This window comes from Patiria miniata, unplaced genomic scaffold (assembly GCF_015706575.1).
Source record: "Patiria miniata isolate m_02_andy unplaced genomic scaffold, ASM1570657v1 HiC_scaffold_30, whole genome shotgun sequence".
NCBI classification, from domain to species: Eukaryota; Metazoa; Echinodermata; class Asteroidea; order Valvatida; family Asterinidae; genus Patiria; species Patiria miniata.
Genome location: NW_024037070.1, coordinates 4,342,902 through 4,464,797, shown reverse-complemented (window position 1 = coordinate 4,464,797; position 121,896 = coordinate 4,342,902). Strand labels below are relative to the sequence as shown.

At 41.0% G+C, this 121,896-nt stretch overlaps 7 protein-coding genes across 13 annotated transcripts; 4 read left to right on the top strand and 3 right to left on the bottom strand.

The window, feature by feature from the left end:
• Nucleotides 1-10,795: 10,795 nt before the first annotated feature.
• Nucleotides 10,796-23,690, top strand: LOC119739382 (scavenger receptor cysteine-rich domain superfamily protein-like). 4 transcript variants are annotated; one of them, XM_038214313.1, is made up of 7 exons: nt 10,796-11,081; nt 12,789-13,127; nt 14,997-15,320; nt 17,560-17,721; nt 18,660-18,833; nt 21,838-21,959; nt 23,302-23,690. In XM_038214313.1, the coding sequence occupies exons 1-7, from the start codon at nt 11,030-11,032 to the stop codon at nt 23,662-23,664; spliced, it is 1,536 nt and encodes a 511-aa protein (XP_038070241.1). In that variant the 5' UTR covers nt 10,796-11,029; the 3' UTR covers nt 23,665-23,690. The 4 variants fall into 4 exon arrangements, with proteins under 4 accessions (XP_038070241.1, XP_038070242.1, XP_038070240.1 ...); XM_038214312.1 differs by having other exon boundaries at nt 10,799-11,081; nt 14,991-15,320; nt 23,308-23,690; XM_038214311.1 differs by having other exon boundaries at nt 10,800-11,081; nt 14,991-15,320.
• Nucleotides 23,691-27,218: 3,528 nt separating this feature from the next.
• LOC119739497 lies at nt 27,219-30,234 on the top strand. 2 transcript variants are annotated; one of them, XR_005272583.1, is made up of 3 exons: nt 27,219-27,836; nt 28,151-30,170; nt 30,202-30,234. XR_005272583.1 is itself a non-coding variant. In XM_038214473.1 (2 exons), the coding sequence occupies exons 1-2, from the start codon at nt 27,389-27,391 to the stop codon at nt 28,363-28,365; spliced, it is 663 nt and encodes a 220-aa protein (XP_038070401.1). In that variant the 5' UTR covers nt 27,219-27,388; the 3' UTR covers nt 28,366-30,234. The 2 variants fall into 2 exon arrangements, 1 of the variants encoding a protein (XP_038070401.1); XM_038214473.1 differs by having other exon boundaries at nt 28,151-30,234.
• Nucleotides 30,235-31,989: 1,755 nt separating this feature from the next.
• On the top strand, nt 31,990-55,761 carry LOC119739464 (nose resistant to fluoxetine protein 6-like). Of its 2 annotated transcripts, XM_038214430.1 has the most exons (17): nt 31,990-32,113; nt 33,138-33,469; nt 34,535-34,680; nt 35,821-35,911; nt 36,773-36,878; nt 37,714-37,967; nt 38,549-38,725; nt 39,987-40,080; nt 40,550-40,642; nt 43,730-43,898; nt 46,371-46,450; nt 48,141-48,263; nt 48,808-48,940; nt 49,852-50,041; nt 50,747-50,889; nt 51,911-52,027; nt 55,555-55,761. In XM_038214430.1, the coding sequence occupies exons 2-17, from the start codon at nt 33,208-33,210 to the stop codon at nt 55,606-55,608; spliced, it is 2,232 nt and encodes a 743-aa protein (XP_038070358.1). In that variant the 5' UTR covers nt 31,990-32,113; nt 33,138-33,207; the 3' UTR covers nt 55,609-55,761. The 2 variants fall into 2 exon arrangements, with proteins under 2 accessions (XP_038070358.1, XP_038070357.1); XM_038214429.1 differs by lacking the exon at nt 51,911-52,027 and having other exon boundaries at nt 55,438-55,761.
• Nucleotides 55,762-61,278: 5,517 nt separating this feature from the next.
• On the bottom strand, nt 61,279-87,133 carry LOC119739462 (nose resistant to fluoxetine protein 6-like). Of its 2 annotated transcripts, none has more exons than XM_038214426.1 (16): nt 87,016-87,133; nt 84,050-84,471; nt 83,238-83,380; nt 80,416-80,539; nt 79,464-79,578; nt 76,122-76,363; nt 74,734-74,907; nt 73,057-73,153; nt 72,112-72,204; nt 70,215-70,383; nt 69,253-69,332; nt 68,191-68,304; nt 66,454-66,586; nt 64,638-64,824; nt 63,201-63,343; nt 61,279-62,381 (listed from the first exon to the last, which is right to left on the bottom strand). In XM_038214426.1, the coding sequence occupies exons 2-16, from the start codon at nt 84,282-84,284 to the stop codon at nt 62,118-62,120; spliced, it is 2,313 nt and encodes a 770-aa protein (XP_038070354.1). In that variant the 5' UTR covers nt 84,285-84,471; nt 87,016-87,133; the 3' UTR covers nt 61,279-62,117. The 2 variants fall into 2 exon arrangements, with proteins under 2 accessions (XP_038070354.1, XP_038070355.1); XM_038214427.1 differs by lacking the exon at nt 87,016-87,133 and adding an exon at nt 84,814-85,023.
• A 39-nt stretch (nt 87,134-87,172) lies between these two features.
• On the top strand, nt 87,173-92,018 carry LOC119739463 (glutathione S-transferase omega-1-like). Its single transcript, XM_038214428.1, has 6 exons — nt 87,173-87,584; nt 88,152-88,257; nt 89,400-89,619; nt 90,257-90,389; nt 91,245-91,339; nt 91,856-92,018. Exons 1-6 carry the CDS (start codon nt 87,545-87,547, stop codon nt 91,979-91,981), a joined length of 720 nt encoding a protein of 239 aa, XP_038070356.1. The 5' UTR covers nt 87,173-87,544; the 3' UTR covers nt 91,982-92,018.
• Nucleotides 92,019-92,851: 833 nt separating this feature from the next.
• LOC119739461 (uncharacterized protein KIAA0895-like) lies at nt 92,852-102,398 on the bottom strand. The gene is made up of 5 exons (XM_038214425.1): nt 102,043-102,398; nt 99,928-100,536; nt 98,852-99,128; nt 97,089-97,394; nt 92,852-95,330 (listed from the first exon to the last, which is right to left on the bottom strand). Exons 1-5 carry the CDS (start codon nt 102,196-102,198, stop codon nt 94,960-94,962), a joined length of 1,719 nt encoding a protein of 572 aa, XP_038070353.1. The 5' UTR covers nt 102,199-102,398; the 3' UTR covers nt 92,852-94,959.
• A 3,313-nt stretch (nt 102,399-105,711) lies between these two features.
• LOC119739459 (adenine phosphoribosyltransferase-like) lies at nt 105,712-111,613 on the bottom strand. Its single transcript, XM_038214422.1, has 5 exons — nt 111,443-111,613; nt 109,294-109,397; nt 108,135-108,268; nt 107,771-107,849; nt 105,712-106,044 (listed from the first exon to the last, which is right to left on the bottom strand). Exons 1-5 carry the CDS (start codon nt 111,526-111,528, stop codon nt 105,908-105,910), a joined length of 540 nt encoding a protein of 179 aa, XP_038070350.1. The 5' UTR covers nt 111,529-111,613; the 3' UTR covers nt 105,712-105,907.
• Nucleotides 111,614-121,896: the final 10,283 nt, after the last annotated feature.

Here is a 121,896-nt window from a genome sequence, read left to right as displayed (position 1 = left end):
GTCAGAGCCAAAGTCAATCTCGTCCATTCCTTTACTGTTGCCATGTTTAATGTGAACATGGACGATGGTGGTATTTTACGAATTTCCGTTCATTCGATGTTTGTTATTTCGTCCCGACGTCACATTTCCGAGAAGAGAGTCCGATGATGAGAAACGTAGGGATTTTCCCCCTTCGTTCTGTGCATGCAGTGCAGAATGCTGATGGTATACGCCTTCAAATGAGGCTTAGCCCAGGTTGGACGACGGCTTAATTCGTTGCATTTACGACTGACGTCCAGGTAACATTTTGTTCATATTTTTACCTGATGGTGGAGCTGAAATTTCGGTTAGGCCTACATGCATTCCTTGTGTCGAGAATTGTGCTGGCGCTGGGTTTAGAAAAGGCAAATATGGCCGCGGGCGACGTGTTTACCGAAAATAATTCCTTTAACCTTTGGACGGTAAAAAGGCGAAGTTACTCGGCAGAAGCTCAAGTGGCGTCCATGCACGTAGCTAGCTGCTTGCCCTTGCAAGTTCATCTATTTTCACACACATCTAGTTATCTATTCCATCACCGAGTACTTTGACCTTAGCCTGCCCTGCCGCGAGGGGCTCCAGCTATTTTTAGATGCAGTCATGTGACTGCCATATAGGGACAATTAGGCGAAGTGTGAAAGGTCAGGGCTATGCAAATTTAGGTAACTTTTAGCCAATGAAATTGGTGGGCTTTGCGTTGGGACGCTGGGTTTTCGGCTGGCGAAATTTTACAGGCACTCTGTCACAGCCAATTGAAGAGTCAACACATTAATTTTCTGTTCGGCAATTTTGAATTATTCTGGATTTCTTTGGGCGCTGTATCATCGCGATTTGCGTGCCGATCACCCCCATCTGGTTTATTTTACAAGAGTTTGTTTGATTCATCGCTTCATTTACGCCAGCGTTCTAGAGTAGTCGCCGTCATCTAACACAATGAATCGGGACGATTTAAAGCGCACCCGTAGGCGGCATGCCCGCTTCACGGACACCGTCGTTCGATCAGCAAAGCAGCCCGGCAGGCGTCCTACAGCCACGGGTACTTCGGGTCGTCGAAAGAATCCTACGCAGCCAAAGCGCCCTGCCCGGGCTTCATTCCCACGTTGCCCGATGGAGTTCCGCCAGCGGAGTCCGGTCAAAGGTTTGGTGGTGCCGCCGATGTTAAGTCATGCTCCCGAGGGTGGGCCGTCGTTCTATGTCCCGACCAACCCAGTCTATATACTTGTCCCAGGGAGTATTTTCTTTTCCCATGCCGATGTCGGCCATCCCGAGCAATTTTGGTAAGCATGGTCAGGTCGACGCCGGTCCGGTGTCTCCATCTGCTACCATGGCTACCTTGGGTGTTTCGTCGAGCGGAGTGTTTCCCCGACTTCTAACTTTGCGAACGCTAACGTACGAAAGCCCTGTAGTGCCATCAAGTATATATTTTGTCCAAGTTCGTTTTAATGAGTTATATATTTCGCCAAGTTCGTTTTTATGAGTTATATATTTCGCCAAGTTCGTTTTTATGAGATACATTTTGGCCAAGTTCGTTTTTATGAGTTATATATTTCGCCAAGTTCGTTTTTATGAGTTATATATTTCGCCAAGTTCGTTTTTATGAGTTATATATTTCGCCAAGTTCGTTTTTATGAGTTATATATTTCGCCAAGTTCGTTTTTATGAGTTATATATTTCGCCAAGTTCGTTTTTATGAGTTATATATTTCGCCAAGTTCGTTTTTATGAGATACATTTTGGCCAAGTTCGTTTTTATGAGTTATATATTTCGCCAAGTTCGTTTTTATGAGTGATATATTTCGCCAAGTTTGTTTTTATGAGATACATTTTGGCCAAGTTCGTTTTTATGAGTTATATATTTCGCCAAGTTCGTTTTTATGAGATACATTTTGGCCAAGTTCGCTTTTATGAGTTATATATTTCGCAAAGTTCGTTTTTATGAGTTATATATTTCGCCAAGTTCGTTTTTATGAGTTATATATTTCGCCAAGTTCGTTTTTATGAGTTATATATTTCGCCAAGTTCGTTTTTATGAGATACATTTTGGCCAAGTTCGTTTTTATGAGTTATATTTTTCGCCAAGTTCGTTTTTATGAGTTATATATTTCGCCAAGTTCGTTTTTATGAGATACATTTTGGCCAAGTTCGTTTTTATGAGTTATATATTTCGCCAAGTTCGTTTTTATGAGATACATTTTGGCCAAGTTCGTTTTTATGAGTTATATATTTCGCCAAGTTCGTTTTTATGAGTTATATATTTCGCCAAGTTCGTTTTTATGAGATACATTTTGGCCAAGTTCGTTTTTATGAGTTGTATATTTCGCCAAGTTCGTTTTTATGAGTTATATATTTCGCCAAGTTCGTTTTTATGAGTTATATATTTCGCCAAGTTCGTTTTTATGAGTTATATATTTCGCCAAGTTCGTTTTTATGAGATACATTTTGGCCAAGTTCGTTTTTATGAGTTATATATTTCGCCAAGTTCGTTTTTATGAGATACATTTTGGCCAAGTTCGTTTTTATGAGTTATATATTTCGCCAAGTTCGTTTTTATGAGTTATATATTTCGCCAAGTTCGTTTTTATGAGATACATTTTGTCCAAGTTCGTTTTTATGAGTTATATTTTACGGAGTTACGGAGTTTTGTGAAGTTACGGAGCCCCTAAAGTGACATCCAAAATTATTTTTTTATCTCGTGCGCACGACATAGTATCTCGTGCGCACGAGATAATTATCACGTGCACACATATATCTCGTGCGCACGACATATGTCTCGTGCGCACGACATATATCTCGTGCTCACGAGATAATAATAAGTATTAACGGAGCTTGCTGCACGTGCAGCGGACGAGTTTGTGTGTAACGAAAGCAGCGTGTCAGTTACGGAGCCCCTAAAGGGACATCCAAAATTATTTTTTTACCTCGTGCGCACGACATAATATCTCGTGCGCACGACATAATACCTCGTGCGCACGACATAATATCTCATGCGCACGACATAATATCTCGTGCGCCCTACATAATATCTCGTGCGCACGACATAATTATCTCGTGCGCACGACATATATCTCGTGCACACGACATAATTATCTCATGCGCACGAGAAATTTGTCGTGCTCACGAGATAATTATGTCGTGCGCACGAGATATTATGTCGTGCGCACGAGGTAAAAAAGTTTTTTTGGATGTCCCTTTAGGGGCTCCGTAACTGACACGCTGCTTTCGTTACACACAAACTCGTCCGCTGCACGTGCAGCAAGCTCCGTTAATACTTATTATCTCGTGCGCACGAGATATATGTCGTGCGCACAAGATATATGTCCTGCGCACGTGATAATTATCTCGTGCGCACGAGATACTATGTCGTGCTTAGAGATAAAAAAATAATTTTGGATGTCACTTTAGGGCCTCCGTAACTTCATAAAACTCCGTAACTCCGTAAAATATATCTCATAAAAACGAACTTCGAGAAACTGTATCTCATAAAAACGAACTTCGTCAAAATATATCTCATAAAAACGAACTTTGAGAAAATGTATCTCATAAAAACGAACTTCGTCAAAATGTATCTCATAAAAACGAACTTCGTCAAAATGTATCTCATAAAAACGAACTTCGTCAAAATGTATCTCATAAAAACGAACTTAGGGAAATATATAACTCATAAAAACGAACTTGGCGAAATATATAACTCATAAAAACGAACTTGGCGAAATATATAACTCATAAAAACGAACTTGGCCAAAATGTATCTCATAAAAACGAACTTGGCGAAATATATAACTCATAAAAACGAACTTGGCGAAATATATAACTCATAAAAACGAACTTGGCCAAAATGTATCTCATAAAAACGAACTTGGCGAAATATATAACTCATAAAAACGAACTTTGCGAAATATATAACTCATAAAAACGAACTTTGCGAAATATATAACTCATACAAACGAACTTGGACAAAATATATACTTGATGGCACTACAGGGCTTTCGTACTAACGTTCACGTTCCTTCATCGGCTTTCTCCGGCTCCGGCTCCGTACCCAACGTTTGCATGGCTAATGCGCTTGTCAATTGTAACCCACGCCCTTGGGGACCCTGGACTAGCTAGCGGTGACTTAACCGGGGACTTGCATATTGAATTTGTAACCCCCCCCCCCGGTAGCTAGTCCCTGGTAAGTTTTTAGTCAAATGCCACGCGGTGGGGACACTGTTTTCTTGGAACCCATGGGTAAGTCTCCGCCCCCGACCGCTGGGCATAAGTTGGAAGTCCCCGCACAGTCTAGGCCCTAGTAACGCCGGGCCTAACATTGAAGTCCCTGCATATGCCCCGGCAAAAGATGCCTGGCATATGTCCTAATCTGTTAAGGCCACTCAGTCATGCCCTATAGACAATCATGCAGGTCATGTACCCTTCATGATGTTTCAGTAGCTTTGTACATTTTGTTCTGGGGTCAAAATGGGTTAGGATGTGCTGGAGTGAGAATGGAGAATTTAGCAGCTCCATCTTCACTGAAATACTCCATCCTATAGCACGGCGTCTCAACATTAGCCTCTCCTAATCAAAACCTACTGTCTGGCTTCTCGTGCCGACCCTGTTTCTACAAAACGACAGAGGATGTCAGCGAGTTCCTGGCGCTATAACCACGTTGCTCCGGGTTGGTTGCCAGTCCACCTAGGAGAAGGACCACTCTGATCACAAATCCGTAGGTAGAGCTCGTAAGCCTAGGTCGGCAGTCTGCCTAGGAGAAGGACTACTCTGATCGCAAACCCGGGTAAGTAGAACTCGTTAGCCGTGGTTGGCAATCTATCTTGTTTTTGGCAAAATGACCCCCCAGCTATGGGTAAAATAGTACAAAGACTAGGCCCGGTGGACGGCGCGGATACCACAAGATTGGTTCAACGGGCTTGAAGGCCGGGGCCTAGCAGAGCGCTGTGGAGTGCGATTTGGGCACGGTCTAACACTAAGACCACGTGGCCATCCACTGCATCCCTCCCTATCCCCAACCGTCTTGCTATGTCTTGCTATTGGGACCGGTAGGCCAGGGACGAGAGAGTGAGGCTGACGTTGCGCAACTCTTCCTCACTATAATCAAAGTCAAGCTCAAGTCATGGCTTTGATGTATTCCGCGCATCTTCAAATCCTGTGGCGATGGGCGAGCGGCGTAGCAGCAGGTGAGGATACACTGGAAGGTGTAACTGCGGACCTGCACACAGGTGGCTCAGGCCATATGGTCGCTCTCCTCTGAACCAAAGCAGCAGTGGAGTTCGGCAGCCCCTCGAGCGACTGAGCAGCCCTCGCGGTAGTATCGCTCTGCTCACCTCCAAGCCTGAGGAAGGGGCTAGAAAAGGTGCCCTAAAAATAGCCTGCTTCATCTTCCCTTCCCAGCATACAGCGGTTGACGGGGATCCCTTTAATACAGCGGTAGAAACAAGAGATATAACAGAAAAAATGGTATTTACACTTACCCTTGGCGCATGGAACGTCAGGACTCTGCTCGATAACACCAGAGCTGACAGGCCAGAGAGGAGAACTGCACTAGTTGCAAAGGAACTGGCACGCTATAACGTGGACATACCCGCACAGAGCGAAACACGTCTAGCTGACAAGGGCCAACTTACTGAGATCGGATGTGGATACACCTTCTTCTGGAGTGGCAGCAGCAAGGATGAGCGTCGTTTGGCTGGTGTTGGATTCGCCATCAAATCCCAACTCGTGCATAAGCTCTCCAAGCTGCCCGAAGGCTTTAATGATCGCCTCATGACCCTCCAGCTCCCATGAAGAGCTTGATTCACTTATCACAGGAGTTCCAAAGTCGGAGAAACTTGTCATTCTTGGGGACTTCAACGCCAGTAATAGAATGTAACCTGGAAAATTGACACACTTGACTTGGGGATTCAACTCGACACAAATATTTTAGTACAATACCAGGATCTAAGAACAAGTCGCGAACTATTTTATTAAGAAAAGGATTTTAAAATGAAACAAACTTGAGACCAAACTTAAATATGAAAAACTGATAACCATAAACTAAAAGAAAAACCCTAAAACCTATAAGAATAAACTATAACCAACACAGGGTGTCAATATAATGGACCTTAAATGCACTCTGACTGAAACCTAAGAATAAAAAATGACAAGAAAAGAAAGAATACAATTGTAACGGGCCGAGCAGACTGGGGCGTGGCGGGGCTACTAATTAAAACAACCAAAGAAAACACACAGTGAGCAAGACAGAATTCGGGGGCGCCTCCCAGATTTTAGTTTGATAATATACGCAATAACTATTTACAAAGATAAACCAAGAGTAAATTAATAAAAGCAGATAAATATAATATCGGTTGAAACTTACAACTATAAGACCAGTGCAGTGGCGTGGCTGGAGGAGAGCGCACAGCAAACGGAACCTCAACGTAACAGTGCGATAAAGCAAATAAAAGAATGACCAACGCCCAATTGCGCGCACCGGTCTTATATACCCGTAAGGTGCACCCGACCAGAAAAGGTATTAAAGGAATGCAAGATATGTTTGGAGCTTAACCGCTGTGTTGCACGTGGCGAACAGAGTCTTTGTTACACCACCTCCTGCTCCAAAAAGACACGTCCCGTGTCTGTGCAACAAAAATTTAGCAATTATTACAAAAAGTGGGACCTAAAGAACTTGTATTAATTTTATAATTTCAAATATATAATTCTTCAATAATCATTAAACATCTTTGATTATCAAGTAAAAGTCCATAAACTGCTTTTAAAGTTTCTTTGTTTATAAATGAAACTCAATTTTCCAATTCTTAACTTTTAGCAATGTCATAAAAACGTCGTAAATCTTTCATCAATTCCATAATTAAATTACCTTTTAACGTTTAAATATGTCTAGGAATTTTTTAGTTTTTCCCTAAAATTCCATTATCAAACGTTTTATGGTTTTGTTTTTTCTTCTTCAATTAAATCTTTGATATTATCAATATCGGCATATTTTGAAAACACTTGTTCAACTTGTTGTTTTTTTTCCAAAAGTTTAACGAAAATATACTAGAAAACAATTACATGGGTCAACTAAAATTTACTCAGTAATAACACAAAAATCTCATGGTGTGCTCTACAGATGTTAACATTCCAAATTCACCGTAATGTTGCTGTTTTTGTTTTTTTGTTTTTTTTACACAATGATTAATGGTACGGTTTTACACAGGATCTCTAATGACTTGGAACAGTTAAACAAGATTTATCACAATAAAAGATACAGAGAACAGGGAATTTAAGTTACAAAGTCTCTCATCCAGTTGGGAGGTCGCGTTACTCGTCCAGATCGGGTCCGACGATGACAGAATGTGTTGTCCTCTTGAGTTGGATCCCCGGTTGTAGTGTCCCCAACGACTTGGCCAAAATCGTCAGAGTCAGTCCAGCTTGCGAATTCTCCATCGGTAGTTCCGGACCAACCGATTGGCTGTCTGTCAGCCTGAGTTTCGCCCTGGATCACGGGATTGTCGCCTTCCCTCAGAGTGCACGGCTTCAGTCTGTCAAAGTGGGCGAGTAGTACTCAGTACTTGGACTAGGCAAGGGCGGATCCAGAACACAATTTGGGGGGGGGGGGCAAAAAAATTTTGGTCCCCCAAAAAGTGGGTCAAAAAAATTACGGCGTGGGGTTCGGGGCCCGCTTAAGGGCCCCGAAATTTTTTTGGATTCTAGATGCTCTGTGGTGCGATCTGAGGCAATTTCTGATCACTTTAACCAATGTTTTTTGAGGAAAAGATGGTGGTGTACTCATTGCCTGCCTTTATTGCGATGTCACATAAAAAAAAAAAAAATTTGTTTCGTTTTTTTTTTGGGGGGGGGGGCCATGGCCCCCTTTGGCCCCCCCCCCCCCCCCCCCCCCTGGATCCGCCCTTGGGACTAGGTAGTTCGCGTCAGAAAACTTCTTGAGAACTTTGCAAGGTCCCTTCCACTGACTTCTGAGCTTTGGAGAGAGTCCGATGTATTTCGCCGGGCAGAACAGCCACACGCTTTCTCCAGGCTTGTATGGACTTCCATACAAACGACTGTCATACAGTTTCTTGTGTCGTTTCTGCTGCCCGTCAACATGCTGTCTCGCCACCTCAAAGGCCTCATCTAACCTTGTCTTGACCTCCATAGCGTAGGACTCGGGTCGCTGTACTTTTGCGTCTGGTACTGGACCTGCAAGTATATCTACAGGCAAATTAATCTCCCTCCCAAATACTAAACTATTTGGGGTAGCTCCTGTGGTTTCTTGTTGAGATGCCCTGTATGCCATTAATTCATATGGTAAATGCTGATCCCAGTCACTTTGATCCTTGCTACAATACATGCTAAGCATTATTTGTAATGTTCGATTAAAACGTTCCACTAGACCATCTGACTGAGGGTGGTAAGCAGTGGTTGAGTTTTATCAATTTCCAGTAACTGGCATAGTGTACTGAATAATTTCGACTCAAAGTTTGTACCTTGATCGCTATGAATTTGATTTGGCACGCCATATCTACAAATAAACTGTGTAACCAACACAATCGCTACAGTTTCAGCTTGTTGGTTTGGTAACGCATAGGCCTCAGCCCATTTGGTGAAGTAATCCATTATTACGAGTACATATGTATTACCATCTCTTGTAGCAGGAAAAGGACCCATGATATCCAGGGCTATGCGCTCGAATGGCGCGCCAGCTGGTGCTAACTGCAGAGGTGCTTTGTACTTTTGTTTGGGAGTTTTCCGCGCTTGACATAGTACTTCTTCTGAACCTTTATTAGGGTGCGTTTTTGACCAAGATGACCACCTGTACGGGTGTCATGACTTTGTTTCAATACCTCTTTTTGCAGACTGGACGGAACAACCAACTGAACATTGACTGACCTGTCTTTAAACTGATTGGAAAAAAAATCAATTCTCCAAGCAAATCATGTCATCTTTCAAAGATGAACCAAAAGTTATATAAAACAAAACTTGATAAATGTAAATTCTTCCAACCTGTAAAACTAGTCAAAGAAACTTAATTCCTATAAAACAAAAATACTCGTCCTTACTTCAAATATATTAAAAAGGTAAAAGAAATCATAATTGTGCAGAATCCAAATCCTGACCCATCATGGAACAGTAAAATCCCAATGCTTCAAAATTAAACTTTCACAAAAACTTTCCAAAAAAACAAACACTTTAGACCATAACTAAGTAAAAACCTTCCAAAAACTGCACAGGAAATCAAAATACATGTATGATAATACAGCATCAATGCCTTCTGAACTGGCATCTGTGTCCAACACATACTCATCCTCTGGCGAGGATTATGACAGGACTGGAGTTGTCTGCAGGCTCTGCAGCTCCTCCTTTAACTTAGTGAATGCCTCCTAACAGGCATCACTCCAAACAATGTCTTTAGACTTCGACATCAACGCATGCAGCGGACTGGCAATGTCTGCAAAGGCTTGGATAAACCTGCGATAACATGACGCAAGTCCCAGGAAGCTCCTAACTTCCTTCATTCACACTTGTTGGTACTGGCCACGTACTCTGCCACTGCTCTGACTTTCTCGGGATCCGTCGCTATCCCCTTGGCCGATACAATATGACCCAAGTATGCCACTGACCTCTGAAAAAGGTTACACTTGCTGGGTTTCAGCTTCAGCCCAGCCTGCCTCAAACGTGAGAACACAACACGGAGACGCTGAACCTCCTCATCGATTAATTGTCTTCCCAAATACAATCGCATCATCCAGATAAACCAACAAAATGTCCCACGGAGTCCAGACAACACATTTGTCCATCAGACGCTCGAATGTGGCTGGTGCATTTGCCAAGCCAAGTGGCATCACCCGAGTCCATCTATATAACCCGTTTCGTACCACGAAACTCAACTTCTGCTTTGCATCCTCATCCAAGGATACTTGCCAATACATGTATATCCTGAAGTCAAATCTAGGGTTGAGAACCATTGTGCTCCGGATAGGGCATTAAGCGTGTCATCAATTCTGGGGACGGGGTACGTACGCGTCCTTAATCGTGACGGAATTCACCCCCCTATAGTCCACACACAACCGCTTAGATCCATCCTTCTTCCTCACCAAAATAATATTGGCTACCCAGGGGCTATCTGAACTCTCGATCAACCCCTACGGTTAAATCTTTCAACAAAAATAAAACAAAACCACAAAATTAAATGAATATAACTCAAAAATAAACGAACAACTCAAAAATAAACGAATATAACTCAAAAATAAACGAACAACTCAAAAATATACGAACGTTTAATTTTGAGTTGTTCGTTTATTTTTGAGTTATATTCGTTAATTTTGTGGCTTTGTTTTATTTTTATTTTTTGGTCTTTTTTGCCCTTATGGCCGCCCATACAGTGCCAGGCTTTCATCATTTAAAAAAACTTTGTGTAGATAAATTAAAGTATTCTATCAATCCGCAGAATCAGGAACCCCTTTTGCCTGTAAAGAAGACACTTGCATTGTGTTGACCTTGTGTAGAGAATAAACAGCTTTAAAATATTTTTTATCACATATCTGAATGTTTTTACCCCCTAAAAATAGTTTAGCGGCTTTGCATATTTCGCGTTGATGAGTATGGAAGTGTAGATAGGACATGGTTAAAAATGAAACTAATTCGTACGTACGAATTACTAAACCGTACGCGGCGTACGAAATACTAATTCGAATTACTAAACCGTACGTACGAAATACTAATACGTATGGAAGTGTAGAGTGCACATGTGCATGATGAAAATCTAGTTTTTACCTACCTACCGTGCGAGGCGCACTTCCCCATCTCCGGCCGGCCGGCGCGGCTGCGCTGCGGCTCCCCAGTCACTTTTTCCAAGCGCACCGTTCTCTCACATATATCATACAATGCATGTCGGCTCTTTTATCTTTGACATGACGTGCATGAATGATGTAGTTCAACACTCAAGTAGGCCTAAGCTGTAGCCAAGCTGCTAAGTTTAAACTTAAGTTCCATCCTGCAAATCTCTTTAAGAAAATGAGTACGAGGCCACGTTTTATGGCGTTATGGCTTGTGTTTTTATCGTCACTGTATCTTCAAGGGGAGCCAGTGGACAGAGTAAGAAATGGAATTTGGAAGCTATTTTGCCATTTTGGAGAAAGAATTATCACTCTCAGTCTCACTCAGACATGACATTGACAATGAACAGATGAACATATCAGGTGTTACATATGGAAGTGTAGATAGGACATGGTTAAAAATAAAACTAATTCGTACGTACGAATTACTAAACCGTACGTACGAATTACTAAACCGTACGTACGAATTACTAAATCGTACGTACGAAATAATTACTAATTCGTACGTACGATTTATTAATTCGTACGTACGGATTATTAATTCGTACGTACGGTTTATTAATTCGTACGTACGGTTTAGCAATTCCAGTGGCGTAGCTAGCTGGAGTTACCCAGCCCTGAGTTTTATCATTGGGTTGTCTAATAGACAACCCAATGATAAAACTCAGGGCTGGGTAGCCCCATAAATGTGGCCTATTTAATACTGGACTGCCTCCGTAAACATAGGCCACACGTCCACATGTACAAAAATCGTGTCGACTTTGCCAAATTTTGATTTTCACATTTAGGCTTAGTTTGTAGGATTTTTTTGCTTTAGAAGCATACTCACCCACTTTTATAAGCTAGTCAGAAAGTGCTGCCTTTGTCAGATGTCTAATTTTTGTGAAATTTCATGTTGAAATTTTGATACGCAAACGTGTAAAAATGAATCTGGAAATTTCATGAAAAATATACATCTGAAAAAGGCAGCACTTTCTGATTAGCCTATAAAGAGGGTGAGTATGCTTCTAAAGCAAAACAAACCTACAAACTAAGCCTTAATGTGAAAATCAAAATTTGGCAAAGTCGACACGATTTTTGTACATGTGGATGTGTGGCCTATGTTCACGGAGGCAGTCCAGTAAATAGGCCACATTTATGGGGCTAAGGGCTGGGTAACTCCAGCTATGGCGTAGCCAGGAATTTTCCCGTGGGGGGGGGGGGGGGGGCCGCCGGGGGGGGGGGGGGGGGCTGGAACATTTCAGGTTGTGGGGGCGTCATGTAGATCAATGATAATTTTTTTAGAAACTCAAAATATCAGTGGGGGGGGGGGGGACTTGGGGGGGGGGGGAGTGACAAGGTTTCATGGGGGGGCTGTCGCAGTGGCATAGCCACGGGGGGGGGGGGGGGGGGGGGGGGGGGCGTGGGGGTGACAGCCCCCCCCCCATGAAACCGTGTTTCCCCCTGTCACCCCCCTGAGATTTTGAGTTTCTAAAAAAGTTATCATTGATCTACATGACACCCCCCATGAAATGTTCCAGCCCCCCAGCAGCGGCCCTCCCCCCCCCCTTAACTGAAAAATTCCTGGCTACGCCACTACCCCCACGGCCCCCCCCCTCCCGTGGCTACGCCACTGAGTAATTCGTACGTACGAATTAGTAATTTGTACGTACGAATTAGTATTTCGTACGTACGGTTTAGTAATTCGTGTGTACGATTTAGTAATTCGTACGTACGGTTTAGTAATTCGTACGTACGGATTAGTAATTCGTACGTACGAATTAGTATTTCGTACGTACGAATTAGTATTTCGTACATACGGTTTAGTAATTCGTACGTACGAATTAGTTTTATTTTTAACCATGTCCTATCTACACTTCCATAGTTACATATCAGAAAAAAAACAAGACAGTTTTCGTGATTATATTATCAGTGATGGATGTACAGTGTACAGAAGTAACACTGGCAATTTGTTTTACTCCTTTAGTTGATTATGATGTACGTCTCGTGGGCGGTGACAATGAACTGGAGGGCCGAGTGGAGGTGTACATAGACGGCGTTTGGGGAACCATCTGTGATGATGATTGGGACATGAGAGAGGCTTCTGTGGTGTGCCGTCAGCTCGGATTCGAGAAGGCCGTAGCGGCGATCGAATCGGCAAAGTTTGGCTGGGGGAGCGGCGTTATCGCTTTGGACGACATGGCATGCACTGGCTTAGAATCCAACCTTGGAGAATGCAAAGCTTCAAATAAAATTGCAAACTGCTTCCATAGCGAAGACGCGGGAGTTCAATGCGGTGGTGGCACGACGGATCCAAATGGAGAGGGTATGCACTAGGGCGTCCTTGCACTTTAAAATAGAGCTTTTGCCGATCGAGTACCCTCCTAGTTTTATAACCCAAAGTAATATGTCTGTTAGTATGTTAAGGAAAAGTTTCAAAATCAGACAAGCCCAATTTTGTGTAGACCTCACACTCAGTGACCAAAGAATGGCCAATGGGCACAAAGCCTGAGCTTCTTTACATCAGCGTCAGGCGTCATCGGTACTGCATTCAAATGGCTAGTCCAAGTGGTCACCCCACCTCTCCCTTTTTAAAAGGGGGCGGGGGGGGGGGGGGGGGTCTATAGCCAAGTAATTCGGACTCGCTTGATTCATTGTACAGGTAAACATGGCTGGTTTGATACCTAGACTTTTTGACCAATATGTACAGTTGGTTGTACATAAGGCCAAAAAAAAATATAAGTCGGTCTCTGGTCAGCGCGCGCGTCGATTTTAACCATGCACGTCAATCACTTTTTTTCCAAAATGTTCCGCGGTAGCTCCGACAGCGCCTCTATTGCCACACCTCCTCAATTTTTTTTTACCAAAGAGCACCAAGGAATGGGAAATTGCACCAAGGCAAATGATCGAAAGCACAAGGCAAATGATTGAAAGCACCAAGGCAAATTATGGAGGACACCAATGTACACGAGGACACCAAAAAGCAAAATAGTACCCCACCTTGTCTGTACAATCCAAGCTTGAAGGAAAAAAAAAAAAAAGCAAAAAAAAAAAAAAGCCGCGTCCCCGCGTCAATTCCGGAACTTTGGTCTGACCAGAGACCGAATATTTTTTTTTTTGGCCTAACTGTCTATAGATCCACATCTTCGTCATTTCATGCCAAGAAAACCGGAATAAAGTGCTTGCCTGATGGGCCATATTGGCTTCTGACAGATATTAATCTTTTGCTACAATGATAATAATAATAATCATACCGGAGAATCCACCAACAAATAGGTATTCAAGGTGCTGGAAATTATGTCTATTAATAAAGACAGATAAATGGAGTTTATGAGAAAATATAGGGGGCTAGGGTAATTCCATTTAGTGGAAACGGGAGACGGTGCTTTTTGACCCCTTTGTAGAGCTCCTGTGGGGAGAAACATGCACTAGTTTGCGCACGTATGGCCCGAAGTACGACGACTATATTTTAAAGGTATAGTCCATCATTTGTAATTTGTGCATTTTGTTCGTTTGAAGCAACAAAATTGCTCAAAATCCAAAGAAGGGTGCTGAACAACTAACCTGATGAAGTTTCATCTCAGCTTCAGCTGTATATTTTGAGAAAAACAACATTCTAGGATCTCGATTTCAAATCAAAAGTTGCTGAATCATGTTTTCAATTGCGCCTTAATTCAGCGTCCTAGACACGTTCTCACTAGCCAATTGCAGCTACGCGATGTCGCACACCGATCCGACGAATTATATAGCAACCACGCACGCGTGTGCGTCGTGTCAAGGCTTGCGCGCGCTTCGCCGAATAAAAAAGCGAACTACTAACGGAAATTTCCAACGGTGCTTTTTAAGACGCACCATTGGAAAGGCCTTCTTTCGTTGATTTCTTCAACATGACAGCTTGCCAGAAAGAATAATTTCACAGGGAGTTAAGTCCCCTTACTTTCTTTCAACCAAGTATGTTTTTCAACAATAATCACGCCAGTTACTTTTTGGATAGCTGCCAATGATGGACTCTGGCTTTAAATGCACGCAAGCCCATTGGATTGCTGTCCTCGTTTCAGTTTGAGCCATCATAAGCAATGCACTGGAATGTCCCTCCCTGTGATCACCCCAAACTCTCCTTAGGCAACTGGGGAGGGTTTGCTTTAACACGCAGGGAGTTGAAAATATTCCCTGTTTTTTCCCTCCTAAGTTTTAGATCGTTACAAGATCAGACTAGTCAATGGGGGCAGCCCCATGCAAGGCAGAGTGGAGGTATACGATGGGCGTTGGGGACCCGTTTGCGATAGCCACTGGGACATGGACGATGCTCAAGTGGTGTGTAGGCAGCTTGGTTACGGAGACGCGGTCAATGCGTGGAAGGGCATGGACCTTCAAGGCTCTAAGTGGTTTCTGGGACACATTGTGTACAATGTGCAATGTCTAGGTGATGAGAATTACCTTCAGGACTGCCAGCTGTCCGAAACTGGATCCTGCCCCTATGACCACAACGCCGGCGTCACCTGCAGTGGGACAGATCCAGGTATCAAGAGTTTTCTTTGTAGGTTGGATTTCAAACACTCCTGCAGCATATCAAATAGGTGAAAATTGAGCACTTCATACTATTGTAATTATTCTATAATTCTGGGCAATAGACCCAAGGATTTCTCAAAAGCGCCCTAGGCACCAGAGTTATAATGACTCAAGTCCGACTGCAATCAACATTTTTGGTGACTCGACTCAACTCGAGTCCTTATGGGTAAATGACTCGTCTCGACTCGACTCGAGTCACTGCAAGCCAATGACTCGACTCGACTTGAGTCCCTCATCAAAAGACTCGACTCGACTCGAGCGAATGCTAAGAAGACTCGAGTCCCAAAAATAAAAGCAAAATTTTGCGAAAAAGTATTTGCAATGACTTATGGTGCGAATTTTATGTTCATTTTCAAAAATCTAGCATGTCACAGACTCCCACCTCATGGTTCTGGAACGCACAAAATACTACTCAGGAACCAGATTTTAAACACATTTTCCGATACGGTGTTACGTCATTGGCTTTGGGCGATTTCTTATAAAGCCTCTTGGATTCGAACTGTTATACATTTTGGAAAATAGTGTTAAAATATTCGTGACTCGGATTGACTCGGCTAAATATTTGACTTGACTCGACTCGACTCGACCTTCTTTAAAATGGCTCGACTCGACTCGAGTCACAAAAATCAGTGACTCGTTACAACTCTGCTAGGCACTGTAGCTTACAAGCCTGAAGAAACCTGTAGAGAGGAGGCAATAAACAATGCTGTTCAGTTTTAGAGGTGGGAGGAAAACACCCTGAAGGGTATTTTTTTGGGGGAAGCCATGGAATCAGGTAAGGAAAATCACCCGCTATGCTTTCGAAAATAAGCCTCCGCCCGTAACCCCCGCCCTGCAAACAGGACGCTGGGATACTCTGATGAGCTTCACAGAATCTTGTGAAGGAAGTGGCGTAAGACCTATGTATAAAGCATCTGGCAGTTAGACAATGTGCGCAAATGCTATATCGGGGGGGGGGGGGGGGGGGGGGGGGTTACGATCAAAATAAGCCCTGCACTTAAGTCGCGCTACTCATTTCCGCTACAATTTAAATTTTGCTTGCTTAAAAAAAAAATTGTCTGCGTTCATTTGTTCATATATTCACGGCGGCTTCAAACATTGTGTACTGGCCGCACAAAAAAAGTGACAGGATCTTTGAAATAAACCATGATTCAACCGCACTTTTTCCGTACGATTCTACCTTGATGTCATGTATATGAACATGTACGTAGGCATTCGCTATGAAAAGCACATGCTGTTTTGTGCTGTGTAGATCCAGCGCGATGTACAAAAGTGCCATGCACAGAGCTCTGTGATCACACCATTTGCGATCAAGGGGTGTTCTTTCTTAAGTACAATTTACCAGCATTGCCACTGCTTCCAAAAATACAAGTAATACTTTTTGTACAGTCCAAAACATTTTCTTGTTCGAAAATAAGTTCTTCAACATCACAAGATAATTTATGTAAAGAATTTGTTCCAGAAACGAGGTGAAACTCCACACAAAAAAAGATTGAAGTACCCCTTACCTTATCAATGGATGATCCATCCATTAAACGACAATTTGTTGAATTTCTTTCGAAGAAAGTAGAGATCGAAAAGTGGCATTTTTCACGTTACTGATCATTGCATGTACATATAAATGTTCAAGCGATTTGTTCTCGCAGTTTAAATACTTTGGACAAAACATTGCGGAACTAGTACATGTAGGTTACATCTGAAAGCATCCTTGCAACAGTTTACATACGTCATAAAAACTGGTACAATCCCTTTTCAGAAATAAGACAATAAAAAAATGCAGATGAATATACATGGTTTTTAACTTTGAGTACAGAAGAAACTTTATAAAAGCAATAGTACATTTGAAACAAGTAAATAAAACATCTATATTCTCCTCAAAATTCAAAAACTGCTGCTCCAAAAATTCAGAGGAAAGTGGCCAGGAATCGCCTCAGATGGCACCACAGAGCATCTAGAATCCAAAATTTTCCCCGGACCCCAAACCAAAAGGGCTTTGTGCTCCAGGCTCCAAGTAGTCCTGGGAGCAAACTGCCTCTACGCTATAATTTCACCACCCTGATTAAAACACTGCCTGGCAGGAATCGAACCCGTCTGTAGCAGGAAAGGACCACTGCGCAAACCTGACTCCCAATGCTTATTTTACTTACTTTCTATTTCTGATATTTTTTTTTTTTTGGCTGTCTTTCCAGAGAACGGCAAAGTTCAACTTGTGCATGGCGGGGAGGAGTCAGCAGGTCATGTCGTTATTTACTTTGAAGGGGAGTTGGGAACAATCTGTGATATTGGCTGGACCTGGGTCAACAGCGATGTGCTCTGCAAAGAACTTGGATTTGTCGGTTCCGAAGAGTATGGTTGGTTACTTTTCCACGTTTCATTATTTTGAATTCCAGAAATTTGTGCATCCTGAATGGAGAGTAAGCAAGACAACAATTATGTTGGTAAAGTGCAAAACCCAATTCCAATTTTCACAGTTCGTCGCAATTGCAAATGATTTTCTTTAAATACTTTTAGTTTTCTTCTCGATCTGGCTTGTTTTGTGCCCAGGCAGGACTGACGAAATACGTCAAGGTTGTGTTGGCCGTTGTGCACGGCCTATTGTTGTACAATTTTCACTCCGGTGCACACCTCGGAGGGTTGAAACATACGAGGTTTCGACTAGAAATGTCTTACAAATACTGTTGAAATCATTCTTGGGAATCAGTGTTTGGGGCATTTGGCTGTTTATCAGAAGTTGGCTGGAAAATTTTGCATTTTGAAAGTTTCAAAATTTTCAGCAAAATTAAACCCGTCCCGAACTGGTTAAACCATTGCATTAACTGAATGGAAACTTGGCAATACACTTTGCGTCAAGTTAAAAGAGTGTTGTGTGTTGCAGCTGTTGTGGTTCAGGCGCATATTCCAAAAAACACTCACAACTTGAATTTGATCATGTGTAAAAATCAATGACATCTTCATGTGAGCTTCAGGTGCCGTTTACAATGCATTATAATGTCTTTCCTGGTGGGCTCCCCTGACTCCCTCTCTTTGTGACTGATGAGGGGGGGGGGGGGCAAGGGCGGATCCAGAACACCGTTTTTTTGGGGGGGGGCCCCAAAAAAATTTTAGTCCCCCAAAAAGTTTTTGAGGAAAAGATGGTGGTGTACTCATTGCCTGCCTTTATAGCGACGTCCCCCTGGATCCGCTCTTGGGGGGGGGGGGGGGGGGTTCAACTGTGCATAGCATCTGTTCACCACAGTGATCGTTTTGATCATGATCATGATGTCCCTGTAATTTCTGTTTTACTTTGCAGATGGCCACAAGGACTCCTCATTCCTTACAAATATCATGAAAGTCCAGTTGGAGAATGTCAATTGTGAAGGCGACGAGCAAAGACTCGTCCAGTGTAGTCATAGTGGCTGGGGCAACAGCGACTGTGATCATTCCAGAGATGTCTGGGTCCGATGCCTCCAGGAAAGCCCTGATCGTAAGAATATATCAACCCTCCTATGCAAACGTACTTTTGTGCAAAGTTGTCCTTTCAGTCAAAATCAATCAAGCGATTGTTTTTCAAAGGAGGCGTGACTAGCTGTGACTGTTTATGTAACTTGAGACGGCTATGCTTTGACTGCAGGCCAATTGCCTACTTTTGTCTGTTGACTGGTTTGACTAGTCACAGCGCTTGCTTGAAACTGAAAATGATCTGACTGCTGGTGACTAGCCTGTGTAAAAGGCATGGCAGGGGAATTTTTTTTTTGACTGTCTATAACTGTTCAGACAGCAGGAGGGTCAAAATCATGCACTGACTAGAGGCGACTCATACTCAGCATGAAAGTGTTGAAGCGAATTTCAGGACTTCGTTAATCAAGGATTTGTCCCAATAGCCCAAAACCCTACAATTATCACATCAGAAGTGCAATTGAACAAAGCTGTTTGTAATTGTTACTACTAGTGCAGGGCCAGTTGAAAATGTGCCTGTTCGGGAGGGGCAAGTTGAAAATGTGCCTGATCAGGAGGGGCAAATTGCTTGACCGCTGGTATAGGTTGCATTCTTGCAGAGTTTTTGAAAACTGCTCGTGCAAACAACGCACGCGATTCAATGGTGTTTTTTTCACAGGTGGAACGCACACTCACGTCAAAGTTTGTGCTAAGTTTGAAGTTCGACCGCCTACAATGGTCGCTCAGTCGACTGCAAAAATAATGTGCCCGTGCAGCCACCACGTACGTGTACATACGGAAACATGGTACGCAGTGCTATTCACCCATACTGGACAATGGTATCGCCCTACAATGCACGTGCGCGTGCCCGTCCTTTTTGCATTGTTTGCGTCATATTGAGCACGCGCGCTCTTGCTTTAACATGACGTAAACAATTGAAAAGAACGGCAGTGCGCGGAGTTCTAGGCTATATTCTGGCGCGCTAGGTCCCAGAAAATACTGCTTTTTTGCAGCTTTTTCGAGAACTGCTGGTCCAAACCAATTCAAACTTGGCACTGCACATTCTGTTGTCCCGAGCAATACACCCGCCGATTTTCAACTTCATACGGTGCCCGGTTCTGGAGATAATCGGCAGACAGACAGACAGACAGACAGCATATTGAGTTGTTCGTCCCATTCATTGTTTGGATAGCCGACAGAGGGGGCTATTTATTTGTACAGCGCTCACTATGGATACGCACCTTTAGCCAATCAGGAGTACGCGCGTATCACGCGCGCGATCGATCGATGTCAACGCGACGTGTGCACGTGGCTAGATTGTGCATGTAAACAGACGGAAATTCGAGACAAAACCATGTTCTTTTACACAAATCTGAACGATCCATATATTCTTAGACAATGCACTTGTAAAATAGGACCTACACAGCCTTCTTGGAAAGTCGGCGAACAAATTGACAACACGGAAAGTGCAGTAATTTCCAATAAATGTGAGTGTTTGTCGACCGTTTCATTGTTTCCAGTGACCGTTACCATACATCAGTTGGGCGTATGTCGTCATATGATAATTCCATTATACTTCAGGGAGGATAGTATTACCTGAAGCGCGCAAACTTAGGCCTAGCCTACGCCTGATAACAAAAAAAAACAGGCCATAGGCCTATGAACAGCTTTGAAAATGTTTCACATCGTGGAGCATGCAATATTATCTAAATTAAACTTTATGTAGAAATAGTTGGCAGTATTATTTTCTAAAAATAAAACCTTGAAAGAAATGAAACAGTCCAGTTGACCAAATATGGTAACGGAATTCCCCGTGGCGTACCGCTACCAAAGTTAAAACGCTGAACTTCTGAAGTTCTTTTGAAAGTAAAAAGTACTAACACAAAATTTTCATACTGAACTTTTATTAAAATATAATTTGAATATTTGTGAACTATTCTTTCATATTCCGAGTGAGCAAATTGCATAACAAGGTTCAATGGGACACGGCACGTCGTGAAAGAGCAGTGTTGTGATTCGCTTGAACGAAGACCCATAGAGAATGCGCGTATTTCGGTTGTAACATGCATGTCGAACTTCAAACATAAAAGTACTTACACAAAATTTTCCGAGTTCGATAGGATATTTTCACGACATGATCTTGAATAAATGTAGTTTCAGATACCGAGTGAGCAAATTGTGCCAAGTACTTCAAATGAGCGGTGTAGAGTGATTTCAAAATGACACAGCGTACTCAGCATCAAATTCTACACGCATTTCTCTGTTCTGCCGTTGGCGGCGCCCCCAATGAGACGCTTCAACTCGATATGACAGAGATTCCTTGAATTGTAGTATAGATATTCACAGTCTGTGAAAAAGCTTTAATTGTTCCTATGCGTGGCCCAATCACGCTGCGCTTTATTTTGCACTAACTGTGTCTCAAGACTTTAACTGGTGTGAAAACGTAGCTTGAAATGTCTCTTTGGTTGTATTCTCTATCATGTACTTCTTTGAGTGCAAAATAACTTGCCATAATCAGACGGAATGTGCAATTAACATTGAGCTAATATACTGCCCCTGGTCTCCAGCTTGTGTAATTTAAAGACAATATATCTCCTTGACGCTCATTGAGTTAAAGATGTACCGTATGTACACCCTGAAAGAGAGACTTCTGTTCCTAAATTGTTAATTTTCTAGCGTTACAATAGTTATTCAGAATGGGGCATTGACTTGAACAGATTGGCTCATGTTTTGTGGACAAAGAAACTTGACAAGTGATGAATTATTTACGACCCAAAAATACTTCACCTTGTGCTAGGTAGACCGGTTCCCAGCCCCCTTTCAGAATTGAAAATGCGGGGACCAGAAACCAGGCTACTCACAGGGTTGATCTAAAAATCTGGAAAAAGCAAACCCCCCCCCCCAAAAAAAAAGGAGAAAAACAATATTTGTGAGGTTTTGTTAGTGCCCAGAATATAACAAAAGTTACGCCATGCCAGAAAAAAAAATGAATTTGTTGAAGATCACGACGGAATTTCTAAGAATTGATCTTATGATTTCTGCAATTTTCACAGCTCCCTTGCTATCACCTAGTGAAATTGCTAGTGTTCTGGTTGGAAGCATTGCCGTTTTCCTCTTGCTATTGTGCTTCTGCGTAGGATGCTTAACGGCCAAAAAATCCAGCACAGCGACGCAGGTGAGATTCGCCATCCCGGTCAAGAAATATTAGCTTTGGTTTGGTGTAGTGACATGTATATCAGGCTTCTGCATCTATGGTGCAATTAATTGTACAGTAAACTCCGGCTAAGACGGCACTCTCGGGACCAGAGAATTTGTGACGACTTACGCGAATGTCAGCTTCTGCTGCAAGTCGTCATTTTGCCGACTTACACAAATACACAAATTTAATCACGGGGTGAAAAAAATAGATTGAATTAATGGCCTATATGCGCATCTGTATCTGGATCATGCAAACAAGGCTTTGATTTACCCTGGTTTATTTCTACATCCATGGTTGATTCCAGCAAATATATCCTCAATGTTTATCATCACAAACAGGCTGTGGTATTGATTACAGAAAGTCATGCATGTACATGTACGTACGTACGTACGAAGCAAGGACGGCGCGGCCGGCTAGCGAGCGGTAACAGTGAAATTGGTACGATATACAGATCGCTTGCATACTGTACATGTAGCGTACATTGTGCACGTACGTACGTGTACAGTCACAAATTAAATGTGTGCATGGTACTGGTACAATAAGGGGACCCCCTAAATGAACAGAGCGCATTTGTGCAGTCGAGAGGGGGTACTGGTATTGATGTGCTATCGGGAAAACCCCTTTTTGATCGCGCACATGTAAGCGAACGATGCACACAATGTACAGACTGTGCATGAAACAGTACACACGTGCGATTAGTGTACACGTGCTAGCCGATGCATCAATCACGGGCCGTGCCATTGATAAACAGATGTCAGTTAGCAGTGTGTGGGACTTTTCACTCGACACTTCTTGCAAATCACAGAGCACGATGCCGACTTATACAGAGGGATTTTTGTGGTTTTGAGGAAATGGGACTGAAAGTAACACGCCGACATAGGTGAAATGGCGGCTTACAAAGGCCGACTTAGAAATGAAAATGTCAGTGGAAATGCATTAAAGACAATCGGGACTTTCGTCAGATGGCCGATTTAAGCGATATGACGGTTTATACGATGTCGGTTTAGCCAGAGTTTACTGTATGTCCTTACTTCTTTGGCCAATTTTTTTTTGCTGGGGAAGCTTTCTAAATCTACCACAGTCCAGCACTGTGCAGTAAATCAATGACACATCCATGGCACTTAAAACATTCATAGTATTCACTGAGCTAATACCATAAGATTGTGTACATTTGTTCGCATTGCTACTCAGCGTTTGCACAATTGCCACGGCAGGCCATAACTTATGGCCACACTTTCAGGACTGTCACTAATTCCAAATTTCTGGTTCAAGATAGTTTTTTCTACACCTTTAATATGAGAAGTAATTTTTGTTTTAGAGACAGGGTTCAGCGACGGCCTATTCCCAAGTTCCTCCTGGTGAGACTGTCGAAGCACCTCCCACGGTGCACTATCACCCTACGCAGCAGTCAGTGACTATAGGGGAGGCGGCATCGCCATCAGCTCCACCCTCAGCTCCACCCTCTTCGTCAGCTGACGAAGCCCCGCCAGCATATGATGCCGTCATGGCACGCCCAACCCACTTCCCCAAAGTACCGACAGATTCAGTGCATGGTGGCAATCAACCTGTTGCGTTGACACACCCGGCAGTCTACCCTGGACCTATAGAGCTGACCCATCCTCCAAGCCTGATGCACCCATCACCCCCACCCTATCAGCCCCCCTTGAGCACCCTCCCCTGAGGCTCCTGCTTACCAAGAAGCTCATAGTACCCACAACCACCAAGTCAGGTTCCTTCAGCACCCAGGCTATCCTGGGCCCCCTGAGCACCCTATCCTGGGCCCCTTAATTGACCCAAACCCTTCCAGGCATTGTGGCTAGAAACCCCACCAGGCGCCAACACAGCAACATGCAACACTTGCCTAAATGACAAGTTAGTCTGACCCCTGAGCTCCCTATGCTGGACTTCTAGACCACGTTTTACATTCAGCGTCCTAGCAGTATACACCAGCACCCAGTCATGCCCTATTAAAAGCCCTAACCTGGTCCACCCATTTTCCCTTTTATAGCCTGCAACACCCATCAGCACCCAGTCAGGTCCCCTTAGCCCCTGGCCCTTCCCATGCCCATTGATGACCCTCCAATCCCTGTCTTGGCCCTCTTCACCCATCTGTACCTTTAGCAAGCTTGTCACTCCCAACCTAGTTAGCTTCACTAAAAACCCTCCCCACCTAGGCTTTTAAATCTGTCTTTAGACCCACAATGCCAGCTTGCAGCCCTATCCTCACCTAAAACGTCTACTCCCCTAGTGATCTTGTTCTGCTGCCAAGTGAAAAACTTAAAATTCTATGCACTTTGTTGTTTGAATTTCTGAAATATTTTGGAAATTAAAGAAAAGGCTGAACAATTAAGTCATTCTCAACTCAACTGATAAATGCCTGAAAAGGGGTTGTGATGATCTATCTATGAAATAATCTTGTTGTCTTTCGGAGTATTTGTGGTAATGAAGTACTAGATTCTAACTAGAGATAAAAGTCAGTGGCCAAGTGCTGGCTATTCTGTATAATGGTTAACTAAAATCTCATTTAAAAAAATGTTGAAAGTACTCGATCTACTTTTTAAAAGTATTTACAAAACTTCAGCTATAACCTTGCCATATTTAAGATTTTTTTAAGATTTAAGGGGGGGGGGTGCTTGCCCCCCTCCCCCTGGTAAAGCGAAAAAAAGAACAGAAAAAGAGGCGCCAAGTCATGTGTAAATTTATTCGGGGGGGGGGGAGCAAAATATCCCTGCCCCCCCTCTCTAAAACTGATATATCGAGAATAGGTTGAGAAATACAGGAATTTTTTTGGAAAAAAACATGTTTTGCCCCCTCTAGAAAAACATCCTGGCGACTGGCTCCAGTCAAGCACTGTTAATCTGCTAAGGCAGTGGAGGACGTTGTCAACAATGTGAATTAAATCCCCTTTTGGGAACTTTGGGTGCCTTACCAGGGGCCAATGTCATGATACTTTGTCTGATCTTGCGGCTCACCTTAGGACTTTAGATAAGTGCCTGCTCTAAGATCGATCTCAGCTAAGACGCGTCCAAAGACCGATTGCACTTAAAGCAACACACATCAAAACTACCAATTTGACAGCTGTTTCATGTTTGTTTTTCCCGCTTGACGAAACAGTGGTTGAAAAGAAATGCGCAAAACCAATTTCCCGCGTGCGTGCATAGAACACGAACTTGGGCCAGAAATAAATACATTTCACACGCAATGTAGTTCACAAGACACGATAAAGTCATTCTTGCTCCCCGTTTCATCACTCTATTTTTTAAAAGTCGACCAAGTGTTGGCGTAGGCTATAATTTAATTTGATTAATAAGCTATTTTTATGAAAACTACACACGTATCAGAAACCTTTTCAAATCTGTTTCTGCAGCGGTTTTCTTCCTCGAAATTGTTACTCTAAGCCGACACTCGTCTTTAACGGCAATGGTTTTAATGCATGCATTACAGACCATTTGCTGCCATGCGGCCACTGAGAAATAAAAACAGTATATTTTGCATCTCAACTTGAAGATCCTGTGTTCCCCGGTCACACCTTTAAAAAGAGAATGTACACATAATGGTTTGGTCTCATTTCATTCATATTTGAGGCGGTTTCAGTTTTTCAGTGCTTGTATTATCTCATTTTTAACTGTAATTTTTGTATTGTTTATAACAGTACCCCAACTTGTTAGTAAACAGGGTGATATCAGAATAATCCCATGTCTCCGGGGTAGCCAAGTAGAAGGCAGGGCAAGACCATAAACTCTTGACATGTAAAGCATGTTATTTTAACATTTGAAACAGCAGGTTTTTAAAGTAAATGTTATTGCCAGTTATCATGGTTATGAGAGTATTTTGATGTGGTTTTTTTGATGTGAATAGTATTCCTTTTGCTGAAATATCGCTTGCCTTTATAGTGATCATGGCCAAGGTTGAAAAACAGTGTTTGTGTTCATAATTCCATAACTGCAAGAGTAGTGAGTGATTTGAAGGATTCTTTCACTAAAATAAAGCTTATTAATTGGGCGTTCATATCCTAGATCTGGAAAGCACTACATGCAGAACTTCTTTAAAATATAGGGGGTGCCATTTGGGTTTCCTTGTTTTCAACTTGCCTGTGTTCTGTTTTATTGAGAGGTATATTTTGTATGCATTTCATTTTGTACCCATATTCCACTTTTTGTATTCATTGCTAGAGCTTAATAAGTTAATATATTAAGTTAATATATTTGGAACCCTCTGTTTTTAAATATTTATTAATGCATCAATAAATAATAGTACATATGACAAATATATAAACCATGTATACTTCAGAAGTCGTTTCTTGAGGCTTATGGCATGCTCCCTTCAATCATAAAAACTAAACATGAAGGATTTTAACTTTGTCAGGAATTGGGATGCACAAAACCAAAGTTGGCATGTTTTGCATAACCATGGCTTAGAAATCGGAAAAGTCTTCCCCACCTATCAACCTTTGATTTTTATTTTTTCAGAATATTTCTCAGATTTATATATCTTTGTTAAGGAAAAGGAAAGTTGAATATTCAATCCTCTTCATGACTCTAGAAGAAGACTTGATCCGATGCACTGACGGATGAGCAGGAGATGTGAAATGCCCAAAAAAAACAACAACATATTTTGATACTCAAAAATGGGAATACATGTACTGCAAATTACATACGCTTAAGATCAGAGCTGAAATGATATCTGGGTGGTTTTAGCTTTTGGAAATTCACAAAAGAGTTGACATAGCATTTGGGAGATGGAACGTTCCTTCCTCCACACTCCGACCCTAACAAAACACGTTAATATACACTTCCTTTTCTGTCCTTCCATTGAAGCCTGTAATTCCATACATCTCATAAGGCTTTCGTCTTAAAGGAAAATAATAATGTAGATAAATAGGTTATCATAAGTATTAATCTGCAGAATCGGGACCCACTTGCGCGGTTGCGACTGCAAAGAAGACTATTGTATTTTTTTGACCTTGTGTATTCAGCTGAACTTGTTCAGGGATCGCCTTGAAACTTTGATGTCCTTAGTTTTTTAATCGCACAAACTCCTCCCTCAAGGATTTTCTATACCCGTAAATATGTGTTCATTATTTTACAACAGGCTGCAGTTGGATTAATTATACAAATTTGGTTATCTGACATGAATGGTGTGTTTTTTGGGTGTGTGTGTGTGTTGTTGTTTTTTTTGCTGGACGAAAATGACATCGTCCCTGTAATTTTTGAGAACCCTTGGCCTTTGTTGTGCTGCTGGATCGAAAATTTTACGTGCATGTCGTGCAACGTATCCGTGACCGAAATATAATCGAACTTTGAACGTCTGGTTTGCAGAGATTTGGGCTGTATAAATCTTTTCCCAACCATTGAAGATTTCAGACACTATTCAAGATTTGAAGTGACACCAGAGTTGCCACCAAAATGAGCGAAAAAGAAGGCAAAAAATGCCCCTTCGGTTTCGGTGAGGGCGGCAGCGGGCACGGCAGTTGCCCTTACGGGTTTGGCACTGGCGGCCACGGTCATCACGGGCCCGGCTTTGGGCACGGTGGGCCGGGCCACTGCCCGTACCTCCAAGGCCACGGCCACGGCCATGGCCATTTTGGGCCTGGATTTGGAGGCCCTCCAGGCTTTGGTCCCCATGGCTTTGGCCACCATGGCTTCGATCACCATGGCGGTAAGCCCCCGATGCTGCAGTGCCCATGGATGGTGGCTCGTTTGCACGCTTGCCCCTGGGCCTGGGGCGTGGGCTCGGGCCACCACGCCTGCAAGTCGGGGAAATCATGCGACTTCTGTGTGACCTTGAAAGTGGCCGACTTCTGCTCCGAGGAGCTGGAGGTCAAGGTGGTGGGACAGGAGGTGATCGTTCATGGTGAGTTTTGAGGATGATAATTTCTTTTGAGATGAATCATGAAATTACCTTTTCGTTGCTATCTGTTTGAGAATTGTTTATGGTAGGGATGTACGGCTTTTTATTTTAATATAACGTGATTTTTGTGATGTGCTGGGTAAAGATGAGACCATGAAAAAAGATTCCTACAAATATCATGAAAAGACATCGATTGTGTCATTGTGAGGCTTTTGTTAAAATATTGATGTACTCGTAAGGTATTTTTTTAACAATTATTTATTCATTTTTACAATTGCATTTTTAATTACCCCCCCCCCCATCCCCCCCCCCCCCAGGCAAGCATGAGCCCCGCCCAGATCCAGCAGATGCCAGCACCGTCTCCAGGGAGTTCACCCGTCGCTATGAGCTGCCAGACAACATCGATCTGCAGACCGTTGCCTCCTCCCTGAACGATGACCACGAGCTGATCATCACGGCTACCAAGAAAGTAGCCGAGGGCGAGCCTCGGGTGGTCCCCATCCAGGTGGGAGAGGGGTCTGGCGACCACTAGGCTGCAATGCATGAATGTCGGATGGAGGGAGGGCTTTGAAGTTACTTATCCATCCACCACATCGAGGGCAAAGGGCTTGGGCTGGCTATAAGGCCAAAAACACAACAACAAAAAATATTTGGGGTCCCCGCCCGCTTCGTTTTTGGAGGCTGCCTCCTTTTTTCCTTTTTTTTAAAACCATTTTTAAAAATTGATAAATTTTAAATAGTGACATAATTTTGGCCTCTTTGTCTGTTGCATCTAGCCTATATAAAGCTTGTATGTCATTTTCCAAGTGGCGGTCGTTGAAAAAAAAAGAGTTTGGCGGCCATGTTGAAAAATAGCCTGGTCGGGCGGCCATTTTGGAGGGGAATAAAAAGGGGGCCTCCTCCTTCCTTTTTTATTCAAAAAAGGCAGGATGCTAGACATGTTTTTTTTTTCATTTGGCCTAACCAACCCCTTCTGTCTGACCCATGCTTATTATTTACAAATTTGACAAAACTCTAACATTTCTTTCTTGCCAATAGTGTCACTGTTGCAAATGTTGGTATCACGGCTTAAAGGCTAGTAACGTTTGCAATTACACGAAAATGTACCTTATTTTAGTGAGAAAATCCTTGCTCATATTGAAGATAGAGACTGGTACCATTATACCCTGTGAAATTATTCCGCCTGAAATATTCAGACGAAAATCACTGAAAGTGGTTGAAGACAATGTGACAGCTTTTTTTTTAATGTGCATTAGCAGCAGAATCCAGTCACCTCGAACATTTTGCAAATGCTTTCTCTGTTATTTCTCAAAATGTAAAGTATCCACTGAGCTGACTTCAGCAAAGTTGAAAATTGAAGATTTGAAGCAATTTTGTCGCTTCAAACGAAAAAAAATATACACACACAAAAATATCTTATGTACCTTTAAGGCCTTTTGGTTTTTCTTATGTGCTGACCTGAACACTCAAGGGAGCAAAATTTCTCCTTGAAAAAACAGTGGACTTTTAGGTCAACACCTCAACCAAGTGGCCCCACCTACCTTTGAAAAACTCTGGATCTGAACAAAATTATAACACCACCTCCAACACATTCCTCCTGGCTTGAATTTTAAGACCTGAAATCTGCTAGACCAATAGGCTTCTAGATATGTAGACTTGAATTAGAATGCCAAGATACAAGTTATGAATAACACATGTATATTAATTGTTCAAGGGAATTAGGAAATGTTGGTGTACAAGGCTTCATGGCAAGTGGGAACAAATTGTGTTGTATTTCAAAATAGATTAAACTTGTACATGGATGCACCTAAATTGTAGATCATAGTACTAATATTCTTAAGCTCTAGAAATCTGGAATTCTGTTTTGTAGGGAAATCAGTTAGCCATAGAAAGCATTACACAGGTACTGAAATTGAATTTCTATTTGCATAATACTGCCTATCATTATATAACTCATATTCTCAATCAACTTTTTGTACTACTTGAACATGTTTAAATGCTTTCATCTTGTTCAAATTTAATCAGATTTAAAATGAGCAAACTTATAACTGCACAAACACTTTTGAAAAAAGATTGAATCGTTTATTTGGTTTGTGTTATACTTGATTTTATGTTGTTATTATTTTCTGCTTTTTGTTAATGATGATAAAACATGTCTGAAAAATTAAGAATTAATGATTAATTGATCAAGTAATGAATTACTGTGGCCGATTTAAGTACAAGTGAAAGTGTTTTATATCAAATTGTGCATCACACAATTTGTTTTTATTTGGCTTTAATTATTTCTGTTGCAGAGTTTCCATTAATGTTTATAAATTAAAGTTGCAGGCTGAAATTGTTTTTCTATGATATGGCAACAAAAACTGAGATGTCTCAGATAAATAAAAGGCGCATTCCTTTATGTGTTGGTCTTTTTGCTTCAAGTTACTTAAATATTAAAGCTGTGTTTGTGAACACATATTATAGTAGAAAATATCAGGAATGCTTTTCAAACTTGAATAGTAGTTTATAGACGTGAAAATGTCTTAATTTAAGAAGCAGCAGTACTACATCTAATGTGGTTTCCAGGCCTCCTTCCCCCTCCCTCCCCGGCCACTTTTCGAATTTCCCTGGCCGGTCAATTGTAGAAATTGCGGTCACCCATTACCCCCATTCGTTGACACGGATTTACGACACTGTCGACGGGAATCGTCGGCCAGCTGGATGCTTATTATACCGACGGGCTAGCCGTCCCGCCGACGACCCGGACCAAAACCGACTCGGACGTACTGCATCCCTGGGATATTTTGTATTTTGTGTTTGGTGTTGTTTTAGTTACTGCACCATGTAATAGTTTGCTGTGCATCAAAACCAAATAAACAAAATCAAACATGCTACCAAAATAATGGGCTGAACAGACCGACTGACCAACAGACGAGCAGCTCGCAGAAAGACAATGGCTAAAACTAAAACCTCTGAATCAGTGGTTTCCTAATTCGCTCAGCTTCACCAATTAAATAATAGCATTTAGAAATTAATTCACGTGAAGTGATAAAATGAAGGCCCAGGCAAAACTTCGAAATGTTCGAGATGAAGTCTACATCCAACCCATAATGAAACCAGAGTTTTGCAAAAACTAAAATCATTGGCAATTTTTAAAGTTACGCGAAACCGAGAACTTTATAAACCGATTACCGACACTGACAGTTGGATACCCCGTGCTCTTGCCCCCCAAAATTGTTTTTTTCCCTTCTCCTAACGACTTTTCAATTCGTATACATGTTTGTATGGACTTTTTTTCAACGAAAAAAACTACTCTTTTTCGATTTTGGGAACCAGCAACCCTCTGATGAGAAGGGCTTTTATACACAAATGCTCAATTAATCGAATTTTGGGAAGAAAGTTCAATATGGACATATTTTTTTCGGTCGATGTCTCATTCGAAAGTGAAGAACTTTTATATTGCAGGGAAATAGCAATTGAAACAAAAAAGTATTTTTTAGAAGTGAAACTAAAAATAGCATGGGGAACGATCTTTCAAATATGAAATGAACACTTGTGCCAGTTTTCGGAACAACTGCTTTCTTCTGGACACAAGAGGGCGGCGTTTACTTTATTAACCATGGAGGAAAAATTAACGCATCACGTGAAAGTTATAAAGGAGAGAGTGAAAACTGGGGTGACCGTTTTAGCCGATTTTCGGCTAACTTTGCCAGAATTTTTGTTAAAAACGAGTTTGACAGAAAATTTGACAGAATGGATTTTTTTGGGCAGATTTCTGGCAGAATTCTGCAAAAATGGTTATTTGACAGAAAAACAACAAATTTGAACAAAAACATGTACATTTGTTTAAAAAAGCTTCAATCCTTTCAAATAAACCCTTGCATGATGGGACAGGTTGGCTTGTCTAGGTGCTGAGGTTCACTGGGAAACGGACTTCGACGTGACCGGATCCGCGTTTTGCCCGAAATTAATTTACCAATAATTTCACAACATCTTTTTGTGACTAGATTGTTTATTATGTAACTTGAATCTTAATTAAGGTAATACTACCAATCTGCATGTAATTTTAAGTGTTTATAGTGTATTTTGAGTAATATTGGGGAATTTGGCAGATTTTTGATAAATCTGACAGATTTTTGATGAGCATTTAGCAGAATTTGGCTCTGACCTTACGGTCACCCTGGTGAAAACTTGCGAGGGAAGGCGAAGGGCGGTTCTCTTGAAGCGCTTGAACTTGAAGTAGGCCTAATGCCAGTTTTTCAAAGACTGTAACCGCCAATAATCATTTTGAAGGCGTGGTGAGTACTTAAGTTGTACACAGAATTTGGCCAATGGTCACCTAATGGTCAGTAGGGGTCATTTCATTCAAAATTACGCCAAAATTACAATTAGGCCTAAGTCAGTCAATCAGTGAGTGCTTTTGCGCCTAGGCCTCTGCATGCCTATCAAATGTTTCCCCCCACCCCTTCCCCCCCCCCCCAAATGTCGGGATTTGGTCACGTTTTTCATGCCCCAGGGTGGGAATTTTGGTTACTCAATTGATAGCTAATAGGCGCATAAAGCAGGCCTATCTTACAAGATTTGCAACCATCAAAAAACGAAATGATCAAATGATCACGAAATATCTTACTGGATTGTAATGTTAGGGGTCTATTCCTTCCTCCATGGTCCATGGAGCAAGGAAAACGGAAGCATCCTGTAAAATCGTGGCTCCTGGTCATGCTGGTGTAGGCCTACCTATATTTTCAAGAAAACTTGAATTTTTCCTACGCTGGTCGGCCGACCATCGTTGGATAAATAGGCCTACTGGCTTTTTGTCAACACCTGCTCCTAATTTTTCATGTTTAGTTATTCCTCATTTCCTTTGCAATTGATTACACACCTGTGAATGGGTACAAGCCTGCTAGACTGATTCTCTGACCATACAATTCCCCAAAGTCTATAAATTGTTCCGTTTCATCCTAAGTGGGGTCAGGGAACCAGACTACAAGAATATGGTTGGTTTTCTTGGATTTTTCAGCCTCTCCGAACACAAAACGTGAAGCAAGTCAGTATATAAATTTTCTATAACATACTAATGCTCCAAATCCATTTATTTCTGAAAATTGCAGCAAAAGCAAATATTAGACATTCCCTTTAATGTATCACATGAAGTGACAAAACATTGACAAATTTGCCCTGTAAATTAGGATATCAATATTTTTATCACTCGTTTTAATTAAGATAGAAGCTGACAAACATCTGGACGCAATCAAACAGCAATACAAATTTGATGGCCTTTTTCACGCAATAAACTATATTCTCTTTGATTCTCTCAAACAGATACTGCATCCTAAATTAAAATACTACCAGCATTTCTTCCTGTGCTGAAGCAGTCAAGCAAGGCCCAAGTATGAGACAACAATCTGGCCCTATCTCAGTCACACGGCTTGTTGCCATCTTGATCCTGTGTGCAGTCATGGTAAACTGCGCCGACGATTTTGCAGCGATGACGAATCAATCGATGAACGACTTGCTGGTGCCCGTGATGACGACGTTCTTCGGCCGTGGGCTGTACCAGGCAGGCCGGTCTCAATTCCAGGCGCCAACCTCGGAAGATACAATCTCTCCAACATGCATGGACTATCTGTCCCACCTCAGCACAAACTACAAAGGTAAACAGTTCGGAAATGAATAAAGGGTCACAGTGGTGCTCCTAATTAAGTCTTGTCTTTTTGGGGACTGCTCACTTTAAAATTTTCAAACAAATGTAAAATTTTCAAACAGCTGTAAATTAAAATAGAAGAGAGAGAAGGAGGCATTGGACCTCATCTGGTGCTAGGGGGCGCTGTTCATCGTTACCTGGCTCAAAAAACTAGTTTGCCAGAGTAACGTCAAAATTTCCATCCACTTCCCCTGCTATACTTTTAACACGATCTAGTCACCAGGAGTCAGATCATATGTCGAGCAAGCTCTGTGACTAGTCAAACTTGGTCAACAGACAAAGCAGGCAAGTTGTGGTCACAGCTGTTTTGTCACTCGCCTGGAGTCGAAGCGTAGCTGTTTGAAGTTACTTAAACGGTCTCAGCCAGTCAATCCTGCTTTATGTGGGCTGGGAATTCTTAAGTGTTGAAAACAGTCTCTTGATTGACTTTGACAGAAAGGACCTCTTGGCACAGAATGTATGTTTGCATAGGAGGGATAATGAAGAAAGGCGAGGGCATTCTGAGTGTGTCTGTATAAACTTTGCCATTAAACTTGAAAGTAAACTGTCACGCTCACACACATTTTTCTCCTCTTTTTGGGGGGAGGGGAGGGGGGAGGGGAGGGTGCCCCCTTGTGACTGAGGACAAAATAAGTTTGATCAACTAGTTCATGCTTCATAAGAATATCAAAATAGATCGAGAAACATTCAGTGCCAGTGCAACATTCACTGCAGCTGTAGACTTTGTTCAACTTGTAGATGCACTGCTCGTGTCGCATTCCCATGGAGTGTGAACCATTATAGACTTGACCGTCCCATCTACAAATTTGCAAAATAAAAACAAATAATAATAAAGTCTGATGCACTCCTACTCCTAGCCAAAATACTGGCTTGACATCTTCAAGGCTTGTAGCGTGGCCAATTTTGTTTATTCTCCAGGTGAGTGTCAGAAGTTGAAATGCTGCTACTGTTGTGATTTCTTCTTTTCTTCGGCATCTGAATATTTCATTTTGTCTTCTTATCTTTCAAATGCCAGCCCTGGATGCGTTTGGCAAGCCTGGAGCAGGTTTGTTGGAAGGGAATGCTGTCTGGCTAGGCAACTACGACGAATGTCTATCCATTAAGGAGTTCAACTACTGTCTTTCTGATATATTGTTGAATGCAACGAAGATCGGAATCAAGGTATAGAAAGATTTCTTTTTAGTCAGCGCTAAGTTTTAGGTTATAAAAAAAATACTTAGTAAACATGTGAAGTTTTTCTGATTAAGATAAAAACAACAGCCCCGTCTATATACCTGAAAAACAAAAACATCATGCGAGATTTGAGTGAACTTACTATCAGCACAAGTCCACAAAAATTGTCAAAGTTTGCAATTATTTGATTTCGCCGGATTGTTGAAATTAGTAGGATTAAAAGTGTCTCCCCATGTTTTTTTTGAAGTGCTATCCCGAAATATAGATTTTGTTTTTAAATTGCTATTTTGGTAGCAGGACAAAAGTTATTCACTTTTGAATGAGACACTGAACAAAATAATCCACCAAAGTTTTGTTACGGAATATTTACTTTACAAACTTCAAATTATGTGCAGCCCGACGATAATTTGGGCGAACCTTTTTGTGATTTATGGGTGCAAAAACAACCCAAAATAAAAGCAGGTATGATAACGTGTGTGTTTTGGGTCGTTTTGTGCAGGACAAACAACATTTTATTGTCTATGTGTATGCGCAACTAGATTCTGAGTGATCCTTTTCATTGGAGATTGTAAAAAACCCTGTACTTCGACCGAAAAACTATGTACTTTGATCATTGAAGATTAGACCCCCCCCCAAAAAAAATACTCGGTCTCTGGTCAGAGTGCGCGTCAATTTTAATCATGCGCGTCAACCTTTTTTTTTTCTTCAAATTATCACGGAAGCTACAACAGCCCTCTAATGCCGCAACTCCTCAAATTTTTGTACCAAGGAGCACCAAGGAATGGGGAAATTGCACCAAGGCAAATGATAAAGGGCACCAAGGCAAATTATGGAGGACACCAATGTATAATGAGGACACAAAAAAGCAAAATAGTACCCACCTTGTCTGTACAATTCAAGCTTGAAAAAAAAAAAAGCCACCAAAGACCGATTATTTTTAATTTTTTTGGCCTTATGAAAAACTGATCACAAGTTATATAAAATAGAATCTGTTGTAATTTATGTTGCGTTTGAACATGGTGCGGATTCTTAAAAGCCAAGTATATTTACTGTTTATGCCGAAACCATCACTAGCACTGCACACAAGTGCTTCTACATATATGTTATTTTTTTTCTTCCCCTTTACAGGGTGTGCCAGTGATTTATGTCCGCTGGGGATTATGTGCACCAGCTTCCTGCACCAATCAGGACTTGTTGGGCGCGCTGCAATATTTTTTAGGTAACCATGTTCATATTTTTTTTGGGGGGGGGGGGTTGTAGCTAAAAAGACTCTACTGTCCTATGACTGAATGACTGCCTGCCTATCTGACAGACTGACTCCCAGAGTTGTAATGACTCGAGTCAATGACCTACTCGAGTCCAACTCGAGTAACAATTTTTTGGTGACTCGACTCGACTCGAGTCCCTAAAGGGCAAATGACTCGACTCGACTCAAGTCACTGCGAGCAAATGACTCGACTCGATTCGAGTCCCTTATCAGAATGACTCGACTCGACACGATGAAGGCTAATGAGACTCGAGTCCCAAAAATAAAAGCAACACTTTTACATTAGAATGTTCGCGAATAATGTATACATATACAGACGTGGTTTGATCAGTGTCCCCATTAGTTGAATGACGATCAGCTGTCACCCCCTTTTTATTTTCATTAAGAGGCAAATGTGGTGTCGCCACATGTAGTAGCCCGAATGTAAAATATAAAAAGCCAACAAAAATGACTTTCTCTCTTGTGTTTATTTATTGTATAGTGCTCAAATATTTGTGACTCGAATTGACTCGAGCTAATTACTTGACTCGACTCGACTCGACCATCTTAACCTAATGACTCGACTCGAGTCACTTCTTTAAAATGACTCGACTCGAGTCACAAAAATCAGTGACTCGTTACAACTCTGCTGACTCCCAGACTGACTGAGTTACTGACGGACTGAATACTCCCCCACATTACTGAATACACCATTACATTACTGTTGTTCCGTACTGGAAGATTTTAAACTTGCCATTAACAATCAATACAAAGTTTTGTTAATTTCTGCCAGTAAGACAGATCTCAATTCCGGTTACTTCTTTGTTTTTTTAGATCTTCTTGAACTGAAGTATGTGGAATTTAAAGCGATAACTGCCGCAAGCGTGACTTGCTCGGAATCTCCTCCGATACCGTACAGTGCTGGCGTCATCTGCACAATGTGAGTACAGGCCCACTGGACAGGCTTATAAACTGTCCAAGCGTACCTGCCAATACTGATGGTAGTCAGGGTACTACATTATTATTACCCCTGCCCGTCGGACCAATGCAACATTCCGCAGACCATCTCAACTTCCCAGGGAGTACATGGCTCGATGCAGCCATTTTGGCACACACGTAAAAACCCACACAGTTGTGACAGTCGTGAATTTCTGTACGCCGGCCCGAGGACCATGCTTTGTGTTTTCCTTTGTCCCTGTAATATAACACTCTCCTGTAGACTAAGCCCATAGCTGTATGATCGAGGACTGTTTCCAACAAAAGACCCAACGCTCGAGGACTGAAAGGATCTTTTGTTCTCCCTTGTGTGTCTGTTCTCCATTGTAAAGCCATACATGCACACACATACTTGTTCCTTAGTTGTGGGGACTTACACACACGAGTTGTCCCATGGGGACCTAAGTTACTGTGGGGACAGCAGAAAGTCCCCATAACTTGGTCCTAATTTGCCTGACAATAAAAAACTTTCCCATAACGCGGTGATGGCCCGCCCAGTCCACCCTCCACTTTTGCTCCAAGTGGGGAGAAGCAATATATTGATAAAGTGTCTTGCCCAAGAACACATCCATGAAGACCCACAGGCTGGACTCGAACCCACGGTCTGCAGACTTTCCAATATAATGGATTTTGAGACATTAGACCGTGGTACTATTACAACGAGAGCCAAGTAGACTGGTTCCCAGTCCCTCCATCATACAAGCAATGACAGGCAGGGGGCTGAATCCAGACATGAGAGCACATTGTTCATTTCCTTCTTTGTTTTTGTCCCGATCCAGTGTCCTGTTGTCCACATTAGGAGTTCTAATGATCATTGGTTCACTATATGACGAATGGTTGCGTCTCGACACCAAGAAACTGAAGAGGCACGGGCGTTGGCTGTACTGTGCCGTGATCAACAGCGGTGATGATGCTAATGATACTGACGAGGATGCTGACAATATTGACAGCTGTGATGATGACGTCGAGCCACTGTATGGACGAGAAACGGCCCATCGTTGGAATTTGTCTATCAAACATGACGCATCGGAAGGTAACGAAAAAAAAAAACAACATCGTCACAGAACAGTGTGCATACAACAGTACTTGAGCTTTGTATAAATGACAATCAAGCCAATTTGAAAAACAAAATTACTTTGATTGTGTGAATATGAATTTATGTCAAATTTGTTATGAAATTCAGTGAAATCTCGCCACGATCCCAAAAAAAAAAGAAAAGGAAGGACAGAAACATGAAAGGCTAATTTGCTTTTCCACGAGAAGGCTGTTTTTAAAAGCTTTTGCTTTGACTTTCAAACGTGGGAAAAAAATGGGGGAAACGCTGATTTTTTTCAGGTGGAAAAAGGTGAATTTTGGCTTCCAGAATATTGATTTTGCTTTCTGAGCTCTGTGCAGAAGTACCCCCTCAACGATTGCTAATGTAGAGTTGGGGGAAGACCAAAAGAAGAGATGTTTGAATGCACCACCGTTGGCGTCTGACGCTCACGCAAAGACGCTACATGGCTTTGTGCGCACTCAGAATAAAATAAGTCATACTTCTGACCTATGACCAATGGTTGTTTGTTTTTTACCGTTGCACTCACAAAATTGGATTGTTTTTCATCCCTTTTACAGTGAGCCTGCTGGGCAGAATCCTCCTCTGCTTTGCCGTGACCCGTAACCTGTCCAAACTCCTGGACACCCAGCAGAAAGACACCAGCATCGGCTCGCTGAACGGCATCCGGGTCATCAGTATGAGCTGGGTCATCCTGGGTCACACCCTGTTCTTCTCGATAAGCACCGGCGCAACCCGTAAGTGCCCTTCAGCTGAACATGCTCCACTGTGCAGGAACCAAGGATGACACATTCGTTATACTAAAAGTCTACTGTGCAGGAACCAAGGATGACACATTCTTTATACTAAAAGTCTACTGTGCAGGAACCAAGGACGACACATTCTTTATACTGAAAGTCTACTTACACGGAAGGGCACGTGTGGTCTAGGGCACAGTATTCATGATCGTGAGATTGCGGGTTCGAGCCCCGCCGTGGCCAAGTGTGTTGTGCCCTTGAGTAAGGCACTTTACCTCAATTACTCCTCTCAACCTAGGTGTTAAATGGGTACCGGCATTATTCAATGCTGGGAAGGTAACAGACTCGCTGTGGAGGAGGTGTGGTGATCCCCCCACAGCAGCATTTCATGGACTCGAGTCTGGCCCAATCGCTTCGAAAGAGAGATGGGCACTCGGTTCCTGTGAACACAGGTTCCCCCCTCTTTACCTTTACCTTTTACACGGAAGGACGTTAACAAAAAGTGGCAACTAAGATCGAGCTATTGCTCATTTACAGATGGGCCGAATGCTGTTCATAATTATGTTAAAGCTATAGTCCATCATTTGCAGCCATCCGAAAAAGTAACTGGCGTATTATTGTTGAAAAACATACTTGGTTGAAAGATAGTAAGTGGACTAAACTCCCTGTGAAATTATTCTTTCTGGCAAGCTATCATTTTGAAGTAATCAACGAAAGAAGGCCTTTCCAACGGAAAATTTAAATTAGTAGTTCGTTTTGTTATTCGGCGCAGCGTGCGCAAGCATTGGCACGACGCACACGCGCACGGTTGCTATAATTCGTCGGATCAGTGCGCGTGTGCGTCCTGCTGCGATTCAAAACAATTCAAAACATGATTCAGCAACTTTTGATATGAAATTGAGATCCTAGAATGCTGTTTTTCTCGGAATATACAGCTGAAGCTGAGCTGAAACTCCATCAGGTTAGTTGTTCAGTATCCTTCATTAGATTTTGAACACTTTTGTTGCTTCAAACGAACAAAATGCACAAATTACAAATGATGGCCTATATCTTTAATTGGTGTGTGTACTGTAAACAGGCCCTTGTGTCTTCTAAGGAACGTCAAGCCCTACAAAAAGTAACAATGCCTTATCTGTACCTTCTACATCCTCCTAAATCCTCCAAAAATCCATTGATGGATTCTGCAGTGTGTGGGAGGGTTGGACTTTAACGAGTAGTCTGTACCCTAATGCTGCTTTTAACAATTATTTTCTCTTCACAGAAAATATTCTTGTTGTGCTCGAGTGGTTGCAAAGCTTTGGTTTCCAAGCGATTTCAAATGCATTTTTTGCCGTGGATTCGTTCTTCTTTCTCAGGTCAGTATCTTAAATCCATATTAAAATTTTTTTTTTTAAATTGTGGGTCGTCCCTTTTTTTACTGACTTCGTTTTTTAAGAACACAGAATAGTGATGGAGTGCAATTTGGACTTCTGAACTTCAGAATGCCATACCAAATGCTCTATCAACTGTTGGCGGAGCCCAGTTGGTAAAGCTACAAAATCACAAGATTTAAATCTTCTTCGGTCAATGTTCTTTGTTCAATTGCAGAGTCAGTCTTCTTCTTCTTCCGTGTCCTGTCCACTACGCTCTCAAAAGTTGTAGAAAAGCGCCCTCTAGTGTTTGCACAAGGAGTTCACAGTAGAAGCTCTACTGTAAAAGTGACCTGTGTTTATTCAACGATTTCCTATTTTTATTGAGTGCTGCACTTGAAGGATGACATTTGTTATGAAAAAGAAAAGTGTCGCATGTTATTTTAATGACATTAATTTGTTATTTTTCATTCAGCGGTTTCTTGGTCTCCTTCTTGACGTTGAGTCGTATGCAAGAAATGAGGTCAGCGAAAGCATGGGCCTGGTTTTATTTCCATCGTTACTGGAGGTGGGTGAGATTCCCCCCCCCTTTTTCTGGCTTTTCAAAACTTTTTAAAACATAGGTCAATCCTAAGTTTGCTCCTGGTGTAAAAGGGTGCCCCTTTAAGCGATTATTTTATCTTTCTTTTATCTTTCTTGCCCCCCCCCCCCCTTTTTTGGATTGAGACACCCCCATCATTTTGGCTTTCTTTCTACTTTAAAGTGTTTAATGGTTTAATCTCATACATGTAAGGCTATTGTTTATACTACCAGTTGGACCCCTCTTTCTGAAAGTGGAGCGACCCTGGAGCAGGAGATTGGGTTGGTCTGGGTGGTGTGGTTAAGCATGCTTTAGTGCTGTACCACCCATCTTACCAACCGCCCTGCTCTTTGTTTTCTCCTTTCAGGTAAGACATTTTCCTTTATTTTTTTGTATGTAAACTTTGCAGATTGATTGACTTTTGTGAAACTTAAGATTACTAAGTTCACTTATTACAAATTCTCATTCTTTTGGAGTTGGGAAAGATAGTGCTTTTGCTTATTTTTGCTGTTTTGTTTCTCAGCATTGTTGTAACTTTTCAGTGAGTATAACAAGTGGTCACTCTGGGCCAAAATCGGCCATATTCTGGTCTGGAGTGAGGATCTTTCTACTTGATTTTCAGTTGAACCTTGTTTAAATTTGCTTAGTTAATTGTATTTCCAGGAAGTTTATAATGTATAGATTACTTTCTTATGGCTGTAGTAGAATAACTGACTTTTTAAAGCTTAGTAATTTTAGGCAGAAAAGTTACTTTCCCACCCTGGCCTGTGTCTAAAGTTGAGACCACTAGCACATGGCCCAGTCACAGGGGGACATTTCAGAGCCATCTGTTAGAGTCGTTATCTATTTTGCCTTAGGGGCTTGACCACAAGGATAGGCTAGCTAGCAGCCAGGATAGCCTGGCCAGTGTGTTGCTGACTGTGGCCAATTAGCCACTGTCCATTTGGTTCTTCATATTTGAGGCAAGTGCCAGGCTAGGCACTGACTTTGTGGTTAATTGGGGAGGTTGATGTCTTTTTCTTGCATTTTATTATAATCTTATGTTTCCTTTACATCAAGTGTTTGGATTGGGAGCATTTTACATCAAGTGTTTGGATTGGGAGAGACTAGAATTAGAGTATGGTTCAAAAGGGAGTTTTTTTGGAAATCTTTTGTAGAACAGTCTCCATCTTAGATTAGACTTGACTAGGTCTGGCTGAAGTCTGGTGACAGACTGGATTACTTTTAATACTGGGACTGAAAGTGAAGTTCAACAAGGCCTACTTTTAATTGTATTTTATCTAATTCTATCTTATTCTCTTTCATTTAGTTTAGTTAAATATTTAATCATTATGATTCCTATCTTGAATTTACTTTTCTTTCGAGGTTTAATTTTCCATTTTAGAGTTATTTGTAAGATACCGATATATACCGAACAATTGTTGAATAGGATAGATGAATTAAAAGTGCTGTACCACCCATCTTACCAACCGCCCTGCTCTTTGTTTTCTCCTTTCAGCTGGCAACAAAGATTTACAAACCATACCCCTTACACTAGCATTTCATAAGAATCCTACCGGACCAAACAATATCCAAACACCTGAAATATCTGAAAACTGCTTGATCATGAGTCAACAGGGCGAGCCAGAATGATCTGGACCCAAATTAACGAAAATATTAAAAAATATGCAGCAATTATCAAAACAAGTGCAAATGAGACATGTTATAGGCTGGTATTTTGGACAAATATGGTGAAAGTTTCATGTATCCATTGTACCATTTTGATGAAAAGCGCTAGCACAGAACACACGCTAAAAAAACACTCTGACCACGGTTCCATGGTCCAACAAATTTATTGAAATCGCGTACTGATGTGAAGCAGTGTAATAACAAATAAAAACCTAGTCATGGTGACTGACTCACTTGAAGTTACGGACACATTTAAAAAAGGCAAAACCAATTCCGTGTGCAGACTGGAAAATGAGCCACTTCAATGAAAATGGCACAACTCGTCACCACAGCCACTAATTTGACAAGAAGCCTATTCATTATTGCATTTGGGGACGAAAAGTCAAAGGTCAAGGTCACAGTGGCTAAAACAATACAAATCTTGTTTAGTATAAAATTAAAATGTGATCTTATATTTCGTTTTATGTACATGTACAGCTGTGAGTTTTTTTTTGTTAATTCAGCTTGTCTGTACAGGATCTTTTCACATTCACTCACTCTTTTTAATCACCTACGATGACTTCCCAACAGAAAAGCCAAAAAAATACATTATATTTATTCTGAGATCATAGGGATTAATTCATATACCCTACAGAAAACAATAACGATGTAAATGAACATTCCATGTGACCAAACGTACGTTCCATGTGACCCAGGTCACATGTGAGTCGATGTTAAAAGAGTGGTGTCATGTCATGGGAACATTCATGGTTGCGGGGCATTTGTGTTTGTAAACGCACCTGACTTGTTTTTTTTTCTCAATATACTCTATTTCCCACAAAAAAAGGGTGAACTTGGGTCCAGATCATTCTGACTCGCCCTGTTATACAGCCTGTCTAAAAAAAAATGGTACAATTGAAAACATTTTTTTTTCAATATTAAATCTCAAAATAAGTAAGTCGTTTTGAGCATCACATTAAAGAAAAAAGACCAGGCTTTCCAATACTTTTTGTTTCATCTCATTTGCTTTTGTCAATCCAGAGATAACTCCAGTTTACTGCGGAACACAAAAATCGAGTTTGTTTCTTTTGCCAAGTTGCAATCTTTTGTGAGCTTCAAGACAGCATGGCACAGTACTCGAAACAACTCTGCCCATGCATAAAAGTGGCACAAAAATCGATTTTGGTGTATCGCACTAAATTGATTATATCTCTGAATTGACAAAAGCAAATAAGATCAAACAAACACTATTGGAAAGCCCAGTCTTTGTTCTTTAATATTATGCCAAGTAAGAATGACTTATTTTGAAATTTCAGATTTAACCATTTTTTCCCTCTGATTGTACCATTTTTTTGGAGACAGGCTGTAGAATCTAGTTGGCAATTTGGGGACATGGCAAAATTTAATGCCATTTGGTTGTCTGTGTAGATTGACTCCAGTCCTGGGCCTGACCATTCTGGTGTGGATGTACATTCAGCCGTTCTTTGGTGACGGTCCGCTCTGGTACACCAGCACCGCCAAGCCTTCATGTGAGAAGTACTGGTGGACGGATCTCCTGTACATCAACAATTTCTACCCGCAAGGGTTCATGTCAGAGGTAGGTGTGTCATCCGTTCAAAAACGTAGTCACAAATCTATAAATCTTGCGAATGAGACCAAGCCGATACTGTTTGTGATTAATACGCACGTCTTCCCTGGTGTTGATGTCTGTACAAAAATCAAACTTGTTCATTTTCTGTGTCATTTTTGTTTGGCACGGCTGCTTCAAATATTCCTTTGATTTTTATTTATTTATTTTGTCGGCTTTTCTCGACATAGGGTTCATTATAACACCTCACCCGCAGATTCTGTGTCTTGATTGGCCGAGAGCGAGTCACATGATACTTTCTATTTTTGCTATCTTTCTGTGCACGGCCAAAAGTACTATACCCGTAGCAACCAAAGTACTATACCATTAGCAACCAAAGTACTATTTCCACAGCGCGGCATTTGTGTGCAAATGCATGCTGGTGTGGGCGTTGCGCGTTGCACGCAGCGTGTTTTGTTCCAAAGAGAGCCACAGAGTTGGGTTCAAACATTTCGCGAAGGGGTAGTTTGGAAGATAGAAATACATTTTCCACCAATTTTGTATTGAAATTGAAGTTTATTTCAACTGTGTTCAGATTTAAATGATTTAAAATATTATAACCAAGCAGAATCTGTGGGTGAAGTGTTATAAAACAAATATTGAATGCTTTATCTCGTGGTGAAGTAAAACTAGCCTCCCTCGGTGATCTATGGAGTATTCTATTTTCCCTCGGCTTCGCCTCAGGAAAACAGAATGTCCATGGATCACCTTGGGAGGCTAGTTTAATTCACCACTCGAAGCATTCAATATTTGTATAAAATAAGCAGGCAATATAGCACTGTGTCAGATCAAACCGACTATTTGAATATATGAATGAATGATTTGAGAGGAATATTAGCTTAAATTTCTTCGTTTAAATCAGTCACATATCAGCCATTCCACTACCTGGTCTTTATATTATTCTAATAAGCTTGTTGTCAATTTCAACAAGTGCAGGTACAGTGACATCTTGATAAGTCAAACTCTGATAACTCAAAAACAATTCTTAATTCAAACGAAGACCCCATTCTCTTCAGTAGTATAGCAGTGATATACAACCCTGCTTAACTCAAAACTCTGCTTAAGTCAAATGTTGAACCTGTTCCCTTGAGGTTCGAAATTTCACTGTACATGTAAAGCCAGATTTATGGCCAGTTTAGGCTGATGCGTGTTTTATTTAACTTGATCACCACATTTCCAACATCGAATATTCGAATTGTCGTTGAACTCCCAGTGGGAATAATCGAACACCAAATAATTAAAAAAAATACAAAGCCCTAAAACAGAATCCAGTTAAAAATAAATAGACTAGCCAAGCTAAGATTCCCAGCGCTAAACCATTGTATGACATTCAGGATTGTTTCTATATTTTAAGCTCTAGCAGGGGCTTCTTCATGTCACTTGGTGGTCAGTTGTCGGTCTGTCTCCGAAAATTGACCAAAAAGTATGGTGTTCCATATGCTCCATTGGTGTCGCGTTTTTCGGGGTCGCAGTTTTCAGCTCTGGCAGGGATTGTTTTGATTGATGTCATGCAAGACTGTCATGCAAGACGGCCAGCACCCGATTTCACGAAGCGCTGCGACGCGTCGCAACTCGAGTTATGACGTGTAACAAGTCACAAGTCGCGACGCGTCGTATCATCCATTTCACGAAAGTTCCTTGACAATGGCTTAAAACATGTCGCAAGTTTCGACGTGTCTAGTGGTCATCGCAAAATAAGAAGAGTCTCATTCTTAGCCAGTTTAATGCCACAAACATTACATCAACGAGATTATAATACCGAGGCAATGTGTGTAAAGTTGTAAATAGAAAATTCATTGAATAATTATGAATTAGACTGGAATATTGCAGTTGAAATTTCAAAGGAGCTACACAGTCCACTGAGAGCTTGTTTTCCTTCAAAATTGCATCGCACGGCCGCCATTTTGTTTTACGTTTTAACAAATTTAGAGCTGAAATCCGACGACTCTTTGTTGAATATCAGACGACTATTTACTGTACGCTGACTAAATACATAAAACAGTCACCGAGTTGTGCTATAAATGCACCTATGACGCATCGCACTTACGACGTGTTGTGAAATGGATCGAAGGACGGGTCGCAGCTGCGAGGCATCGTAGGGATACGATGCGTCGCATCGCTGCGATGCATCGTAAGTTACGAAGAGTTTCATGAAATCGGGTGCAGAGCTTATGGTGCACTCGCACTTGTTCTCATTCGTGTCACACAAGGTAGCACAAGGTAGCACTTAACCTTCATTTTCAATCCTTATTTGAAATTTGTTTGTATAGGAATAAAGAATGCAGTTTCGATGCTCTACCGAAAGTCTCACATGCTCTGTCTTGGTGTTGGCAATTTTTTTTTTTAATCATCGGGATCCTTCACAGCTTTTTTTTATTTGAAGTTTATTTATTTTGCATTCTGTGGTGTTGTTGTTTTTATTTTGTTTTCTGATCAATGTAGTGCATAGGATGGGTGTGGTACCTGGCTAATGATATGCAGTTCTTTGTCATCAGTCCTCTGCTTCTCGTTCCTCTATTTTAGTAAGTTTCCTCAATTTTACAACTCCACTCACGAGGTGTCAATGTTAAGGGGCCTTTCAAAATAGTCAATGTTTAACAGTTGTGATCCTCATCAAATTAGGTTTTGCCCTTCACCGACGTTTTTTTTTTAAATTTTTTTAAATTTTTTTTTAAATTTTTTTTTTTTTTTTTTTTTTTTTAAACACTGTATACTCAGTGTGTTACCTCCCGAGTGAAAGTTGGAAAAATCACTCGGGTGAGACTCGAACCCACGACCTCCTGCTTTCTAGCGCAGAGGTCGTTATCCTTTCACGCGCAGAGAATTGTGATCCTTTTTCAAAATTGTTTGGACCCACCCACCCCGAATTATTGCAAACATTTTTTTTTAGTATTTTGACATATTTATCATGCTGAAAGGGTTTAAATAAAAAGGATGTGATACCTGTTCAGGTGGGAAATGAAAGGTATTTCCATCAAATTTATTTTATAGTCTTGTCATATTATGTGCCATGTTGTTTGTAAGGATTAGGACATGCAACAATAGCTACAGTGAAAATCCCTTTACTGTGGTAATTTTTTTGCGTATAGGATAAAAAATGACTACTTTTTACATAATTGGCATTTCTCAGCAACCCAAAGTGCCATTTTCATGATTTCTTTCAGTATTTGAAAGAAAAACTTATCAGCTTTAATCTGATACCCAAAACATAAAAATCCACCAATCCCTTTTTTTTTCAAAAGGCAAATGTTTTAGGGTTGCATTTTTTGGAGTCACCCTGTATAAGTAAGTACAGCACTCATAGTCTTTTCTAGTATCTGGGTGCCGCCATACGTAATTTTTGTATTACTTTGTAGTATGTGGTACTGTACTCCAAATGAACTCTTTTGGGGTTAGGGTAAGTTTCCTGCATAGCAGGGGTCAATTTCAAAGCATTGCTTAGGCCAAAACAAGGGGCTCTGGTTTCTGGTATGCGTGCGCGTCGCCGTAGCCATGCGCGTCGGCAAAATTTAAAAAAAAAAATGTCAATGTAAGATGATGTCCCAAAACCGCCAAACTCACTGGTTCGACTGGAATCCTGCTGCTGCACAATTTTTACGTGTTTTTAGATGGGGTTACAGTATACAGTTCGAGTATATGCTTTATGTGGCCTTTCTTGGATCCCATTTGTTTTTCACAGAATAGTCGGGCACGGCATTTGCAGACGGCGTTGTGTGTTTTTGTGATTGTGTGTGTGGAAGCCAGACGTGTGTGTGCGGAAGCGATGGTCGTGTATCTGGAACCTGTAAACGCTTTTTAATTAGCGCAATATGTAAGGGAGCAGACTAATGACCAGCCTGGCAGCACAGGCACAATGTCGATGGTCTGACGTTACCGTTTTCTCTGATTTTTGTCTTGACTATCCAAATTTCCCGAAGAATGTTCGTGTCGGTCGAGATCGTAAGTGGGTGCCGAATTCTCAAGCCTTATGGCCTTACTGAGGTCACCTCAAGCTCCACCCTGAAGGATATTTTTGAGTGTTTTAAGGGGATCGAAGCGTCGTCATCTGCAACATCAGCCGACACTTGAAGAAGAAAAAAAAAGCTGTGTCGCCGCACCACTTTTGGGGCAAGCTCCATACCAGAAACCGAAGACTTTTTTTTGGCCTCAACAGCTAGCAGGAAGGTTAAAAATGTTGTCCATTTGGATGATTTTGTTGTTCTTTTTTTCCAGTGCGCCTGTGATTGGCTGGATTGCCCTTGTGTCGTTAACAGTCGTCTGCATGATTGTGACAGCAGTAATTATGGTCGAGTACAATGCCTCCATGGATATCTTAGGAATTGCAGCATCAGCAAAGTGAGTTAAACAATAAATTGATCTAAAAAAAAGGGGTGTGGGCGGGAATTGGGTTTGTATTATCTGTTTGGTTCTCTAAAATAATGACTGAAAAAATGACTGAAAAGTACTAAATTTCGTAAATCTTTAGCCTTGTTGCCATGGAAACCTTCGGCCCCAAATTGTTACATTTTGGGGGAAGTTTGTTTTAATTAGTCATCGTTTTTGGCTTAAAGGTAATACAACTTGAGAGAATCTGTTAGAATTTGTTGAAAACATTTAACAAGTACAGAGCATAGAAACTCTGAAACCACGCAGGTTGGGCTTTTTTTCCTAAGTTTGCTTGTACATAATCGATTCAAAAATTCTAATTTTTGAGAATCTGCATTCACAAATTTTCCAATTGTCAAGTGATCTACACCCTTGATGTAGAGTTCGTATAATCATCATCTCAACAATTCTACAAGCGTGAAAAATATCCAACGCACTCACATTTTTTGTTCACCGTTTGAAGGGTTTTCCAGATAGCATCACAAAGTCGGTGTTTTTTCCCCTCGTTTGACAGGAATGGCTACGGACTGGACGACGATTCCTTAATTTACGATAAGCCGTACTGCCGCATCGCTCCGTACCTTGTCGGGGTCGGACTGGGCTACATCGTGCACAGGATTGGCAGCCGCAGAATCAAGATGTCGCCGGTAAGTTGTGGGGGACACCAGAAGTCTCAACGTATTGAGAAGGTGTCGCTTAATTCTGACCAAACGTATGAACCGTTTTGGAAAGGTATTTTCAAATTGAAGAGAAAAACTTAAACTTAAACGCAGTTTCACACAGTTGAAGAATTAAATCCAGCTCACATACAGATCCTATGGACAACTTATGAACATAGATATCAGTAATTGGGTGTTGTCCATATAGAGAAATTCAAATTTTCAGATAACAAAGAATTCCATTTTTGGGTCATTTTATAAAGTTTTGGTCCACTTTTTTTTCCCTGTCCCTGTTACATCTGACATCGATGGTTTTATAATTGTGATGCACTCCTTAATGCTGTCTTTTTCCAAGAGTGATTATGAATAGCAAACTACCTACCCAACAAACAAATGAAAACATTTGAAATCATTCTTAATGATATTTGAGGGCAGATTACAAATTATCAAGGTAACAGGGACGTGAAAAATGTCACACTTTGGACCTCAAAACTTTGCTAAGTTATTCAAGAGTACCCATCTTACTCAGTCTTGAGGGGTATTTCTTGTTCACAAGTGGGGGATGTGGCCAAGTGGTTAGGGTTCGTGACCCATGATCAGCGGGTCAGGGGTTCGAATCCAGCTGCTGGCCATATAATGTGACCTTGGGCAAGCCACTTCACCCTCACTTGCCTCTCCCCACCTAGGGGTATGAATGGGTACAGGCATTAGCTGGGGAGTAACCTGCAATGGACTAGCATCCCATCCAGGGGGAATATAAATATTTTCAGTCGTTTCATGTTACCGGAGATAAACACCGGCCGGATTGCCCATTTTGGCTCGTGACGGATTTAACTTACTCTTGTACAAAAAGTCCGTTATCACACTCCTCGTTTTGTTTTGCATGGATCCCACCCTAGTTCTTCGCCGTAGCTGGCTGGCTGGTGGCAGCGGGCATCGCCATCAGCGTTGTCTACGGCTTTTACCCATCGTACCACACGTCTGTCCCAATATCCCGGGCAGGGCAGGTTGCGTACGGAACCCTCAGCCGATTCGCCTGGGGTGTGGCACTCGCCTGGGTTGTCTTCGCTTGCAAGTATGGCTACGGAGGTAGGGACATCCCCTTATCTTTCTGTGATGTCATTCCAATTTTTTTACAAATTTATTGGAAGATGGTATACAAGGGTGCATGAAATAGAATTCTGTTAAATTTGGGTAGTGGAGATGTAATAACAACATCTGCTTTTTTTTTTTTTTTTTTTTTTCTCGAAATGTATTGTAGCCAGTGAGATGAAATCTCAATAAGTCTGTTGTTCATCACAAAATTTTCCAAGATTATTGCCAATATCATCAACTAACATCTGATAAAAAGTTACAAAATTTGGAGCGTATTAATTTTCGTAATTCAAGGTCAAAGGTCATTTTGTTACGCATTTTCTCTGCGCTTGATGCTACCAATTTGGTTTTATTTTATGAAATGGAGGCCATTCAAAGAGCTCTTAAAGATGTACAACTTGGCTTAATAGGTGTTGTAGTTTTGGAGATAAAAGCATTTAAAGTGCAGAGGTCATACTAATTAGTCAAAAGTTGGTTGACCCGTATCTCAAAAACTAAAAAAAAAAGCCAATTTACAAAAAAAATAAAAATTTGCTGGGGGTTTTTCATATAAGCCAATCATCATACCAAATATCTCGACCTGTGAGAGTCGGGTGCAAAATCGTGTTGAATTGACACGGAATGACCCCCTTAGAGAAATTTTAAGATGTGAATCAATAATTAAATAGTTAGTTTCCTTCTTTTGTTTTGGTTCTCCAGGTTGGATCAACGGTTTCTTGTCGTGGTCCTTCTGGATCCCCCTGGCTCGTCTCACCTACTCCGTCTACATGTTCCATCCCATGGTTTTCATCGTCTTCTACTACAACTTTGGCACGGCCATTTACGAGTCCAAGTATCTCATGGTGAGAGTTGATAGAAACTCTTTTTTTTTTTTTTTTTTACAGTATCACACTGCAAAGACCTCAGTGCAATATTTGTATGTTGAGTAATTATGTTATTTCATAATTAGAGGTTTCGGCACGGAAACCTTAAAGGGAAGATACAATATTTGCAAACATCAAAAAACCAAATGATCAAATTATCACGAAATATCTTTCTGGATTGTTAGGGAATGACAGTCTAAAGCATCCTGTAGAGTTGTGGCACCTGGTGTGTTGATATTTTCAAGAAAAACTGTAGTTTTCCAACGCTGGTCGGCCGACCAGCGTTGGAGAAAACTGGCTTTTTTCAAAAAGTGCTCCTAATTTTTCATATTCAGTTCGTCCGCATTTTCTTTGTAATTGATTACACACCTGTGAAGACTACAAGCCTGCTAGACTGATTCTCTGATCTAACAATTCCCCAAAGTCTGTAAATTGCTCCGTTTTATCTTAAGTGGGGTCAGGGAACCAGACTACAAGAATATGATTGGTTTTCTTGGTTTTTCCAGCATCTACGAACCCAAAACGTGAAACAAGTCAGTTGAACAATATTTGCTATAATATACTTATCCTCCAAATCCATTTATTTCTGAAAATTGCAGCAAAAACAAATGTTGTACATTCCCTTTAATCATCAGGGGTGAGATTTTTCAGGATTTTTCCCGATTTCAGCTTTAAAAAAAAATGCAAATCTGGAATTTGTGAGATTTTACCATAGAGGTCTCTGTACCTACATAGGTTTATATACAACAAAAGCAGTGACTATTTTAAGGGCTGTCTGTAGGCTAATGCAAAATAAGAGCATAGACGCTACTCCGAGGCCCTCATTGACTCGCGAACCGTCTGCCGATTATTTTCATGGATTTTTTCGTCTGCACGAAACGTTTGAGCTTCTGACTTATGAGAATCGGCAATGTAGCTGAAATTTGAGTTGAAGCCTAGGTTTTTGGCAACACTTGATGAAATTCTAACTTTTGGCCTGTTCATGGCTCTTCTTTTTTAGGCGTACTTTTTTGCAGGGAACCTACTGCTGTCGTACGTCGTCGCGCTGTTTGTCGCCCTCGCTGTCGAGTATCCATTCGCGGGGCTAGAGAAGCTCTTCATGCCGAATAACCCCAAGGAGAGAGCAATAAGAGTGCTCAAAACCTAAAGAAGGGTGCTTAAACAATTAACCTGATGAAGTTATAGCTCAGTGAATGCTGTATATTCCGAAAAAAACTAATATGCTAGGATCTCTAATTCCAATTGAAAAGTTGCCGAGTCATGTTTTGAATTGCGTCTGAAATCAGCGTCCGGGACACGCTCTCATTCAGCCGAGTGCTCAAAAACTAAAGAATGGTGCTTAAACAATTAACCTGATGAAGTTTTAGCTCGGTGAATGCTGTATATTCCAAGAAAAACTAATATTCTAGGATCTCGATTTTCAATTGAAAAGTTGCCGAGTCATGTTTTGAATTGCGTCTGAAATCAGCGTCCGGGACACGCTCTCATTCAGCCGAGTGCTCAAAATCTAAAGAAGGGTGCTTAACAATTAACCTGATGAAGTTTTAGCTCGGTGAATGCTGTATATTCCGAGAAAAACTAATATTCTAGGATCTCGATTTTCAATTGAAAAGTTGCCGAGTCATGTTTTGAATTGCGTTTGAAATCAGCGTCCAGGACACGCTCTCATTCAGCCAATGACAGCTACGCATGTCATGCACTGAACCAACGAATAATAGCGATCGCGTGTGCGTCGTGTCACTGCTTGTGCGCCGCACCCATTCACGGATTCACCCAATTACAAACCAAATACGAACGGAAATTTTCAAATATGCGTGTTTTGACTCATCTTTGGAAATGATCTTCTTTTATTGTTTCCTTCAAAATGACAGTGTAGTCTCCACACTACATATCGTCCAATAACATTTTACTCAGTAATGAGATGCACTGATGACTAATTTAACATTTCAATTTAACTTGAACGTTAACTTTAATGTCTGGAGTGGCAAACTTGAATAATTGGGTGACAGTCTAGCAGGATGGTAATTGGCTCGACTCGACTCGAGTCACTGCAAGCAAATAACTCGACTCGAGTCACTGCGAGCAAATGACTCGACTCGAGTCACTGCGAGCAAATGACTCGACTCGAGTCACTCACCAGATGACTTGACTCGAGCGAAGGCTAATAAGACTCCAGTCCCAAAACAAGCAAACTTTTGCGAAAAGTATTTGCAATGACTTACGGTGAAAAACGTATGTTCACGTCACTTTGCTAGTAAAGAACGGTACAGGCGACTGCTTGTCATGTACAAACATAGAACGTGTAACAGAATCCCACCTCACGGTTCTAGAACGCACTTAATACTATCCAGGAACCAGATTTTAAACACATTTTCGAATTCGTTGTTTCATCATTGGCTTTGGCTGATTTGATTTTTTTTAAAGCTCTTGGATTCGAACGCCGCCTAAAGTTATAAATGTTGGTATATAGTGTTCAAATATTTGTGACTTGAATTGACTCAAGCTAAATATGTGACTCAACTCGACTTCACACTGTGACTCGACTCAACCTTCTTGAACTAATGACTGGACTCGACTTGACTTGAGTCACTTCTTTAAAATGACTCGACTCAACTCAAGTCCCAAAAATCAGTGACTCGTTACAACTCTGCAGTCTAGATGACAATTTGGTGGCTACAATCAAGAACAATACTGCCACTGGGTGGCGAGTGACCAAGTTGGTGACAATGTTCTATGACTTGAAATAAATTGGGAGTAAGTTCGTGTTGACAGGCGGAAATTGTGTAACTAAATTGCTGTAACTAACTTGGTGTAACTTGATGACAACTTGGTGTAACTTGATGACAACTTGGTGTAACTTGACGGTAACTTGGTGTAACTTGACGACAACTTGGTGTAACTTGACGACAACTTGGTGTAACTTGACGACAACTTGGTGTAACTTGACGGTAACTTGGTGTAACTTGACGACAACTTGGTGTAACTTGACGACAACTTGGTGTAACTTGACGACAACTTGGTGTAACTTGACGACAACTTGGTGTAACTTGACGACAACTTGGTGTAACTTGACGACAACTTGGTGTAACTTGACAACAACTTGGTGTAACTTGATGACAACTTGGTGTAACTTGACGACAACTTGGTGTAACTCGGTGTAACTTGGTGGTCTGACCAATAAATACAGAGAAGAAAATAAAATTTCTAAATAATGTTTCCAAACCCAAGCTTGTGAACACCCTGTCCTACCACACAAATGTCCATATATCTCTAGCTATGGACACTCTTATACAATTTGAACTCACAAACTTATCCAAAAAATACCATGAATGAGCTACATGAACTATATGAACAGTGCCCTCATTCGTTAAAGAGACGAAATGTCCCAACCACATGGAAACATTTGTGACAAAACTCCCAATTCTATGTCCTCTATCCACTATAAACTTAATCAATGGCTATATCGGATCTTCCAAAAAAAAGGTACTAACTTTGTTGAGCTGACGAAGTCTTACAAAATAAATGGCAAAAATAATGGCAACTTGTCTCTGAATTTCAATTGAAAAAGGTGGCGAGTGCAAAACAGCGCCCTCTGATTACAAAAATGCACCACACAAAGTTTCTGCACTCGCACGGAGCAAAACAATGCAAAATGATATTCTGGCCGCTACCATGGGCGTCGCCAGGATTTTTTCTAGAGGGGGGGCAAAGCACATTTTCCCCAAAAAATCCCTGTACGTTTCCTGTATATTCTCAATTTATCATTTTCCAAGGGTGGGCAGGAACATTTGCCCCCTCCCCAACCCATTAAATTAACAGCAATATGACTTCGTGCCTCTTTTTCTTTCCTTTTTTCCCTCCTTTTTGTTGTGCTTTTTTTCCCCACTTTGCCCCCCCCCCCTCCCGACGCCCATGGCTGCTACAGACAGCATGCCAGAAGGAATAATTTCACAGGGAGTTCATTACCAATACTATCTTTAAACCAAGCTTTTCGACAATAATTTGGTCAGTTACTTTTTGGATAGCTGCAAATGATCTACTCTACCTTTAAGGCCAAAAAAAAAAGTCTCCGGTTTCTGGTATGGAGCTTGCCCAAAAAGTGGTGCGGCGACGCAGCTTTTGTTTTTTTTTACCTGATTTTTTGGCTTCAAATGTCGGCTGATGACTGCAAATGGTGCCCGACTAAACTTAGTGCAAATATATGGGAGTCCACATAAAGTTTATACTCGATCGTAACCCCATCTAAAAACCCTTTAAAATTGTCCAGCAGCAGGATTCCAGTCAAACCAGTGAGTTTGGCGATTTAGAGACATCATCTTTCATTGAAAAAAACCTTTTTCATTTTGCCGACGCGCATGGCTACGGTGACGCGCGCGCATACCAGAAACCGGAGACTTTTTTTTTTGGCCTAAGCTCCTGACTTACGAGAATGCAGAGATGTAGCCAAAGTTTGAGTTGAAGCCTAGTTATTGTAAACTATTGATTAACATTCTAACTTTTTGCCCGTTCATGGTTCTTCTTTTTCAGGCGTACTTTTTCGCAGGGAACCTACTGCTGTCGTATGTCGTCGCGCTGTTTGTCGCCCTCGCTGTCGAGTATCCATTCGCGGGGCTGGAGAAGCTCTTCATGCCGAATAACCCCAAGGAGAAGCTGGAACGTTACCATGGCGATATTCAAAACCTTAACCTTCGACTGTGAGACTTGCCCGATGACTGTCATGAAATTGTAGCTTCTTCGGTAAAAACCGTGCTTCTGCATATATTTTTTTTTTTATAGATATTTAGTGTGGGGAAGTCTTAAAAAAAAAAAAAAAATCAAGAAAATGATATACTACTGGTGTACTTATGGCTACTCAGAATGATGATAATAATAATAATGTGGTGCTTATATAGCGCTTTATACCAAAAGTCTCAAAACGCTTCACAATTATTACCCCTGTTCATCAGGCCATGAGGCCAGTTTTTGCAGCAGCTCGAGATCAGCGCATCCTGGGCTCTACCTTCACTGGTACCCATTTACATGTACACTCCTGGGTGGAGAGAGGCAATTGTAGTAAAGTGTCTTGCCCAAGAATTCAAGCACCATGTTCGCCGTCAGGGTTCGAACCCATGTACCACGGCACGTGAGTCAAACACCGTAACCATTGGACCACAGTACTCCACCCAATATATTGGTAACTGTTAAATTAATCATTTTTATTGTTGCTATGGAGATAGTGACTTACAAAAATTGATTTTTAACTGTGGAGTGACAGGGTAAACATTTAAAATTGTTTAAAAGTAGAGACAAGAAATATAAGGAGATTTTTTTTACTGTGCAGTGTAGTAAAGTTTATTTTGCTGACAAATATTCATAACTTTAATACCAACAGTGGTTTGAGGTGCACCAGTACTGCCACTTTTATCATTTTGAGAGGATTTTTACTCTTTGTGTATATTTATGTAGAAGTGGATATAACGTGTATTATATTTTTGATATAAGAATTTTATGGAGTCTTTTTGAAAAAACACCTCAAAACCTACTTTTTTACTGCAGGGGTTGTTTGAGCATATAAGTAATGTATGCTCTTATTTTTTTTCTCCAAAATTACATTTCAACCTTTTCAGCTAAATAAATCAATTTTGCATAAATCAAAATCGCAGGTGCTAAATAATTTTGAAATCTGACCTCATTTTTGTTCCTGCATTGCATACTTGGAGCTACAATCCTAGCCAAATTTGAAATCTCGCTGGGCCCCCAACCCCCCAGCCCCCGCTCAATGTTGTCTCTCATTGCGCGGTGTGTGCTCCATCCGCTGGAGAGAACAACATTGACCGGGGGAGCGGGTGAGTGGGTGACCGTGGGAGGCTCAGGAAGTGTCCCAACCATTTTGGCCGGGATTGTAGGTGGGACCATGTCATTGTCATTCCAAATCTATAATGTATTTACTGCTGCATGCAAATATTTGTATCATGGGCGTGAAAAATGCCAATTTCTCAATTCCCGACTAGTTTGTGGTACAGATGGATTCTAAACACTGTCGATATCAAAACGTTCAATAATCGATATATCGGAAATCTATTATCAAGAATATTCAAGATATTGATTATTCCATGCAAAAGTCAACAAAATGTGGAAAAATTACAAACGAATTTCTTCAAGCACATACAAAAAAATTTAAGTCCCAATTTTCTAACAGCTTTCTCTACAGCATATTGCTGAAACTTTTAAAACAAATCTCAGCACTGAGAGTTTGTTTTTAGGTTTTTCATTAGGGAGACCGCGAATTCCAGCGAACGCAGAGCACCTAGCGTTGCTGCTGGGTATTTCCTGATGATTTTATTTTCAGTTACAAGCACAAATGCCGCTAGGTTTTATTTCATTGTACGGCAAACGATAAACACAAAGTAAAAGCACAAACGGAAGATTTATTTTGACGAGAATCTGACGCATTTCGATATTTTCGATATATCTCAATATCAAAATTTTCGATATTTTCGATATACTAGCGGCAATATCGATATCAAAATAATATCGAATAATTGAGAAATATCGATATATCGACAGTGCTTAATGGACTTATCGGAGTGATTCTTCAGAAATTAAAAACGTTAATTTTTGGAAAAAATTAAAGTTTTTTTTATGTGATGTAATACAAATGATTATTGTTCACTAAAGTTCTTCAGGTGTTTCATAAGTAGGTCTTTCCGTGCATAAATTAGCATAAATTTAAATATATAATGTCACACATGTCACCAATCAGACCTGAGTTTGCACATTTTTAGAGTCAATTTTAGTGCACGTACTTCAAATATGTTTTATGTTTTAGTATATTTTATGCTTTACTTTTATGCAAGCTGGTTAGATGCTATTTCTGTTTGAAATATAAGTAAACATGTATTGGCACTATATAGAGTAGATTATTGATTGTTGGCAAAGTAGTTTTAGTCAATTACATGTATGTTGATCATGTATATAATCATATGATCAAAGGTTAATAGTTTTGTAAAATTGTTCAAATATTTTCACAGCTTTAAATAACTGCAATGTAGATAGATAAAAGTAGACCACAAAGCAATTTCTTCTTAGAAACTGAAATTGGTGAAGCGATGGCTACGGAAGAATGAAATTTTATCAGGAAGTCAAAAGTGGATAGTATATTGAAATAAAAACCTGGGTACGCTCTTTCTTATTCATTTGAAAACGCATCAATAGAAATTGTCTTCAAAATTTGTTTGATGGATCTGTTCAGTAAATGTACTTCATGAAAGTATGCTGTGAATTTTCTTTTGTTAAAAGTGGTATTTTCAAGTGTAAATTTCTATTCAAAAATGTTTCATGAATATGTGCATTCAGTGTAATCCTATTGTAATATTCTAAAATTGTTTTTCAATATTAGTGGAAGGCCTATTGGAAGAAAATTTTACGTAAAATTATGGAATTTTATCTTGAAAAATAATGATATAATTAGCATGCATATTCCTACATATACATGTTCTTAACTTGTGTGAAGTTTTTCTTCAATATTCACGTTTAGTGGTGTTTCAAGGGCCAGTTTTATGTTAAAAAATTGTTTGATGATTATGTGCATTCAGTGTGATTCTATTGTAATATTCAGAAATTCATTCAATTTCCATACTAGTGTAAGACCTACTGGAAGAAAAGTGTATGTAAATTTATTGAATGAATTCTTTTAAAATTATGATATAAATAACATGCAAATACCTATATATACTTAACCTGTGTGAATTCTTTCATGTTGAAATAATCTGATTCTGGAACTTTATGCAACTTTGCGACATTTTGCTGAAACTATTGGACTTCCCACCCATCTATCTGGGGCACAAGTTGCCCAAAGAAGTCCTATGGTTTACGTCATTTATTTGCATGTAAGTTCCCGATTTAAGTTTATTTGAATTTTTCCCGCTTTCAGAATAATGCACAATAAAATGTGAAATTGAAATATTAAATGTGACAATTTTATTGTGAAAGAAAGACTATAATAATTCCAAAGAAATACTTAAACTTGTTTGGTTACGCTTTAATAAATTTTCCTCCCTTAATTGGTTAAGTATATTTCCGCTACTTATAGGCAAATGTAAATTGCAAAATGTTAAATTTACATTGTGACCACAACCCGCTTTCACATTTTTAATACATTTTAGTGAATACAAAGTTACAGAAATATCCTATAAATTATGAAAGTGATTTCATTATATTACAGTGAACAATTGTTTCAAAATTTCGCACATTAAGTTAATAATGATTACATTTGAAAAAAAAATTGAGGCAAATATCAGTACTGATTGTATACAAGTATATAGTAGGCTAATAAGGTGAAGGGGAGGGGTTTTAGGATTTGAGGGAAGGGGGGGTTGAACAGAGGAGAAGTGAATTTCTTTTACAGTTTGAATATAATGGAATATGCGGGCTGGAATGTAGCCTTGACCAAGGCTAACAGCTTGTTCCCATACGAGCTTGTTCTCGCTACTGCACACAGCGCGCGCCGCAATACTATTACTATACCGTTTAGCCTCAACGACCCTTGTATGTGCATGTACATACACCCCACACACACTTCCGCAAACAGCTGTACAGAAAGTCGGGGTGGATATCCTCCGCCTCTACTACTTACTGTACGGCTGTTTACGGAAGTGTGTGTGGGGTGTACGTATAGATGCACACGCAAGGGTCGTTGAGGCTAACGGTATAGTACAACTAGCGTGTTGCGGCGCGCGCTCAGCGGTAGCGGGAACAAGCTGGTATGGGAACAAGCTGATAGCCTTGGTCAAGGCTAGCTGGAATGTTATAACAGGCCTTCAATATTCAGTTATGTTGATTGTCAATGATTGAAAGCATATCAAATTTGTGATTGCATATACACTACCACAAATTTTCTCATTTGCTTTACCTTAAAATGATCCAAAAAGATATTCAGTCTCTTGTCTTTTAAGAAATTTTTTTTTTTTAAATTTGATAAAATAGAACCATTTTGATAATCTTTTTGACAGAATATTAGAGACTTAACAGCTGCTTTAGTTTCACGTTAAATGTTGTGCAGTCTGTAATTTGATACAAATATTAATTTAAATTCTTTTGTTTTGTTTCTTATCAGTACAGAATCAGGCAAATATATACAAATATATTTTAAATCTCTAATGTAAAATAAATTCTTTGGTTGCCTTTACAAATTTTCCAGAATCAAGCTAAATACAAAATATTTCAATTTTCCATTTCTCAGTAGTACTGATTCAACAGTAAATCATAAAAAAAATAAGCTTTGAAAAAGTTATTGTAAAATAAACTGATTTGTAATAATTTGGAATGTTGATATTTACCTCTGCTCTCTTTATTGGTAAAAAATATTCAATTATAACTGACTATATGGTAAGAAATATAATAAAATTGCGTACTGTATTGTACCTTTATTGTGTAAAAACAAGGGTCTAAAAATTGCAAATATTAGTATTAAAAAATCATCAGTGTGATACAATAACACATGATCTAGGAATACAGACGTTAATTTTCAATATACACCTATAAAACGACAATAATTTGGGAGCTTTGAACAAGTAACCAGTACCACTAAGTGTTGACAATTTTGCAGATTGTTTTTGTTAAAGCTGTGCATAAATTGGGCGATTCACAAAGCAGTGCGCCACCAAGAGTTTACCATGGAGAGTTCATATTTCCTAGCGCTTTGTGGGAGATAGTCGACAAATTCGCAACGCACTGAAAGTGTTAGTTTTTCGGGCCAGTTGTTTCGTAAGCGTATGATTTGAGTAAATATTTGTCCTTTTCTCTTCTTTTTATCAATATGGTGGTTTTTTTTTTAAGGCGGCAGAACGCTATGCTCCAATCTATAACATATTATCTCAAGTTGTCTACTGACACTCAAAAATGGACTCTCCACAGCAAACTCTTGGTGGCGCACTGCATCGTGAATCGCCCAAATTTGTGAGAAGAATGAACAAGGTGCAATTTCACGGTGCTTCGGAGCAGATTTGTCTAAGCAAGTTCACATGCTCAACAGCGATCAGCACTGAACCAGTCAAACACAATACACACCACACACTATTATGGCTGGTAACCCATTTCTGCTAAGCATGTATTATCTATGTTTAGCAGACGACGCCTGTGCTACGAAGCTCCACTTGCCTGATTGAGATACAGCGCGCTTTTGGTTCGTGGATAAAGTCTTTTTTAATCGTCAAACTTGAATTCACGATCCTGACTAGTCGATCCATGGCAACAACAGTGTGATGCTATCCCCTACTGCACTTTGCATATCGCGCTATTCTAAGATTTCTAAGCAGTTATTCCTGCTGCGTGCACAAATAATGGGATAACCGCCTAAAAGTTTCTACAGCGTGCTTGTTCCATCTTTACTGTGCGCAAAGTTTGCTTGAAGATATTTTATCCCACTCACTCTTGTGAAACTCAGAAAATGTAGTGCATCTGTGTTCCATATCTTAAAAAGTCTTCGGCCTTGTGGCGTATGCAGCAGACACATTACATTATTCCATTAAACACAGCAAAACAAGAAAGTAGACACTCATTGGGGGGTCATAATTTTGAATCTGATCCTCTTATGCTGACTTATTTATATAGACCTTTGGGTGAATGTTGCTAGCTACATTTCGATACCCCCTTTGCTAACAAAGTAATTGAAAGAGTTCGCAAGAGAAAATTGCTGAGTGACAATGTTATACACTGCCCGAAACGAACGGCAGGGAATATCGATCGCACAGTGCTTGCATGCATGGGAGCACACGAATTGAATTACCAGCGCTTTGTTCGGGCACCATGCAATCGATGGGGCCAATTTACGGGCATGTGTGTTTGCATTTAGCAATTTCTCCTCAAACTGCATCATTTTTCATAAACAGTTGTCAATCTCGGACAATTGACAGTCTTTGGTAGCAAACAGGGTATCAAACTGTAGCTAACAAACTTTCCCAAAGGTATATATGCGTGATGTCATCTTAAGACAATCAGATTAAAAAGTAAGACCCCTCCAATGAGTGTGGATTTTCTTTTTTGCGGTGTTTATAACACTTTTTACACCAAATAGTATCCTCCTTCTTTAGCCACTATATCTCTAAAAGGCTCATTAATTTGGTCCCCTGTGCGTAAGACTAAGAACAAATAACTCAACAAACGCACTCCCACACTTTCAGAAATAAAATCCGAGAAATTACGGAGAAACTATCTAACGCTCGTTGTTATTAAGTAGGCAGTGACCGCTGGTGAGCGATTCCATTCTCGTGGGCGGGGCCTCGGGCCCGGACGCCGTTATCCACAGGAGACGAAGGCTCGATCATCGTGACTACCGCGTTACCTCGCGTCTCCGGACCCCCCTCGACCTTTTTAGGACTGACCCGGGAGGGGAGGAAGAGCTTTTCCAGATTGGCGAAGGGGTACTCAACGGCCAACGCAAGGAAGATGGCAATGAAGTAGGAGATGGACGCCAGACCGGCGAAGTAGAAGGCCTGTGTGGAGTGGAGAAATGTTCAACAAATGAATTTCTAATCAATTTCGGATTCCAGCAATTACTTATTCACAGGATTTTACGAAAGCTCGGATGAGTCAACAGCTTTGGCTTCAGGAGACCTTAAGCCCATGACTTGTTGGGGGGTGGGGGTGGGGTGGGGGGACGCGATGGGGGGGGGGGGGGAATGACTCCGGTTCAATTTAGGTCCACATTCTACTTCATGAACATAAAATTCTATTATGTGAGTCTTGGTGAATACATCAGATTCTTGGGTGTTTTCTGGGGGTTGGGGGTGGGGGTTCCTTGAAGAAATGTTTAAAAGAGTTGAAATAGAAGAAGAGTTGAACGCAAAATTCCATGAATGTCTGGTTTATGCAAGATCTGTTCCTATACAGTGAATACATCACACTCTTGGGTATGTGGTCTTTTTTATGTGTTTTTGATTTTTTGATTTCTTGAAGATTTGTTTAACTCTTTCGCTACTGAATTTAATTTCCTGATTTTTTCACGTTTGTACGTAATAAATCGTTGGAAATTCTGCCGTGTGTCGACGTGGACGCCGGCATCTTTAAATGTCTCTCTGTAAACAACCTGCTCAGAATAACCTGCAGCAGACCCTTTTGACGCGACGGAGAGCCGTTGGCAGTGGCTCAAACTTGGGTCAGAAGTCATCATATAAATTATGTAAATAAGGCACACGTCATGGGGATACCCAAGCCGCTGCCAGCGGCTTGCCGTATGACATGTACAGTTTTTGTGCGCTGCTGTCGGCTTGCCGTAGCGAAAGAGTTAAAACTAGAAAAGACAACAAACTTACCATGAGGTAGACAGAGAAGTGCCAGGGACTGGCAAAGTTATCGTAGAAGACCATGATGACGATGGGATGGATCATGTAGGCAGAGAAGGTGACTCGGCTGAGAGGAACCCAAAAACCCCAGGAAAGAAAAGTGTTTATCCAACCTGCAAGACGACAAAGCACAGCGGTCAGAAAAACTCAGGGATGGATCACAAGTTGTCGTAAGTCATCACAACTCATCATAAGCAGATCACAAGTCTTCACAAGTCCATCACAAGTCCTCCAGTCCCAAGTCAACTCGCAAGCTATTCTAATGGACCTTGACAAAGATATTCCTTTGTTATTGGTCAACTTTGTTACTTGAGACTGGACTTGTGAATGGATTTGCGATCTACTTGTGACTAGACTTATGATGTACTTGTGATTTATCACAAGTAGCTGGACCACAACACTGATGTCTTCATTACTATTATGCGGGCCATGTGAAACAATGCAATTTACAGGCAACTTTTGTTCCGGTCAAGAAAAAAAAACATGTACATTTTAATTTTCCGTTAACTTTGTAAGGTATTGCTATAAAACCACAGAGCTTTGTATTTCATTTTTCATGAAGGTTTTTTTAGGTTGCAGTGCATTTTGGTGCATCTAGTAAAGTAAACATTGACTCAACTGAAAATTGAGAGTTTTCAATTTTCACTTGGGCCAGTTTCGCTTGCACAATTTGCACCGTAAAAATTGCCTAATATTCCTTTTTTTGGCAATTAATTAAAGGATTTCTAACTAAATCTGTAGAGAGAAAACAATGAAAAAATTTTCAGTTTTTGGAGTTAGGAGGAAGATTTCAACTTCGAGCGTCGGTAGGATTTGAACCTAGTGCAGAGTGAAATTTGGACTCTTGTGAAATACAGACTCCTCGGTTGTATTGTGCATGCCTAAAGTGAAGATAATTAGGACAGAGACAGGTCACATGTGAGGGCTAAAATCCATATAAGGTAAAAGAGACCAGATTTCATAGGAGTCCAAATTTCATATGACACCAGACCACAGAGGCAAACTGTGCAACTGTGCAATTTTTTTGCACCAGGGTTTGCTTTTGGTGCTACAACCAATTTAACATCCACTCATGGTTTCATGGTTTATTAAAAAATTCAACTTGGTTGCCAGAGGCAAAATTGCATTGAATTCACAATGAGTAAAAAAAAGTTAACAATAAAAAGTTAAGCTTCATTAAAAAAAAAAAAAATTAATATAGATTAAACATGGACAGAGTCATTGTACAATTTCAAAAATATTACGCATGTACACAAGAATTAAAAAGGTTGCCAAAGACAAAACATGCAACGAGTTAAAAAAAATAATGAGGAGTATAGACAAAATACACCGGACACAAACCTTCTTGCACAAACTTAGAGAGTCATTTTTATCATAAATGTCTAAATATTGGCCAGTACAACTCACCTCCATATCCGTACTTGCAAGCGTACACCACCCAGGCCAGAGCCAACGCCCAGACGAAACGGCTGAGGGAACCGTAGACGATGGAAGCCGGTCTGGACATGGTCATCGACTGGGTGCTGGGGTACAGACCGTACACCACACTCATCGCCAGGGCAGCGGCCGCTAGCCAGCCAATCACAGCCAACACCTGACAAAAAAAATATGAATAAATTAAAACAAATTATTGAATTATTTAAAGGTACAGTCCATCATTTGCAGCTATCCAAAAAGCAACGGACGTAATTATTGTTGAAAAGTTTACTTGGTTAAATGATAGTAATGGGACTAAACTCCCTGTGAAATGATTCCTTTTTGCAAGCTGTCATTTTGAAGAAATCAATGAAAGAAGGCCTTTCCAACGATGCGTCTTAAGAAGCACCGTTGGAAATTTCCGTTAGTAGTTTGTTTTTTTAGTCGGCGAAGCGCGCACAAGCGTTGACACATGCGCAACATCGCGTACCTGCAATCGGCTCAGTGAGAACGTGTCTCGGACGCTGAATTCAGGCCCAATTCAAAACATGACTCGGCAACTTGTGATTTAAAATCGAGATCCTAGATTGTTGTTTTCTTGGAATATACAGTTTTCACTGAGCTGAAACTTCATCAGGTTAGTTGTTCAGCTCTCTTCTTTAGATTTTGACCACTTTTGTTTCTTCAAACAAACATAATGCACAAATTACAAATGATGGATGCTACCTTTAAAAGCCAGAAGAGTCGTTTCATACTTGGACAAAACCAAGCAAGTATTCGCATTCAATAGTGGACCTTTATCAGTAGAGGGCAAAAGAGTCCACAACTCGGTGAAGATCTACTTTTGGAAAGCATTTACAATACCAATAGGGGTGCTTCCATAATTTTTTTACAATAAACGGCCAACAGAAATCCCTGTCTACATTCAAATCTACCCTCAATTCCCATCTGTCTTTTCATCGTTTTTTTGTTATTAACGTTTTTCTTTGTATTTATGTGCCGTGAGCATCATGCTAGGCGGATACCGGCACTTTACCAAGTGATCATTATTATTATTAATTATTGTTCATAAATACCTAAGACAGTTTACCAATTCCTATTGGTCTTAAACGGATGATAAAGACATGGCTAGCTGGTCTTAAACACTTTTCCAGTGTCACATGAAATTTGGACTCCTAAATATTCAGTGCCTCTTACCGTTTTATTGGTTGAACATTCACTATCCTCACGTAGGCATGCGCAATACTACCAGTGAGTCAGTATTTTATAATCCTAAATTCACAACGCAACGCCCCAGGTGCATTCTGCGCGACATCGCGCAGTATGCATGACGCGCATGCCAATCTCCATAAAAGGAGTTGTTTACAACTTACTCGCAAGCTGGACACTCCACTATTTAGCTGGAGGGTTGTTTCACAAAACAAAACTTGACCGAAAAGTTTTGATTTTTTGTCCGAAAAGGTATTTATTTCGGCTCGGGTAATTATCAGCACCAAGACTACAAGCGGTCTTAAACAGAGTGATTGAAGCCTCCCAAACACACATATTCCCTTATTAATAGAAAGTCCGCGATTGAAGGTGTTTCAACACTTATGTGTTTATGGTCGAGTCCATCACTAGTCCCCACAAGACCAGCACAAGTCATCCATGCTCCATTCAAGTTAAAAAGTATTCCAATAAATTGTCACAATTGCATTCCCTTGTTTTTGTTCACCTGTTACTTTTGTCTGGACTTGTGAAAGGACTTGTGATTTACTAATGAAAGGACTTGGGGTGGACTCAACTCAGTGTGTGTGTACAAACTTACAGGATTCATCTTGACTTTGCGGTTGCCAATGCGGTGCATGATGTAGCCTAGTCCAATACCGACCAGGTAGGGTGCGATACGGCAGTATGGCTTGCCGTACACCAGGGAGAAATAACTAGCAGAAGTTAAACCCCTAGAACGAAAATAAAAATACCAACATTAGGCAAAAAAAATAAAAATACTCGGTCTCTAGTCAGCGCTCGCGTCGATTTTAATCATGCGCGTCAACCTTTTTTTTTCTTCAAATTAACACGGAAGCTACAACAGCGCCCTCTATTGCCGCGCCTCCTCAAATTTTTGTACCAAGGAGCACCAAGGAATGGGGAAATTGCACTAAGGCAAATTATAAAGGGCACCAAGGCAAATAATGGAGGACACCAATGTATAATGAGGACACAAAAAAGCAAAATAGTACCCACCTTGTCTGTACAATACAAGCTTGAAAAAAAAAAAAAAGCCACCCCCCCCAAAAAAAACGTGTCGCCGCATCAATTCTGGAACTTCGGTCTGACCAGAGACCGACAATTTTTTTTTTTTGGCCTTATGCCTTTCCGACTCTTGAGGCAAGCTGCCGCAACTTGTGCCTTGGTTGTGAGTAACATCGTGCCCCAAAATTAAGGCTTGAAAAAATGCAATATTTAGACACTGTGTGCACATTAGTTATCAGGTTCTCATTACATCAATTCACACTGAGTTAACTTTCGAGGATGTTGAAATCAGATATGTTAGTGTAAGAACAAGTGACTGAAGAAAACGTTGCGCATTCGCTAACGGCGAACTACATTTTGTTATTTTGTCAGTCTAGACAAACAAGTTGTATCAAAATTCTTGTCAGGTAGGCAAAATGTCACAGTTGGCAATACGGGGGATTCTCAATACAGTGCGCCAACAACAGGCCACCGAGAGTTCATTTTTCAACTTTACGGTCGATAAAAACATGGCTGACTCGCTGCGATTTGAACTAATGTCAGTAAATAACTTGAGGACATTTTTGATAGATCGCGGCATAGCATTCTGCCGCCTCACAAAATACACCATCTTTATAAAAAGAAAAGAAAAAAAAAAGAACTTTGAATCATACGTTTACAAAACTCCTGACCAGACAAACTAACAATTTTAAGTGTCCAAGGTCAATTTGTTGATGACCGTCTTCCACAATGCACTGCGAAAATGGACTCTCAGTGGCAAACTCTTGGTGGCGCACTGTATTGGCAATCCCCCATATTATTATGTCACACACATATGTGACCTGTTCTGTCAAAATCAGACTTTTCTGGGCATAAGGTCGAAAATGATATTTTTACATATTGTTAACATATGTTCTTTTTCCTTTTAATAGGTGGTTTAATTTTTGAAACCGGTCATTCCTGGGCAGAGTTATGCTATTTTGAAGTTCATTCTGTCGAAAAGTAGAAAACGGAGAAAATGGCCACGAACGTCACAAAACAGTTATTTCTTTAACTGATATACCTTATCAAAATCATCAAAAATAGTATATGTACAGTTCAAATTAGGGTTTCAAACTTTTATAATATATTTTCGACATGTTCAGGATTACAAATATGCAAAAATTTGAAAATCGATAAAAATCACCCCCACAGCGTTTTCAATTTCAACCTCTGCCCAGAAGCGTCTGCTTTTGACAGAACAGGTCACATATGTGTCTCGTTACACGACTGCGAATTGGTGAATTGAGCACGCACACAAGCGTGTGGAAAGCCCATCTGTTGCACTTACGACAGGGAGTTGATTAAACTTAGATCCACGTCATAGATTCCGATGATCAGACCGGTGGAAACAAAAGAAGCCAGAAGTGTACCAATCAGAGCAAGCCAACCGAAGACAGGGTAACTGTTACCATTGGTTACAGGGAAGAAATAGGAATTGAGTAGAAAGTAATAAGTGAGTGAGGTGGCAGGGAAGAAAAACAGAGTTAGAACAACCGATCCAAATCCCAGTTTCAGACGTGGTTAAGAGTGTGGAAAAGTATGGGGAGAATGCAAAATTTAATGAGCGGTACTCAAGAGATTGAACCCCGAGGTACCCCGTAAAACCTTGTAAAACCCCGAGGCACCCCATAAAATCCTGTAGAACCTCGTCAAAACTCGAGGTAAACCCCATAAAAACCTGTAAAACCTCAAGGTAAAACCCTGTAAAACCATGTCAAAGTTCGAGGTAAACCCCGTAAAACCTTGTAAAACCTCGTCAAACCTTGAGGTAAACCCCATAAAACCCTGTAAAACCCTGTAAAACCTCAAGGTAAAACCCTGTAAAACCATGTCAAAGTTCGAGGTAAACCCCATAAAACCTTGTAAACTTTTGTAAAACCTCAAGGTAAACCAAAACCCTGCAAAACCTCTTCGAACCTCGAGATAAAACCCTGTAAAACCTCATCAAAGCTCAAGGTAAGCCCCATGACTCCACGTAAAACCTCGTCAAACCTTGAGGTAAACCTCATAACTCCATGTAAAACCTCGTCAAACCTTGAGGTAAACCCCATAACTCCATGTAAAACCTCGTCAAACCTTGAGGTAAACCTCATAACTCCATGTAAAACCTCGTCAAACCTTGAGGTAAACCTCATAACTCCATGTAAAACCTCGTCAAACCTTGAGGTAAACCTCATAACTCCATGTAAAACCTCGTCAAACCTTGAGGTAAACCCCATAAAACCCTGTAAAACCCCATAAACCTCGTGGTAAACCTCAAGCCTGTTTAATTTCACATTCTCCCCTAACTTGAAGAACTCAGAGTCACAGGTATAAACAGGTAAAAAAAAAGAAGATTTTTAAAACTTACTAAAACAACGGAGCCAAGAGGAGCGGGCTGATGAGAAAGAACTGCATGTCGTTGGCCAGGTACCAGGTCCATCCAATGCACTGTGGGGTGAAACGGTGAGAAAAAGTTGACAAAATTGAATTGGTCTTTTTAAAAGGGGTGAAAAAAGGTTTGTTTTCTTCTTTACATTTTCCACAACATGACATTTAGAAGAGCAAGTGAGATCGAGAATGTGCAAAGTTACATTCATTCACATGAATGCATTTACTCGCACATTAACTCCAGGTAAAGTGTAAATTAAGACGCAAAATGTTCCCAAGACCACGTGCAACTGCGTCGTTGAGGAATTCTAGGCAAACTTTAACCGTTGCCTTGACTTTTTTTTAGCTTGAACCATCGTTAATCTGCCAAATTCTAACATGGGTGTGATTATGGTCTCATTTTTGGCATAAACTGGACATGGATACCGATGCAATAGTGGCTTGGCCATGCAGTCCTTAATCCAACAAGGTTGAGTAAAGGAAATGTAGTTCTTCAATTTTCTGGCAGCTTTGGGACGATGAGGTTACACTTCTAATCCCGTACCTATACCATATCCAAGTTAACACTTCATACTTTCAGATTCCACGTCCAAAATATCACACATCCAAAATATCCCATGTCCAAATTATCCAACGTCCAAAATATCCCACATCCAAAATAATCAATGTCCAAAATTTCCCATGTCCAAAAATATCCAACGTCCAAACTTTTCCATGTCCAAAATATCCCACGTCCAAAATTTCCCATGTCCAAAATATTCCACGTCCAAAATATTCAGGCTATGTGAATGTGTATTTAACTATGTGTGAACATGGAACTCAACTGTGCAACTCTGAACTCAATTACGCAACTAATTAAGGTTTGACTGAGAGTACTCGGGACAAAGTCTCCACAGAAGAAGCACTTGAGATCGAGTTGAAGGGAATGTTGCCGTTCCGTACCTGCTCGACGAAATTCGTCGGCCAGAAGTTACTGATGTAGAGTAGACTGCTCCACCAATAGTCTGGGCAATATGGACGTAAGGCGTGCGACTGCCATATGGGACCCTCCCCAAAGAACTGCGGAAGGTACATCCAGATCAGGATGGTGATAGCAAACAGGGGAGTCAAGCTAGAAAAAAACGTGGAGGGGGTTAAAAGAAATTTTCAAGGTTAATTCGAGCTAGGAATGATGTATTATGTGACTTAAATTTGGGGTTTTGCAACTCACCAACAACTCTTTTTTTAGGGTTTGTGAAAAAAATATTTCACAAGTTTACTAAGGTGGGACTCTTAATAATAATAATAATAATAATAAATATAATAATTACTGAAAATGGGACCATAGGGAGACATTCCCATAGACTTGCGCGCAAAATTTTTCAAACTTAAATGTGCCCTTACCCAACATTCCCTGGTCCTTTTTCCACGAATTTCGGTATGTTTACTAATTAGACCACGAGCAACAAATATAACCCGATTGCGACAGCAAAATTTTGCCTCTGAAGGGGGGCTGTGGAATTAAAGAGACATGAAAATGTCTCCCTAATGACCGGTGTCTCCCTATTGTCGAAGAAATTACGATAACGTGTCTCCCTAATGGTACATTTGTAGTTTTAATTGCGTTTATACAGCGTTTCCATCGTATCAACAATCTCAAAGCGCTTTACAATTATTCCCCCGTTCATCAGGCCATGGAACCATGCGCCAGCCGATATCAGCGCTCAATCGGTCCTCGACCCTCACAGGTACCCATTTATACTCCTGGGTGGAGAGAGAGGCAATTGTAGTTAAGTGTCTTGCCCAAGGGCACAAGCACCATGTTCCTGGCTGGGTTCGAACCCACGCACCTTCGTAACAAGAATCAAACACCGTAACCACTGGACCATGGCATAACAACAACCTCCTGCTTACTAGCACAGCCGTTACACCACGCAGCTGCCGAAATACTAGCAGGATTGAATCTGATGTAGCAGTGGGTACATGTGAACTTAAAAACAAGTTGAAACTTGACTCACCCCTGCCATCACATCTGGGATGCACATTAATAACAAGGGTTATGATTTTGTTTTGGACAAAAAATTAACCTCCATTGAATATATATGCATGTCAGGCATGCAACTGGGAATTTAGAAACAACAGGGAAATTCCAAACGACACAATACTTTGTACAGTGTTTTTCAATTTGTAATGGCATTCATGAGAATTAAAAAAAAGAGGAAATCAGCGGATCCGAGGAAAAGATGCATGCTTGGCATGTGAATGATAGTTGGACCAGCTTACAGGAAAATTCGCTGTCTTTTCCCTGATATTTCCCTGAGAAATTTCCAAAATTCCATGAGAGATATTTTCATTTTAATAAGGTTGCTGGGAAGTCACGAGGTGGTGTAGCACAGCCATTATCTGGCGAAGTGTGTTAACATTCACGCTGAATAAACACCGTAGTTGAGGGGACTACACACGAGTTGTCCCATGATACTATGGGGACCGAAGACGCTGTGGGGACAGCAGAAAGTCTCAAAACTCAGTCCTAATTTGCCTGAGAGTGAAAAACCTCCCCATAACGCGGTGACGGCCCGCCCACCATAGCCAGTCGGTCAATGGCCCCAACTTGGGCATATGGCACAAGACTCACATGTGTCAATCTGGCGTAAACCTTTCCGTTTTGGGTAACTGTCAAATTCCCTGAGTTTTCCTTGACTGGAAAAATATGTAAACTGATTTTCAAGGTTTTCTCTGATTTCCAGAGTGGCTGGAACCCTGATCATACTGGCGACCAGTGTTCATGTCACTGCTTTTAACCTTTCCATACTTGGAGAACCAATTTTGTAATTTTCAGGGTTTTTTTTCTCTAGCTTACCGCCAGTAGCGATGGAAGTAGAACAGAGCCCAGGCTTTGGCCGTCCTCAACTCACGGAAACGTCCCAAGGTGAGGTATGCCAACAAAAACCCACTGCAAGAACCACAGAGAAAAATAAATCACAGTCACAAAGTTCAATATCAGAATCCACGATCTGATACACCGTGCCCTCTGGAGACATGTACACAATAGGGAACAAAAGATTGTATACGTCTCCACAGGGCAATTTCTATAGATGAAAACGTTTCCACAAGGTTAACATGAAATAGATATATGGATTTAATCAAAAACAAGGAATTTCCAAGGTGGGTTGATCTATCGTAAATGGAAGAGTTTTAGAAAAGGGATATTAAGTCCGAATTTCAGCCAAGGAAATTAATTCTGGTTAAAATAAGAGCATTTTGAAACTACACTTTCAAACTCGAAAACTTAACTACACGAGAACAAAGAAATGTCTCCACAAGGATACAAATCTCAGTATGTGTGTTTATATTCATTTAAAGACCTTAACAAAACATAAGACATAAAACAAAGCAACAAGTGGAATAAAACAATAAGGAAAGACAGAACATTTAGATTGGTGCTAATTGCAATTTTTGTTTCCGCTTTACCATTCAAAACAACGGATGCAGCTAATTTTTTTTTTTTCATTATTTGAGTTTAACCAATGCAAACAAACATTTTTTTTTATAATTCAAACTGATAATCCGTAGTTTTCATTATGGTACTGCTCAAATAAAAATACATTTTGACTTGTAAAATGTTTGAGCTACTAGCCCCGTAGAGGCCAAATTTTGGTTGATTTCAACCTGAAATAGCAGCCCTGAATCAGGCAGGAACAGAAAAACAAATGCAATTCATGTTCTGGCCCAGGCAGGAATCGAACCAGGTGCAATACAGATGAGAGGCAAGAAAGAAGCGAGTCAAAACAGGATTTCCTAATACCTCAAGAAGAAGAAGGTGTCGACAGAGAAGAAGGCATTTGCCACAGCCTGGAAGCCGAAGTGATTCTGGATCCAACTGAGAATGGTTGGCGTATTGTCTGTCAAGTAAAAAGCAACAATAAGGCGACGTAAAAAAACAACAAGATTCTCGTTCCCGCCCGCTTCCTTTTTGGAGGCCGCCTGGATTTTTTTAATTATTTTTTATTTTTGAAAAATGTAGTAGAAACACACCGAAAAAGTCTACAAATTCATCGGAAAATAAATACCAATACCAATACAACTCTAAATGACACTGTAAATATGTTCAGTTCTCTTGTCCAACTTGTCTTTCATCTTTAAAAGTGTCTTTGAACAGTGGAACACCAACGGTTGCAGGAAATTTTGAAAAGGCGGTCATCTTGAAAAAAATAAAAAATAAAAAATAAAAAGCCCCGCTTCCTCCCTTTTTTCAAAAACCCCGGACGAGAAACTATTTTTTTTTTTACTCGGCCTAATAATAATAATAATAATAATAATAATTTGGGAGGCTAATCATCCTATACTCGCAGCTGGTATGCTGAATTGCAAAGGACGCGGCTACAACGTGGTCGGGCCGCTGGCACGTAAAGGCGCCTATGGCTGCCAGCCACATCGACCCATATATGACCACGGAGCACAGCCTGAGATCGAAAGTGTTTGATTTTTCCGGAGGGAGGAAAACCGGAGGGCCCGGAGAAAAACCCACGTGGCACAGGAGAGAACCAACGCACAACTCTACTCACATGCGATCCGCGGCCAGGATTCGAACCGTGGTCACCTTGGTGAGAGGCGAGCGCTTTACGCACAAGCCACCCATGCCACCCATGCCACAACACAACTGTGTTATAATCATAGAGCTATATTCAATTACTAGAGCGCTGACTCGATAGATGTACAAAGTGATGCATGATGGGCGCATCCATGTTTGTGCACAAACCTAGGGAGAACTAGAAATTGTGTACGGCTTTTGTACGACTATTTCGTGAAAAATACTGCGCAAGCTTTCATGCACGACCAGAGTTGTAAATGTGTTAGGAACACAGCCAAATTCATTGTGCTACTAAGCTGAAAAATGCTGCTTAGATTTATTGCTAAGCGAAAATGGCAGAGTACCAGTCGAAAACAATATACAATATAAGATTTGAGGCTTTGCATGGTGGGGTATCGGTATCGTTTCGGTTTGCGGTAACACCATGTGGTAATAACTACTGCTTAGAAGATATTAGTTCTGAAAAGAACTTGTCGAGCAGGGCATGCCCAGCACTTAGCACTCCCAATCCTAACAAATCCTACTTAAGGAGTAGCATCTCCAACTATCTTCAGTCTCCTGACGATGACTAGAGCAGGCTAGTCGAAACGTTGAGACCAAAGACAAGTTCGTTAAGAACTTACAGCAGGACTGTTCTTATCAGAACAAAAAACTACTTAGCAAAGTTGATAATAAGCAGGACAAGTTCTTTTCAGAACTAATATCTTCTAAGCAGTAGTTATTACCACATTGTGTTACCGCAAACCGAAACGATAACAATATACAAGACATGACATTTTGGCTGGTGACCGGTTCTTGCTAAGCACTAAGCAGAAATATATGCTAAGCAGGGCATGGATCTAGAATGTTTTGAGACTATCCCTTAGTGTCACTGTCAATGTCGTCTCTTACGTGTGATGTTGGCCGTGAAGCCAAAGATGACGGTGTGACCCAGGATGACCCATGTCATGCTGATGACGCGGATGCCGTTGAGGGCGCCGATGCTCTTGTCGCTCTGCTTCACGTCCATCAGCTTGGCCAGGTTGCGATTCAGGGCAAAACAGAGAAGAAACCGAACAGCCAAATCTACAACAAAAATGCCCAAAAAAATACATATGGGTCATTCCATGGCAAATGTCCTAGCGGCTGTCTGGTCACAGAGGCAGATTCAAGGGGTGCGGAGGGGGTGCCTGCCCCCCTTCCCCCCCCCCCCCACTTGTGACCAAAGTTTTCTCAAATAAGGCCATTTTTCACTTGAAAGATCCCTTCTGCCCCCCCCCCCCCCTCGCCCACCTCCCCAGCAAACCTTCCGCCCCCAGCAGTAACTTTTCTGGATCCGCCCTTGGAACAAACTTTTGTGGTTCTTATGAACATGTGAAATTTATGCTGCCAACTTCAAGTCGTTGTCGAGATATGACCACCTGAAAAAAATAAGGCCCATCACTTTTTTCTTCTGTTGTGTACATTAGGGTTTTTTGGTACAATTATGAAGGCTTATACCCCAAAACTGCAGCAACTGTTAACTTGCCTAAAAACTGGTATGAGGGGTGAATGGCATCCAATGTGCATGATTTTGCCATCAAAGTCAACTTTCTTGTTTACCCATGATTTAAAGGCCTTCCAAAAAAAAGACTTTTATGTCGACGAGACTATTAAAAAAAAATATTTGGCCCCAATGAAGAAAAAACAAAAGATTTTTTATTTGTTGTACATTATATACACCGAGTAAAATACCTTTAGATCATCAAAACGTTGGACCAACCACTCCATTTTGGGGTGGGGCTAGGGTCTGAAAATAGGGTCACAGATATAAATGTCCAAGATATACTCTTTTTTTTAAGGGATATTTGGCCATGTTGAGTCACTGAATGACTGCTTTGTATTGACTACCTTCCTCCAACTTTTTGTTGGAAGGTATATTTAGTCAAAATCAGCCATTACCTCGAGACATTTCAAAATGCTTGCCCTCAAAACCGTGTTGTGATCTAGCTAATACTTCCACTGAGAGTGGCCTAATGGTTAGGGTTGGTGACTCACGATCAGAGGATCATATCCAGCTGCTGGTCATATGTTGTGTCCTTGGGCAAGCCACTTCACCCCCACCACTTGCCTCTCTCCACCCAGGAGTATATAAATGGGTACCGGCATTAGCTTTAGGGAGTAACCTGCGATGGACTAGCATCCCATACAGGGAGAACAGAACTATTCTCAGTCCCTGGTACTGAAACCGGAGATAAACGCCGGCCTGATGGGCCACATTGGCTCGTGACAGACTTTACGTTTTACTTCCACAGACTTACTCTGTTTCTTTGGTGGGTCACGCGCACTCTCCCTGTTGATCGACGCCCCGGTCCCCACATCCCTGATTAACGGCACGTCATCGGCATCTTCGTCTGCTTCATCCGTCTCGTCCAGCAACCTGAAAGGTCTCAGGAGACTCAGGATCAGAGTCTGATAGGCGGAGCGCTGGAGTTTGAGTTGGAGGTACTCGTCATAGAGGGCGCCAATTATCATCAGGGATGCAATGATGCTAAACAGAGTTCTGAGCAAAAGAGAAAAAGAAAAACGCCATCATTGATCTAGTCAGGCAGATTGGTGCACTGAATATGATGGAATTGGTCTGCGGTCGATCCCTATATGTTTTGTGTTCTTAAACAAAGTCATATTTTGTACATTTTTAAACGACCTCAAATGACCCCTAGATGACCTTTGACCTCCAACTGTGAAAGACTCGTGATGAACCCCACTCCATTCATTAGATACATTAAAATCCATCAAATTCTGTAGACAAAGAAACATTTAAAGCATATTTGAACAATGACCCCTACATGACCTTTGACCTCAGTAATCCGATGAAGAATTGTATCTTCCCACCCAAGGGTCACTGCATCCAAGTTTCATTAAAATTCATGGAAACATGTAGAAGTTGTAATTTTTTTTCAAAACTAACATACGAACATACGGGTCTATGAACATACGGTTATACAGAATTTAGGCCCGAGTCTCCCTAAACTTTGTTTAAAGCTATAGTCCATCATTTGCAGCTATCCGAAAAGTAGCTGGCGAATTATTGTTGAAAAACGTACTTGGTTGTAAGATAGTAAGGGGACTAAACTCCCTGTGAAATAATTCTTTCTGGCAAGCTGTCATTTTGAAGTAATCAACGAAAGAAGGCCTTTCCAACGGTGCTTCTTAAGACGCACCGTAGGAAACTTTAAATTAGTAGTTCGTTTTGTTATTCGGCGAAGCGCACGCAAGCATTGGCAAGACGCACACGCACCCTCGGTTGCTATAATTCGTTGGATCAGTGCGCGACATCGCGTAGCTGCAATTGGCTCAGTGAGAACGTGTTTAGGACGCTGAATTCAGGCCCAATTCAAAACATGATTCAGCAACTTTTGATTTGAAATCGAGATCCTAGAATGCTGTTTTTCTCCGAATAAACAGCTGAAGCTGAGCTGAAACTTCATCAGGTTGATTGTTCAGTATCCTTCATTAGATTTTGAGAACTTTTGTTGCTTCAAACGAACAAAATGCACAAACAAAAATGATGGACTATAACTTTAAGTGACGCAATGAGTCATCAAGCCCTCTGGACATTTCACCCAGATACAAAAGACACTGACAAATGAGGCTTGTCAGTTCAATTGGTTGGGCACTCATACAGTGCCGTCGAGATCAAGGGTCATTGTTCAACTACAAATTCATTCACTGGTCAGTAATAATAAAGCCTTGCGTAAGTACGCTGAAATTGCAATATTCACGTCAGAAATCATGTGTGGTTGAAATAATCAGTGTTGATCTTAAACAGCTCTGTTTACTGCTTGTTGCACAAATCAAAGCAGAGATAACATTGTCTGGGTGTATGAGAACAACTTGACGCAATCTGTCCTACAAATAGTCATTGTCAAAGTCCATAAGTCGTCATAGTTGTAACCTTTCAACTAAATCCGAACAGAAAGTGTATGCTAACAGGCATGTAACATGAACAATTTAATCAGAGCCTACATTTAAAATAGTCTGCTATCAAAATAATGATTGCTTTTGCTTGTTAAAATTATCAGTCAGCATCACTTACCAAAAAAAAATGTAGCCTACAATATATTAGTTTAATGTGACCGAGTCCACCCCCAAAACCAATCAGACTATTTTTAGTCACATGGCCATATTTTGATATTGATGAAAATTGGGAACTACAAATATCTACCAACTCCATCAGATTGTGTCCAATATATTTTATACATTATTGAAATGCATATTCAATGTCCCTTCCCATGAGCCAAAAATCCCAGGTTTCAAAAATTGGTCCAAGTGACTGCTTGAGGGTCACAAATGGTAGGCTTCCTAACCCAAAGAGTTTGAGCCATTTACAGGTCACAGGAAGTTGTAAAGGACATGCCATGTTCAAACTTCATCACTGTTTAACTATATGTTGGATAAGCAGTTAAATGAAACAGCTTCTGGACAGTACAGGGACAGGGACTAACAGGCAGGCGGTTCGGGGCAGTACAGAAAGTAACAAGCAGGGCGGTACGGGGCAGTACAGGAAGTAACAGGCAGGTGGTTTGGGGCAGTACAGGAAGAAACAGGCAGGACGGTTTGGGGCAGTACAGGGAGTTAAGGCAGTTTGGGGCAGTACAGGGAGTAACAGGCACAGCAGTTTGGGGCAGTACAGGGAGTAATAGGCAGGGTGGTTTGGGACAGTACAGGGAGTAACAGGCAGGGCGGTTCGGGGCAGTACAGGGAGTAACAGGCAGGCGGTTTGGGGCAGTACAGGAAGAAACAGGCAGGGCGGTTCGGGGTAGTACAGGGAGAAACAGGCAGGGTGGTTTGGGGCAGTACAGGGAGTAACAGGCAGGTGATTTGGGGCAGTACAGGGAGTAACAGGCAGGTGGTTTGGGGCAGTACATAAAGTAACCAGCAGGGCAGTTTGGGGCAGAACACGGAGTAATAGGCAGGGCGGTTTGGGGCAGTACAGGGAGTAACAAGCAGGCTGGTTCGGGGCAGTGAGTACAGGGTGTAACAGGCAGGGCGGTTCGGGGCAGTACAGAAAGTAACAAGCAGGGCGGTTTGGAGCAGTACAGCGAGTAACAGGCAGGTGATTTGGGGCAGTACAGGAAGAAACAGGCAGGGCGGTTTGGGACAGAACACGGAGTTAAAAGCAGGGTGGTTTGGGGCGGTACAGGGAATAATAGGCAGGACGGTTTGGGGCAGTACTGGAAATAACAGGCAGGGCAGTTCGGGGCAGTTCGGGGCAGTTCGGGGCAGTGCAGGGAGTAACAGGCAGGGTGATTTGGGGCAGTGCAGGGAGTAACAGGCAGGGTGATTTGGGGCAGTGCAGGGAGTAACAGGCAGGCGGTTTTGGGCAGTAAGAAAGTAACAAGCAGGGCAGTTTGGGGCAAAACGCGGAGTAATAGGCAGGGCGGTTTGGGGCAGTACAGGGAATAACAGGCAGGATGGTTCGGGTCAGTACAGGGAGTAACAGGCAGGGTGGTTCGGGTCAGTACAGGGAATAACAGGCAGGGTGGTTCGGGTCAGTACAGGGAGTAACAGGCAGGATGGTTTAGGGCAGAACACAAACTAATGGGTCAAATGGAAAAAAAAGCTTGCCACACTCAAAAGTAAAATTCAGAGAAACTTACACTGTACAGATGACTCCAGCATCGTATGGTATAGTTGGGTTCTTAGTGCATATTGCATATGCTGCTTTCAGAGCATCAGTCGGTATTCCAAACCGTTCCAGTAACTTTAGGCCATCTGCAAGGAAAACAGAAAAAAATGACACTTGTAAGCAAATCCGATACGTCCAGTTGAAAAAAATATTCATAACAATTACCACTAAAATGAATGTGCAGCTTTAATGAAAATCTGATTTGCCTACAAAAGTTTATAAATCAAACCAATTGTTGGCACTTAGAAAATCACTATAATGAAATTTTTTTACATATACTTTCTGTATACCAAAAGGTATACAGAACTGTAGTTGCTAGCAATGTTCTATTTTTATATACCAAGTCAAATTCCATATTCATGAGCATAACTGTGATGTCATTTTAGGTGGAAATCCCAGTATTACAGTTGCTACAGCAACAAAAGTTGCCAGAATTTTTTTAATTTTTTGATGTGGAACATTTTCTATTTTTGTGATTCATTGTTGTTTCAGTACATGACACTTAATCAATGAACAAACTTTTCTCACAAAATGTTTGCGATAAGCAAGTTTTTAGGTTTACAATTTGAACAAAAAATCTCTGAACGGAGGAGTGTATTCCTAGAAATGACATCACAGCAACAGCAACAGCGACAGCTTCCTAGGTTGTCAAGAAAAGCATGGAACATTTTGAATGTTTCAAAAAGTGCATTTTTAGAAAAAACTGTTACCAAACAGGGCTGTCTCATAGTTTTCCAATATTTCAGCGAAATGAAATTTTGCATAAAATATGTTTTAGCATTTAAGATTCATGTTCTGGGCCGTTTAAACAAAAGTGAGCAATTTTTGTTTGTTGCTCAAATAGCAAGGTGAGTCCTCTGACTGACTGATTCACCGACTGTGAACTTGTTTTCTTTGGGATTTGTTATTACTGCAAAACTCACCTAAAAGTTCATTAAGGACCAACAGTACATCCGTCTCGCTGCAATTGGCCGGCGGGCAGACACCCCACTGGATGTTCATTTGCTTTATCTGAGCAAACATTGATTGATTGAACGATGGCACATTCTGAAAAGACCCAAAATAAGTTGGATTGATATCCATTCAGTACAAGGGGGGGGGGGGGGAGGTTTCAACGACTTGACCTAAGATCTTAGCAGATGTTATTCAAAATCACCCATGGAAAAAAACAAGATAGTGGATATTTTGCCGGAGGTAATGACGGCAAACTAACGATTACTAAAGGTTTGCCGGCGGCAATCCATATCAACAGAGGGCGCTGTACTCTTTAAAATAGGGCTGAATTATAAGATGTATTAAATTCCCACCAAAATGTGTGTAGCACGTTTGGTGTAATGGTTTTAAAGCAAAGGCTCTAGTAAGCGGGATGACTCGCGTTCGATTCCGACCGAACCACATTTTTTAAACTTTTTTTTTTCTCATCCCCAAATAAATAAGAATATTCTTCTTTTATTATTTTAACATGTCTCAAACATTTTTTGCAGAGTATTACATTTTCTTTTTCAGATTTGTGGCTCTGGAGGATTTTTTTTAAAAGGGAAATAAAGTCCGAAATTATAAAATGGTCTGAATCCCATCTTGTGAATACGAGGTAACAACGATAATTTTGGCATGGAGCCAGACTAAAACTTGTCACCGGAAAATGTGTTAAGTACAAAAAAACAGTAACTGCGCATGTTCAGTGCATATCCGGCAAACTAACGTTTACTAAAGGTTTGCCGTCTCCGGCAAAATATACACTGCCAAAAAACAATGAACTGACTTTAAGCTCAGTTCATAATTGGGCCTGCAAAGGATAAAGTTAGACACAAACCCGCTCAAACTAGAACAAACTAGCATAACCATGTTAATTGTCGTATTATAAGAGTCATACATGTACATGTATTATTAGCAGTCACATGCAATTACAGTACAACATTTGTCAGGACAAAAGTTGTGAACCCATTTCAGATCGACTTATCAGAGTCACACCGAAAAGCATTAAATTTACATTCCCTGAATACACTGTATTGTTAGTTACTTTTTCACGGTATTATTACCTCCGCCAGGGAGGTTATGTTTTCATCGGATTTGGTTAGTTTGTTGGTTGGTTGGTTTGTCTCTTAAAAAGAATTTTTTTTGGAGTGGTCCTTGGTACAAGTACTCATTGATTCGATTTTAGAAGTGATCGGGATCTGGGTCTGGATGCAGGATTTTTTTAAAGGATTCTTCACCATTTACACGAGTTTTTCTTTTGGGTGTACTGACAGTATGGTGGGGGAATTGTTTAGCCTCAGCGGAGGTTTGCACTCTCTGAGCGCTTTCTAGTGTGTTCTTGCATTTAGGTTGTTGAGGTTGGATGAATCAAAATAATCATATAAGAAGTCTGTTAGAGGTACTGGAAAAATGTTGCAATCTGACGCCACTTCCATGATTGTGTACAAAGTCTATGGAGAGTCGAGAAAATTGTATAAGTATTTCTTAACAAAATTGGAATCATTTCTCAGTGCCAGATTCATGTCTTATCATCATTTTTGCAATAACTGACCTTCATTGAGATGATATATGAAGAAAAAAGTGGCATCAGGTTGCAACATTTTTTCCGAGGGGCCTTTTGGTGAAATATCTCCCCCCCCCCAGCCCGCGGGAACGGGGGGTGCTGTGGGTGCTGCAGCACCCCCAACTATATTTCCGCCGTGATGGAAGCTTTGACCCGAAAGCAATAACCTCGGCCATGACAATGGTGGCAAAGTTGATTATGCTTGCCAGGATTTTTTTCATTCGATCTTTCAATAGGGGCAAATGTTCATACCTTTCCCCTGAAGGCTTTTCTTTTCATTTAAAAGTTTCTTTGACGTTGCAAGCATTCTGTACTCAACATTTACAAATAGCAAGGTTAATTGAAACCAGTCATGCTTTACGCCAATTCCAGTGTAGTCTGCAAGTTTTTCCTCATAAAAACTCTGTAGACCGATAAATTATTGCCTATAGCCCCAAACTTGCCATGTACCGATCATAAACATCAAGATACATTTGGTCTTTTAGTCTTTTATATTTGCCATTCCAACAAGCAAATAACACTGCAAATAATATCGAGAGCCACATCGTTTGGTGAGTTAGAACTATGTGAATATTTTTATGAACAGAAATTTGTCCGCTTCCAGTGGAACCATTTGTTTTAACTTAAACCCCAAAAAAATCCTTTCGGGTTTTATATGTTTCAGTATACTACCAGTATATCTCATCACAGTGCATCCAGAATCCAGCATTTTCCGGGGCCTTAAAGTGGGCCCCTGGCCCTGTGGCCCCACGCCGTAAGGGCTCGAAAAATAAAACAAAACATACACGACGGAATTTACTAAATGTACGGAAGCAGCCTTGCAACAATAATATTTACATGCGATGTCATGCGCAATGATACAATTCTTTTTCCAGAATTAAATGGAACCAAAATGGAGATAAAAATACAGGGTTCTCCACTTTTCAGTACAGTTAAACGTTTTAAGAGCAATTTAAACAAAATAATAAAATAAATTGTTTTTATAATCTCAAAAAACCTTTTGCTAAAAAGTCAAATGAAAGTGGCCAAGAATCGCCTCAGATTGCCTCAGCATCCATATTCCAAATTGAGCCACGACGTAAGGGCTTTGTGCTCCGCTTTCGTATTAATTTTGTCCGTCCTTTATAAATTCCAGCACCCCCTGACAAAAGTTTGTTCCAGCGGCAGTGCCCCCCCCCCCCCCCCCATAGGACTGGAGTTTCTTACCTGTGCTATGCTGGTAAGATTGAGTGACAGCATAGTCAGACAATAGTTGAAACCCTCAATGGCCATGCATTCATCATAGTGGCCGAGCCATGCAGTGTTTAACTGAAGTATTCCCGCTGGCGGTTTGCCAAATGCATCCAGAGCTACCACACAAAAAAGAAGAAATACTAAGCTCAAACCGCAATTTTTAAAGGTTTTCCCAATGGGTATTAGAAAATAAGCCGTGAGTTTAAAAAAAAAGGATTTGAAAACAGAGTACACATATATTGTAAATGGTTTTTCATGGCTATTTACTTATTTACTTGTTTACTTAAATCGGAATCAATCCACATTATAAAGAGTAGAAAAATGTAAACAATTTTTGTTTATGAAATCACAAAGATCGGAATTTAGTGTGCGAGTAGGTTGTCAAATAAAATTCACCCAAGCATGGTGCAATCCACACTTTTTCTGAATTTGGCATTTACTTTAGATCAAGAAATGTCCTCAATTTGTTGGTACCCAATGATGTAACGATGGGCCATTGGAGACTCCAGAGACCTGTGCCCCCCCTGCGCCCCCCCCCCCACATAAACATTTGAAGATGTAAACAAATGAGCTTTTATTGTGTAAAACCACACCGAGTACCCGCACCCCTCCCCCCCCCCCCAAGAAAAAGAGGCCCTCTACATGAAAGTGTCTGCCACTTCATGTTGAGTACCATCTATGACTTTGCATCTACACAAGAGATTGATAATTATCCTACCTGAAAATCAAAACTTGGATTCATGCAAAGTTCAAAATACTGTACTTTCTCAGTAAACAATACCCACCCATTACAGCATCTCCTACAAGAGTCTTCATGTCGCCACTGAGAAGTTTGTCGACTTCGGCCCGGCACTGCGGCGACACCGTGTTATTCATTGCCACTGACTTCAAATTTTTAAGCGGTGGCTCTCGGGATCCATACATCAGATTCTTGACTTGAATGTCAGCAGCAACAGCTGGGAGGGAGCAAGCTAAGGCCAGGATGATCGCTCCCAGGAAAAATGTCCCCTGTGTTGCCATGGTAACGGATGAATATATTCCTTTGCTGTGCAACTGCTGGTCTGAAGATATAGTACTGAAGTTGAAGTCCTTGTTATTTTTTATTGAAAGTTAATGCAGCCTAAAAGTCTGAATCCCTGTTAACATCAACTAGCTTCCTCCAGTGTTGAGTTGTGGAGAACTCAATGTGACCATCAAAGGCGGGTTTCTATGGAGAGAGGAAAGTTATTGACATTTTTAGTTAAAGAAGGACTTTTGAGGAAAAAACCCACAAAAATAAGCTCAAAAAACATATTGACCACACATTGATGATAGTTGGAAAGATGATGCCACTTCTTTGGTTGTGTGCAAAGTCTATGGAGAGTTGAGTGCATTTTCAAAGTATTTTCTAACAAAATTGAAAATATTTCTCGGTCCCAGATTCATATCTTTTTAACAGTTTTTGCAATGAATGACCTTCATTGAGATAATCCCGGTACATGATGAAAAAAGGGGCGTCAGGATGCAAAATTCTTCCCAATTAAAATACAAAAAGTTGACACAACTATACCTCGGAAATGTGTTGTTTTTCACGTAATTACGCTACGAAAGAAGCAAACTTTTGGTCCCCAAAGATCAAGCTGCTGGAGCGCTACATGTAGTCAGCATTTCAGTCACACATGGTTATTTTAGAACCTTTCTTTAAACGAGCTAGGATCACTACAGAGATTTGCAGTGAAACATCTTCAACTGATCTGGACACCAATGCATACCATGCAAAAGCCAATGCCAAACAAACAGTATTTCTTCATCAACTATGCCAGTTCAAAGAGCATGCCCATACACACTTTTTTTTCGAGGGGGGGGGTTCACTATCTGGATTAGCATCATGTGATACCACTCGCCACTGCGTTATCACAAAGCAAACGTTGATCATGCTTATATAAATGCATGCATTATCAAGTCACATGTCAATATTTTGACCAAGCTCTTCGAAAATGTCTGATAAATAAATTATTTTCTTCTAGCCTCAAAGACATTGATAAGTTGGCAGACTGGAAGCTAGTCCCAGGTTAAAATCTAGCCTGACTGCCTCTGTCGTTACATAGTATCCTCTTGTAGGCCTACTGTCACTATTAACGCCAGACAGCGCCTTGTTGTTCTCAAACGGTAAATGTCATGTAAGCTAATTTGCTAACTGAAAACTCTGTCACGTCTTGAAAATGGAATTGTTTCAGAACATTACACATGTGATCTATTACTACAACTGTTATCTTACTTTCATGACTTTCAAAAAGAACAATTTCTCAAAGATTTTGCTTTCAGATTCTAGATCCTATTTATCAAACGTCAAGTTCAACTCTCTGGTGTTCAATTGAAGTCCGAAATTGCATTACCATTGGCGGATTCAGGGGGTGCTACGGGGGCGTGCGCCCCCCCCCCCCCCGGCAGTGGCCGAAATTTTGCAAAATAAGGCCATTTTTCACTCGAATGAGCCATTGCACCCCCCCCCCCCAGCAAACAGCCTCATCCCCCCCCCCCCCCCCTGGCACGAACCTCTCCGGATCCGCCACTGCATTACCGACAGAGCCTCAGTTGGGCTAGTTCTAGCCCCATAAATGTGGCCTATTTACTGGACTGCCTCCGTAAACATAGGCCACACATCCACATGTACAAAAATCGTGTTGACGGAGCCAAATTTTGATTTTCACATTTAGGCTTAGTTTGTAGGTGTTTTTTGCTTTAGAAGCATACTCACCCTCTTTATAGGCTAATCAGAAAGTGCTGCCTTTTTCAGATGTATATTTTTCGTGAAATTTCCAGATTCATTTTTACACGTTTGCGTATCAAAATTTCAACATGAAATTTCACAAAAATTAGACATCTGAAAAAGGCAGCACTTTCTGATTAGCCTAGTATAAAGAGGGTGAGTATGCTTCTTATCTAAAGCAAAAAAACCCTACAAACTAAGCCTAAATGTGAAAATCAAAATGTGGCTCCGTCGACACGATTTTTGTACATGTGGATGTGTGGCCTATGTTTACGGAGGCAGTCCAGTAAATAGGCCACATTTATGGGGCTAGGCTAGTTCAAATCCCACTCCGATAAATATTCCTTGTCCATCGTATCGCAACCTGTCGTGATTTTTTTTAGTGTTGACCAAATGTATTACATTTTACTTTGTCAATGAATCGAGCTACTGAAAATAGGATATCGTGTAGTTTAGGATCCCATTCCATATAAGACAATGATCCAGACATATGTTTTGGGGGCAATTAATACCTAAACATTTGGCTATGACCAGCAAGAAATGTCACTATTATATGTGTTTGTGTTTGGAATGATCTAAATAAGAATAGATGCCATGTTGAATCAGCTGGCCTAATTTTGAGAGAAAAGGGCAGGTTTTGATTTAGGCCTAATAATATGAATGGAACTTGTAAAAAGTCAAAACATTATTGTGTCGTAACTACACAATTAGTAACCAAAAATAAAAATGCCACCTTTAATATTGCAACATAAACCGGCTCATGACATGGAACTTGCCAGTTGGAAGATACTGATAAAGTGATAGTGATGATAGGGGCCTATTACTACTGCAGTACTGGCGAATCTGAGCTGAAGTGTCAAGTGAGCTGGATAATTCAACCGGCAGGGTTCCACGCTTGACATGCAGCCTTGCTTGGTCATTGAATTCGAAAGTAACCGAGTCTAATAGTATCTGATCATGAGTGTAAGTAGATTCATACTGCAAAATTGAAGCGCTACTTACTTGGTAGGCCAGGGGAAATGGATCTCTTTAATGTTCAACCACGGAGCCTAGTGGTGCAAGTGTTGGCTTGTGTTTTTAGCCGGCCGGCGTTGACTCCCACTTAAAATGTTGCCGGTGTCTGTGCACTGCCACTGCCAGTACTACTGTCGGTACCGGTGTACGTACGTACACACAAAAACATGCGTTGTCATCACCGTAGTCATGTGATAAGTACCGGGTAGGGACCGCACGGGATCAAAGTTCATCATTTTATAACTAAATTTTAAAAAGTTCAATCGCACCGCGCCGGCGGACTTCCAAAGTTCCCACCATTTTGCTCAAAGTCATTTAAGTTAGACTCCATTCGAGCAGGTCTTTCTCCAAAATGGATTTGCCGGCGCCGCCATCCCGCGCCATACAACTTACAATTCCCAATGAGTCCAGACTGGAATCTAGGCCAAGCCCTTGTTATTGAAGTTGACCCTCGCATGAAAGTCGCGCAGTTTTTTCTTCCTCAACTTTCAAGGGCTGAAAGTGAAAACAAATCAAAATGCCTTTTTCTCCTGAGCAGACAGGGCACCTTGCTACAGGTAAGTTTTGATCTGCCTGAGGGTACCGTAAAAATTGCCGTAGTTCGGTGCGTCGTTGAGCCGTGCACTTCCAGCCAGCAGCTTGTACACAGCTGCGCCTCGCCCCTAATGCTATGCGCCGCAGGTCGAGCCAAGCCGGAAAATGGTCGCCTACATGATGCATCAGCGCTTTGTTGATTGCCACAAAACTAATCGGATTACGAGACAAGACTTGGGTAATCCGATTAGCGGTTGGTTTCTAAATTTGGCATTGTCCTGGTCCTACTAGATTAATAACTGTTCCGTAATTAGGGATTTTAGGTAACTGATTCCAGTGATTGATTGTGGTTTTCTATAAAAACAATGAACCACTTTCTCTTTTCTGCCTCATTTCTTTAATTGGGACTATAGGCCTACATTTGTAATATTGTGTAAATGTAGTCAATATTATCTTTTTCCAACAAAACTTTTTAGATTTGTCTACCAAATTTCCAAAACTTAGATTCTCAATTTTTTTTTACCATTAGTTTTGAAATTTTAGCAGTAATGTTTCTATAATTTCCAGTTTCGGGGGCATTTTTTTTGAAGGAGATCTGTTGCCTCCATTGGCTAAGGGTCAAGTCCGCCTGTACAGCAATCGTTTCTGCCCCTTTGCTCATCGTGCACGTCTTGTCCTAGCAGCTAAAGAAGTTCCGTAAGTTGTACCAAAATCCTGTTACATATATCTTACTTTAAATATTGGGTTTTGCCCTTCATTGACTTGGTAGGCCTAATCCTTACTTTTAGGACACCTCTATTTTGTACAAGTTCTGTTCAAAACTGACTTTTGCAGATGACTGTCCAGTAGCAGTACCAAAGTGACTTTTGCAGGCTAAAACAGTGATTGTTTCTTCAGATAAACTCATGTTAGTTGTAACTTTGAAAGCACTTTCAAAGAAAATGTGACCTTTTTTTGCAGTTCGCCATCTTGCTTTTTAAAATATATTTTCTGTTTGTCATCGTCTTTAACCCCTCATAAATCAAAGCCCTGCCCTCTTTCTACAAAATTAAACCTGCTGGCAGTGCTGATATTCAAGAAACTGTCATTGCCGATGTCACTTTTGATTGTCACTTATTAGTCTGTTAGTCAGCTATTTTGGTGAGTCTTTTAACCTTCTATAGGAAAGGGGTCCTAAAGGCACAGGATTACCATTGACTTTATCAGCTCCGCATGTACATGTACTCAGGGCTAGTGGGAATAACTTTTACAACTTACTCAGGTGGAGCTCGAACCCATGACCTCCTGCTTACTAGTGCAGACTTCTAAACCATGAGGTTGAGGGTTCGAGTCCTACGTGAGCGTGCTTGTGAATTTGTTTTAGCTTTCCGACAGCACGAAGTATGCAAAGCATTAGAATTAAAGTGAAGAACGAAACTATTTATTAGGCCAAATAAAAAAAAAACATGTTTAGCGTCCAACCTTTTTGAAAAAAAGAAGGGAGGAGGGCTATTTTTCAAGATGGCCGCCAGCTTTGTTTTTTAAATGGCCGCCACTTGGACTCAGGAATGACATACTAGCTTTATATGGGCTAGATGCAACAGACAAAGAGGCCAAAATGATGTCACTGTTTAAAAGTTATCATTGTTTTGTGTTTAAAAGAAAAAGGAAAAAAGGAGGCGGCCTCCAAAAAGGAAGCGGGCGGGGACGCTAAACATTTTTTTTTTTATTTGGCCTTAAAATTGCATCTCGCTGACGCAAAATTCCAACCAAATGTTTCATCTACAAAGGGCTTCGTTTTCCAGCAGGCTTTTTTTAGAGATTTAGTTTCTTTCAATATTTTTTATTTCCTGTTCTAGTTTTCACATTGTCAACATTGACTTGAAGAAAAAGCCGGAATGGTACTTCACCAAAAATCCACTAGGCAGCACGCCGTGCTACGAGAGCGACGACAAGATTGTGACCGACTCGGCCATCATCTGCGAGTTCCTGAACGATTCGCACAACAACCCCCTGTGGCCCCAGGACCCCTACCAGAAAGCGCTGGACAAGATGGTCTTGGAATACTTCTCAAGCAAGGTATCAACGAATGCGGGCATGTGACCAATGAACACTCATGCGGCCCCCTTCAATGGAGAAACCATTGTTCATGCTATTGTACAAAAGCAACTGTCCCGTGACGGATTATCTAAACAATGCTCTCGCCATTGAAGGGGGCCTCCACGATGGAAGTGATAAGCATGCCCGGATCGTTCTAGAGTAACTACACCATGATATAAGAGTTCGCTTTTTTCCTAGAAACAAACCTGGGGGAAACCAAGGAGGTTATGTTTTCATCCGATTTTGTGGGTTGGTTGGTTGGTTGGTTTGGCTGTTAACAAGATAACTCAAAAAGTGACGGACGGATTTGCATGAAAATTATTTTTAGGGGTGGTCCTTGGTAGAAGTACAAATCAATTAGATTTTGAAAGTGATCCGGATCTGGGCCTTGATCCAGGATTGTTTAAGTATTCTTCACCATTTATGCGAGTATTTCTTTTGGGTGTACTGACAATTTGCACTCTCTGAGTGCTTTCTAGTTTCAGTCTTTAACAGCAAATATGTTGTTCTTTTTTAAGTGAAATAAGCAAAACGTAGGAACAAGAAACTCCAAACCTGCAGTTGTTTATTCCGATTATTTGTGCAAGACAACTGAAATCTTCTCGTTTTTGACCAGGTCAGTCCAGCCTTCTTCAAATCCTCCTACTACCCAGTCAAGGGAGAGGAAGAGAAGTGGTTTGGTGAATATCTGACCCATCTCGCCGTCATTGAAGACAAGTTGAAGGAGAGAGGCACCCCCTTCTTTGGAGGTAAGCGTGTAGGTTTTCAAACAATGTATGGGGGTAGGAGTAACAATTGGGAGGAGGTAGCGTGGAGGAACCACAGAGCTATATTAAATTACTAGAGCGCTGACTCGTGTACAAAGTGATGCCTGCTGGGCGCATCCATGTTTGTACACAAATCTATGGAAAACTCAAAATTCTGTACGGGTTTTGTACAGCTATTTGCATATCTGTGTTTGTATACTATGCAGGTGCGTTATCGAAGCCGACACGCCCAAAACCAAAACGCACGATCAGCAAATGAGCGTGTCATTTTGCTCTTAGCAAACGGCGCAATGCGTGTGCCTATCCGCTGCAGATGATTAACCGTGACGTTTTTTTTAAAACCGTAATGACGCGTTTAAGTTGTTTAATTGCGTACGTTGTATATTTGCGGGTTGCATTTCTAAATGCAAATCCATTCAAAATCAAAATTCAATCCATCTAATTTCGTTATGTTCTACAAACACACACATGAATTCACAAAGTCTGCGCCCAGGACGGCTTCAAAGTGTCTCTGCGCGCAAGGATGAGGAGTTAGCGCTCTAGTAATTTAATATGGGAGGTACAGTACCCCATCCCATATCTTATCAAGAAATTTTCAATTTGGTCGTGAGAAAATACACGTAGGAAATTTGCATTTGGAAGCCAGCCGGCCCTGGCAAGCTGGGTGGTCGAGTGGTAAAGACATCAGCACATAGTGGGTTCGAGCCCTACCTGATTAAGCATGTCGATTTTCTTGCAAATTATTGGACAAAATTGATTGAAAAATGTTTCTAAAATCATGTTGGTGAAGGACAAAACTTGACATTAAATTGCCCTTTTTTTCTCCATCTGTGACAGGAGCTAAGCCAGGAATGTTGGACTACTTGATCTGGCCGTGGTTTGAGCGCCAAGTTGTGTATGGCGCTAAACTTCCCTTTGAAAACTTCCCAACTGTGAGTACTTTAAAACATTTTATTCTCAAATATAAACTCTTACATTCACGTGAACAGTAGATTGCGCAAAGGTATGCATGGCTACTATTAAAGACCAGTGCATACTGCTTCAATGCAAATGCGAAGCGAACTTGACGTCACCAAGCGTACGCTGTGAAATTTTCTGTTATTAAACTTTTACACATTTGCAGTGTGAAAACTCGCTGCGACGCCACAAATTTGTGTTCACATTTTCTTTCGCTATAGACCAGCCTTAATTCTGTCGTTGTGACCATTGAGAGGGTACATGTACTTATTAAGTGCATTAACGTCCACAAAGCGCCCTCTGTAATTTGCGTGCCGAGACCATTACCATTTGTATTGAGTTCGCTATAAGCCTAAACTCTGGTGAATCCGTGAAGCCATAGTCTTGTAGATTGGGAATTTTGGGGCAGTTCGGGGAGAAGAGGGTTGGGCAGTTTTGGGCAGTACAACAACTAAAGCAGTTGATTACTTGGGCTTTTCCTCTTCCTGTAGCTGGCAGCATTTCGTGAGGCAATGAAGCAAGATCCTGCAGTGCAGCAGGCTGCTGTGCCGGACTCCCTATACGTCAAACAGTTCAACAACTACATCAACGGCATCTATGATTATGACATCCAGTGAACATATGCTCAAGTATTAGTTGAAATATGGTGTACTGCCAACATCAGGTGCCAGTTTTTGGAATTGCTATTGAGCATAAACCATTTAGCATAGTTTAAGCACAGAATATATTATTGAATTAGCATAGAATATATCATGGAATATATTCAGCATAGAATATTATATTAAAAAAACCTGGAATTTGGAGGAAAAAACAGGGTGTTGTGCTATCATGCTTGAACTCGAAGCGATTACTGCAAACTTCGCCACACACTTCCACTCAAACTGTGTTTTTGACATTTTTTAACATGCTGCTAGAGGGCGCTTGAACATCTCATTACGTCACCGATAAGTTTTTTGTAAAGTTCAACATAGGCAGAGACTAACATCGTTGAAAGCAAGTTCACATCTTTTTCCAATTTCAAATTATTAGGCACTTCCAGTTTCGACTGGAAGCAAGGGTCACATGATTTGACGCGCATGCGATAAAATGAAGATCATGTATTATCACATCGATTCCTGTAAAATTCAAGTTCTGGTCTTTCACAGGTGATTTCTCATTGATTTTCAAATATTAAATTTATTCACCTTTCAAGTGACGTCATGTGACCCATGATGACGTCATCATGGCGTAATTTAAAAACAAAAAAAACAAAACAACTTCAGTGGGTTGTGCATTCAAGTATTGACAATTGAAGTTCATATATGTTTCATTTTGACAAACAGTTCTAAAAACGAAATTGGCGAAAAGAATAAGAATAGCAAATTCTATCCAATATCCATTGCTTTATTGTTTTTTTTGTTTTTGTCTAAGTTTTATCACCTTGATGTTGTTTATCTTTTTCATCTGTTTGTTACTTTAAAAAAAAAACACCCAAAACACTGTAAATCTTTATAAAACACTTATGGGCTTTAATTAAACAAAAATTAGAATAGCATTAATGTTTATGATGCATGGTGTACGAGTTCTTTTTTACTTTTAATGATTCCAATAAAGTTCTACAAAAAACAGACACTGACTACCGACAGATGCACAATATAGTTTTGTTGTTTGTTTGGAGTTTTCAATCACCATTTCAAGTTTCAATCTATAATAATCTTTCAATTATTTACTTGTGGGTTTTTTTCTGCAGCAAATTTTGAAACTCTAATTTAAAATGCATGATTTAAAAATAATTAAATTGATTTTCATGATTCAAAATTGCATTTCAATAAATAAAAGTTCTACATGAACTGAAGACTTCAATGATTGTTACAAAAATATACACCTGCTAAAAAAAACCCCTCAACCTATTCCCAGTACGTGTATATGTTCTTTTCTTGAAACACTCCTCGTCAAAATTGCTCGCAATCTTTCATGCTTACATAACATGAAATGCAATTCTCATTATAGACCTTGTTCATGAGGTAGCCATTTTTGATCATGTTCCCTGAATGCATTCTATAAATTGTAAACTGTTGAATGAGATGGTGCCAGACTATGTGTTCCACGCTTCACTTTCAATTTTCTTTTTTAAATTTGGGCTTAAAACATGTTTAATCACAAATTTCAAATTATTGATCAGAGCACACTGGTATGAATTTGAAATGAACTTTACTTCATTGCTTTCATTGGCAAGCTCCAAAAATGAAAGATTTCACCTCGCTTTCAATTTAATATGGCCGACTCGTGAACAATGCCTATATGACATGGTTGTGCCTCAACATGTAAGGGGGAGATTCACAATTAAACAGGCGGGTTCTTCTGTGTTAACCGCATAAACCGTGCGGTACCGCACGGTAAACCTTTAGGTTTTTCGGGGTTGGACGTAAATGCATACCAACAATGCATTCATGAATATTCTCCTCCAGTGCAGGGTCAACTTCAGCTCAGTCCACCCAGGTTATTGCGAACAAAAGAAGCAGGTTAATTGGGACACTTTGGTGCACAAAAGGCTTCATCAATAGTCGACCCTGTATAATTAGGGGATTACAGGATTAGTGGTCACGCTTGTGAGGTTTTGTGACTAAAAAGCACCATATTTGCAACTACATAGAGATGAGTTCAATTACATTTGGAATTGAATGGTTTTTATTCATATTCTGTTGCAGCCATACGCCGAATTGCTGGAATATTTATGAATTTGGTAAATTTGGTAAACTTGAAGCAGTACAATATTTAAAAAAAAATATTCAGCTCATTTTGTAAAGATGGACGGCCAACAATAGCTAAAAATGAAACAATAATTCACTTTTCTTGAAAATAAAGCCAGATGCCGCGACAAAAGGTGCCGTAACAACAGGCGCCGTCATTTCACAGGATACGTGACACTTTAATATTGGAATAAGTTATTTGATACTTATCTGGTTCTTCTTTATTTATGTTAATGTTTGCACATTAAAGTAATGATTAAATGGAGTTTTGTCTCAAAGTTAAAAAATTCAAATACTATTCCAAAGGCTGAGTCACTGGGCGGGGAATCTTAGAGCCTTTATTTCAATGACAATGAATAGAAAACTATCCGCTGATTAATGTGAATTAGAAGAGAGAAAAATATACCTGTACATTTAGTGTCAACATATCAAGTCAAGCTTTCACCCTCAATTGATCGGTAGATTCCATTCAAATTCAACGCCTTCGAAGTCACTGTGGGCACTGGGGGATTAGCAGGAGATTAGGCCTTGCAGAGGGGCTCTATTGTTAGCACTGCTGGCCTGCCAGGCGCTTGTGAAGACACGCGGTTGTGGGCTTTGACTCGTAAATTTAGCTCTTTAAAACGAAACCTTGCGGTACCGCATAACCCGTGCGGTACCGCGAGGTTCCATCTCCCAGAAACGCCTGTTTAATTGTGCATCTGCTCCTAACCACTTTGAAGTCAGGTTGAAGCAGTTGTTTCTTACTCTCCTTCAAGAAATCTCAAACCCAATGTCTAGAATTACAGAAGGTATAGAAGGTAAAAAGCAGGGCAAAAAAAGATATTTTATTCATGAGTTGTCCCCTGGAAATTCAACAGCCATTATCATTCCACAAGTTCATCATCTGAGCAAACAAGTCCAGTTTCTTGTTCATCAAGGCATTCCTCCTGGCTAGTTGCTGGCTTGACAGTCTTACCACTTGGTGCCTCCCCTGGAAAGAGAAGAGCCAATTCCCCTTCATCCAGGCCGTTCTTTAAAACGACATAGTCCAGTCGCTTCCTGTAGTCTTCGATGTCGGCCATGAACGTCGGGATCTTCAGGTTCGGAGAGTTGAGGTCCACCAAGGTCTTGAGATGTTCTACATCCTCCAGGGCCACTTTGCCCAGCTTGTACAGGCTGTGGAAGTCGACGGAATGGCGGTAGCGCAAGACGCGAAAGGCGCCTGCTAGGTAGACTTGGTCCTTGTTGAAACAACCTGTGGAGAGATACAATGTACAACAGGTGATTACGTTTTCAAAAAGAAAATAGGAGGGGGACAAACAGGCATCACAGATTCTGAAGAACAGAGTTGCGGTTTCTGTTGAAGCAAGTCAGTTTATAAAAGTGGGTATTTATAAAGCACACGTATCCACCAGGACTGGTGCTCAAGGCGCTACATCATTATTACCCCTGCTCATTGGGCCCATGAAACATTCCAAATACCATTTCAGCTCCCTGGGGAGTATACAGCTCGATGCAGCCTGTTAGCGCAAGAAGCTAATTCTATCACAATAACCATCTCTGCCCTAGTACCCATTTACTCCTGGATGGAGAGAAATAATGAGTGACAAAGTGCCTTGCCAAAGGGCACACGCACCATGACCCCGGGCTGGACTCGAAACCACAACCTACAGCTTTACCCGCCGACCACGAATCCAGTGCCCTTAACCACGGGGCCACGGCACTCCACATAAGCTCTGGAAAGCACCCTGGGCAATGAGTTCCACATGGATGTCATCGTGTGGGGAACAAAAATCCATTTACATGGTATACTTTTTTGTACCCCTGGGGATAGCTCGGCTCACAGCAAGACGAGGCCCGACCAGATATCTTTGAAATAAAGTGCCAAAGGAAGATCTACAGATCTCCTTGAAACAGCATGCGACAAACAAGAGTATCCGGGCCAAAACCAACCCCAGCTCACAAAGGTTTAGGAACAGGAGACTCCAGTTGTTTGGACACGCCCAACATTCTATTAAAAACACAATTCAAAGGAGCCTTTCAACTGGAATCCACTCCATGAAAAGCGAAAGACTGGAAGACCAAAGACAACATGGAGGTCCACGATGCAGCAAGACCTCGCTCGTCTCGACATCCGATTGCCAGTGGAAGAGGCTGCAGTTGCTGCTCAAGACCACAAGACCTGGGACTTTCTCTCACGTCAAGCAGCAGGTGCAGAAATGCATGAAGCCGACCAGGAAATAATTAGTAAGCATGTGGTGAGACTGCAAGCTCAGCCTCACATTGAAACATCTTGGCAAAACTGTTAACAATCACATGCTCAGTCGGCGTCGCGGGCATATCACAAGTCAATTCACAAGTCAGGATGCAAATGACAGGGGCTGGACGGTGACAAAGGAAGGCTGTTATCACATTTCAGTTGAATAGCTTGTGAATTGAATTGAGACTGGATGACTTGTGATGGACTTGTGGTGACTTGCGATGGACTTGTGGTGACTTGTGATGGACTTGTGGTGACTTGTGATGGACTTGTGGTGACTTGTGGTGACTTGTGATGGACTTGTGATGGACTTGTGGTGGACTTGTAATGGACTTGTGGTGACTTGTGATGGACTTGTGGTGACTTGTGTTAGACTTGTGGTGACTTGTGGTGACTTGTGATGGACTTGTGGTGACTCGTGATGGACTTGTGGTGACTTGTGATGGACTTGTGTGGTGACTTGTGATGAACTTGTGGTGACTTGTGATGGACTTGTGGTGACTTGTGATGGACTTGTGGTGACTTGTGATGGACTTGTGGTGACTTGTGATGGACTTGTGATGACTTGTGATGGACTTGTGGTGACTTGTGATGGACTTGTGATGACTTGTGATGGACTTGTGGTGACTTGTGATTGACCGGATTACAACACTGATAAGTATGATTCCAACTTGGAAAGTGTAAGGATAAAAGGGTTATACAGAGGATGGTATGTGTTTTTAGGGATATTCATATTACCCAAGAGTTTCTGACCTGGTTGAGAGGTGTCCGTCTGTCCTCGTTTGGCTCTCAAGCAGTAGTCCCACCGGACCTCCGGATCCTCAATGTAGGTCCCCAGGTCCCGAAACAGATCCGCGAAGGACAGCCTGGAAGCCATGTAGGTGGTGTAGTACAGCATTGCTGAGCGCCACAGGAAGGGTTCCTTTCTGAGTAAGACGCTGTGGATGCTTGCGATGCCCTCTTCAGTCGGGTTGAGAGAGCTGAGGCCGTGCTGCTTGCGGCCTTTTGGCGTGCTCCACGGGTGCTCGCGATTGTTGGCGCTCCGTATGTAATGAGTTCCTAAAAAAAAAAAAGAGAAGGAATAAGCTATGTTAAAGGTTAAGTGGAGCATGTATGTAGCCTTCAATATGTAAAAGATTGCCATTATAAGATGGAATTTAAAGATTGCCATCAGTCTAGGACAGGTATGAATAGTAAATTAACATGTGGTGTCAGTGCAGTTGCATGTCTACAACGGTTCCCAAACCTATAAATGAGACTGACTTTGAAGCTCAACTTTGCTGTTTGCATGGAATGTACGACACAACGACTCTTTAGCTTTGGTATGTGTTTTTAAGTGGCTAAATTTTTCCACTTTAATATAACTAGTGCAGGGCCAGTCGAAAATGTGCGTGTTCGGAAGGGGCAGTTGAGAACTGCAGCTCGTGCAAATAACGCACATTATTCAATGATGTGAACGCACACTCGCAAGTTAAACGCACAAAAATGTCGTCACCCCCCGGCACTGATATTTACCCCTACTGGACAATATGATATCGCCCTACAACTGTAGGGCGTAGTTGTAGGGCGATACCATATTGTATTAGAGTTGCTCAGTCGACCGCCTACATACAGTGCAGTGATGGTTGCTCAGTTGACTACAAAATGCATGTGCCCGTGCATGTCACTCATGTACGAAGACGTGGTGTGCAGTGCTATCGCCCTACAATGTGCCCGTCCTTTTTTCCATTGTTGCGTCATATTAAGCACGCGAGCTCTTGCTCAAACATGACGTAAACAATTGAAAAGAACATCAGTGCGCGGAGTTCTAGGCTATATTCTGGCGCGCTAGGCCTCAGAAAATACTGCTTTTTTGCAGCTTTTTCGACAACCGCTGGTCCAAACCACTTCAAACTTGGCACTGCACATTCTGCTGTCTCGAGCAATATACCCGCAGATTTTCAACTTCATACGGTGCCCGGTTCTGGAGATAATCGGCGGACAGACAGACAGACAGACAGAGATTCCTTGAATTGTAGTATAGATAATAATAATAATTACAAAGCATTTGTAAGGCGCACAGTATCTGACAATCCGCTCCTTTCACAAGTACCCCTTCACCAGCAAAGAAAGCACAGTTGGGGGTGACCGACCGACGCCATCTTGCCCGACTGCAATTTTGCCGCGACGTGCAGCCTACCACTGCACTGCGTGTACATAGTACAAATCCCCTGGTGTACGTGCGTCACACACAAGGAACGATGCGCGTCAAACCAGCTAAATGTCCTGCCCATGAGACATCATTGCTAGGTAAAAGGGCGCCCTCTTTCGTTGGGTCACGAAGCCCATAATAGTCATTCAAAGGCGCCGGATTCAAAGCTGAAACATGCTTCAACCATTTTGCTCCTATACGGTAGTTAGCACAACATTCCCACTGACCATTAAGCAGCACCATGACACTGGCTCCCGGACATTGAATCTTTCAAGCCTACGTTCCATTCCCTTGGGTTTTTATGTATTAATTCTTCAAGCCTTACCTATTTCATGTCTGAGCAGCCCGTCCGACCACTGGGACTTGAGCGCATTGGGTCTGGCGTTGAGCGTCGCTCGTCCGTTTGTCCTACTCATCACCGCACGGGCTACCAGGCTGTCGCTCAGGTTCAGGGCCACCTTGTTGGTAAGGCCTTCCTGGGCCAGGTACTGCTGGAACATGGCTGTGAACTGGGATACGGAGATTGGCTTGCCACCTGTCGTGGCCTCAAAACGTTTATAGGTCTTGAACTTCAGCAGGGTGGCTTGAAAGACTTGGATGGCCTAGTTTGAGGAAGGAAAAGTAAATGTTAAATAAGTTGTTGTACTGCTGGGTTTTAATATCCTTACAGGAAATGGGTTGGCTGAGGTAACTTCAATCAGCAACATTTGTTGGTGGGGATGCCAGTAACTGATAATGTGGGGTGTCCCTTTATATTTCCGCACTAACCCTAACCACCCCAACTCCAACAAAATCCATCCCCCCATTTTGGTGGATTTTGGGGGACTTGGTCCGGCTAGAAGGCCTGGCATGACTCTGATGGGGTGTGAAGGACTTGGGCCTAATGGCCTCAAGCAGTGCTAGGGGTATCCGATTGATTTTGCCTAGCTTCCTGTACCGCTATTGCGATAAAAGCCATGTGTAGCAAGTCCATGAATGTCAACCAGTGCGTCAGTGGTGGATTCCATTACGTCATGTACAGTTTTGTATTGGACGCACAGTGATTGATGGATTTCAATGGACTAGGTCCAGTTCTAAGGTGTTAGGGCTAATGTGAATATCCCTTTATATTTCCGCACCAATGTGAATATTTTTTGCTGTGCAAATGATAAATTAAAATTATCAGCACTGCAATGGTTGCATGATCTCTGGTCTTGGAAACTTTCTGTAAGACAAAGTCATAATGCTAGAACTTCAACTGAATCAACGTTAACAAAAAATGTTGATCTAGTTTGTTGTTCCTTGAATTTCAGCAAGGTTAGGGTAGCCTTTACTTTTTCGACTACTGAGGGAGTAGGGGTAGGGTTAAGGGAGGCGGTCAGGTTGGGGAACGATTGAACACTCAGGAGAGTTTTTACACACCGGCTGAATCAACTTGTCGGTTGCCTTGTTGTATCTCTCCAGAACGCCTGCTGAGGGCGGACTTCGGTAACTGAACTGTGGATTATAGTCAAAGCTGCTCTCAAAGAATTTCTGCTTCTCGTGTTCCACATTGTCCGGCGTTATCGCCGCAAGGATTGGGACAGCTCTCGGTTTCTTCGCCGGCTTACTTGACAACTTCTGTCCCTGATCTCCATGCTTAGAAGTCGAGTCGGTTTTTGGTTTCCGTCGAGTTGGTTGGTTCTTGGCGCCGGCACTTTGGGAAGAGTTGTGGGAGATTTTACGGCAAGGTTTGGTTGGCTGTGAACGGCTGTGCGTACTACTGGAAAGAATCGGCAGTTTGATGTCTTGGGAAGCTGAACGTGAAGAACTTGACAGGGTTTGATCGCTTAAATTAGGTCTCTGTGCTGTGGCTGGTTCCCTGTGATTGCGGTCGATGCTACCTGATGACTGACTGTGGCGGCTTGAGACCGAGGACTTCCTGATGTTGGGGTCTTTAGGAGCAAGAACAGTTCCCCAGGCCATCTTCCTGTCTCTTTTACTGACTGTTCTTTGTCTGAGAGGCACCACACTAATCTGTTCTTGGATTACCTGTTGTGTTGAAAGACAAAAATACTTACCCCTTTAGTCATTTTACATTGTTTAGACATACATACATGTATCTGTTAAACCTACACTTCACTTTAATCTGCCAAAATCTAGCACATGGTTTTGTTTTATTTTGATTAATTCAGGACCCCACAGCAAAGGCTATTCCTTTTTCAACATTTTATGAAATTCTTCACAAATTCTGGTTTTTATTTTTAAATGTTCATACAGGCCTAGGCCTCTATCTCCCCCAAATAAAAAAAAATGTTCAATGTTGATACACATTTACAGAGCAGTGAGTCAGTGTTTTGTACAGAAATTTTCGTTACGGATTACAGGATTTTAATGCCACCTCTTCACAGTGTGAGGATCAGTTTTGAAAATTTGAAGTACAGTCATTTTCCTAGTTCCGGATAGCAAACATCATTCAGGCTGCTTTCGGCTCAACTACTCCATGAATTCAAGTGACATTGGTTTAAAAGTTTAACTTGAGTGATGGAGATACTACAAAATAGTTTTCAAAATTTAAGCTTTTTTTATTGTGACTTTACGACGTCAAAAGTACCGATGCCACTTTTCCTAGTTCCGGATCGGTTCAATCAGTTCCGAATCGATCAAAAACTGATTCGCGCGAAAAAAAAATCACGCGAGAAAATCAAGTTTTCAGCCAGAACCACCCCAAATCAAGCACATTTTCTGATAAAGTATTATTTAATTTTCCAAAAATAGTTAATTGAAGAGAATTCCAGCAAATTTCCAAAAGAGAATTAACATAAATAATGTTGAAACTTTTGTCTGCAGCGCAACGGCACGAACTCACGCACGGACTGAAAACCTTGCACACGGCACAGAATACGTCACACAAAATCGATTAACGCGCGTGTAGTTGGGTCGTAAGTGCACGCGCGATCCGTAACTAGGCAAAAGCATACGGTCATTCGTTTGCAAATTTTCAAATATTAGAGACGCTACAACTTATTTTGATTGAACAAACATTCGATGGAAGAGTTTATACGATTACGATTGTAGTGAATGAAAAAAATATTCGAAACCACACGGTACGAGAGATATACCTAGGTGAAAATTTATCGTCGATTCGCAGCTGCCGTGATTTTCTTTAAACCGTCCAAACATGTTGAAGTGCGAGTCGGAAATCTGGCCAAAATTCCTTTTCTAAGGATTTTATCGAAAACGATCTTTGGGTATCAAGAAGCTTACATATTCCTTTTCAAAATGCACTCCGTCAGAATTTGTTTTATTGGAGACTAATCCAAACGAGGTAGGTTTTTATTTGAAGCGATCCGGAACAAGGAAAAATCCGGAACTAGGAAAACGACTGTATTTAGTTGGCCCTATAATATATTAAAATAATTAAATAAGGCAAAACTTTGTTGATTATTTTATAAAAAATAAAACACACCAGTCTTGTACAAAAACTACAGGTTACCAACTACAGGTTACCAACTCCAGATATTAGGCTAGCTTTCTTTTTCTTTGCATGTAACATACCATGGGCACTTGCCGCAGTAAAACCTCATCCTCTTCTTCATCACCGTGACCTAGGACCAGACCTAGGCCGCCTGGAGATTCGGGCGGCTGTCCGTTGCTAGGGCCTCGCGTCCGATCTTGCCGATGCCGAAGGCGAAGCTTCTTTCCACGCCCCATTTTTCTCCAAATTACATAGGAAAGTCGCGGCTGAAGAACCCCACGAATTCGAGAGGTATAGACCTACTGTAGCATATCATCCATTGCACGAAATGAGGTGAAATTCTCGGAGAATTTGGTCAGAAAGACGTTCCTTCGTAGTCGTCGTACAATGTTTTTGTTTATACCAAATCTGCGCTAGCGCCCTCTGCAGGGCTAGTTTTTCACCTTTCATTTACATACAGCGGTACTTGAACACCGCCCTCTATCGGTTATAAACGTCAACTACACGTTGTTATAAGCCACCTGATCCTAAAATGAGCTTATGTTTAGAATTTCTAATTCCAAAGCCTTTCTCATCTAATTCAAGTGCAGTAGTTTCCCCCTCTTTTTATACAAAAAAAATGACAGAAACGAATTCATGATCGGAATATATTTCAGCCGCATTTGCTTTGCAGAGAACTTAGTTTCTGATAATTAAATTAAACATCATAACATTGACACTGAGAATTTCAGAGATCTGGCTCCAAAAAGAGTTGAACAGGACTTAAATTCAGGTTTTTCAGGAGTTCCGATATATTTCTTCAAGTGAAACTGCTATTTAGAATGCTACATAAACACAATCAATCAAAAACAAAAAAAGTTTAAATTAAAAATCAGTATACTCCCCGATTAAAAGTTTTACAGCTTAACAGCTAGTTTATTCATTTTAAAGTCAAATCATGATACAAAACAACCGACCACCCGTAATCTATTGTGACTACAACTAGTACAAAGACTTTTTCATTGACTTTGAAAATGTGGACCTTTTGGAATGCCTCATCTGGAGCATTCCATGTCTAGTACGTGGCTATAAAGTTTGCAACAAGAAATACAAGTTTTCCCAGCTCAAGCTCAAAATGGAAGCTTTTCCTGAGTAAGTGTGAATACGTCTACACATATCACTGTTCAAAAGTTGTGCTAAATATTGCAGGAAAACTTAGGCCAACTTTAAAGGTAATATTGAGGGTGAGTGAAAAACGAAAGCGACCTGGAATAATGATTTTTCCCCCACGGTAAAAAGCAATCAAATTTGATTCCATTCATCTGAAAAGAGAAAGAATATAATCCATGCTATCAAAATCTATGCATGTTTTACAAAGTAAAAAAAGAACCTATTTTCATAGTTTTCCATGGAATGTCATTTCTGAGTTAGAATTACAGATTACACGTACACACACAGGCATTCAAATACAAATGAGATTTTAATCATTTTGAGTTGAGACTCTGAAACATTATTATAACTGTCAGACTGTTTGTTTTGAGAAACAACCGAGTCAACTCTTTCTTTTTGTCTTTTTAAAAAATATTGATGGTGATTTTCAAGTTTTCGTTCATTCATGGAGGTGGGAAAACATCCGTGTTTCATTAGGCCGACTATCGTTGGAAATGATACAAAAATCGACCTTTCTTGAAAATGACAGCACATCATGATGAGAAGCCGTGATTTATAACAGGATGCTTGCAACTATTGTTCGCTTACTGTCAAGTGAGATTCTTCATAATAATTTGATATTTTTTTATACCAATGTTGTATACTATCTTTGAAGAGAATATACAACATTTGCAAACATTGAAAAACAAAACCAACAAATTTTTACGAAATACCTTACTAGGATGTTGGTAAATGACAGTCTAAAGCATCCTGTAAAATTATGGCACCTGGTGTGAAGTCATTTTCAAGAAAAGTGGTATTTTGTATAAATTTCCAACGGTGGTTGGCCGACCACCGTTGGAAAAACCTAACTATTTTTCAACTACTGCTCCAAATTTACCATTTTTTTTTCCAGTCCAAATTGTGTTTGCTATTGGTTACATGTTCATGAATGGGTGCAGGCCAGCTAGACTGGTTCCCTTACCTTACAATTTTCTGGCATCTATAAATTGATCCATTTCATCTTTAGTGGAGTCAGGGAACCAGACTACTTAAACATTTTTGTTTTTCTTGGTTTTTCCAGCATTTTCCCTCAAATAGTTCATTTCTGAAAATTATGGCACAAGCCAATCATGTACATTCCCTAATAAGCATAGAGGCCAAAATGGTTGAAGGGATTTTTTTTCCTCAAAGGATAGGGTGTTCATTAATATAAATTACTACAGTCAGTTCTGTAAAGTAGATCGACAGTGGCTCCATATTTAGAACCAAGTTGTGCGCTTAGTAGTATTATGGAATAGGGAACGTTCAAATTCCTGAGAGGCAGATTGAAAAAAATATACAACTCTCACTCTTAATTTATTTTTACAAATTTGAATGCTGACATTTTAACCTGATGTTCATTTGAAAGCTGAAGTTTGAAAAACCATAAAACAAAAAGAAAGAAATAACTTTTTATTTACTTAAAGGTTACCATACATTAACGCTTACCATACAAATCCAAATGAATGTACATTTTCAAGTTATTTTAGTATTTGAATACAACCTGAATATACAATGTAGAATAAGCCATTTGCGAGTAACCTATACCCTTTGGGATTTACATTTCAATAACATCTGGTACACTGACTTGCTCAGAATGCTTGGCACATTTTAACTTTGAATTCTCCAGACCAAAGACACTGTTGCTAATCACATGATTCGGGGCAAGCTCTTGCAGTTACGTAAGAGACGCTCAGCATCAATACATCGCTCACAATGGGTGAGAATGGCACAAAGACACCAGACCATGCCAGAGCTGGGTGTTGCTAGCATAAGGCTTGCCCCGAATCACGTGATGTAGTAACAGTCTCTTTAGTCGGGAGAATGCAAAGTTAAAATGTGCAAAGCATTGGATTAAGTCAGCGTTCCAGATTTTATTCAAATTTAACTCGCAAATGGCTTATTAGGAATATAAAAGAGAAAAATACTGCAAGTTAACTTGCGCGATCCCCCTGGTATGCTGACAGTATTGATACAGTACATATAAGTTAGTATGCACACTTTTCAGTGTCAACCAACATCAACAATGACCTCATTTGACCCCTAGATGACATTTGACCTGAAATGTCTTCAGTCATCTTAAATCCCCCTATCCAAAGATTATTGTCAGCAAAATTGGTTGAGAGTGAAATCTGACTTTTCATGACGGCACTTTTCAGTTTACCTTACCCAAGAAAACCAATGACCTTATTTGACCCCTAGAAGACCTTTGACCACAAATGTCTCAAGTCATCTTAAGTCCCCCTACCCAAAGATTATTGTCACCAAGTTTGGTTGAGATTGAAGTCTGACTTTTCATATGACAGTACTAAACAGTTAACCTAATCAAAATGTAACACACGGACTGACACACACACATGTTTACGTTACATACCAAGTGTGGACATTTCATTGCTTCCGTGTAGTTAAGAAAAACCAGTGAAAAAACTCATTTTTCTCAAACTGTGAAAACTCTTTCAACCCATTTTTTTTTCTATGATCTTCATTCTGCCACAGATAAACCTAACCCCAAAATGCCTCTAAACCTGTTTTCCAGAAATGGGGAAACGACGTCACCTCTACCTGGTTTATGTGGACCTCTTTTGTTAGGAAGTCCACACAGTGAATGTAATGCCTACCCATAATGACACACGTAACGACACACAGACACACAGAAGGAATACACTATCACATATCCCTCTTTCTGGCTTATGCCAAAGGAATTAAAAAAAGAGAAACATGCATAGTGTATTTCTGAAGAGGAAAATCATACATTTTGAAACAAAAGATTCCAATTTAGAACTGCAAAACGCTAAAGAATGGATGTTTGAGTTTGGCCACGCCTTTCAGATCAAGTAACTCGATGAGGACTAAACATTCCACCACCCTGCCCTCCATTTTGCTGATAAGCTCCACGGCCGCACTCATGGTGCCTGCAAAGAAAAATAATAGGAAAAGCTGAGAAACTAAAACTTACCAGTGACATGTAGGAGGGTAAGGCCAAAAAAAAAGTCTCCGGTTTCTGGTATGGAGCTTGTCCAAAAAGTGGTGCGGCGATGCGGCTTTTCTTTTTTTTTTACCCGACTTTTTTGCTTCAAATGTCGACTGATGACTGCAAATGGTGCCCGACTAAACTTAGAGCAAATATATGGGAGTCCAGAGAGGCCACATAAAGCTTATTCTCGATCAAAACCCCATCTAAAAACACGTTAAAATTGTGCAGCAGCAGGATTCCAGTCAAACCAGTGAGTTTGGCGGTTTTGAGACATCATCTTTCATTGAATTTTTTTTTTTCATTTTGCCGACGCGCATGGCTACGGCGACACGCGCGCATACCAGAAACCGGAGACTTTTTTTTTTTGGCCTAACCAGTGACAAGTAGGAGGGTAAAGACAACCGTTTATTATTTACTAGATCAGACCAGAGAATTCTATTGAAGGTTTAAAGTGTTTTCTTCAACATTTCTGAGTTCTGTCCTTGGATGATATAACTATTCTGATTGGTCAAAAGCATAGAGCTACATTAAATTACTAGAGCGCTAACTCGATGTACAAAGTAATGCCTGATGGGCGCATCCATGCTTGTGCACAAACCTATGGAAAACTCGTAATTTTGTACGGCTTTTGTACGGCTATTTGCATATCTGCGTTTGTATTCCATACCCGTGCATCATCGAAGCCGATACGCCCAAAACCGAAATGCACGATCAGCAAATGAGCGTTTCAGTTTGCTCTACGCAAACAGCGCAACGTATGCGCGTCCCTCCGCTGCAGATGCTTTTCGCCGTGACGTTTTTTGAACCGTCATGACGCGCTTAAGTTGTTTGCGTATGTTCTACTTGCGCTTTGCATTTAGAGTACACTTTTAAAATTCAATCCATCTATTTTGACTGTGTTCTACAAACACGCACATAAATTCAAAATGTCTGCGCCCAGAGCGGCTTCAAAGCATCTCCGCGCGCAAGAATGAGGAGTTAGCGCTCTAGTAATTTAATATAGCTCTATGGTCAAAAGCCACTGGATAGGCTTTTAAAGGGTTCATGACATGAATTTTACTTGGGAAATATTTTGTGTAACTCTTAAACGTATGAAAACTTGTTGACATCCTTTTTGGTTAATCTTACTGAAATGCGCACCTCTTTAAACAAGTTTTTCTCAGTTCATGATTTTCCTTACAAATTCCCAACGCTTGACTAGGTTTAGGACATTACTTATACTTAGTGACACAGTCAGACAGTCAGTCAGTCGGTCAGTCGATCGGGGAGTCGGTCGGTCGGTCGGGGAGTCAGTGGGTCAGGGACTCAGTCAGGCAGAGGACAGGCAATAGGCTGACTCTTTGGATCCAGTTAAACTGACAACATGGTTGGGACTTATTAACCAGTTCACGCTGGGATTACTTTGACAAGAACGGAACGAGGCGCGGGATTACTTTTCAATCGACCTCAAGCCAGGCGGGTTGAAGCCATCACCCTCGGGCAGGACATTCATATTTCCGGACCCACTCGCTGAGAGCGGGTCACTGACAGATATTTTCAGCCTCGCTCGTTGCGTGTTTATCCGTCATCCGTTCTGAATACCGCAAAACCTTTGCGTGTATACACGGCCTCCAGTGTGAGCTGGTTAAAGGGGTGACCCCAAAAATGAAAACTACAATGCCTACCTCCCGTGGCTATCAGGTCGTCGACTATAACCACTTTCTGACCTGGTTTGATAGCCTCTGCCTGGGCCTCCATAATGTCCTGCAAAACAAAATGGTACGCTCAGGTTATCCTTCTCCTCTGGAACTATGTGCCGGTGTCATTCACACTTACCCCCCGGCTGGTCAGGGTGATTGCTGATTGGCTGTCAAGCCATACTTGCAAAAATTATGCACATGTCAACTACTCAGCTCACACATTTTGAATAAACACAGTGCGTAACACATTGGTAAGTTATGAAATTATCTAAACAAAATCTAAATCAAGTCTTGGACTAAAGACTTCCCCCAAACCCTTTCATGACAGCAACACGAACAGTCAGCCTACCGTGCCGTATTCCAGGAGGTACGATGCCTGTACACACTTGCCAGGCAGTTTGCCCTTTTTCCTGATTGGAACAAAGGAGCAGCCTAGCTGGACAGACATCATGGGTCCGAACAGGAAGCCTCGGGCCTCCAGACCTATAAGGACACAAATAATGATTCAAAACTTGACTTACAGGCGGCGTCCGAATTACTTGACTACAGCTTACAATTGACCTATCGCGGTAGAATCCCGCTAGAATCGCGTCAGTGCAGCTGGTGAAATATTGTCCAATTACATGATATACAAATGGACGCGGAACGCGCAAAATTTGAGACAAAGGAAAGATTTCCATATAAGAAGTTCACTCAACACCCTGTGTACAAACCCTATGAGATTGGACTGAAAAATTCTAAGTGTTTTCTAAGAAAATGCTTGTATATTCTCACTGCTCAAATTGACTTTGATGACATGAAATTGCTATCTGGGGGCTTGTTAGTCCATACAGAGGAAAATTAGTGAACTTCTTATATGGAAATCTTTCCGAGACAAACAAAACTTAGGGTACGAAAATTCCATAGGGTTGTCTAAGGGGCGTGGCTAACTCGCAAATGGGGATATGTCAATTACACGTGCATATATGGAAAAGGCTGAAGCCACTTCTACGTGATCCATAGTTTTTACAATTTTGTTAAATTTATTCACAAATATTAACCATAACCTTCCTAAATCCTCCAAAATGCTCTGTGCAAAATTGAGGATTTGGAGGAGTGAGGCCTATATGGCAAAATTGTGCAGCTGATTTTGGAGGATGCACTGTGTCAAGGTCTGGGGTCGGACCTTGTTTTGTTTAAGCTCAAGCTGTGCATAAAGTTAGGACTAGATTATACTTGAAATCCTCCGCACTGCTCCAGAATGTCACTGGCTCTGCCTTGAGGATTTTGCAGGATTGAGGCAGTGGTCATCCCTCCAAGGACCGCATTCAAGAAAAAAACAGATGATTTTGGAGGATTGAGGCTGTATGCAATTTTAAATGGAGGCAGTTGGAGGATTTTGCAGAATTGAGATTGAATCCAAACGTTAAAGCTCTGAATATGAAGATGATTTAACTATTTCAGTTGTATATTCTACCCTAGAAGGATTCTCATTTATTAGGCCTACATTTGATAAAAAAAATCCTCACCTACAATTACATCGACAGAGCCAATTTTATCCTTGATATGCTCAACCATGAGGGAGACAGCATCTGAAAGCACCGCTGGATCCTTAAACAATGGAAAGATGTCCCTGTGGAACCAAATAGGGGAAAAAAGCCTTAAACAGTTTTAGGCAAAACGGATATTGACAAGATACTGATGTTGCTCAGATGAAACTATGTGTCCCAAACTCCACATAACATTTTGTAGGAGGAAATCACAATTTTTTTCTAAAACGATGAATTTCATATAGGCCCCTATTCCATTTTGATAGCATTGTATTTTTAAAAGTATTTTTAAAAGTCTTGTAAACAAAAGATAGTGGATATTTTGCCGGAGGTAATGACGGCAAACTAACGTTTACTAAAGGTTTGCTGACGGCAATCCATATCAACAGAGGGCGCTGTACTCTTTAAGATAGGGCTGAATTATAAGATGTATTAAATTCCCACCAAAAGTTGTGTAGCACGTTTGGTGTAGTGGTTAAGCAAAGGCTCTAGTAAGCGGGATGACTCGGGTTTGATTCCGACCGCAGCACATTTTTAATTTTTTTTTCTCATCCCCAAATAAATAAGAATATTCTTCTTTTATTATTTTAACATTTTTTTGCAGAGTATTACATTTTCTTTTTCAGATTTGTGGCGCTGGAGGATTTTTTTTAAAAGGGAAATAAAGTCCGATATTATAAAATGGTCTGAATCCCATCTTGTGAATACGAGGTTACAACGATAATTTTGGCATGGAGCCAGACTAAAATTTACAAAAAGTACAAAAAACCAGTAACTGCGCATGTTCAGTGCATATCCGGCAAACTAACGTTTACTAAAGGTTTGCCGTCTCCGGCAAAATATACACTGCCTAAACAAAACTACTCCAATTCCCATGGAAATCCAATGGAAATCAGATATATCACAGCTCTGTTGGCGAAAGCCCCACTTGTGTGGCCTCGGTATTGCTGCGCTGTACGTTCGGCCACACGTCTGGTTTTCCAATCTACTGAGGAGTTTAATCCAAAACCGGCGCACCTATTTTTTTTACATACCACTGCATACGGTTGTATTCTATGATGTCTCATCTTTTGCCCTCCGGGTAGATTAGGTAATCTTTCTTCAAATTTTTCGAGAAATTTAGACATTTTCCTGGAGTCCTTATGTGCCAGGGTCAGACTAAACTAGATTGGGAAACCGGACGTGTGGCCTAACGTACAGCGCAGCAATATGGAGGCCACACATGTGGGCTATGTTGGCGATTGTGTAGAACTGAACGGTCCCCTTAAGTTTTGGACAAATCAGACTCATTCAGAGTCAAGGATTGTTTTTTAGGGAATTGTGTAGTTTAGGACCCTCTTCCCATAATGAGAACGAAGACATTTTATGTTTTGGGGCTTACTAGTACCTAAACATTTGGCGTCGGGACAAATACAATGAAATAGGTCACTAAGAATACCATTTTAAATAGGCAGTGGATATTTTGCCGGAGACGGCAAACCTTCAGTAAACGTTAGTTTGCTGGATATGCACTGAACATGCGCAGTTACTGTTTTTTTGTACTTAAACATTTTCCGGTGACAAATTCTAGTCTGGCTCCATGCCAATATTATCGTTGTAACCTCGTATTTACAAGATGGGATTCAGACCATTTTATAATTTCGGACTTTATTTCCCTTTTACAAAAAATCCTCCAGAGCCACAAATCTGAAAAAGAAAATGTAATACTCTGCAATAAAATGTTTGAGACATGTTAAAATAATAAAAAAAGAATATTCTTATTTATTTGGGGATGGGAAAAAAAACCTTAAAAATGTGGCGGAGATCGGGATCGAACCCGAGTCATCCCGCTCACCAGAGCTTTTGCTTAACCACTACACCAAACGTGCTACATACACAGCTTTTGGTGGGAATTTAATACATCTTATAATTCAGTCCTATCTTAAAGAGTACAGCGCCCTCTGTTGATTGATATGGATTGCCGCCGGCAAACCTTTAGTAAACGTTAGTTTGCCGTCATTACCTCCGGCAAAATATCCACTATCTTACAGTAGAAAATAGGCCTAGTAAGTTGTATTCTAGTAGCACAGGGCTATATTTTTATCATTTTTGTACCACTTTTTGTTCAAAAACAAATAATCTCGCAAACCTGAACAAAACTCCCGGCTTGGGGAAATCTTGGATTGCAGTGATGGCACCCTTCACGCGCGATATCCTCGTATTTTCATCACCCATGGCGAAAGAGCTGGTCCAATTTGTACAGGAGAATTTGACAACTTCGCTATAACTACCTAACTAACTGCAGGCACACAGATGCAGCCCAGCTAGCTAGCTAGCTCGAAATTTTTCTCGACATCAGCTGTTCCTATCTCGTGCGGAACATACTTGCCACTAGAGGGCGGTATACTGGGTTGAATAGTATACTTGTGCATCTGCCAAGCTAGGTTGATGAGTTTTGGGTCATTCATTACATTATTGAGAATTTGATTTCATCGAATTTCGTATGAAAAATACCACTTCTTTTTTGTGTAAACCAGTCCTTTTATTTTTTTTAAATAAATTAGTCCTTTTATTTTTTTGGGGTCATTTCTGTTTTAGCCTCTGAAGAAGAATTTGCTAAGTTCGCAACGTCAGGCCACATTAATTTTTAGATTTTTTTTTTTTGTGTGTTATCTTTTGACAAAAAAAAGGTGAAAACTCTATATCAATATCTACACGTCCAAAAAATCACCGTGGCTACAATGAAAACCATTCAATCACATCACCATCTTCACGTTGAAAAACAAAATACATCTTAAGATAACAATAAGAAAACGACCGGAAAAGTCCTGAAATGAAAGTATACAATAATACCGTTTTCGTTCACATAGGCCTACAAGTAAATAGCAAATCTTCCCTTGCACTAGTCTCGGTTTTGTTTCTGTGCCAAATATGGGTATGGTCATTCTTTTCAGTTCGATACAGATGCAGAGGTTAAAATTACGGCATGATTTTATAGGTAAAAAAGAGAAACCTAATAAATGCTGTGACAGGTAGGCCTACAGCAAGCGTATAGGAAGTTTGAAGTTACAACGTTCTAAGAGGGAAAATCTATCGAAATATATCCAATATTGGTTGGGTTTGGTTCAGTTTGTTTTGAATATGTTTTGTTTTGCAAACGATGATGTACAAACTCCACAACCTTTGTATACTCGTTCAGTTATGACGTAAGGAGACGTGCAAGTTACTAGCTGTAAAACTAAGGCTAAATTTAGGGCAAAAATCAATATTATATCGATATACTGATGGCAATCAATAAATCGACTAGCCATGCTCTCAAATGTCTCTCATAAGGAGTTTTGGCAGTCAGATGTCGAAATTATAGCAAGACTGGTCCATTATCTTGTTATTTTGGCCGGCGTCAATGCTGATGTCATTCAGTTGACAGATCTTCTCTCCGCGGCTGACCTGTCGCAGATTGAAGGAGCGGCATCGAGGCTCATCCCGGCACGCCGAACCACACGCGATGACACCCTTGGTGGTGGAGAACTCCTTGATGACGTGACCGGTCAGGCATTGGGATGTGAGGCGGCCATCAGCGTCGGTCTTCAGGCAGAATGTCGACGGGGCAGCGAACTTATTGACACCAACTGGGTCGACAGTAGACTCGGTATCGACTGGGTCGACAGTAGATTTGGTATAGACTGGGTTGACAGTAGACTCGGTATCGACTGGGTTGACAGTAGACTCGGTATCAACCGGGTTGACAGTAGACTCGGTATCTACTAGGTTGACAGTAGACTTGGTCTCGACTGGGTCGACAGTATACTCGGTGTCGAATGGATTGACAGTAGACTCGGTGTCGACTGGGTTGACAGTAGTTTCGGTATCGACTGAGTTGACGGTAGACTCGGTATCGACTGGGTCGACAGTAGACGCAGTATCGACTGGGTTGACAGTAGACTCGGTATCTACTAGGTTGACGGTATACTTGGTCTCGACTGGGTCGACAGTAGATTTGGTATCGACTGGGTTGACAGTAGATTGGGTATCGAGTTCACAAATAGCGTAAAAGATATGCGCACACGGGAAATCAAGCCAGATGTGGTCGTACATTTTCCAACATGCGCAATGGTCAGTGTAATCTCTTGGACAACCATAACACCAGTTAGTGTTCTCACACGGAGTACCATCGGAATGAACCCACTCGCCCGATGGTGTCATGGAGCAGTCGATCCACAAATGGTTATTGGCTCCAACCTCTCCATTGACCATGTCATAGATGAAATCTTGCTCGCTCTCTGAACCAGGGACCCACAAACCGCCTCCTATGCCAGTGCAGGTAAGTTTAGCTTCTGCCCACTCCATCAGTTCGTTTGTCAGACAGTAGCCCGTACCACTAAACCACTCCCAGTCAGGACAGAATGCATCTGCTCCAACACAGGCGAGAACGATCACAAATGCCATCAAAGGCGCCATTTTTCAGCTTTTGCAAGAATAACGTCGTCAATAATCAACTATACTCGGTTCGAGACTGTGTCTTATGTCCTCTCGAGCCACGGCTGCGTTTGAACAATGACTGTCACAGTAGACACGAAAAATTTCGTCTATGACGATCGAGTTGAAATGGAGAAATTCATCAGAACGCGTCAAAGACGTTCAGGTTATTGTGCGCCTTCAATGTGACTGATATCGCCACAATTTTCTCCAACAGACACGATACCTGCCCGTTCAATTTCATACGCAGACATCTTGAGACGCGATGGCCGTAAAATTGCAAAAGGTAGAGTTGGTTGTAAAACAAATTAAAATAAAATAATAATCGATAAAGTAATTTCACTGTAAGAGAACTGCGCGGTCTGGGCGTGCAACTAACAATAAAAAATGAATGGCTGATTTCATTTTGTGGAGAAAAAATGATGGAGTCCTTATATTGTCACTGTTGACAGGGCTAGCCTGTTGTCTCTGTAAGAAAAGAAACTGCGCTAGAAATATTAGTCAAGGATGTTTCGCTTTAATATAAGAACCAGAATGAATAGAATCAAGCAACCAATCAGAATGGGCGAGGTGGCCATTGATGCCGAGTATATAGCTATCTGTTAATAATGACGTCAATGGAGAAGGGCGGGGCAGCGGGGTAGAAGGGGGTGTTGATGATTCCCAAGTTAAAATAAAATGCTATCAAGACATCATCAATGTACTTTATAATGTACAGTTTAACTTCTTTTCTCATGATTAGTTTTCCTTCAGAATGTGCTAGACGAATATTTTATCCTCGAGGCCAAATTTTCCAATCAAACTGATGCCACATACGTTATGAAAATTATTTGAACGTCCGAATATTTACGACAAAAAAAAATGTTTGTGCAACGCTTTTAATTTTCCTCTATCATTTAGAAGAAGACGGAGATGACGTCATATCATCCATGGGCGTCGCCAGGATTTTTTTCTAGAGGGGGGGGGGGGGGCAAAACATATTTTTCCCAAAACATTCTTGTGTTTCTCAACAAATTCTCGATTTATAAGTATTAGAGGGGGGCAGGGACATTTTGCCCCCCCCCCACAACTCATTAAATTTACACCACTATGACCTCGCGCCTCTTTTGTTTGTTTGTTGTTTTTTTTGCTTTCTGGGGGGGGGGGGGGGGGGGGCAAGCGCCCCCCTTGTCCCCCCTTCGCGACGCCCATGATATCATCTAATGCGCGCAGACGCGGTTCTACGGGGGGGGGGGGGGAGGGTGGCGCAAGGGTGGCTTTAACCCACCCCCCCAAAAAAAAAAATTAGGTCTAGCCCCCCCCCCCCCCCAAAAAAAAAATTCTATTAAAAAAATAGCAGTAGCAACATGTTTAGGTGACGTCACATGCGATCTGTCTCTCCTAAAAAAAAATAGTCGTGAGAAGGGGCATTTGTACACTATTATAATGCATGATTGTAAGATTTTATCAGCGCTCCCCATTGAAAATATGGTACAAGTACCCCCACCCCCTATTGATTTTCGGAGGCCTAAGCCGTTTGGAGAAAATAACCTAGCAACGTTTCAGTTCGCCTCCCTGCAAAAAATTCTGGATCCGTCCCTGCTAGCCCCCTCCCCCCCCCCCCCTAACATATAGGCTCTAGAACCGCGCCTGAATGCGCGTCCTCGGCAAAAAACAATGATAATCGAAATCATTAAATAAAAAAAATAATTATTATAAAAAAACCCGAATAACTAACTAACTAAACAATCAGTCAAAGTATCTAAAATGTTCAGTGACTAAAGACACAATTTTTTTTGCTAAAACTTCACAATGTTTAAAACATACACTCCTGATATATATACACGCGAGGATATTTTAAATACTACAGCTATACAGGGTGAGTAAAAAAACAAACCGAAACCCAAATGTCGGGACCATTGTTTAAGTGAAGTTCTAAATGTAGCACTTTCAAAATCTAGGATATAAAAGCTCAATTCATAAGCTTTCTTTTAGGACAATAATCATTCAAATCACTTATGTACTTATCAAGTTATGGAGTTTTCAACACAACCACCGTTTTAAAGTTCTGTCCACGGATTACAAAACGGTAAGTGTTCTTTCAGCAAAACGAAAACAAATCACATAGGGATACGTGTGAATTGTTGTCGTTTTGCTGAAAGAACGCACACCTTTTGTGTGATCCGTGGACAGAACTTTAAAACGGTGGTTGTGTTTAAAATTCCATAACTTGAAAAGTACTCAAGTGATTCGAATGAATCTTGTACTAAAAGAAAGCTTATGAATTGGGCTTTTATACCCTAGATTTTGAAAGTGCTACATGCAGAACTTCGCTAAAACAATAGTCCCGATATTTTGGTTTCATGTTTTTTACTCACCCTGTATACTCCCTTTTAAAAAATTTTTGCTGACATTAATATTGGGGATTACGTGATTTGTCACATGATTATCTTTAGATTGACCTGAAAATGATATTTGACAGCTTTGGGACAAATTGCGATTATCTTTGGAAATTTCTCCTCTTTTCAACATCGTGCGCGTTTGGTATTGTCCATAAATTATTGACAATTTATTTATTGCACGAGACCCAAGGGCGGATGGGGGGGGGGGACCAACGGGGGCAATGGCCACCCCCCCCGGTCCCCCAAAAAACCCAAACCGAACCCATTTTTTTTTAAAGTGACGTCGCAATAAAGGCAGGCACTGCTTACCCTACCATCTTTTCCTTAAAAAAAATGGTCAAAGTGGTCAGAAATTGCCACAGAGCATCTGAGCGGGCCCCGAACCCCACGCGTAATTTTTGGACCCACTTTTGGGTGGATCAAGAAAAAATTGCAACCCCAAAAAATTGTATTCTGGATCTGCCCTCGACGAGAACTGCAAAGTCGTCGTTGCTACTTTTTCCATTCCTATATTATTAACAAAAAGTAATATTTAAGTGTTATTTTGTGCAAAGAGTAATGTGAAGTAACACTCTATTCCAAGTTCCTGCATCGTCAGATTTATGGCTTTTGCATGACTAGCGCCTCTTTAACAAAGACATTGACTAAATGGGGAACTGTCAACATAGGGCTGGAAAGCTCAGTTGGTAATGCACCGGAACGGCAATCCGGAGGTCGCAGGTTCAAACCTCGCTCCAGTCAATTTCTTTGTTCAACCTTTACATGCAGGGTGAGTAAAAAAAAAAAAAAAAAAACGGAACCCAAACGCCAAAAATTACATTTCATATTAAAAAAAAAAAATAAAGCACCAATTATAATAATAACTGGAAAGCCAATTTCATAAGCAACTTTTAGATGAAAAAAAATTAGTGAAATTGGTCATTCCGTTCAAAGAATATCACCATGACCATAAAACCTGTCTCGTCCAAAAAAATTGCGATTTCAAGAATCGTCGTCACAATATTGTCTTCACGCATCACCAGCGATAAAACCTCAGTTTAAACATTAACAATATGCAACAAAGTCCTTTTTGAAGACCCGTCTTTTGAAAAAAAAGTAGATTTTATAAATCATATTGTTTGCCTAACCAGGGTTGTTAGGCCTAATCAAGTTGTGTACACGTATTCTGTGTCATTTTCTTTGTTGTTCCAAACAGTCAAAACACAAAAAATGGCTTTTTTTGGACGAAACATGTTTCAGGGTCATTGCGTTTAAATGGTGATATTCTTTGAACGGATTGAGCAATTTCAGTATTTTTTTCATCTAAAAGTAGCTGATGAAATTGGCTTTCCAGTCATTATTATTTTTGGTGCTACATATTTTTTTAAATATGAAATATATTTGTTGGGTTTGGGTGCCGCTTTTTTTTACTCACCCTGTAATTATAATGCACCTACTTGTCAGTTTCCCTGTGTGGTTTCTGTGAAAATTTGACCAGGAACTGCTCAAACATCATCTGCAATTTGGCACAACGTCAATGCAAAACGCCCCTCGTCATATGCAATAGAACCGTTCACATCAATCCTCATTTCAAATCTTCTCATAACTTCAAATTGTTGAATTAAGCAAAAAGGCAACACAAAGTTTGAACAATGAAAACCAGCTCGATGTTGACTCGATGTTGTACGACATGCAATGGGGGTACAGCGTCAAGGTTAATGTCTCTCCTCGTATCCATCTGTAACTTTATCATTAAAGAATTAAAACAGCTTAAAATTACTGTCACCACCACGTTAAATTTCTTCATACAATTTTAAAAATTCAAATCTTTAAGTAGGTGCGAAAAGTGATGAAACCAATGAAAATCCTCCTACGAAGAGATGTTAAATACTTTCAAACGATAATAGCCAATAATATACAATGATATTTTTATTGTCGGAGAGATGTTGTACTCTGTTTTTTTTTCTTAGACGCATTTTTTATATTTTATATGTAGTTTTTAAGTTACGGAATTTTAAACACAACCACCGTTTTAAAGCTCTGTCCACGGATCACAAAAGTTAATTGTTCTTTCAGCAAAACGAAAACACTTCACATAGGGATGTGTGTGTGAATTGTTTTCGTTTTGCTGAAAAACTGAAGAAAAAAAACCGCTTACCCCTGGTGTGATCTGTGGACAGAACTTTAAAACGGTGGTTGTGTTTAAAATTCCTCTACTTGAAAATTACATGCGTAATTTGAATGATTCCTGTACTTAAAAAAGCTTATGAATTGGGCTTTTATATACTAGATTTTGAAAGTGCAGGTTACATGCAGAACTTCACGAAACAATTGTCCTGACATTTGGGTTTCGTGGTTTTTTTTACTCACCCCTGTATAATAAAAGGCGTTGCAATTAAAAGTGATTTCAAAGGTCGTCTACACTAGCACAAGTTCATTCAGGTTTTCTGGATCCGAGCATACCTAATATAACTATCTACATGAATGCAGTTAAATGGATGTTTAGCTTACTGGTTTTTTTTTAGGCATTATCAAAAATGAAAGCGGTCCTATATCTCCATGCAAGCAAGACACACTATTTTTTAATCTTAACCCTAAAGGGGCCGGGGGGGGGGGGGGCCGGGACTTTTTAGCCTCGAGCTTTGCGCATCTTTTGATACCAAAAACATAAAAATCGGACCACGGGTTGGCCCGTAGCGAAAAATTTTCCGGCGCTACGCGCCGTGAAAACTGAATTTTTGCATATACGTCGTGTACACCGAGCAGAATTGCCATTCATACATATGAATAATTAATTAGCCATAATTCCAAAACCCTTTGACCTATAGTCATGACATTTCTTGGGCATGTTTAGGAAGAGTTGCTCTATGCATGTGCTGAGTTTCAAAATTTTTCGTCACTTAATGGCCGAGATCTTAGGGGGAATCCGCCCCCCCCCCCCGGCTGAGAGAGGGTCAAAATAACCCGGCCCCTTTAGGGTTAAATGTTTTTGAAATCACTTTAATAAGTTGATTTTCTAAAATGTGAATTGAAAAAAAGTAAGTGCTAAAGGCGACGCAAAATGTGAACCCTCACAATCGTTAACACAATACGGAAAAATGCTAGCAAATTTCAAAACTTTTACATGTATGAGCAATTTTATGATTAAAATTAAAACTGTTTTCCCAGCGACTGTTTCTCTGGTGGCGTTTGCCAGTTCATCCACTATTCCTGAACGACCTTGCTTCAAAGGTTTCTCTAGAATGCCGTTCAAGATATGTTTAAAGATTTACTTGTTTCGCAAAAGTGAGAACATATTGATATTAGTTTTTTTTTCTCAGCAGAATTGAACTTCTACCGAATAAAGGCGTTCAAGATATAACGATTAACTTCTCTCGCAAATGAAAGTGAGAAAAATTTAATATAGTTTTTTTTCTCAGCAGAATTGAACTTTCAGTTACTTTCTTTTCTTCTGAACAAAATCTCTACAAAAGTCCTTAGCGTTTTCCACCTTAATATAGCAACTTTTCTAACAACTTATTATTAGACAATGTATTTAGATTTGGAAATTAGAGCAATATTTGTCAGATACCATGTCGGTTTTGCCGGCTTCATAGCGAGTGATGTCATTCAATTGACAGATCTTCTCTCCGCGGCTGACTTGACGCAGATTGAAGGAGCGGCATCGAGGCTCATCCCGGCACGCCGAACCACACGCGATGACACCCTTGGTGGTGGAGAACTCCTTGATGACGTGACCGATCAGGCATTGGGATGTGAGGCGGCCATCAGCGTCGGTCTTCAGGCAGAACATCGACGGGGCAGCGACCTTATTGACGCCAACTTGGTTGACAGTAGACTCGATATCGACTGGGTCGACAGTAGACTCGGTATCGACTGGGTTGACAGTAGACTCGATATCTACTGGGTCGACAGTAGACTGCATGGTATTGATTGGGTTGACAGTAGATTCGGTATCGATGGGATTGGTAAACTCGCTATCGACTGGGTTGACAGTAGACTCGGTATCGACTGGGTTGAAAGTAGACTCGGTATCGACTGGGTCGACAGTAGACTCGGCATCGATGGGATTGGTAGTAGACTCGGTATCGACTGGGTTGACAGTAGACTCAGTATCGCCTGGGTTGACATCTTGATGCAGCGAACAAATGGCATAAAGTTTTCTAGAACACGGCTGATCATACCAATGGCGGTTAGGTAAGTACCAAAACGCACATTGGTAACCCCGTGGAAAGGTGGAATGCCAGTAAACGTTCTCACACGGAGTACCATCGGAATGAACCCAATCGCCTGATGATGACTTGAGGCAGTCGATCCAGAAGTGGTAAGAGCCTCCCTCTTTAGCGACCATGTCAGAGATGAAATCTTGCTCGCTATCAGAACCAGGGACCCACAAACCCCCTCCTGTGCCAGTGCAGACAATTTTATGTTCTGCCCACTCCATCCGTTCGTTGGTCACACAATAGCCTGTACCATTAAACCACTCCCAGTCAGGGCAGAATGCATCTGCTCCAACACCGACAAGTACGATCACAATTGACACCAATATTTCCATTACTGTAGGTTGAATGCAATGTACTGGCTTGAATTGCAAATCGTTCGTAGTTAATTGTTTGTTAGATGTCTTACGACGCTTTGCTTTTAAAACAGGAATCAATCGAAGAAATGTTTTGAGCAGTGAATTGGTGTGCAGCGTTGTAAGGCGTGCGTGTCAACTACTAAAAAGACCATACTGTCTTGATGAACGTCTGTGTTAGGAGTGATCTGCTGATCGCAAAATTCTCACCGTGTATATAGCAACATAATGGAAACCATAGGCAACAATTTACTTTCCTCTTTTAAGTAATATCGGCAGCCTTTCCGTTCTAATCTTCCTGTTCAATTAACTGATTATTAAGTCGCCATGAAAGCTTACATTTAATACCAACTCGAAGAAAGTACCTATGCATTGCATGGTAAAATACCGATTAAACTGCAGTTTTATGGAAACCGTTTGGCAATGAAGCTGAATTAGCTTAATTGCATCCTAGCATTGCCCTTTAGCATTTGCTATATTTTACTTAGGCCATAATTACACAAATTTAAAGCCTCGATGATCATGAAAACCTCAAGGTGTTATATAGTACATCTGAAGCTAATTAACTAGCGTCAGGGTGACGTCTCGATAATGAGGTTTTTTTCGCCCATTTAGTCTTATGGACTAATTCGGCGAACAATATAACAGCCATATTTGTGGTGGAACACGTCCGCGCTCATGCCGCACCTGTTCTTAAAGACAGGTGTCTGTGCAATTTGGTAACCCTGTTGATCAAAGGAACCCGGAATGCGCGCGGTCCAGAGCTCGACTTGCGCCAGCTTGGTGAAACTTCATAAAATGGCTGTCGCCGAGCTAGTCTGGTAGTCATACTCCACGCGAATGCGAATGCGAGGCGAATTTGACGTCATGAAACATTCGCTGCGAAATTCGCCCGAGCTGAAATGTGTTCAACTTTTACGAATTCGCAGCGCGAATACTTGCCATGACGTCACAAATTCGCGTTCGCTTTTGCGCCGAGTATGAACCGGGCTTTAGACAATGCAATATTTAGATGTTGATATTAGAGCTATATTTGTCAAATACCATGTAGTTTTCGGTCGTTTCATAGCAAGTGATGTCATTCAATTGACATTTCTTCTCTCCGCGGCTGACTTGACGCAGATTGAAGGAGCGGCATCGAGGCTCATCCCGGCACGCCGAACCACACGCGATGTCACCCTTGGTGGTGGA

Coding starts and splice junctions, on each gene's coding strand:
- LOC119739382 (XM_038214311.1), top strand. CDS start 11,030: ATGGCTTGTGTTTTTATCGTCACTGTATCTTCAAGGGGAGCCAGTGGA. Junction 15,321..17,559: donor CTGCAGTGGGACAGATCCAG/GTATCAAGAGTT, acceptor CTGTCTTTCCAG/AGAACGGCAAAGTTCAACTT. Junction 17,722..18,659: donor TGTCGGTTCCGAAGAGTATG/GTTGGTTACTTT, acceptor TTTACTTTGCAG/ATGGCCACAAGGACTCCTCA.
- LOC119739497 (XM_038214473.1), top strand. CDS start 27,389: ATGAGCGAAAAAGAAGGCAAAAAATGCCCCTTCGGTTTCGGTGAGGGC. Junction 27,837..28,150: donor ACAGGAGGTGATCGTTCATG/GTGAGTTTTGAG, acceptor CCCCCCCCCCAG/GCAAGCATGAGCCCCGCCCA.
- LOC119739464 (XM_038214429.1), top strand. CDS start 33,208: ATGAGACAACAATCTGGCCCTATCTCAGTCACACGGCTTGTTGCCATC. Junction 35,912..36,772: donor CGCGCTGCAATATTTTTTAG/GTAACCATGTTC, acceptor TTGTTTTTTTAG/ATCTTCTTGAACTGAAGTAT. Junction 40,643..43,729: donor TATTTCCATCGTTACTGGAG/GTGGGTGAGATT, acceptor TTGTCTGTGTAG/ATTGACTCCAGTCCTGGGCC.
- LOC119739462 (XM_038214426.1), bottom strand. CDS start 84,284: ATGGCAACACAGGGGACATTTTTCCTGGGAGCGATCATCCTGGCCTTA. Junction 68,305..69,252: donor CTCTTGGCTCCGTTGTTTTA/GTAAGTTTTAAA, acceptor CAATGGTAACAG/TTACCCTGTCTTCGGTTGGC. Junction 64,825..66,453: donor GCAAAGTCAAGATGAATCCT/GTAAGTTTGTAC, acceptor TTTTTTTGTCAG/GTGTTGGCTGTGATTGGCTG.
- LOC119739463 (XM_038214428.1), top strand. CDS start 87,545: ATGCCTTTTTCTCCTGAGCAGACAGGGCACCTTGCTACAG. Junction 88,258..89,399: donor CTAGCAGCTAAAGAAGTTCC/GTAAGTTGTACC, acceptor TTCCTGTTCTAG/TTTTCACATTGTCAACATTG. Junction 90,390..91,244: donor AGGCACCCCCTTCTTTGGAG/GTAAGCGTGTAG, acceptor CATCTGTGACAG/GAGCTAAGCCAGGAATGTTG.
- LOC119739461 (XM_038214425.1), bottom strand. CDS start 102,198: ATGGGGCGTGGAAAGAAGCTTCGCCTTCGGCATCGGCAAGATCGGACG. Junction 99,129..99,927: donor CCGACAAGTTGATTCAGCCG/GTGTGTAAAAAC, acceptor TCCTCAAACTAG/GCCATCCAAGTCTTTCAAGC. Junction 95,331..97,088: donor GACGGACACCTCTCAACCAG/GTCAGAAACTCT, acceptor ATCTCTCCACAG/GTTGTTTCAACAAGGACCAA.
- LOC119739459 (XM_038214422.1), bottom strand. CDS start 111,528: ATGGGTGATGAAAATACGAGGATATCGCGCGTGAAGGGTGCCATCACT. Junction 109,398..111,442: donor AAGCCGGGAGTTTTGTTCAG/GTTTGCGAGATT, acceptor TTGGTTCCACAG/GGACATCTTTCCATTGTTTA. Junction 106,045..107,770: donor CGACCTGATAGCCACGGGAG/GTAGGCATTGTA, acceptor TTTTCTTTGCAG/GCACCATGAGTGCGGCCGTG.